This window comes from Talpa occidentalis, unplaced genomic scaffold, assembly GCF_014898055.3.
Source record: "Talpa occidentalis isolate TD23 unplaced genomic scaffold, MPIMG_talOcc4v2.1 talOcc4.10, whole genome shotgun sequence".
Lineage (NCBI taxonomy): Eukaryota > Metazoa > Chordata > Mammalia > Eulipotyphla > Talpidae > Talpa > Talpa occidentalis.
The window spans coordinates 100,977,978-101,122,156 of record NW_023600993.1 but is presented as its reverse complement, the minus strand read 5'-3'; the positions used below and the strand labels follow the sequence as shown (position 1 = coordinate 101,122,156).

At 43.4% G+C, this 144,179-nt stretch overlaps 1 long non-coding RNA gene across 1 annotated transcript; it reads right to left on the bottom strand.

Annotated features, from left to right (window-relative positions):
- Nucleotides 1-33,395: 33,395 nt before the first annotated feature.
- Nucleotides 33,396-106,377, bottom strand: LOC119254578 (uncharacterized). Its single transcript, XR_005127307.2, has 5 exons — nucleotides 105,989-106,377; nucleotides 78,365-78,468; nucleotides 59,955-60,084; nucleotides 34,110-34,176; nucleotides 33,396-33,466 (listed from the first exon to the last, which is right to left on the bottom strand). It is a non-coding gene; the product is annotated as an uncharacterized LOC119254578 (long non-coding RNA).
- Nucleotides 106,378-144,179: the final 37,802 nt, after the last annotated feature.

Genomic DNA, 144,179 nt, shown 5'->3' with positions numbered 1-144,179 from the left:
GTGCTGAGCAAAGGCACATGGGCTGTGTGGGACCAGTTCTCAACAGCGCCACCATGTGGAAGCACCAGCACCAGCAGCTGCCGGGACCTGACTTGGGTTTCCAGAATCCTAATCTTTGCACACATACCTCCGGATTCCCAACCCAGTTTCTCTCTCCAATTGGGTTTTGAATCAAAATTGACTTGGTGAAATGAAAGGAGACTCATGTGGGTTCGTTTCATCTGTTCCCCTGTTTTGTTTCTTTATTCCCCACATGTGAGTAAAATCATTTGTCTTTTTTCTTCTGGCTTATTTCAATTAGCTCATCCCCCTCCACTTCATCCATGTTGTTGCAAATAGCAGGATTTCATCTTTTTTTTGCATAGTTGGCTATCTTGTTCTTGATACACAGTAAAATCCCACTCCCGAACATCACCTCCTCCTGACCCCGTTCTCACAACCAATACTACAATCTGTCCATTTATTTCACCGTGACCTGATTCTGCATGCTTCTGTCATGGATCAAAGTCTTCCTTCCTAAGAAACTATTTTTACTTCCTTTTTACCCCAAGAATCATCCTTGTCAGAGCTTGAGCTCATACTCTTTCCCATTCACATGGAGACAGCAAGTACCAATTTTCATGCATCCTAACCTAAGTGTAGGCGTTCCTGAGTAAGTTACATGCTGGGGGGTCACGACAGTGCCCTGGCTGCTCCTACGACCTCCCCACGCTGGAAGCGAGCCTGTCTGTGGAACTGCATAGATTGAACTGACTTTGTCAACAGTTTGAAAGCTGATAGTTGAGTATCAGTAGATGTTGATTTGGGCTTGCTGTTTCTCCTGGGGTTCAGGTCTTATTTCATCATTATTAGGACCCATAAGCTAAATCTCACTGGGAGTGATATGTCCTGATTTTCCCACTGAGGTGCCCTTAATTCTTAGCAGGTCTGGGGTACCAACGAGCTGGGATGGGCGTGGAGGCCCCATTGTCTCATCCTACCATATTGAACTCAGGGAAATCTAACCCACAGGTTGACCCACATTCATCACTGAATGAACTCATTTATCTCTGAGGACTTCGTGTCTTTAGGAGTCACACCTGTCATGCAGAAGACTGAGGACACATTAAAAAACTAAAACCACGAGTGTGTTACCTGCCATCCACCAACAATTCTGCTAAAAAGTCAGTCAAGAATATAGGGCCATTTCAAATGAGTGCTTTTTGAAGCACAGGAAACTCCTGAGGAAGAAAATACAGCAGCCACGACAAGAAACACTTATCCCAAAATAATTTTAAGTGTTTTGGTGTATTCCTAGTGGCCTTGGTCTCTGCATCTTTTGCACAGTTTAGATTATACCACATGGAATGTTGTAAATTCTTCTAACAGTAAGAATAAAGCTTTCATGTATCAATAATCATCTTAATCATCATAAAAGTAGGCATGCAAAGAGGATGTACTTACTAAAGCACAAACATAAGAACATAAAGAGAGAAGGTGGAATTACTCCCCTAAGTTAGTTTTATCTACTTTAACTTGATTTCAGGTCAACTAACAGCTTCTTACTCTCAGATAGTGTCTCTGGAATATTCTGGATGGTCTGTTTAGTGGATGGCTGTCCTGGCTGTTCACATTTATTCTATCTGATTAGTGACCTTCACAATATGTGGCCTGACTATAAGTTCCACGAGTTTGTCTTCTATCATCTGCATATCCTGTGCCGAGCGTGAGCAAGGCACATGGCAGAAGCTCAGGAGGTGTTTGTTGAATGAATAAACGATGGGTCTCCAGCTTCAGTCTAATTCTCAGGTGAGAATTGGGAGCCAATGCACTGGCATTGGAGAAGCAGAACAGGAAAGCTAGGATGTTTCATTTTCAAGTCAGCATAACAAGAGGAAGAAGGGATTCCTGTCTCATGCAGCATTGTTGTTTTTTAATTATTCTGCCTGTTTAGAGAAATAAATAATTACTAAGCCTTTTGTGAATTTCAATATGTTTAATCTCTGAAAGATTGAACCCGGTTAGGGAGCCCTTATAAACGTGGTAAGCGTTCTCAATTGCCTTTGGGGCAATTCTAAGACTTCTTCATGTTGGGTTGATGGTAATTAATACCATCCCAGTGGTGCACCTGAGCATTTTATTATTCCACAAAGGGGGAGACAGGAAGCAGTCTTATGAAAACAGAGTGTGAAATTAGGTGACATCATTAAATGTTGGACACTTCATTGAACGGTGTGAGATGCTTTATAAACCTCCGTGCATGACAAAACTTTCCTGCACAAGACACCAGATGCTGAGGCGCTGTGGGTCTTCCCTCGGCATCCTCACAAATTGTGCTTTATTTTCCTCTTATTAATAATAGGGATCAAAGTCGTACCTACCTCGGAGAGTTATTGTGGTGGCAATTATAGGAATTAATATCGTGAATTGCATTGGCTGGCACAGAGTAAGTACCCAAAAATGTTAATAATTCTGCCTTTAACCAACAGATTTTATATTTCATATATGTGTGTGTAAATATATATATACACATACATGCACACACATATCCATGTGTGCACACATACATAAATATATCATCTTGTTATTAAAATTAATAATATTATTATTGTAAAAATGTGGGGAATAAAAACAGAAGAGTCCCAAAATATCATTCTCCCTTCACCAAGAGAAAACCACTGTGGTTACTGATCTTTATTTCAGAAACAGTGGTGGTTGTGAAATGTTTACAAATCCTTTAATATTTGTTGCTTCAAAAGATGGTGCCTTGGCTGTCTCCATAACTTGACAGTTGTGAATGAGCCAGGGTCTCTTAGCCACCTGCAAGTTCCTGACCCACAGAATCACAATATAATGAACTTAGGTTACACCACTACAGTTCGTAATAATTTATTCCCCGGCAGCAGGTAACTAGTACGATGACTATTCACAGCTATATACAATTTCTAAATTTTCTGTTAGTTTTCTTTTCAATTAGGCTCAATTTTTTTTATCAACTTTGATTTTAAATCCTGTTTGTTACATCATCATTTTGAATCATTTTAACATATTTTTGAGATTCTGCTTTGGATCATTCTCTTATTTTTATTTTTTTTCCCAAAGCTTGTTATTTCTTTAAAGAAAAGCACCAACCCCCATTAGGCCCCACCCCCTATACCTCCATTTCCTCATCAGCTTCAGTTCTCTTGTCAAAGCCCATGGGTTTATTTATTTTTTATTAAATTTGTTTATTGATTTTCTTACATCATAGTTAAATTTTGGACAGTATAAATTTTGGACAGGTGTGTTCCCCACAGTTCTCCCACCACCATAGCATCTGTGACCCATCACCATGGTCCTTTGTGCTCTTTCCGCCCCCCTGTTTTGACTCCTCTCACTACCCCTCCCCTGCTGGATGCCTCAGATCTAAGGTTTTTCCTGACACGGCCCCCTTTGTTCTATATTCCACATATAAGTGAATCCACTGGCATTTATCATTTTCCTTCTGACTTATTTTGCTTATCATCACCCCTTCCAGCTCTACCCGTGGTGCTAAAAATGGCATGCGTTGCTTTTTGATGGCTGAGTAGTATTCCATCGTGTAGATACATCACGCATTAGTCTTATTAGTGATAAGGAACATGGAGAACATCTCATGACAACCACACTCTCTAGCAGCTCCTGCTCCTGGGCATCGCCGAGAAAAGGTGCTTTTTCAGAAGCATCTCAGAACCAGGAGTTCCTGAAAGTGCTGCCAGCAGCCTGGCTTGTCCACGCGTGGGTCTCTGAGAGCCTGGATTATTTATGTTGTTTGTTCTGCCCGTGAAAAAAATGACAGGCAGACGCCACACCTGTGCAGCTTTCTAATGTAAGCTTCGGACTCTCTCTCCGCTCCCAAGACTCCACCGATGCACAAACCTGTACCATTGTGCTCTGTGCTCTCTGACCTGACTCATCTCAAACCATCTTAGTTTCTCCTTGTGTCTGAAGATATCAGAGCACCAGGATCCCTTCATCTCTGAGAGTCTTGAATCTTGAAAATATCATGCCCACTAAGATCACTTTAATGAATTCTACTGTCTTTGTTCATTTTTTTTAACCCAAATATAAACCATTCTCACCCATAGGTGCCCAGTTTCAGAACCTCTCTACAAGGTCTGTCTACAAATACTCTTTAACTCTCCTTTGTTGTTTTGGGAGCATGATGGCCCCACAGAACCATGCATGCATTTGCTAACACATTAATACCAAAAACTATGTGAGAGGTTTTTTATATCAACCCAGATGCCCCCAGGGAGGAGGCAGTGCCTGCGTCACGAGCAGTGGATCACTATTCAGTCGGGATTGTAATAACCTACCTGTATTCCCAGATGACTGTGGGCTTTTCTTTCTGCCTTCTTTTGATAAAATGGATGCCTAAGCCTGGTCCTGGCACCTCAGACCACGCCAGCTTCCTCCTCAGAGCAGGGCTTAGAGGCACGTTGGATGTGCGTGTGTCTCTGAGTACTGGTGAGTGTTCCATTTTCATTGGGAACAGCTGCTCATTTGCTGTAGAGAAGAGAGGCCTCAGGGTTAGAAGGGACCAAACTGTTCTGCCTTTAATGTTTTTGCAAAATTATCTTGTTGACAAGTGCAGCATTATAAATTTGAATCCATTAGCTAAAAGGATCCATAAATATTTGAATAATGGCCTTTTTAGAGTTTTACCAGTCTATCAAACTTGTCACATGTCCACTTTTTACATTTTTCCTACTGCTGGAAAGAAAAGGGCTGGAGGGAATTTTATGGATGGTTTCTACACATGGGTGTTTTAGCCTTGCTTTCAAATAGGAAGCACTTTGCCAAGCCGACGGTGATTAACAAAACCACACTGCGATCTGGCAGTGGTGGCTGAGGGTCCCCTGTCCACTCAGATTTGCTCTCCCCTGCTGGCCAGTGGGACGTGACCAACCAGGGCTCTGTTTCCTGACCTTGCGTCCAGGAAGGATGAGAAGATCTGGCCAATGAAATGTGAGAGGGCATGACATGATTCTTACCTAGAGAGGGGTTTTATGGAACTCAAATGTCTTCTGTGTCTGCTCTCCTCATTATACTAGGCACTGAGGAGACAGAGGTGGTGAGTGATGGAGTCATAAGCTAGATACCAGGATCCAGAACCTCTCCCTGGGACAAAGACATCCACATGCTGGGTGCATGAAAATGCTCTTGCATCACATTAAATCACAGAAGTTGCCAGGTGGGTTTTACCAGCTACCAACAACCCAACTAGTAAGTCATTTATTAATTAAAAGAATAATAAGACTGGGCTTTTCCCATACTTTGAAATGTCAGACTTCTTTGTTGTTATTGTTGCCATTTTCAAGGATGAAAATTTTAGTGATCATCTAAATTTCAAGGTAGTGACCCCTGAATCGTTTTCAGTAGATTTCGTGTCTACCAAGACAGTGTGTGGGCAGAGGCATGGATAGATGTTCAGTCTCTACCACCTGCTGATCTGATTTCTGGAGAATTCAGTGCAGTTTTCAATCAACACCTCCAGTGGCCGCATCCTGGATGCCTTCCAGGTGGTGGAGCTTAGGAGGACATCACGCGTGTCACATCCCACTGCCAGGCTCATTAAGCCTGTGGAGGATTAAACAGTTCACAGCTCCCCCAGCATCCCCAAACCATCACCATCTTCAGGGAATAAACACCCTCCAGTGCTACCCTCTCACCTACAGGACTGCCCTAATGACTAACATCCACAGTTTTCACAGTGCACCAAGTACTGTGCTAGATATTCCATAAATATTCCTGCTAATCCTTATAACAATCCCGTAGGATCAATGTAATTAGCTCCAGAACACCGCGAGTGAGAGGGGTTAACCAACTTGCCCAAAGTTATACAGCTGGCAAGTGGCAGGTCACGGATGCCAACTCCAATCTGCCTCGCTCCAAAGCCATGCATTGCGGGACCCACGTACCACACGTCAGGGATGTCCGCATGAACAATCAATTGTATAACATGGGGTTTTCAGCCTTGGCTTCTTGACACCTGGAGCCAGGTAATCCTTTGTCCCGGAGCAGCCTTCCTGTGTGTTACGACAACACAACGTAACTCCAGCCTTTGCCACAGGCCCCTGGGAACAAGATCACCCTCAGGAGAATTCACCCTCTGGAGAATTAGCCTGATAACCTAATGCTAGGAACAGATTTTTCACCCCCTAAGGAATTGATGGGGTTCTTCCTGATAAAGAAAAGGTTGTAAGTGACCTTGTCTCCATTTCTGATGCGGTTGCCAAGCTCAAAGACAACTTTAAGTTTCACCTGAAGGTATGACCAAAGTCCCGAGGAATTTCCATTTATCATCTTCTAATTTTTTATTTACTGTCTTTTTCCCATCTTCTATATTTCTCTACATATTTTTCCCATTATAATATGTCTTTCTGCTTTTGAAGTTCTTTGAAATACTTCACAGATGATCCAAGATATGAAAACAAAAACTCTTTTATACTGGTTTTGAAATCAGTTTGCTTAATTATTTGAGTAAAGCTAAAGCTTTCTAAGAATAATAGATATTCCCCCTATTTCCTTTTAAGTATTTTCAATAATTCTCTCTGATATTAACAAATCAGAGGGAGAGGCCAGGGACTGCACTACCACCCCGGACAACTTTGCCACGGTCACCTTCAATGCCATCTCCAAGACCACGGCTGACTCACCCCTGACCTCTGTAAAGAGCCTGTGTTCACCTCGACTCCTGATCAGGAAGCCACTGACATCCTATAAAGACCCCAATAAAGTCTCTGTACAGGGGAGCCAGGATTTAGCTATGCACCCCCCCGCCCCACTCCATGTAGTCTCTATACCAGGAAAATAAAATAGATTAAGCCTATTGAAAATAAATGTTAAAAGTTAAAGGTGGGTTAAGAAACTGCTTTTTTTGTTGAAATTTTCTGGCTCCCAGGATCATTTTTTTAAAATGGATTCAAGCATGGTAGAAAACAAGGAAGAATAAAACAAAAAATCCAGACAAATTTTGTTAATAGTTTTCCCCCTGCAACCGATGAAAACTATTATTCTATTAAAATTATGTCTGTTACTAAGTTTAGCAGAAGACGTGATGAGAAAATGGAGACCTTTCTGAGATGCTTTCCTAAGCAGTTGCTACCACTCACCCTCTCAACTGATGCACAAAGACAGTCCAGGGAGCTGAGAGACTCCACTTCTAGAATTCTACCACATGTTTTCACAAATGAATTTTCCAGCCTGTCAATTACTGGGGAGATAAAAATTGGGTCCAGAACAAAGGGTGACTCAGAGGCTCATTTGGAAATTTGGGATTTCTGGTTCTGTTTTGACAGATTTGGAAGACGAGGCAAAACATTTCCTGTAAATACCATCGCCGGGATGGATTCTCACTCCCTCATTTCCCCCCTCACACAGAAACCTATATTGTGCCTGGCGTCGAGCCCCAGAGAAATTATCAATATTCACACATCTGGCACAAATCTGTTGGAGGGAAAAAAAAAAACGTTATGCCATCTGTATTTCTTCAGTCGTTTTCCAGCACAGTCCGGTCTCCTGCAGTCATTTTGTCACACAGTCTTGTAAATATGAAGTTATATTGTTTCTTGGCTTGTTCGAGGACACTGTTCATCATAATGGGGAGGATGAGGAGATGATGTCACTGCCAGGAAAAAAAAAAAAAAAAAAAAGCTGGCCTTTCCCAATCCCCCACCTTCCCTGGAGGACGGAGGAGCCAAATTTCATCAAGTTTGGCACAGTTGTAGGAATTAACATGACTGAAATGTATGCCAGATTTCAAAACAATTTCTAACAGTTTCTGTGAGACCGTGTAAGCAACTGAAAATCGACATGTTGTGTTGTGCCCGAGTCAGCCAACTGCTGTCACTGCATAATTAGATTTTCCTGCATGAGAGGAGAGTTTCCTTTAAAAAATTATGAAATAAGGCAAAAGCTAATAGAAAGTATAAGTGGGCCTATTATTTGCGGAGTCGTCTCCCGCCCAAGGACGACTGTGCATGCGAGCCCAGGAGAGACCAAGGGCCCTGGTTGTCCTCGCTGCACATTCCTGAAATGCTCTTTGCAAAGGGATGAGTTGCACAGGTCACGTGGAAATGGACCTGCCTGGCAGTCCAATGACTGACTAGAACCCAGAACCAGAACCAGACCTGGAAGATAAGTGTGCTTACTTGCCTCTGTGGGGTAACAGATGTGGCCAGTTATGCTCGGTGCCTCCAGTATTTATTCCTCCCTTCTCAATGATGACTGTAGTTTTTACTGAGCAAAAGACAGCTCTCCCCAGCTCCCTTGCACTTACTGTAGCCATGTAGATGGGTTCTAGCGGGTGAGACATGAGCAGCTTAAAAGCTTCCAAATTCCACGTCAAGTTCTTAAGAGGAAAGGTGGGTTCCCTTCCTTCCTGTGGGCTGGTGGTGAGCCCTGTTTGACCATCAGAGTGCTATGCTATGTGGGAGAGGGCTTTGCCCCAGAGAGACAGAGCAGTAAGATAAAAAGCCACTTCCCTGGTACCTTTACCGTTGCCATATTGACCTTGGATGGCCTCTGGAATGTTCCATGAGAGAGAGGCCAGTTACTGCTTTGGTAAAGCCATTATAAATTTGGATCTCTGTATCCTAAGCAACACTGCACACTTGGAAATGACCTCAGGGCTCACCAGAACAAGGCCCCTGCAGGCAGAGTGCCTATCCCGGGACGCTGTGCTTTGTCTCCCTTCCCAGTGGGTACCTTTCCCAGATGATCTTTGTGAAGACCTTTTGAAAGGCCAAACAAGCCTCAAAATAGCATTCATCCATTCCCTTAAGATGAGGAGGTTACAATTACTACCATTTCACAAATGAAGAAACCACAACTTACAGAGGTGACATAACTTGTCCCAAATCACGTGGCAAATAAATGCAGTTTTTTTTCACGTCATATGTTCCAATCAAATGAGTTCCTAGCAGATGTTCAACTACGGAAAGCTTTGCTAAACGAAAGGATCAGTCAGGACACCACGGAAATAAAGCAGTGGAAGCAGAACCAGGCCTCAGCCATGCTGACTCTGGGCCTCTGACATTCCACGCAAGCTCCCGCCCCGATGCTGGCTTAGATGAGGCTACTTTGGTTTGAATTTGTGAGTACAAGTTTCAGTCTGTTTATTTACAAAAATTAATTTGAAAATTTCAAATTTCTTTTAATCTATCTAAAGATTTAAATCTCCATTTAAGATTTTTCCCTGTGGCCAGTAACTGAAGCCCTTTGCTCAAACTGGCTAAATTATTAACAGCACCGTGTAGGCTTCTGTGACTGAAAGTTCTACCAGAAGAGGGACAGAGCTAGCCTGGCTCTGGCTTGACTCAGGCACTGGAGTTCTGTCCTCAAAACATGACTCTTGCATCTCCCAGCATAGCTCTCCTCCAAGATGGCCTCACTCCCCACCTCCACACAGTATCAAAATGGCTACCAGCTTCTCCAGACATGTATCTCGTCCTATTTCATTCCAGCAGGAAGGCGCTCTATACCTGTCTGTCAACTAATGTAGCCTGAGGACTCAGGCCTCTGATTGGCCAGGCATGGGTCACCTTCCAAGTACCAACCAGACCTTCTAAATTCCAACCAGACCCCAAACTCTAAGAATGAAGGAAACTTGGTGGGGGGGATATTAAAACATAAGTTTAGATTCCTAGATGGGGTGGCTCTGAGTGTATAAAGAATCTTGCAGTTAGCATTTGTTACTGTAGCCACCCAATGCCCACTTCCTATTCTATTGGGAGCCAAACTTCTTTCACTCTTAGAGTTTATGTCTCCACAGTGTTCTTTGCTGGTTTTCAATCCCACAGACATGCTTATAAACATGTACGCGCACACACACACACACACACACACACACACACACACACCCCTATTCCTAGCCCCGTGTTCTAATTTCCTTAAATATCACTTTTCTTCTGGAGGCAGTCAGCACTCACAGGCCAATACTACACTGCCTGCCTGAGAAACAGTGGTTGTGTGATATTGAGCAAGTCACTTAGCTTTTGTCAGGTTGACCTCCTCATCTGAACGTGGCCTCATATTCAGGCCTATTTCACAGAGTTGCTGTGAAGACGATGCATGGGACACTGTAAGCGCAGGGCCTGATCTCACAATACTGCTTGGTAGCGTAGGTAAGAGGCAAAGAGGCCCTCTCCTAGTCCTCCCTTCTCTAGAGAGTCGGATTTCTCAGAACAATCCAGCCTGAACTGCCCTCACTTGAACTTCTGTAACACAACCACTGTGGGTTTATTGTGTCTGAGGCACATAACATTGGTTATTTGTCCCTCCAACAGTCTGAGCCCTGGACTGGTGTTTGTCCCCACACCCACATTGGGACACTAAGCTGGTTTTCACAGTGGATCTGGAATTAGACAGACCTGGATTAAGTTTCAGTTTCACCATTCAGTAGCGGGAGGTCATAATCAAATTATTTAACTTATATGAATTGGTTTTCTCCTCTGCAAAATACAGTTGATGTCAAACACAAATAAGGCACTATATATACAGTACTTTAGCATGGGTCCAAACACCTATATGAATATTTAATAATTCAAAGCTGTTATTTTACCTGCTTCAGTACTTCAATCCTCTACCTTAATCATCCTAAGAAATGGTTATGGGATGAGTTAAATTGATCTAAAGTCCTACCACTTCAAGGCATAATTGATCCATCCCCAGGCATATTTTGCAAATATCCATGCAGAAGGCACACTTAGATACTGAACTCAGAAAATTTTGCCAGCCAAATTCAGAATAAGGATAATGACAGGGAGCTCAGAAGGACTAAGTTCCTATCGTGAGCTGAAAATACACTGGACATTAATTTCATTATCTCATTGGGTCTCCCAATAATCCTGAATAATAAACCATCCCCAACACAGAGTGGCATAAACAATACATATTCATAGTTCAGTGAATTGGCTGCAGTTTTTCTGGTGGCTTTATTTAAACTCATTCATACAACTCCATTCAACTAGATGGGCAGCTGTGCTACAATGTTCAAAATGGCTTTGCTCACATGCGTGGCAAGAACTGCTGGCTACCATCTGACCTCCTTGGTTTTCCTCCACGCATTCACTCATGTAAGCCATGCATGGTGGGCTCCGGCAGAGCTCCAGCAGGGAAAGCCCCAATGGGCTAGTGTTTATCAAACCTCAGTTGTGTGACCCACTGCAAAAGAAAGGATGTTTCTCTGGCCAAAGCAAACCATATGGCTAAAGCCAGAGTTAATCTGGTTGTGGACTTGGATTAATCTCCTTTTTTTTTAATGAGGAAACATTGGTTTACAAAAATATGATTCAAAGGCATAGAATTATAACTCTTCAGATGCATTTAATGAGAGGTGTGGCAAAGAATTTGGGGCCACACTTTATCTGTCACAGAGAGTTTAAACAAGGCAGCAGGTAGCAACCCAGTGAGAGTTTAGAATAAAATGCAGGTCTTACTGTTCCTATATTCCTTACAGTTTACCACAACATCTCAGAATAGCCCCAGAATGATGGTTTTCCATAATCACTTAGATTTATGATCTCCTTCTTATCTCGCAGGCATCATTTCTAGCTCTGGGGTAGAGCAGTGTATAAGAAAACCAAAAAAAAAAAAATTGCTTTCAGAAAGCTGAGAATATATAATAGTGTCAGATTAATAGGACACAAGTAACTGAAGGAGGAGAGGGCTTCAGTTTGATTGGTCAAGAAAGTCCTCTCTTGGGAGGCCTGAGACAAGGATGGAGAGACGAAGACAGTCACAAGAAGACTTCTAAGCAAAGGCAAAAGGAAACTTGGTGTTAGGAGAATAGAAATCTGCCCATGTGGTCATAGCAGAAAGCAAAAGGAAGACTCCTGAGAGGTAGAAAGATACTAGATTTTCTGGGCTCTTGGAGGCCATATAAAAGTATTTGGACTTTATTCAAATTGAAAGGAGACATGATCAGAGCATCCAGAGCAGGGAAATGTGTGATCTGCTTTATATCTGACCTGGGTAACACCTGATAAGATGCAACTGTCCTAGCTGCCCTGTGATAAGCAGATGCCAGTCCTGCAAGAGGGTAAGCAGCGCCCAAGTGGACGGTTAAATGCAGACAGCAGCGTGGGCACAAAGAACAGAGGTGTCCTGTAAGATGCTTTGTCTAAGGGTTTGTAAGACTTCATGATGAATTTTTTTTATGGGATTGAGGTTAGTACACATTGTTGAGAATGTCAACTCACTGGGGCCACAGATAATCAACAAAGGGCAAATCTACTTAATTACGAAACTGAAGGTTTTTGTCTTGCCTTGTTTGCAAAAAGCACAGATTGGAATCTTTTTTGATTATTTTCAAATGCATACCAGGGTTGTAGTTGGAAAGGACAAAATGCCTTAATGAGATGCAAAGGGAAGAAAAGGGGCTCAGAATTAGATGCTTTCTGGTCACGGAGCCGGCTTTCTGCCCTTAGTCCCGATCATGTTCTCTGGTTAGGACACAGGCACTCACCTGCGAACAGAAAGGTAGTCACATCTAATAATGAGGAAAGAAGAGATGAACGTCCTGGGGATAGCGTGGGGACACAGGGGACGATACATCCAAACACGGTACAGTCACCGTGGTCACTGTATTATTTCTCAATAAATTAAGACACTTGAGCTTCTCCCCAATCTACTCCTCAATCCCTGTAAGCATCCCCCCAATCTTTATGCAGTCTTTTTCTGATTCAGAGTCTGATTTATCCTTGCACTTATGTGAACCCAGTGAACATGCAGCCTTTTACATATGCCTCTTAGCCTCAAAATACCTAAATTAACCTGTATAATTCAGGAGGCAACAGCACCTTGTCAAGGCAAAAGACCTAGCTCCCCATTTTGTCTAATAAATTACATCCTGAGACTTAATTCCCTGTTGTCTGCATATTTTTTCCTGCATAAAGCTCCCCAAACAATAAATCATCTTCCTGTCTTGTCCATCATGTACGGGCTCATTACTTCACACATCATAATTATAATCAGTGAACAAAACTCAAGGAAAAAAATCTGAACAATGGAAAGGTACCTTTTTTCTTAACATCAATGCAACGTCATATGATTAAAGCTTGTAATAATATAGATGGGTGCTTAGGATGATTCCCAGGTAGCTCTTTTACATTTCACAGATATTCTTAACAGGTCCAACTACCTAAGGAGGAAAAAAAAAGCTCTTTTTGCCTTTAAGACTTCGAAGTCTGATTTTTTAAGTGCACAGATAACTTTAATACCTAAATTGAAAAATGAGAAGAATATCCGTAGGGAAAAAGGAGCTTATTGCTGCCTCCCTGAAGTTCATCAAATGTTGTCACATATTTCTCTAACATTTTTGACTTGGTTAAGTGCAAATTTAGGTGAACACACTCTTTTTCCCAGGGTTCATGGCAACAGAAATATAATATGTATCTTCTCGTTAATCAGTCAGCTCTATAGTCTGAGCAATCTCAGGGAAAATGGTGCTTCCTGGAAGCAGAAGACTGGACAAAATGGTGTGGTGCTTCCATTATTTCATGACTTACTTTTCAATAATGTTTTAAACACTTGTTTCACACTCCCTTTTTGGAGTGCTTATGGCATATAACTTCAAATCCCCATTCTCAGAATTTAAACTCTAAACAGTCGTGCACATAAATTTCTCCCCTAACTATGCAGAAGATTGAATTAGGAATTAAGCAAATGGATGAATGGCAATAAAACTCACCTTTAGATTCATCAATTAATTTTTATTAATTATATTCTATCAGTTGGGAAATCGAGAATTATAACTCACATGATCATTGAAACACCGCCATGCAGAGAAGTCCAAATTCTTTTCTTAATGTGTGATTTTGGCAGCAAAGACTAATTCATTGATAAAGAGACCAGATCCCCTCTTTGGCTCACTTTTTATTTCATGGTCATCATGGATGCCATTTCATATGACTTGTGATTCTCAGGGGAAATTGACAGTAGCTCTAAGGCCATAAAACAAATCTTGATTGGGAAGCTTCTGGAAAGTTAATCCTAAATAACAAGGCTGCTCTGAGGAGGTTGTATGCGTAGACCGTGAACACCACGCTCTTGCTCTGAAATAGTCCCTTGAATCTTTCTCTCCTTTCAGCTATGTGACCTTGAGTGTGACCTTCAGCCCACTCTGCCCCAGTTAACTCACCTGTTACTTAAGAGTTTGTAGGAAGGATATGTGCCATTCTCACTGGTGTGAGATGGTATCTCATTGTAGTTTTGATTTGCATTTCCCTGATTACAAGTGATGTTGAAGAGTTTTTCATATGCCTGTTGGCCATTTGCATTTCCTCTTTGGGGAAGTTTCTTTTTAGCTCTTCTGCTCATTTTTTGACTGGATTATTTTCTTTGTTTTTGTTGAGTCTCATCAGCTCTTTGTAGATTTTTGTGATCAGTCCTTTATCATTAGTGTTGTGTGCAAAAGGTTATGGAGAAAAAGGAACTCTTCTGCACTGCTGGTGGGAGTGCAAACTGGTCCAACCGCTATGGAGAGCTGTGTGGCGATTCCTCATCCTACTAAAGATAGAGCTTCCATATGATCCAGCAATTCCACTCCTAGGTATGTACCCAAAGGACACAGAAACATTAATTCCAAAGGGTATATTCACCCCTATGTTTATAGCAGCACTATTTACAATAGCTAAGCTGTGGAAACAACCCAAATGCCCAAAAATAGATGACTGGATCAAGAAGATGTGGTACATCTACACAGTGGAATATTACTCAGCAATCAAAAAAGATAAACACATGCAGTTTGCAGCAACATGGATGGAGCTAGAAGGGATCATGCTCAGCAAAATAAGTCAAAAAGAAAAAGAAAAAGACCGGATGGTCTCACTCATAGTAGGAATTTAGAAAACCTAAATAAGGGACCAGGAAAAAGACTAATCAATACAAAGTAAAAATCAAAATCAACAAGCAACTATAAACCAGAGACACACTACGGGGTGGGGGGAGAGAAAGGATTAGGATCAAAATAATGGTGGGGGGGAGTACAACTGTATGGGGAATATAACCAAAATGAAAATGCATACATTGTGCAAAAATGAAAAATGATGTAAGAATTATATAAAATAAAATATTTTTAAAAAGAGGTTGTAGGAAGGACTCAGCTAGTTAACCCTCACAAACTGCATAGGGCGATTTATAAGTGTTAAGTACTAGTAAGCTTGAGTGCTTGTTTTATCCCTCCTCTAGGGGATTTTCTTTTGTCGTTCTGACTCAGCCGCTTAAATCCTCCTCTGAGAAGCATTTGATGTCAATAAGTAAAGTTAGTCATTCCTTCTTCTGTACTTTTATACTTCCTTGAATCCTTAAGTTGTTATTATTATTGCTGTTGTTGTTTGTTTTGCTCTTACATCCCTTTCCCCACAATCCCTGTCTACCCCTGCAGGTCAGGGTATTTCCAAAGCAGAAATAGTGTCTCAGTGTATTCACCCCAGTTGCCATGCTATCGCCTTGCACATAGAAACGAAAGAATGAATTTGCTCTTGACACACCTATGGATAAAGAACTTAGGCTGGTTGTAGACCGAAATGCCAAAATGATAAAGCATATTTCTCAGTCTTAACATCTTTAAAGGTTCATTTAAATTAGAATATCCCCATGTTGAAAGAATAAGAGCAAAAATTAAATCAGTGATCATGGATGACTGCTCCATCACAAAAAAAATTACAAGTATACAGGATATGTCTCCTGATGATGCACTAAATGCCCCCCCGAATTCAGCCCTCCACAAACAGAGCAATTTTGGGGTAGATCCAGCCTCTTTATCTATCAATCCATCAACTACAGTGGACAGAGGAGCATGTTATCTGATGTAGAGATGATAAAACGAGTAAAATCCACACTGTGGGAACTCCATAGGGCATTGTCCTCAGGGGAAATGATGAAATAGATTTTTGGGGAGGGGGGCAGAGGGAGAGAAGGGAAAAGCTGCAGATTCAAGAGATATGTCAGTCAATTGCAGTATGTGGACTGTACTTAGATCCTGATTCAAGCGTGTTCTAAAAATAAACTGAACACTGTCTGAATAGTTGATATTAAGGAATTATTAATTACCTCAGGTGTGATGATAATTCTTTTTAAGAGTCTTTACCTTTTATGGATATATACTTATATATTTGCAGATGAAATGGGCACATGTCTAGGTTTTTCCCAAAATACTGGATGGGTAGGAATTAGATAAAACAGGACAGAGCCAGAGTTGAAGATTGTTGATCTTGGTTGAGGTGCATGGAGGTTTGTTCTACTTTGAGTGCAATTACATTTCTTAATTACAAAATAAACTTAGAGATTTATAATTTACCATATGTTCAAAGAAGTTTTTATGTTCCCTCTCTTTTCCCTGGATTGAATACTCTGATCATGTTTTTGCTACTCAGGTGACCAGACGTGCTTCTATGTACAGCAGAAGCGAGCAGTCACTGCTGATAGGATTGAATTTTCTTTCCTGTGAATCTTTGATCATAACGTGTACTTTCAACAGTGAATGTACCAGCTGAAGAGCAAGCAGGTAGTGTATATATTCGGCAGTAACCACAACACTAATAATTATATCAATAATAGCTAATAATGAATGTTTACTTCCTTGCCACTCTAAGGGTTAATACACATGGGGTGACCTCATGGGGTGACTGAGTTCTTGCAGCATTTGATGATCTGATGCATGGTACCGGACACCATGGCGGTGCAGTTGCCAAGATGGCAGCTGAAGCTGAGTGGGACAAAGATACCTTCCTCACCCATGATGATAGAAAAGGGCAGAGCCAAGGCCATGCCTCAGTCTTCCAGACTTCATTCCTCCCTAAAAACATTCTAGAGAGATGATCTTAAGTTAAATGGCCATAGAGAGATGGGTGGGTTTGGGGGAAGTTGTCCAGAGCATGGGGATGGGCACTGGCAAGGCCAAGCTCATCCAAGTGCAAGAGCCACTCTAAGCCAAAGCCTAGAGTGACAATTCCTAACCAAGGGGTCCAGCCAAACTTCTTTGTTTGGTCTGCATAAGGTTGAAACCTTTTTGAATGGCTTGCGAACAGTCACAACGCATAAAAGTTCACATGTACGTTAATCCTTCTGTGCTAAAAATATCAGAAGGCCTGTCAAGAATGGGCTCATGTTCCTTCATAGTCTCTAAAAGTTGAAGTAGGGGAGAGATTTAATGAAAGGAGAATTTTGGGGTGTGAGCTGGCAACTGCATTTAAGGAAGAAGGTGCAAGAATCAGGAATGTTTTGTAAGTCTGGGCTGAAATGATGAAGTCTGGTCAGTGTAGTGGCAGAATAGAAAGAGAAGGGGAGAAATCCATGAATAGACGTGACAACAGAGCCTGGAGAGAGAATGGACTAAAGAACGAAGGAATGGGACTTTGCCATCTGGAAGAATGAGTCATCGCGAGAGGGAGATTTGCTGCCTCCAGATCTTTAGAAACAAGGAAATATATTGGTTTTCTGTTGGAAACTCTTGGGAGATGGTCACACAAGAAATTGGCACAGAAAATCAAACAACAGTTAATGCAATATCCACATCGATATTTTGTAGAGACTTAAAAATATGGAAACAGGATTTGTACAAGGCAGGCGACATGGATGTTCTTCAGTTCTACATTGACTGTTGAAAGACCCAAGATCGAGAGATAGTCCTTCACCCGGGGATTTTACAGCGAGCCATGGATGTTTAAGGCTGGGATACAACTGATGGAGACAAAGCAAAGGATTGATAGTGTGTTCAGGGAAAATTTCTCAAAAGTTTTGCTTTCTCCTCTTCTTAGTATCATGAAGGAGGCATCGACACAGCACACGATACAAACGAACACTACAAAACTTGCATGGATTTAACCAAAACGGGTGAGTAGCTACTAAGCGAAGAACGCAAACACCACGTGTCTCCATCTGCATTGTCCTTCCTCCTACACTTCTGATGCCAGACATCACGAGGCACTTTATCTATAGGCCAACTTGCTTGCCTCTTTAGAATGTAAGCTCCAGGAGAGCAGGGACTTCATCTCTTTTGTTTACCTTAAATCTTAGAACTGTTCCCCAAACAGTTAATTCTCAATAAAGACATTTGAACAAGTTCACCATCACAAAGCTCATACCCTAAGGTAAGCAGAACACGGGGCAGGTAGTCATGTGCCTGTGCCCTGTGTGAGCAGTTCACAAGGCTGGTAGTACAGGGGCCTGATGTGCCAGCAGCAAGAAAAGCTGTTATAAATTCCCTGCCTTAGAAAGAGAAACAAAAGAGTTTGTTCTTTACACATTTATTCAATAGGTTGCACTGAAGCACACAGAGCTTAAAGAATGACTTTCACTTCTCTCTCCAGCTAATACTAGACCTCACACACAGAAAAAACGCCATGCATGATTTTGTCACTAAATTTACTTTTATTCCTGTTACCCTTCAACAGCAGATGATATGGGAATGAGAGCATCCGGGTCTTTTGTGAGCTGTACAGGGTCATGTCAGCAGTGGTGGAAATCACAGAAGACACTGGATGGGATTTTTTTTATTTAATGTGAACATGTGTGTGTGTGTGTATGTGTGTGTGTTATGAGAGTGTGTTCTCACCCTCAGAAGGAAAGTGCTTGGGCACAGCCAGGGCATATGGATGGCTGGCAGCCCCGCCTCTGCTGGTCTGTCTGAACACCAGGCCAAACAACACAACCCACCTGATCAAAACGCTTCCCTTGCAAAACAGCAAGAAATTGTCAGCTATAGATGGTGATGCTGACTTCTCAATAGGGGGAGAAAAAAAGACCTAAATTAGACTTCTATAAAAAGAATATTGCATATTTATTTCCACAATAACACCCAGGAAAAACGTTAGTCAAGAAGCAAGCAATTGGGTGAATAAATAAGCTTGTCTTTGTTCTCATCAATTAAGTTATTACATCAGTTGGAAAACCAGTGAATTATAATACAGATGTTTAATGAAACACTGCTGAGCCTATAAGTCAAACTCCTATTTTGTGGTGTGATTTTGGCTGCATAGTTTTGTGTGTGTTAAACCGTATTTATTAGCTGATACCCATTATTATTTTGAGCAAGGTATAATTCAGTTGTCAGGCTCCATCGCAGGCAAGGAGATTTAATCAGTAAGAGCCGCTTTGCTACTGAGTATAAAACAATGTGGGTTTCATGAAGCAATCACGGCAGTGTGAAAAAATGGGATTAATTAGTATTGTATAAGAACAGGCAGCATGCTCATTAAAACCTTGTGAGGTGGCTCGTGATAAACTGCCACTTGATAGGACCGCATTAATGTGACAAGCCAAAGACTTCATTTCCAAATCCTTTCTGATTGTATCTTGCTTTTAAGTTACCTGGGATGACCCTCCTTGGCGTTCAGAATACAAAGATCAAAATGACTGCCACGGATCCCAGCCACCTGGACCGAGCAGCCCGCCTGGATGGGGAAGCTTCAAAGACAACTTTTTTTGAACTCGCAGTCAAACATGAATCACTAGCTGCAAATGAGGCAGCGCCAGGGGTGGCGGGTTTGCATTCGCACTCAGCAGGTCAGGCAGAAACTAATTTGACAATTGGCAACCCACCTTAATGAAGGCCACATAGAAATCCTCTGTTTGTTTACCCAGTGCTGGGGTGTTTGGAAACGTATCTGGCCGGAGGACAGGAGCCGGGGGGCTCTGGAGGGAGGCAGAGGGAGGCGGGGACTCACAGAAGTCGCCCTCTGAGCCTTCCTCCCTGAGTGCCACTTGGTATTTGATTTCCAAAATGCCTCTTTTAGTCCCTAAAATGAATAGCGAATTTTTGTTGTGTTTTGTTTTCCCATGAAAGCATCAGATGCACATGAAAAATAAAAGCCCCGTGAGAACAATCTGCTTTGGGTAAAGTCTATTTTTGATGTATTAATACTTTGGACCCCTTTTGCTGCGTGGACATCCGATTTTATTCTCTTTCAAATCCATAAGGGTTTGGGGGTGTGCTTCTGCACTGCAGGGATTGGGGTCCCTCATGTTAACATCTGTGTCAGAACAGATGACCACACCCATGGTTTCCCAAAGGGTCTTCTCTCAGCTGCCCTCCGCCAGCCCCCCGCCCCTAGCTCCCAGCTAAGAAGCTTGGATGAGGACTCTACACAGAACAGGTTATTTGTCGGAGGCATTTCTAGGACTGAACAGGCATCTCAGAAGCCTCCTGTCCCTTCTCCCTCGGAATAGAGAGAGAGAGAGAGAGTGTGTGTGTCTGTGTGTGCGTCTTGTTACTTCTCGCCAGCACTTTCAATTAATGCTTTCTGCCATGAAGCTAGGTTCTCAGTCACAATTATAGGTTGTTTGCAATTGAACTTAGGCCACTCCACCGCCATCTGCAGATAGGAGGCCCTGGGCAGAAGCCAGGCTACCTGAGCAGGTGAGAGGATTAAGCACACCACTTTATCAAGTGATGTGTTGCAAAATTATTCATTTAAACCCTAACACCTCATTGTTGTGGGGCCAGCTGCATGATGTGATGCAATATGACAGCCATTGAATTAATAGAAAATGGAATTCATCTCTCAAAATTTCCCACAGAATAAAGGCAGAGAGACAGACAAAAATAAAGGGCAAAAGACAGACAGATAAATGCCTGGAGTATTTTTTCTGCCTCCTAATGAGTCTGCTCTCTCTGGCAGCACGAGCAGGATTGCACGGCATCACAGCATCACCCCCAGTGGGCAGAGACCCTCCCATCCCCGTGATACCTCTGTGAAGCGAAAGAGTGAATATGTCCCTACTTTGTTTCTTTTATGTTCATAAGTGAATTGCGTAGAGGTAATAGGCTGTGAACGGAGGTGCGAGCATTACCATTTACGCATGACAGGGTAATAGAAATTTTCTGCCCCTCTTATTTTGATGAGAACCTCCTTCAAAGACCCTACACCTCCTTCAGGTAGTAGCCCCCTACTTGATTTATCATCCTTCTGTGGCGGAAGAGGTTAGCTGGGTAATTTAAATCACTGGATTTTGCTAATGAATGAGGGCCAAGGAGAAGCACTTTCCCTAGTAAAGGCTCCATTTCACCTTCCTGATGCCCCACATGCTTTATCTCCCAATTTTTACATTATTTATATAAAAAGGGAAATGACTTTCTCAGAGGAAAATGAGTGAGCAAAACATCTCGACTCTATCTGTCTGAGAAACATCTCGACTCGACTCTATCTGTCTATCTGTCAGAAGACTGATAGACAATCTTCTCCAACTCACTGTGATTCAGAGGCCCCAGGCTGCTAATTTAGCAAATGAAAATATAGAATGTCCAGTTAAATCTGAACATAAGATAAACAACAAAAGGAATCAATATCTGGGATGTACTGATATTCAAAGTGATTTGTTGCTGATCTGAAATTCACACTTAACTGGGCATCCCCTATTTTACCTGGAAATCTAATGTGAAAAGATGTGGACATCTCTGAGCCCAGTGAGGACAGGAGGTGGAACGCCAGGAGAAAATTCCCCACACAGCTCAGGGTAACTGACCAGATGCAGGAGTCTCCTAGCATCTTTGCTTCTCACTGGAGCATTTTTATTCAGCCAATTACTTACTATGTTGCTTCACTGAACTTTGAAAGAAACTATTGGTCATTTTCTTCCCACATGGATAAGCAAGTTTTAAATGATGTTTCCTTCATATTTATCTCAAGGAGACTTGCCTTTTGTGTAAAGAAAATGTACAGTGGTTCTCAAAGCTAGGGGTTCCTGGAACCACCGATATCAAACAGTTTCCAATTGATATATCTCCATAGGCTGCAGATTCAGAAACATTGATTTTGCTTATACCAAGGGAACAGAAAACAGCTAGTCAAACAAATACCTACAATATATAACTACATGCACATGTATACCTGTCTGGAGCACCACAATAACCAAAAGGTAGAAAAACCAAATGTAGCATCAACTGATGAATGGCGTAGTCTATACTGACCATGGGATATTACTCAGCCATGAAAAAGAATGGAGAGCTGAGGGACCTAATTACATGGATGAGCCTTGAAAACATGATGATCAGTGATAGAAGTCACACACAAAAGTCACGGTCTGTATGAATCTGTTCATATGAAGCATCCAGAATTAGGCAAATCTATAGAAATCTAAAGGACATTAATGATGGTCAGGATCTGGGAAGAGAGGGAGGGGGAAAAGAGAGAGGGGAGTTATTACTGGTGGGTATGGTCTTCCTTGGGGGGGGGGGTGTTGAACTGTTTTGGAACTAAACAGTAGTGTCAGCTGCACCTGCCCTGTCACTGTAGTCAATGCCACTGAATTGCTCACTTTCAAGCAGCTAATTTTATGTTATGTAAATGTCCCTTCAAAAAAATAAACAGATAAATAAACAAAAGCATTGATCTTAAGAAGAATGTGGTTCAACTGTCTGCCTCAGCTCCTGTTTTGAGTTTACAATCAGCTGCAAAAAGACGACCTTCTCATTTTCCATAGTGCTTCTCAGTTGAAAGATAGTTTCGTCTCAGGTACAAATGCAAATATTATGAAGTAAGTCCCTAATAAAATGGTCACAGGTGGCTTTTCAGGGCCTTTGTGCTTGATCAGCAGAGCCTTGTCCCCCATCTCACCTGGGCAGGGCATCTACCTGCAGCCCAGGCTTTTCTCTGTTCCTTTGCCTTCAGCAACATCCCTTGCCTACAACATGCAACGTACTGTACAGTACCAGGACCGGTGCCATGTTGAATCCTAAGTAATCTTGGACATAGTAATGAATCTTAAGGGGCTTATATAATAATTCAATATGCACATGTAAGTCAATCTCACTGGATCCCTTAGACAATTCCTCAAGCCCTGAGACCTCAATTTTCCTATCTTTAAAACAAATATAATAGTAGCATCTACCTCCCAGTGTTGTTGAGGGAAGGGTAGGGAGTGGAAATCACTTTAAAGCATTAAGAATAGCATCTGGCATCATCAGAAGGGCTAAATTAAAGACTGATAATGCTAAACACTGATGAAGTTGCACAGCAACTGGGTCTTTCACACATTTGTGATGGAAGGGTCACCACTATGAAAACCACTTAGCAATTTCTCATGAAGTTAAATCTACCTACAGTATGATACAGCAATTCTGCTGCTAGGTCTTTACCCAAAAGAAATGAAGTTGATATTTACAAAACAACTTGTACACTGCAGCTTATTTATACTAGAAAAATTAGATGGGAACAACTCAAGAGTCAACCGTCTATGGATAAACAGATTGTGTGTTCATATAATGAGATTATATTTAGCAATACAAATGAACGCACTACTGATACATAAAACAACACAGATAAATTTCAAAACCGTTAATCTCAGCTAAAGAACCCAGCTCCTGAAGAGGACATGCTACATGATTGAATTTATGAACTTCAAAAAAGGGCACATAATTATGGGATTGAACATCAGAGCAGAGGTGGAGGCAGAACCTGAAGGAACTCGATAGGGATTGGAAAAAATTTCCTATAAAAGGCTAGATAATAAATAAGTTAGACTTGGAAGTCCACAGATAGCCTTTGTTGCATATTCTTCTTTATTTACTTTTTAAATAATTCTTTAACATTTTTAACTCACAGGCCACACAAAAATATCCCACAGGCTAAATTTGGCCCATGGAATGTAAATCTCTGCTCTATACAGGGTGTTAGTTACTGGAAAGTATATACATGTGTCAAAAATTATTGAATAAATACTTAAGATCTACATATTTTATGGTATGTATTTCTTAATAAATTATAGGATAGTACCTGATAGTTAACACTCAAACATTAGCTAATATTATTTTAGCTTCACATAAATGATACATTTATTTAATTGTTATGATAGCAAAGAAAATATCATTCACCTACATTGTAAAACAAATTCAAGCACTATATTTTAAGGTCTCACGATGATTCCCTCAAATCCCTGCCACTGTCTGCCACCTATCCCACACCAAGTCCATTCTCCTACCACAGAGAGCATTTGGTTTCCCCTGGCAGAAACTCCAGCCTGGCAACTCTCCAGTCCAAAGGATGGATGTCTTCTCAGACCTCCAGGAGTCTTTGAACCCTGGCAGAGAAACAGACATCTGCAATAGACCAATCTATTTATCTCGCTGGCAGCTAGAGAAGAACGAGCCTTCTTTCCATAAGAACACCTTGTCCATCTTGTCTTTGATTAGCACCCCACATCTCTTCCTTCCTGATCAAAGTTCTCACCCATGTCAGCACTGAGAAGAGAATGTTCTTAAAGAATATTGCATTTAAGATCTGCCAGATAACAATGTGAAGCATATTCAAAGTATGACACACTATATGGAGAATGTTTTCTGTACATTCATATTTAACTATGTATTTTCATTCAGGCTGGAAAACATTCTCTGTGGAATCAGCACCTCAAAGCAGCTAAGCAAAGCAGTGTGAGACTCTCATGAAGAAAGTTCCACACAGGGTGGAATGTTCTCATCCGGTTCCAGCCATTGGAGCCCTGGAATTGATGGCAATACTCAATGAAAGAGTCCTTGGCTCATGGAAACATCAGGACACAGGAGTATGGGCTAATTACTGCATTTTTTCTTAAAATTTTCATCAGTCTTTAAGAGAGTGGAGTCTAGTACTCCTAGCTAAGTTTGCTTTCTGTAATTAAATTCTCCATCTTTCTTTTGCTGTCTCTCTATTTTTCTCATAATGTGTGCATGTGTGACAGATAATTGGGATGAAGAGAAACTGCTTAATTAATGAATAATGTAATTATATTGAAAAATATTTTTACATCACTTATTATGTCTACATACCTATTGTACCCACATGCTATCAGGAAAGAGGGAAGAAGAGAGAGCTATTTACTATTGTCCTGGGAGAGTTTACCGTCCTATTGGGCCATAATAAGATGGGCTCCTCACCTCCATCATCACAGGTACCACCATCATGGCAACAGGTAGTATTATTCCTGCACTTGCACTAAACACATCAGACTCCCAGACTCATTCATTTAATCCTCACCATAACCCTGGGAAATAGACATTATTTTCATCCCAACCTTACAGATGCAGTAACTGTTGGAAGGTAAAATAACTTGGCCAAATCCAACCCCACATGGTAAGAGATGGAGTTAGCACTGGGACCTAGTTCCACGAGACTCCAAACTTGGTGCTCTTAACCTGTGTCTCTTACTGTATCTCCAAATACAACTAAGCACATCCAAAGTGATGATGGGTCAAGCAGCAGCATCTGCCTTCCCAGAAAAACACCCAAGACAACCCAAGACAAGGAGAGAAAAGAAGAACTTTGTGCTTTAAGACTTCAGCTGCACTTGGAAGCTGGAATTACTTCTGGTTATGCAAAGGGAGGTGAGAACGCATGACATCAGAAGATCCCAATTTCCCTGCAATAGATTCCTGGAATGTCAATAAAAAAAACATTAAATTCTCACAAGGGAACTTCAGTCCAATTAAAACAGCTTCAATTCATTTGCTGTCAAGTATTATCTTTTTACAGATGCCCTGATCTGTAAAAATTGATCAGAACATGATGAATATTTCAAAAAGTCACTCTTCCCGCTGGTGGGAACAGCGATGTGTCATAGAACTTTGGGGTAACTCCTCACATCACAGTCCTGCAGGGAGCACCACAAATGTGCCTGGGAAATGGTGTGCCATGTCTCAAATACAAGTTGATGCATATTTTGTGTGCCTGGTGGGGAGACAAAGAAGCAGTAGAACAGAAGAAATGGCAAAATAATCCCGAAGGAGGACGTGCTTTAGCAATGCCTCATCTGTTTGAGTTCTCTCTTCTCTGCTCAGTCACTAACCCTGAGGAACGCCCCGAAACTGCTGGCAGGAGACAGTTGCAAACTAGCCCAGGGGCTGGGAAATGCTGGGGGACCCTCCGTGGCTGAGCACTTCTGGAAACCTCCCTCCTGAGAGGGACTCTGGAGGAGGAGCTGTTCTCTGTGGCCTCCGTTACTATGGCAACTTTTCCCTTTGTTTCCCTGGATCCAGAGCTGCAGCCTCATTTACAGACTGGCATTCAGGTGAGGCAGCCATGTTATGGCAGTAGGAAAATGAGGAAGTGGAGCAAAAAACTGCCGGAACAAACACAGGCACACTCCTGGCCCCCAGAAGGCATTGTCCAGACTGGGTCCCAGATCCTTAGCCGTCAGCATTGTGATTGCAGCTGCCATTGACTACAACTCTAGAGGGATTTCACTTTATTCTGGCTGCATGTAGATGGTTGCCTTTCACCCATTCTTTCCTTGCTTCAATACTTGCCACTCCTTCCCCCAAAAAGGGGTCTCAGTGAAAAGGTCATTTCCCCAAACAAATTTGCCCCTCCACCCTGGCCATATTCTCCCCTGTGTCCTGGCTGTTTCCGTCCTAACAGTAAGTGCAATTCATAGCCTTTCATTCATTGTCTTCTATTCCTCCTTTTGGATTTGTCTCCTGAGCTCGAGTAAAAGCCCCATGAGGGCAGGAGGCTGCTATGTTTGCATAACGTGATATGAAATGAAAGGTGCTCCACTAGTGGCAACAAGTGAATACTGTGGAATAAATGAATGACGCGATAGTTCTGGAAGCATGATTTAGGGAGTTGAACTACTAAGTGATGATAGAGAGGTTTAGATCTCTCTCAATTCTTTCTATTAAATGAACACCCAACAATGGAGTCATGTGAACATTCACAGGCCCTGGAGGCAGCCCTCCCTCTCGCTGCAGCTACATGGACTGCAGCATCTGCTTCATTGCAGAAATTACCCACATCTTAAGGAAGCCTGGTGAAATATTTGCAGTGGAATGGTGTAGAGACTGAGAGTTATAAAGTTGACATTCAAGGAACAGGAAGTGAATTGAACTGTGGAATATCTCTACTGGGTATTTTTCTGCAAACTTAAGACCACAAGAGAGGGAGGACCTTGGTACATTTACATCCTAAATGCTAAAAGGGTGAGTTCAAGAAAGAAATCTCTACCATGCAGAAAAGGAAGAAAGAAGGCAATGGAGTCAAAGAATAGAGGAAATTCTGCGAATGTCCAGCATCTCCCCTCACCCACTCGCTGGGTTCTCCAGAATCCCATGGCATTGTTTGCATTCTTGACTTCCCCGTGTAAGTGAATGTCCATGAAGCCTATTGGTTGGGGGTGGGAGGGGAGCTCCTCTACACCATGCTGGATTATCTTTCCATCATAAGATGGACATGGATGACAAATTTGATAAATTTTACAGAAAAGCATATTTTAGGCAACTTTGAAGGGACTCATTCTTTTCAAAATGCTGAAGCATTTGGTCAAATAAAATGACTCAGTAAGAATGTATTTTATTATAATATATATGCAAAAATTTGCCATGCTAAACCAACCAAAAAATCACATAAAAAAGGACCTGAACAAAAGCTCACATGAAAATACCCCCAGCAGTGGCATACCAGAAGGTAAAGTTAAGGAGTCAACATCATGGAGAGACAGACTATCTATCCTTTCTATTTCTAAAAAGAATTCCTGGAAGAAAGAGGTCAAAAGTCATTGAACTCTTGATAATTTATCAGTGATTATTCTAAAAAAAAAATCCAGAATCATTTCAAAGAGCTAAAGGCAGCTCTCTCCTTTCCAAGAGCCCAAGCATCATCTCATATAACATTCTCTACCTCTGGTTAATGCAATCAGGAGTCTACATTGTCCTGTCTTTGCAACACTTGTGGCTTCAAGTCTGAGATGAGAATGATTCACCAAGTCTAAATTTTGAACTTACATTACAAGCTGTGATATTTTGATTTGTAATAAGAAAAATATGTTTGGTCTTAGTCCCTGTTCCTAGACCTGGTACTGTAAGAATTTCAAAAGAGCTAAGAGCAACAATAAAGGTGAAAGGAATATCTTTTGCTCTTCACAACAAGCCCCTTTCAACCACACCCGAGTTCATGTAATGAGATGACTTAGAAAACCCCTAAGGGTGAGGGTGCTGGTTGCCTGGAAACCCGGGCATCTGTTAGAAGGTTGGAGCTTCATGTCCTTTCTCCATTTGGGGCAGACTGCAGATTAGGTTCAACCGCCAATGACTGATGATTTCATCAACCATGCCTACATAACGAATCCTCTTTAAAAGCCCTAGCAGAAGGGGTTCAGAGAGCTTCCAGTTTGTTCAACATAGGGATACTGAGGTGATGTGCCTGGGGAGGGCATGGATCTCAACCCCCTCCACCCTTATCTTGCCACACATCTCTTCCTCAGCCACTGCTGGGTTGAATTGCTTTGTTTCCCCAATATCTCATTTCCAGCCTCCTCTGCTCTGCAGACACATCCTGCCCGATGCATGTGTGGGATGACGTGGACCACATCTGCAGTTTGCTCCAAAGAGGGGTGGCCTCGGTCACCCCAATCAGACCTTTCTTCCCTCCATGCACAGTGAATGTTGCTCAGTGGGCACGTAACCTAAGCTGAGTTCTTCCTGAGACTTGCCTATGTAAATAGACTTCAGTGAAAAATAATTTGTAATGTCTAAGCCCAGGAATCAATAAAAATTCTGTTAACATAAAATAAGTCATTGAGCCCACAGAGCTGTAATTCTCAGCCAGGCATACCTGGGAGGTTTGGGTTTTAGTTTCGTGCACACACGTGATCAGCTCCAAATAAATCAAATGAATTAGTATCTCAAGAGGCATATCTTTCTAATTAGTATGGTGAAGGATGGAAACTAGACCTTTGGTGGCAAACATAATATGGTATGTACAGATATTGATTTATAGTGTGATACACCTGATACCTATATAAAATACAAGCCAATGTTACGTCCACAAAAATGGTTTCAAAAAAATTTAAAAAGCAGTTTTACAAAATACTAGATTTTTGTGGGCAACTAAATATGCTTTGACATTTCGTATAGATCCCTCCAAAAATGAGAATGTAGAGTAAAATGAATAGCTTAAAGATATTTCTCATAGTAAAAATGTATACCCTAGAGCTACAAGTTAGGGAAAAAGATTCAAGTTCAGAATGATAGGAAATAGCCACCCTAACCAGGACTCTTGGTTGCAAATGACAGAAAACCCAAAGCAAGGAGTGACTTTAAAAATCGGCGGGTTGATTTACCCAGATAGTCGGGAAGCCCAGAGATTGGCTTCGGTCAGGCAAGACTGGCTCAGCGGTTTAAACAATGGCATCGGCGTTCTGTCTTTTCCTCCATTTCAGACTCTGATTATGTTGTTTTGATGCACACTGCAACATGGTAGAGCTGACCCTATACTCCTCTCCCTAGAATCCACTGATCATGCTCCTCCACCGCCATGGAAGAGAAATTCTCCTTAGTGTCTACTGGTCAATTCCAGAGAAGACTCCAAATGGTTGAGCTAATTAGGAATTCATGCCTGGAGCAAGCAAAGTGACACTGAGAGGCCCATCTGGGTCACATGTCATGGAGTAGGTAATCATCACTGAACATCTGACCAGACGCCAGGAAGGAGAGGTCAGTCTGCTCCACACTAACTCAGCCAGTGTAGGAAGATGTGCACGGACCCACTGTCATCATGGCTGCACTCAGCTCACACAATTCTTCCCTTTGTTATAGGACAGCCCCGATATTGAATGGGTTCCTGGCTGTGGGTCCTCACCCGCGCGCTTACAAGGGACTTATGAATACTCCACTACAGGCACACACAAAAGGTTAGTAAAAGGTTTATTTACAAGGGAAAAGGAAATAAGGAAAATGTACAACTCAGTGAGAAAATGGGGAAATAAAGTCTTTAATGCGTCCTACCCTTTTTCCCCTAACACCTTCATTCCCTATGTCCTAGGACCTGTCAATGATTCCCCCTGATAGCAGTCAATAAAAAAAGTGAACACGGTACTTCAGCAAAAGCAAAATCTTACTTCTGCTTGCATGCAAAAGCATGCTCAGGTGCTGGCTCCAGGGCTGGCCGGGAGAACTCAGCCCCACAAGAGCCTTCACCCACTGGGATGAGTCTTACAGAGCAGCAAAACTGAGCATATCATATCACCTAGGCTTTGTAAAAATTCCCTCCTCTGTTCTAGTGAATTTGGTCTTCTTAATGGTGAACTTTGTCCAAGAAAACAGAGAGAGAAAACATGTATCTGGCTGCATCTCTTGTGATTTCTAACAAAAGTCAATCCTAAACTCTCCAGCGGCACCTAGTTCAGGAGTCCATAAAAATATGCCAAAGACCGGTTTCCAAACCAGCTCACCAGTGGAAAAACACAATTAGTACCAATAGCTGCATTTCCTTCATCCAAGAAACCTTGCAAAATGAACTTTATAAGTTAATTCTGTTGGAAAGATACCCCCTTCCAAAGATAGGGAAGACGGGACTAGAACAGCACATGGTAAGAGTTCTGAATACACCAGAGTTGGGGATAAAGACTATGTCTGAAACTGGGGGAAGAATTTTCATGTCTCCCAGTGTTGAGAAACAAAACCACATCACCTGATTGGCCATATTGGGCCCCACAGTCAAAAAAAATGTAGCTGGACAGGTCAGGTTAGTCTGACAACGAATGAAAACAGAACCATTTAAAAGATGACTGAATCCACCAGAATTCATGGCAATGTAGAGGGCTGATTGCTCTTTCGTTGCACAACAGATTGTATTCAGTTCCATGAACTGTCATTATTTGCATGGAATCTATCAAACAACAGTGCATTGTAGAGTGAGGATTTTAAATCAGATCCCATGTAGGCTGAATGAAATCAGAGCTAAGAGCTTAAACCAAACCCCAAGGTACTTCAACACCAACATTTTGTTTTACAAATAAATTAAAAGTTTTCATTTAAAAATACGTTTACTTTTTTTCCTAAGAAAACGCGGACTCGGACCTCCCTGGTGGCACAGGAGTTAAAGTCTCAGCACTAGCAAGTTTTCCACAGCCAGTGCAGCACGGTTTGATCCCCAGCCAGGCAGTCGACGGACATGGAGCAGCAGACCTCTCCTGTCTCACCTGCTATTCCCCTCAGCAGTGGATTTCAGTAGATTTGCCTATTCTTCTCCCGACTGTGTCTCTGGTGAATCCTCTCACCCCCACAACTTTGGCCTGTACCCCAGTTCTTGTATGCACAAATAAATAAAAATTAATCTTAAAAAAAAAAAGAAAACATAGACTTACATTTCATTCAGAAGACTAGAGTAAAACAACATCACTTAAGGGAGACACTGGTTCATGTATTCAGCTTGTATCAGTGGGTACCTACCTACTAGGTACTAGACTTTCTGTCCTGAGGACATAGTGGGGAACTCAGCAGATTTTATGGTGGCTTCATTCATCTCCAATTCTAGTGGAGAGAGACCAAGGAAATCTGGAAAATTAACAAATACAAAAGTTTCTTAAAGCAGGGGCTTGCAGGCCATGGCCCCAAGCCCTTCCTGTAAGTCAAGTTTTCAATGGCACCCTGGCACACTCCTTCCTGTGCTTCCTCAAGGCACTTATGTGCCACCAAGCAGTATTAGTGGGTGATGCATATGCCTGAAACATTTGTTCTCCAGCCTTTCCAGAAGAAATTGGTTGACCGTAAAGAAACAAAGAGGTGAACAGTTACGGTGCTGGGGTGAGAGCCGCACATTAGGGCTGGGAAGGACACTCACTAGGTGGGGGCTTCAGGTGGTGCCTGAGTAATAAGGAGGAGCCAGCCCTGGGAAACAAAGCATTTTACAGAAACAGAACAGTACAGGGCTTCTGGGGGGCCCCACTTTTACCCAAGGATTTTTTAAAATGAGAAACATGTGATCGAACTATAAGAGTAAGAGAATCCCCGACGGTAAAGCAAAGAACTTCAGTGTAACCCTGGCAAGGTGATAAAAGCATCCTCAAGCCTTGCTGTAGCTTCATTCTAAAGAGGGCCAGGGGCCTAGCTCAGGGAACAAGGCCAGGCGGCCTGGGCAAGGGCTGTGCCCTAGAAGGCCACCTGCACTATCACGGTGGCATTTCGAGCCCTGCTCTACTTTCCTGAAAGTCCTTCTCCCTTCCTCACCTGTCACCTCACAGGGCAGCTGCTTTGGGAGCAATGCAGGAAGGAGGAAAAACAACTCAAGGTCCAAGTAGTGAGAGAGAGAGATAAACAGAGACCCAGAGGGGCTACATCTCTGGAGATGCAGTGCCTCCCCCAAGGTGGCAAGTCCATGGAGGAATGTGTGGAGGAATGTGTGGTGGGAATGTGGATTGGGGATGTGTCATAGTCTGGCACAAGCTGGGGTCAGTGAATAGGGACTGTTGCCTGGGAGTGGGGGGGACTCCATTGCTGCTGCTGATCAAAACATCCTCTCTCTAGCCCCTGTTTACACTTGACTTCCTGTCAAGGTGGTCGAGCTGGTGATGCTCACCTGGCCGTAATGTCTGCCTGCTGTTTTCAGCAGATGTCCTCATACCAAGACTTTCGTCCTGGTGAGAGTTCCCCTGCCTAACTCTATATTTTAGCTTGACCAGCAGCAACTTTGGGTGCCAAGACAACATCCCAAGATCAAGGAGGGCCTGGGGATCCACACTCTCCTCCTGGGATAAGCTTGCTCTGTGCTGATAGAACACCCCTCTTGGAAGATGGCTGAGAAAACCTCTTCCTGGAAAAGGGGCCCAGCATGTTTTGGGGAGAGCAGAGGGAGCAAGACCAGCAGCTCCCAGTGCAGAAGATAATGAGGGAATCAGATAATCTGAGCGAAAGCTCTTATTTACGTCCAGTCACCCCGAAAGCTGACTCTGTTGTATTCAAGTGGGGGTGCTCTGCCACTCAGAGATGCCTGCTCCTCGGCTCTCATGCTCTGTGCGTCCAGGTGGGCCAGGTGTCCACCACGGTGGAGAACCCCCTCCCTTTCCAGGCAGCTGCTCACAGCCACGTCCCTTTAACTCTAACACCATCCTGGAAACTATTTCGGGCGGAAATCACACTTAGCAAGCGTGTCCTCGCCAGTGTTAAGAAACTCATGCTCCAATTTCAGATATTTTCATGATGCGTGTGGTGGTCTGGGCGGAGAAATTAAATCTGCTCTTCTCCTGATTGCCTTGCTGGCCCTCTTTGTAACTTCACTTTGTATTCTTTTCTGTTCAATACTTTTCAAAGTACTGAGACTTTAAAGAGGTCCAATAAATCCCAGATCAGTTTTTAATGACCACGGTAAGCCTGCTTGTAATATGTCAGTAAGCTGAACCTAAAAGCCAATGGGGAATAGGCCATTTCTGCCTTAGTAATTGCCTCCACAGAAAGATTTATAATGTCATTATCTGAATCTACAAGAAATAACTCATGGAGCTGAAATACCCTAAAAAAATATTACAATTCTCTTAAAATCTAGTCATTCATAAATGCTAAATCATAAAACTTTTTTCAAGATGTTTTATGTTAAAAGTAAAACCCAGTAAAAATATAAATGCTCGTTTCTTAATCAGATTCCTCATTCTTTATGTATCTGCTTGTAGCTTTGCAGCTTTCTGGGATATATTTACAAACCTACCATTCGGCTGTCAGAAGCCCCAACCGCCACAAGAAGCCACGGTGTCTGAAAAAGCATTTCTCGTCGCCTTTTTATCTCTGTGTGATAGGAGGAAGAGGGTTAGTTAGTCTGGCAATAAAATTAATTTCAGCAATCAAAGTCACCTTTTCCCCTTGCGTTTCCCCGTGGAAAAAACCACACTCTCCTGCCTGCCAAAAGCACCGCAGAGCTGTTTTAAGCTGTTTCTGCAGCTTTCCTTGCCCCCTTAATATTTCCAAATCAAAAAAAGATCAATCACTTCTTTCAAATAGTGGGAAACATCATCCCCAATTTGTCCAGAGTTTAATAAAGTCCTAGTCCCGCCTCATCTCCTGCCCATAAAATACGGCCACATTTGCACTAATTCCTGCAGTGCCAAACGTCCTTTGGAGAAGAGAAACTTCTGCAGCTGAAAATCACACTTAAGTATTTTTTCCTAATTTGCAAAATCTTATTTTCTCCTTTTAAACTCGGTCGCTTCCTACTCACATGAACATCAAATTGTCTCTTTGGGGGCGGGGGTTTCGCCCTTCCCAGTCTTGGTCTCTCCGGATTGGGATTTTATCCACATTCTTAATACTAGGATACAGCTAAACCTTTGTCTGGGGGTGTTGTCTGAAGAGGGGGTTACTGAAAAAGCTTTTGGGAAAGAAAAGGAAACTGGCACCCTGGGTGCCGCTCACAGCACACACACTCACTCACCGCTGGGTCTTGTTTTCCAGCTTGTCATCTCTGCCCAAATCACTCAGGGGCTCTTCTGCGGATTACTCTATTGGATTGATTTTTAACATCAAAGTTATTTTTCAATATTTTGGGGTATTTTTTCACTTCACACCTTCTATTCAACTGACACCTTTTTCCCCACCACCACCAGTCACACCCACCTTGACTCATTCCCTGTCCCAACCACAGAAACCGTACTTCGTTGATTAACGTCTATTAGTTTTTATAAGTATTTCGCTTTGTCAAATCTCTCACCACATAAACACCCACTATTTGTCCTCTTGAGGGGCCTGAGTCAACACATCCAAGGCCCAGCTGACTCCCCCCAAAACAGCATCCAGGCTCTGTGCTGTCACCCCGACAGTGGGTTGAACCAGTGGAACCTGGAACCCACCCCACCTTTTCCTAATTTCCCTAAAAATTTTGTTTTCTTTAATCCCATTTTTGATACAAAGTCCCAGAACACGCCAGGTCATAGCAAATACTTCCTCCTGGACAAAGGACCAAAGTGCCTTAAAAAAAATTAAAATTGAAATTAAAATTTAAAAAAAAGGAAGCAGGGCCTCCCTGGTGGTGAAGGGGTTAAAGACAGTGCTATCAAGCTATCAAGCTATCGGCCTCCACTGCAGCACAAATTTGATCCCAGGCCAGGGAGCTGACCCGCACGGTGCAGCAGACCTCTCCTGTCTCCCTGCTGCTCCCTTCAGCAGTGTATTTCAGTAGATCTCCTGTTCTGCTCCTCATTCTGTCTCCAGTGAATCCTCTTGCCTCCCTGTACCTCTGGCCAATGCCCCAGTTCTTGTATGCATAAATAAATAAAAAAAAAAAAAAAAAGGAAACAGACCTGCCTCTGGCCACCCTGCCTCTGGCTTCGCCTATCACTTGCCTCTCGCTTAGTCATTTCATTCCCCACGTGTGCATATGTCCCATTTCCCCAACCACAGTATAAACCCCTGCAGGCAAAGACTCCCCGTATGTTTCTGGGGGTTCCCCCCGAGCATGCCTGGCACCACGCCAAGCCCACAGCATGGTTCTCTCCCAGTCGATCCTCTGCAGAGGCAGCACTAAATGAGCTTGTCAGACCCAGAGAAACATCAAGTTGTCTCATGTAGGTAAGTAAAGGAGTTGGAAGTTGGTCAGATTAGGGGAAAAAAAAGTCTATTTTTAATAGCTTCTTTCTGGAAGCCTCTTTCCTATAAAAACTGCCCTGCTTTGAGTGGAAACGGATAAGGCATGTGAAATAAGCTTGATGCGCCGTTGATCATTAGCTCCGGAATTCTAATCTGGCTTGAGATCAGAGACTTAGAACTAAGCCCCTCTGGAGGAGCAGCTCATGGAAGCCCACTCAGGAAAGGCACACGCCTGGCGTGGCCCAGGATAAATGAGATGCTCACACGAGGTGAGGTTTAAAGGTGGATTGTGGCTAATAGGATGGAGGCCGGAGGAAGGTAAGCCCGTCTGAAGAAAGACATGGGCAGCGTCTGTCAATTGCACATGAGCCCACGTCCCCACTCAGAACCTTGAATCCAGGTTGGGGACAACTGGCTGTGATTTCTCATTTCTTGCTGTGTGTCTTCATTTTTCGTGGGCAGGAAATTCTGTTGACAGTATCAGCCATTGCAGGTGGGATCCTAGACGCCCTCGGTCCTGGCATGGTTGACACTTGGGGCCAGACATTCCCCTGGGGCTGCCCTGGGCACTGCAGGTTGTTTCTAGCATCCCTGGCTGTAGCCACTAGGTCCTGTAGTGCCCTTCAAGGCAGCTGTCCACAGACATCACCAAGTGTCCTTTGGAGGGGAGGTAGGGGCCAAATCACCTCTGGTTAAACATCTCCGGGCAGCAGCCAGATGCTCTTGGGTTTAAATTTCAGATTCACCATCTTCCCATGTGTGAAATGGGGCTAAGTTTCAGCTACCTTCAACAATTTGGGGAAACAGTTAGCAGATACGGGATTATGGATTCCTGATGGATTTCTGGTCCACAGAAAAGACCCAGCAAACATTAATCACCATCGGTTTTCTTGTCACTGTTTCTGACCTCGGCCCCGTCAGGTAGTTTCACACCTGAATATTTGCTGTGATTCTTTTAAAGCAGCTTAAAGACAAGGTAATTTCCTCCAGGAGATATGATTTCTCATCCTTACTAAGAATCCTGTATCTCTCCCCAAGTAGCTTTTCACAGTGAGTTCAAAGCCCCTGAATTCTCTTAGCCTCACACGACAAATAAGTAGAGCATTAAGAAAATCTTCCAATATTTCCCTCCTTTACAAAAAAGAAAAATACTCATTTTTTTCTCATCTTCAAGTCAATTTTCAAATAAAGCCGTAGATGCATGTCACACACACCAATTATCTAATTTTGAAACTGATCTTCACTTAAAGCATCCGTGTTTTTGACATAAATAGCCGTGAAGTGGTGAGCTTCCAGCGTGGTAGTTAGACTGATTGATGAGTGCCGAGTACCAGAGGCTAAAGAGGTTTTAGCCTGGAAAATTACTTTAGCATCTTTCCATTGAGCGAAACGATTGGAAGTAAATTCCGACAAGCCATGGCTCCATGGGGGCCCAAGTTACGCTCCACCATGTCGGTCATCTTGGTCTTAGAATATGAGAAATGGAGCATGAGATGGACTCTAGAAAAATAATTATGCTTTTGTTCTTCCTAGATTGATTTCATTTTGCTTTTTATTTATTTTTATTATATTTTATTTTATACATTTTTTACATCTCTCTTCATTTTTGTACAATGTGCTTTCTCATCTCGGTTACAGTCCCTGTGAAATTCCCACCAGCAATTCACCCCTGAACCATCACCACAGTCCCTTGTGCTCTTCCCACCCCTGTTTTGATCCTACTGCCTTCTCCCCCCCTGCAGAATGTCTCTGGCAAATAAGAGATCAGGGGGGAAAAGTAATTATAATAAAGTGAAAATCAAAATCAATGAGCAACTATAAACCAGAGATATTCATTTTGCTTTTTAAAACCAAGGAAGAGATAGGAATGAGAGAGTATGAGTAGGCCTCTAACTTGGAAACAAAACCAAACCTTTACCCTTACGTGTTACATGTTAGGTTACAGTAAGGGTGGAATTGCATGATTAAGTGGATTGTTTCCAAGCAAAGCAATTAGATGTGTGGCAGTCCCAAAATATACACCCCCAAAATACATCTGTTCATCAAAATGGCAAACTTTTTCTGGAAAGGGCCAGTGAGCAAGCTTTGTGGACGTACAGGCTGCAGTCTCCCCTGTAACTACTAGCTGCTTCTGCAGCACAGACAGCTGTAAAGAAACACAAACCAAAAAATGGGGCTGTGTCCTGATAAAACTTTATTTATCAGAAGAGGCTGCAGGCTTTATTTAGCCCAAAGACCCTAGTTTGCTGACCCTTGATCAAAATAACATGCCAGTGAATGACTTCACAACACATCTGCCCCATGGATAACACTCTGGGGCAACTGTCCTCAGGGGCATGATAAATACACAGAAGTCTTTTCACTTCCATGACTAGACAGAATGATCACAAAGGCTCTTCATTTTAACAGAACGATTCGAATGTCTGTGCAGACTAACCAAGCCTTCCCTGGAAGAGCACATTTAATTTAATTTTTCCCCTCCAAAAATAAAAAGCAGTCATATTAAGAAATCCCATCACTCAGTGCTGAGAGGAAACTCCTTCAAGTCTTCAGTGCTGCAGTAATTACTGGCAAAGAAGGCCTGATGAGAGATCCTTGAGAAAAGGATCCAAATGTGCCCAAAGAACTAATAAACCCCAGTCAATTTCTGTTAGCTATCTCCAAATGGAATTCAGGGAGGAAACAAGGGGGATGCCAGGAGGGCAGAGGGCACCCAGCTCAAAAGGCAAGTCGGGGGAAGGACATAAGAGGTCGACCATGGGCAGAGAGTGAGGGGGCACACGAGAGGATTTGTCATTTCTCCTGGGATATGGGTTTGGAATATCATTCATCACCCTAATATGTGGAGGCTAACGCTACAGGTCAGGATGCAGGAAGGCAAGAAAGGAGAAAGTGTTTTCATCTTGGAATCAGTCATACACATGGAAATAGTTCATAATTGAAAATTATGCATGGGAGGTAGGAAGGAAGAAAGGTTAAAAGATGGGAGGGAGGGAGGGAGGAACAAGCACCTGAGCAACCCATGAAATCAGAGGAAACAATAGAGAAGAATCACACCTAATGAGTATGAAGGAATGCTGCAAACCAGGCATGTTTCTTTACGCAAGACGTAGTGATTGCATGCTGGGATGAATTAATGCTCTGGTAGAAGACCTGTGCAGGGCTCTGTGTGTGGCAGGGATGGAGCCAGGAGTCACAGCCAGGGAGTGCGTCCTTCTGTATCAGGAAGAGCCTCGGGGTGGTACCTTGGAGCCTCCAACTGTCAGAAAAGAAGGGAGAAGCCTGCATTTTCTCCAGGCAGCTCTGGATGGATGTCTGCATTTTTGCATTGAAGAACCTTGATAATGAGGAGACATTCTGTGGCAGAAGCTGTGTGGCTCACCTGGTAACCCTGGGACCCTTAGAACTTTCTAGTCTTTTTGACAGTTCTGTTGGGGCCCTGTGACCAGGCTAACTGAGGCCAGAAGGATTTGCCTGGAAAGGAAGCAGCCTGCATGGAGGTCTGGAGCTTCAAAACGAACCATTCCACCCTCTACTGCTCTCAGGAGATACATGTTCCAGATGCACAGCTGAGAGACAGAAGCAGCCCAGATGTTGAGTCAGTCTTCAGGGAACAGACATATCAGAGGCTCACTCAACCCCAACAAACTGATCAGAGTGAGAAATACACCTTTTTGTTATTTGGCCCCTGAGCGATCACGGCTTGTCACCTCAGTGTCCTGACAGCTAATCACACCATTCCAGCCATTAGGATGATTGGGAACCCAGCTTGAAATGGCCGGAGCAGGAAAAAAAAAAAGAAAGAAATAGGGAATCCAGGCCCTTGTGGATCCAGAGGTTAAACAATGTCGATAGGAATCACAATCTCTCCCCAATCAGGGCTCCCTGTCTGTGAGGTACAGGGTGCACTGGGGACCTTCAGAAGCCCTAGGCTCTCCCCAGTGACAAAATGAGCATATCACATCCAGATCCCTTCCCATGATGAATCTAGCAGGGTAGAGCTACTTTCTGGTGACAGCCTCCAAGGCCAAGGGGCCTGTGTGATAGAGACTCATCCTGTGACTAAGGGAATTCAATGCCAAGGTCAGCTTGGGTCTGAGGCATGTGCTCTGCCCCTGAAGCAGAGGGCAAAGTCTTTACGATCCTGGTCATGTGACCTGAGGCTGGGGGAGGAGAGGGGAGGCACTGGAAACCACCCAGTTGCTGGAAGAAAACAGAGGTGAGCTGGGGAGATAAAGACGTGTGTGTGATGTCTTTGGCTGGGAGGCAGCCACAAGCCCCGCTCAGTCGGAGCCCAGACCTGTCATTCCCTAACTCCTCTGGGCACATTTCATCCTCTAGATATGCAGCTCGGGGGACTGCAGTGTTGGCTGATGTTCTGATTTTGAGGGCTCCAGTAAGAACATAAGATGCAAAGATGCAGCGTTACCCAAGAGGAAGGATGATGGGCAACACCTCAACATCTCAGTCACTGCCCTCAACCCAAATTTTGTAAAACTGCTAGTTTAATACTGTGGGTTTTTGAAGAGCATGGATAGTAATTCAGGGAGATTCATCTACATCTTGGTTCTACCTTTACCCATTTCTCATGTGAACTTGAACACGGTACCTCTCAGAATGTTTACTGTCCAAGGTTGTTGTGAAGATGAGAGAATCATGTATAGAACCTGGCCCAGTGTCCAGCACAGAGTGGGTACTCGGTAGCAGTGATTTTCCCATTTTTTCCCATTATCATTCTTCTGCTCCTTCCCACTGAGAGCTTTCATCCTCACTCAATAAATAAACTAGTTGCCATTATTGTTAATTCCATAAATGTTTGCAGAATAGATAAAAGTCATGAAGACAATGGAAGGAAACATGGAGAGGGTGGAGGACAGGGAAGAAAAAGGGAGATTTCATTCATTTAGTGCATCTTCTTGAAAGGCAATGATGTGTCAATTCATCACAAAGAGTAGACATTCATATAGGAAAAGAAACCCTCCCCTTCTGGAGGTGACAGTAAGGAAGAGAGATGATAAGTAATTACACATGAAAATAAAAACATGTGCGTGCATTGAGACAATGAATGCCAAGAAACAAAAGGGAGGTAGTATTTGGTGCCAGTTCGTATAGCTGGTAGAATGGTCAAGGAGAATTTTTGAAACTTTTCCCAATTAAAGCAAGATCTAAAGATTAAGTTGAAGCGGTTGTTAGTAGTACTGACACTATTATCACTCACTAAATCTAGGGTCAAGCTATATGTACAAAAATTTAAAAAATATTTATGAAATTCTACTCTAACAATTATGTTGAATTACAAGCAAACTCAGTAATAGTCACACATTCAATAAACATTTACTGAGTGCCCGATCCAGCCAACTGACAGCTCTGCATCTTGAAACAAACCTGGACAGTGAGCCAACCAAGAAGAAGCAATTCAATGTCCACAGAAGAATGAATGAATCCCTAGACAAACAGTGTAGAACTTTCTATATTTCTATTACAAATCCTCCAAATTTGTTTCAACCAAATTTCTTTGCCATTAAAAGTCATTACTGTCTATCAACAAATGATAGCAGGATGATGTCTTTCTTAATTCTGTGCATTTTCTAACTCCCTCTGCTAGAATATAAGCACTCCAAGGGCAATTTGATTCCACACGCATTCCCCCAGCATAACCCCAGCATCTACAGAAGCCCTTGACACATGCTAGGCACTCAATAAATTGCTGTTGAGTGAGTGAATTAGTGCATGGATAAATGTGTTTGCATTTCTCCAAATATATTTGCATTACAGACTTGTAATTTCACACTGGGTTTAGTCATGTTTTTTAACACACTGACACTTATAATCAAGGCTCAGAGTCTTACTTATGCTAACAAATGCTGATTCTTCCTAACACACAGTATTACTTTATCCAGAGCTGAATATTAGCTTCTCATTCAATCTTTATGACATGTATTTCTGAATAAATAAATGGGGTCCCATGTGGGTATTGTAAAATTGATCACTATGATTGTATTTCATTAGGGACCGGATACAGGATTATAAACCTGAGAAACCAAGACTATGGCCAAAGCGTACAAATAATTCCAGAAGTGGAAGGATACTCTGTAAGGTACCTGGGTTTACACAGGGCTAGAGCTCCTGATACCCTCAAGATAAGGGGGCGTTCAGAAGTAGACAATATGGACAACACACTTGAGTGCGTGGATTTTCACAAAGGAGAATACCCCTAAAGAACCAATCACACTTGAATTGGCATATGTAAGTCACTTTGGCAACCAGAACTGCAGCTCTGTCTCCTGAATAAGATACTGCTGCTCTGGCAGAACAAAAGAACCATTAATGACACCAACTAACCTGTGTAATTCTCATTTACACCTCTTTATTACCTTCCATATACTCCATGTGATGCATTACACATTCCATTAATTGTTAACATACACGCAAGTCAAGATCTTTTATTATGCAGGTCATCAGTCAATGATAACTGAGATATTGATGCATTAGACTCCTCATCAGAAGTTGAGCAACAATTCCATTCAAGATGATACATGAACCTTTAAAACATACTCAATAATATTGAGTCTCAGTCTTCTGCTGCTTTTCTCTGAATCTGCATTTAGACCCTTATACAACTCTATCCACCCACCAATTCACTAGACATTCAGCATTAATTCTCTGCTCTTAGGGCCAGGAATCATGTCTTTCTTGTTCATGACTGTATCCTAAGGGCCTATAGAATACAGCGAGAGTTCAATAACCTGCCGGGATTAAAAATAAGTGATAAGAACAGGGGAAACAGAATTCTAAGCTGGTCCCCATGATCTTCACCCCCTGGTCTTACTCCCAAGATAATGTCACCTTTTGTAGCAAAGGAATTTTGCAGCTATAATTGTGTAATATTCAATCAAACTTAAAATAGGAAGATTAGCTGAGATACATCGGAACTTTAAAAGGAGAGCATTTTCTCTGGCTCAGAACAGAATTTCAAAGCACAAAGAATTCAAAGCATCCTCTTCATGACTTTTGGAATACCATTTTATTGAGGTATACTTGATATGCAAAGGACTACATAAATGTAATAGGTACAATTTGATGAATTTGAACATATGTAAATACCCAGGGCATCATCACCATAATAATCAATAATAGACATCCAATACCTCCCAGAGTTTCCCTGTGTCCTTTTGTTTGCGTGTTTTGTTCTGTTTTGATAAGAACCCTGAACATGAGATCTGCCTTCTTGACAAATTTTGAAGTACACACAAACATATTGTTAACAGTAGGTACTATGTTGAACAACAGATCTTCTGAACCAACTCATCTATCATAACTGAAATTTGTATTTACTGAACAGCAACCTACCCTCCCACCCTCTCTGACAACTGCTATTGCAATCTCTGCTCCATGACTATTATAGGTATCTCATAGAAGTCGACTTACGTAGATTTGTTCTTTTGCAACATAGTATTTATATTTCACATCGGTCCTTCAGGGTCACCCTCATTTTTGCAAATGGCAGTTTTTTCTCCTTTTTAAGGATAAATAATCTCATGCATTCATCCACAGGAGGGAGAGACAAGAGGGCCAGAGAATGGCCCCTGAGACTCACAGTGATCACAGGCCAACAGCTAACGACAAAGTGGAGACTAGTCCTACAAACACAAGAAATCGAGTTCTGCCAACACTTGAATGAACAACGAAAGGAATATCACTAGGACATCTAGGTAAGAAGAGAAAATCATTTATAAAGGAACAAAATTTCTGTTTAGATTTTTTTTTAAAGATTTTCATTTATTTATACAAGAACCAGGGTACATGCCAGATGTGTGGGAGGGTGAGAGGATTCACCAGAGACAGAGTGGGGAAGAGAACAGGCAGACTGACTGAAATACACTGCTGAGGAGAGCAGCGGGCGAGACAGGAGAGGTCTGCTGCACCATGTGTGTTGCTCCCTGGCTGGCTGGGATTGAACCCGCACTGCAGAGGCTGCGGACAGCTTCACAGCGCGGTGCTCAACCGCCTGCACCATCAGGGAGGCCCTGTTTAGATTTTTTAACAACACTTTATGCCAGAAGAAAATGAAGCGCCATACTTCAGATATTCAAGGAAAGAAAATGGGGACCAAAGATTTTATATCCAGCAAAACTGACTTTCAAGTATAAAGGGCACTATGATCAATTTGCAAGAACTTAATCCGAATCTCTACAAACCACAAATTTCCAGTGTTCTCGAGTGTGGGGACAGAGCCACGATGTTCTGAGTGGATCAGACTATGTACAGAAAAAACAGAGGAAAGAAATCGGGCAACTGACAAATTTAAGAATAATAAAAACCCTGAGTGCTGAAGATTCTACCAGAGAACGCACTTCAATCAAAATGTGTAGAGGCATCTACAAGGACTAGTGTGGAGATTAAACATGTAGTTACTTACAGGATTAGAAGTTGAGTGGGGCACATCTGATCCCAAGAAGTGAATGACCAATCAGGCTCAGAAATCAGGAGCCCATTAGAAAAGGCTCCTGCTGCCAAAAGTAGATTAATCTGAACTTTAGTAAGATAAAAATTGCAATGGATTGAAACTCATCATGTGTCTCATTGTTACAATAATATTGATAATAATAATTATTATAGTAATAATAAAATGGTGTCCTGTGGAGAACAATAGAAAACCAATCTGGTATTTCAAAAACTGATACAGAAAATGAATGGAGCCTTCATCCTGCTTTTCTTAAATGAATTTCCAGAAGTTTCCAAGAACTCAAATGGAAGATTAGGCAAAGTATCCTCCAAAGAGTATTCCAAATTATACATAAAGCATGCAAAAAAAAAAATCCTACTTGTATATAAGGTAGCTGTGATCTAGCCACACTGATGTTTATAACAAAAAAATCTATTTTTTCTCTCTTCCATTCAGTTGCTGGATGAAACCCCCAATAAGACATAAAGGAAATCATAGTACAGAGTACAAAGATTCAGAAAGAACATAATTATATGATAGGTGTGTGTGTGTGTGCTGTAAGCTTGCACATATCTATCTCTTTCTTAAAAATAGATGGCATAAAGAAAATCCCTGATTTCATTGAAAACAATAATTATGTCAGTTATACTAAGAAAAGGATTATAATACTCAGAACTTGGAATACTTGGTAATTCATAACGAAGTATTCTGCATATTTGTTGCAAACTAGAATATTCTGGTATGATATACAGCAGTGTGTGTATACATGTAGAATACACACACACACACATATATGTGTATGTATATGCATTTCTCATTTCTTCCTGGTATTAGCCTATGATCTACTCAGATCTAGCAAAAATCCATTGTGGAGACATGATAAGAATTAACAACATGATGTGAGTTTCAATGGTCTTAAATTAGACAGCTCTTAGGATGCCAGGATTCGAGTCCTTTGATTTTATATCACTGACAACTTCTGCACAGCCTCTTAGTCAGGCAGACTCCACAACAATTAAATAAGAACAAAAGGCATCCAGTACTGACATTATTACAAATATATATATATATATATATATATATATATATATATATATGATGCACAGCTAATTCTCCCCCTTTACAAATTCCACTAACAGCCTAAGCGTAGCCTCAATTCCTCATCCTTTGTGCAAACTCAAGCTTTGTGATAATGGGGAAATTGGATTCACCTCTTTTAAAATATGTGGTATTCCAAAATGGACAGTTTGACACATGACAACTGCAAACTGTTGTTTTTTAAAAAAGAAACTAATAGGAAATAAGTTTTTAAAGCTGCCAGCAGGAAAGGAGAAACTGTCATTCACTCATTTTTCCATTTATCCACCCAGTATTAACGGAGTACATATTGTGTGCCAGGTATAATGTGTGGGGACACAGGGGGGTACATTGGGCATACTGCCCACCTTCTAGGGAGAGGCTGGTCCCTCTGATGACTGGACTGTTCTGTTGCCATAATCCATGAGATACTTCCTGTGTTCTAATTTCTCATTCGAAGGACTCATTGTAGGGAGATGGATCTATTTTATGCCTCTGTTGTCTAAAGGGTGGTAAAAGTACCCCTCAGGGGCATACTACTGTTTAAGTGAGACACAGATGAATGCCTTTAAATTTTTATTTTATATATATATATATATATTTATCAATGTATATTTTATATGGGGTTTTCCACTTCTATTCCCTTTTAAAAAAGGCTTCTTAAATTAGCTAAGATAGTGCTAGAGAAAAAGTCAAATAAAAAATAACAGGAGTGTTGACAGCTGGGCTCCGAAACCGCTGCCTGGGAGTGACTCACCAGAGGGGAGCAGGACTTGATGTCACCCAGAGCCTCCAGGAAGGGGCTTGCTTGCCAAAATCCTCCCTGGTTTATCTGCTTGGGGCTGAGTTCCTTTCATTTGGGGCAAAATCACGAAATCCTTTGGCAGATATTGCAAAATAAGATGCAGTTGTAAATCCCCCAGGAGAAAGAACACATTGGCCAGTGATTCTATAAAAGCACAACAGGAGGACGTGAGTTTTCTGACATTTCGCAAGGAGAAGGGGCACCACTGGGGATCTAGGAAAGTGTCCAGGAAGGGGTTAAAGAGCCAGGAGAAGTATGGGCAGAGCTAACAGAGCTTCCTGAAATCCCCTCCCCCAGCTCAGCGTGTGCTGAAGTAAACTGATAGCTGTCCTGCCTTCCAGGAGCTGCTGTGACTCAGGGACAAATGTTTAGAGCAACAATAACAAAAATCTAGGACATTCTTAATTCTTTATGGAGGGCAAAGTGCTTTACACACTTCATTCAGTCTTCCAAAAAGATAAAACCAAGCTATCTGCCACCACCCCCACCATGGACCTACAGGGAATTAAGTGAAGTAAGTCACTAGAGAAAAGTAAATACCATATGAGATCACTCAGATGTGGTGGATAATAAAGTAAAACAAATGAACGAACAAAAGAAAACCACAACAGTCTTGACCACAAGAGTCAGACAAAATGGATTGGGGGGGCGCCCCCCCCAACAGTGAAAGGGCAGGGTAGTGAGCTCAGGGCAGTGGGGGGTGGACACTAGCCTCTGGGTGATGAGTTGATGCCCCTTTACAGATGCTGTCACAAAATCTGCACTCTGAACCCAATCTCATGCCAGAAACCAATGTTACCTCAATTTTAAAAAAGATAAAACCGTGAAGCGGTATTGTCACAGCTCATGTTGTTAAGTTTGAGGACATACAGCTCTGTCAATAAGTAACTTGCCCAAAGCACAGTCATGAACTAGGCCCCAAATCTAAGCCCCCTAATTACCTCTCTGCCCTCTTCCCTAACTGTACTCTGTTTTTAGAATTACAGCAAGAAAAAATACCAAAATATTGACAATGGAATGTTCCTTGTAATTGTTCCTCCAGTGATGATGGTATTTCCTCCAAAAGCTTTCTCAGAGTAATAAAAGAAAATTGTATAGATAGAATGACAGAGAGACGGTCTGACTTTAGGACGCACTCTTTACTTTTTCTTTCCATCTTGTTCTTTTTGCTTTATGCCCACACCTCACATGCACCGTATTTCGGGGTTTTGGCTACAGAATCTCTTATCCTACAAACTCACCAGCAGCAATGAGTCAACCCCCTCAACAGCATTAGATGATTGCAGATTATTTTCTCTTCAAGCTGTAAAATAGTGGCTCTCCTTGTATACATCTCGGTCTGCATTTGCATACGTGTTTCTATAGGTTTCTATAGAACACATTTCACCTTATGGATTTGCTAGATCAGGTATACGATCACTTTTAATGTTTCATTTCAATGCATACTGTGAATTTGCAATACAGCTGCATAAATTGCAAGACCCAGCCACAAATCAAAAGGAGGTTTTAAAATGAAATAGGATATGAAAGTATAAATACAGAATAGAAAATATCCAAGTAAATTCAAATAGGAAAAAATAGTAGCAAGTAGCACTCAATCTAACATGCTGCAGTTTGCAAAATACTTTCAATACTTGCAAATGAAACTTCTCATTTGACCTCATTTAGGGTCCCTAAATACTGTTGGGGGCCAAGGCATAGTAGAACTTCATAAGGTTGGCATTTCTGTTAGGGGTCTCAACTACCGTCTCTGCCTATAATAAAACTGTTATGTTTAATTACAGGTTCTTTGTATCCTTGGGGGGAAATTATGAGAATATACATATATATATATATATAATCTGCAGATTGCTCTACCACATTTTGAGCTGTGTCAATGTGTCAGTGTGTGTGTGTGTGTTAATATCAGTGTCTCAAAGGATCATTTCTTTGAACTCCAGTTGATTTGCCAAAACAAAGTTGGACTATAAAGACAAGACAAAACTGACATCATAACATCACTCCTCAATAATAAAGCATCAAACTGAACCCATGTGGAAATGATGGTGTATATATATATTTTCTTGTTATTTGTTATCCTCACTCTTCTCTCATTAGGTCCATCCCCTACATCTAAAAAAAAAAAATTCTATAGAATCTACTTGAGGGAATACAGTAGCTCCTTGCTCATCCACAGACTGGAGACATTGGCAATTCCTGGGAGCTTCCCAGCCAAGCAGGGGCCACGCCCCACCCCAGCCCCACTGCATCTAAATCTGCATTTTAAAAAGCTCCCTGGTGATCTCTGGGCACATTCAAGTTTGGGAAACACTGCTGAGCCTTCTCTCTGTTCATCTGAGACAGAAAATTGATTTTTTAAAAAATAAGAGTAACAAAATAAAAAAATAAAACCACAGAGAAGAACTGTACTAACCTACATTGACAAAAGCAGGGGAGTAGGCCGGAGGGGAGGCAGACAGCGAGCGAGAGAGGGAGGGGGGAGGGAGGTAAAGCATAAAGAGGCTGGTTATTTAGCAATCTGGAAATACAGACCTTATTTTAAGAAGCCCTGTGAAAATCTCTTTTTCCTATTCTTGTTATAAGCGCCAATGTTGTGTAGTTCTTAGGAAGAGGGGCTAAAAGCTGAGTGCCTTGTATTCTGTACAGGTGAGGCTTTCATGTGCCCCAGAACCCCCAGTGCCTAATGAAAGCCTTTTAAGTAAATCTCACAAAGCTCTAATCTTGCAGAGGCTCGCATGTTCTTCGCTGCTGTTCTTATTTAATTTTTAATAAGAACAATTCCATGCAACTCGAAAGCATGGCTCAATTAAGAAATATTCCTACCAGGCATCTTTCAAATCTTCGAGCTCCTCTTCCTTCTGTTTCTGGATGACCCTCAATTTGGTTGTGTTGAGTGGTTTGTGGGGAGGAGGCGAAAACCAAGCTTATTTTTTAATTGCAAGTTCAATTTCACACTCTTCTTTATGAGATGGCAACACAGACTTTCAAAGACAGAAACTGCAATTCCTGTATCTGTTGCCAGAAGGCTACAATGGAATCTCGTCGTATTGTATTTTGAAATTTCAGGTGGCATCTTTGATCTGATTCCTTAGGCATTAGATGTCCTTGAAGTTATATGGAGGTCATGAGAAATAATGTTAAATGAAACAATTGTTTCTGAATCACAGAATCCCTACCACAATCATCTTAAAGTAATCTAAACTTAACTCCCTCTAATGCTTTATGGCTATAACAGGAGACACATTACCTAATTCTTCCCAGTAATATTTACCTGCATTAACATGACTTTTTAAAGACCCTTTTCTAGAGATACAGCTCTCGTCACAAATCTTCACTGTACTGTGTGCTCATATTTTTCAGTTAAGAAGTCATGTTTGCATTTGTCTGTTTATCTAGACATCAAAACACACACACACATGCTTATATGTGTGTAGTGTGTGTGTGTGTGTGTGTGTGAGGATGACAGCAAATGGCACTGCTGTGTTTAACTTCAAAAGCATAAGAAGATAAAATATAATGTAAAAGATTAGGAATTCATTGTTTATTTGTTACCCACCATTGCCTAAGATGCAGAGATGTTTACTAAACTCAGCAGAATTGAAATGGGACAATCATGTAGAGGAACATGAGGGAAGACACCACCGTTCAAATAGCGACATGACAGGCCTCACCTCCACCAGAGCTGTGGCTATGCTGACCATAGAATTCCATTTCCTTGTCCTCATGGCAAAGACAAAAAAGGAAACTCTGGATTGCACACCATTTCCTAGGAGAAAATGTCCAAGCACGTGTTCAGAAGCGAAAGCTATTCAGACCCCAAAGACATACCCAAATGAATCTCTACGGTAGGGAGGGGGGGTTGGGATCACAAACTAACAAGCAATGTCTGCCCTAAAGATGGTGCAGCTTCATGGATTCTACCGGAAGAAGCTTTAGAATACTAGCTCAGAGAAGGTATGTCTGCAGGTGAGACAAGCAGGTAACATGGGGAGAGAAGAGAGATCTTGGAGTAGATCTTGAAATAAGTGCATAATGTCCCTCTCCAATGCCAGACACTCCTGGCAAATTCCATCACGGCTACTTCTCAGTTTAGCTAAACTGCTAATATTCCATAAAACTTCACCAGAGACGCAGTCTCTTTAGAAACCAGACTTTTCAAAATAAGGGTTAACACCCTATCGATCATTCACTCATTTAACCCATGTTTACTGAGCAACTATTACATGTCAAGCACTGGTGTATATTCCGGGGATGGAACAATGACCAGAACAGATGGTCTCCCTGCCCGCGGGAGCTCATGTTCTAAATGGTCTCAAGCAGCTCTCAATTTCTAACCACTAAGCCAGGGGTTCTTAATTTTGTACTATTGACACCTGGGGCCAGATTGCTCTCCACTGTGGGGTTGTCTTGGACATTGTGGGATGTTTAAACAACATCTTTGGTCTCTACCTGCTAGATGCTGATAGCACCACAAATGTCCCCAGACGTTGTCATATGTCCCATGCGGTCAGAGCTGACTTAGTTGAGAGCCACTGGTCCAGGCATTTTTCTGAGTGTGTCACATGTGTTAGCTCATTGACTCAAAACAGCTCCATGAGGTTCAGAACCATTATTATCCCCATTTTGGAAAATAGGAGAAAAAAATACCTTAACCACTGAGACATTAAGTAAATTGTCCAAGGTCAAAGAGTTGGCACCAGCCCCACTTTCTCCTCCAGTCAACCTCTGCCTCTCACTGGTAAAGGGGAGTACCTTGGGTGTCCCCTTACCGCATGGAAGCCAGGGGGCAGCAATATAATGGCTGGCTGACCCCAACCCCAACCCACTCAATGCCTTGAGACATTAAATAAGTCAATGCAGCTTACAGGACAAGCACAGTGCCAGGAACATAGTGAGAAAGAAATGCTGAAGTTCTAGCCCTTCTCTGCGTTATTACTGCCTGGGTCTGAGCACACAGCCACCCCACACAAGACAAAGTTCAAACGCAGGACAGAAGCTCGGGCTGGATATTATGACAAAATGACAAATAACAGTACATTATATAATAGTGTCAGCCACATCCTGCCTCCTAAAGCTGGGGGATCAATTGCATGTAATAGTTCTACTAAGATATTGAAATATAAGTAAAACAGGAAGGAAGTTAAGGCCCAGTTTTCTCTTATATCACTCCACACTGGAAGCCCATCCATCATAAGAACTTAACTGCTTTCTGTAGGTTTAGACATGGTGATATGTTACAGGTGCTAAGAAGCATTAAAAGTCTGTGTTTTATCCAGAGAATTTTCAACTTACTCTACCTATTGTTTCTATCCATGAAGCCAAAAATCCAGGAGAGAATCATGAAGCACAAAGAGAAAGTTGCCAACCTTAACCCCTTTTCCAGTAGAGTAACTGAAAATTGTACCCAAACCAGCTAGTTACCCATAAAAATGTGTAGGAATTATTTACTGCTTCATTCTACAGGCATATATACATGCCTAACTTATGTATACACTTAGGCATAGATGTATACATATGTACATATATGAAAATATACCTACTTTGTCTTGAGGTCAAATTCTGGGTCAGGAAAAGTTCAAGATACTGAAGATATACCCAGTTTTCACACTGAAGGTCATGGCCAAGACTGGGCTGAGGCAAAAGGAGGAAACAGGCCATAAAATTGCAGGGCTCATGTTCAGGATCAGGGTCAGCACCCACAGTCCTGAGAGCAGGCGCTGCCTATTGCGGGGTGCCACACCTTTTGCAGCACTGCAGGGTCAGCTGCGTAGACAGTCTTCAATTTCCTGTCAATGTCCCACTTACAGTGTCAGGACCAGGAGGGTGCACAGGGAAGTCCAGCACGCTCCATGTTTCCATGATCAGAAACCTAGAACTGAAAATAGGGGCAGAACCAACCTACAGGGGGGCCCCTGTGGGCACAGACAGAGAGGAAAGTCCAGGACTCCACCCCCAGGACCAGGGGACCCCTCCCCACAGACTGCAGCCCCTCTTGCGAGGAGCCACAGGTGCTAACTGTGCATAGAGAAAAAGCACCAGGTTTTAGAAGCAGCAAGAGGGTCGTGGAAAGCAGTATTTTTATGCCTTAATCAACAAATCATTACAAATAGCCACTTATTGATAAGTTGGCTTCCCAAGTAATATGGATATACTTAAAGGTTATTTTCTTTTACTTGATGAGAAAATCAATTTTTAAAATAATCAAAGGCAAAGATTTCTTAGCTACAAAACCAAAGGCAAAGTCCATAAGAAAAGAAAAATAAATGGTCCTTGATCAAATTCAAGCATGATGCTGTTAGGGGAATGAAAAGATGAACATTTGATAGGGAGAAACTATTTGTAAGTCTTCTATCTGATGAAAGACTTGTATCCAGATTGCATAAAGAATACCCAAAACTCAATAATGAGAGAACAAACCGACTAATACAAAAAAAGATTTGACCAGAGATACTGCACCAAAGGACATCATATATGGATGGAAGGCAGGAAAGGATGTCTACATAATCACTGAAATATCGGAAACTATCAAGTTGGCCATTTTGGAAAAGTTTGGTAGCTTCACACAATGTTACACAGACCATCTGATCAGGCCCTACCATTCGTAGGTATCTAGCCAGGAGAAATGAAGGCAGAAGCACAGGCACAGCAAGATTGTGTGAAGGCTCGGAGAGTCTGTCTGTGGGTCCCAAAATGGAAATGGCCCAAACACATGATTGGACAAGTAAATCACAAACTACCCATTCAATCAAAGACTGCTTGGCAGTTGAATGAACTACTGGTATACCCGGAATGAATGAATCTCAAAATTATTACAATGAGTGAAAGAATCCAGACCAAAAAACAATGGGGGGAGTATAGTCTCCTTGTTTCCCTATATAGAATGTTCTAGCAAAAACAAGCTAAGCTACAGTGACAGGGAGCAGATCAGTCATCATTTCATGGGGATGGGGGTAAGGGGACAATGGTGAGAAACAGCAAAGATTCCAAAAGAAACGAATAAATATGGGGGTGATGAAATTATTCTGATAGTAATGAGCGTCCACGAACAGACACATAAGTCAGACTTTAAGGTGTACACCTCAATCTTTGGGGGGGGGGAGTAATAACAACAACAACAAATATCCAAACTCCCTTTCTTGGCCTCCTCACTACCCGTTAGACCCAACCCAGCTATTATCTACTACTCAGCCTTCAAATTTGCTGTTCCCTCTATCTGGAATGTTCTTCTCCATATATTCAAAAACTTTGCTCCACTTCCCTTCTATATCTTTGTTCAGATTTCACCTTCTCTATTTATAAGCTTAATCTCCTCGCTCAGCATTTTCTTTGCCTCTTCCCAGCTTGATTTCACTGCTTCACACCTAACATCTGACATACTATATATTTTGCTTATTTGTCTAGTTAATCGTATGCCTCTGCCCTCTGCAGTGCAAACTCTCTTGGTACAAGGAGTTTTTGACTGTTTTATTCATTGTGTATTTCCAGCACCTAGAATAATGCCTGGCACCTATTAGAAATTTTGTAACATTTGCTGAATGGATGGACCCATTCAAGTGTTCATTTTCGTGTGCTAACTGGCAACTTGCAGTGAGGTTTCTGGGACTGTACTGCAGATACATAGTACTTGATTCAATTGATTGAAATTCTTTTTGTTTTATCAGTTCAAAGCATGAAATGGTTGCAAAACCAAAATCAAAAATAAGAGAATGGATGTTATAGGACTTACTGCACATTTTATAAGCACTACCTTATTATCAATCATAAGAATTATAAATAACTAGACACTAATTTTCTGAGTCTGGGGTAAGTTAATTCTGAGTAAGTCACGTGCAGGTGTCTGGGCCTGTTTCCCCACCTGTCAAAAGAGCATTTCAAATTCAACGGTATCGAACATGCTTCAGGGAGTTTAGGATAGTGCAGAAGAATCCAGATTGTTATCAGAGACCTGTGCTCCAATCCTGGGGCCTGCGCACACACCCACAGACCTTGGGAAGTTACCTCAGCTCTCTAAGCCTCAGTTTCCACATCTGTAAGATGGGCGGGGGGGCGTAGATATTATCCCTGCATCTTTGGAATGCTTTCCGAGCAAGATGAGATATTCAAACTCATTTAAGCATATGGTAATTAATCAACCAGGGATACATATTACATCATTGAGTTTTGGATACATCTTTTCCTTGAGTTTTGGATACATCTTTAGCACTACAGCATCTGATATTCCAGTCCCTTATACGTTCTAGAGAGATTTGGATTTGATTTTGAATCTAGTAGATATAAATCTTGAAAGCAAATGAATGAACACTGCTGGCCAGTGAAACTCAAATCAATACGAATGCTCCCAGGTAGAAAGTTTGCACAAACACATTGCATTCCACCCACCCACCTGGGCCCCGGAGAGTCAGAAAGTGTGATCACATGACACACTGCCCTATCTTAAATGCCACAATGAACAGCACAGACTTAACTACAATTAAATAGTCCCTGCTGACCACTGAATATCCAGTACATCATGTCAGGAGAGGCAAAACTGTCAGATGAGCGGAAAGTCATTTTGGGATTGCTGGGTAATTTCAAAAGCTGACAGCCGAAGAAAAACCCATGATCCCTCGTGTGTGCCAGTGACACTCACTCTGCGAGGGCGGTTGTCTGGGAACACAGAACGCAGTGGTATTCTAGACTCTGAAGTTCACTTCTAGAGCAAAGTTGGCAAAGAAAATGGAAGTGATAAAAATCACTGCTCTAAATGGTAAGAGAGGAAAGAGGTCCTTCGTGGAACCAGCTTAGCTAAATGAACAGGAGGCGGCTTCAGAGCTGCTGGGACAGCTCATGGAACAGGCCCTTCCCAGCTCAGGAGTCAGGGCGACTCACCCACGTAAGGGCAGGTCATTGTTCAGCGCTTTGCAGGGAAACTTGCCTCCCTGGGGTCCTTTGCCTGAATGGACAGTACTCTGGGCTGTTTTTCTGGAAGTTGCTGCACCCTAGATGAGTGCCCAAACTCTCTGTTTCATCAACCAAGCTGCTGTTTTCTAGATGAAACTCTTTCAGAGGCTGATGTGCAATGACCAACATCTATTTACTGTTCATTCTGTTCTAGCCCTGGGGCTGTTCTCCTGCAGACCAAGGTTTCAGAACCACTGTTCTGGGGCTACCCATGGGCTCACTGCTCCCCGCAAAGGCTCATAAGTTCTCAAATCCCAAAATGAAATGGGCATCAAAGCTTCTGGGTGATGGATTCTCCTCCTCTCAGAATTCTGGGTCAGCTGGACACCCTTTCTTGCTTCTGAAGCTACAAAAGGATGCTACTAGCCTGTCCAGAACCTTCCCTGGAGGCACAGGAAGCAGAGGGTGTGACCATGAATTCTTCAGGGGTGTCTAGAGGCCTCTCCTGATGTTTCTTAGAACAGGAGGCTCATTAGCCACACTAAGTGAACATCTATTGTTCTCCCACCCACCCCCCATGTCAGGTTAAGTCAGGGTCTGGGGGAGGCGCGGATGCACGTGTCCTTTCAACTAATCTCATCAACGAGGACCCTGATGGTGTGTTTCTGGAGGATGCACCACTCACCAGGTGTGTTTTGTGCTCGTTCTCAACACCCCTGCCCTGGAGATGGGTCCTGCGGCCAGTGCAGAGATGAAGACACTGAGGCCACATATTCAGGGCGATCCAGGGGTCATGCTGAACGGAACTGCCAGCCCAGCTGACTCTGAGGAGTGAGGAGGCCACTGGGCTGGAGGGAGCTGTAGCCTCCGAGTCCTTTTCTCCCTTTTTGTAAAATGGAAAGTTTTAAACTGAGGCAACACTAATCTCCTTGCGTGTCTGAGGAGCTATAATTACAGCAGAAGATCATTGCTCTGCTTTCCTAGAATATGCCCGATAATGCCATGTCTGTGTACACTGTAGTGGCATTGATTCCTTTGTGCTCACTGGTATCAGCAGATACAACATCTGGGCATTTCCAGCATGTTTTCCCGCTCATGGTCCCATTTCCATCCCCTGCTCTTCTAGGTAGGAAAGGAAGCCGGGCTGATCGTCAGGGCAGGTTGGAGCCTTGCACCTTGCTACCCACCTGGCAGGGCCGACAACCCCTCAATCCTTGTGTCTTTTACCCTGATGAGGAGCCCATGAGGTCGCAGTGACTGTGCCCAACGTTCAGATGGCTCCAGGGAAGTCAGGACCCAAGGAGGCACCCCATCATGTTGGCCAAGCATCTGAACCCACATCTGATGACCCCTAGGCCCAAGCCCCTAGCTCATGAGGCACAAGACTTCGAGGAAACTGAGGCACAGAGAGAGCCAGGATGCCCCTCATGGCATTTATGGAGCTGGACGCTGAGCTAAGACCTAAGCCTCTGGCGACCTGGCTACAAAAACAATTAGACCCCAGGCCTTCCTCTTTGGGGCCGGGCGGGGTGGGGACCTGGTCGAGGCCTCGCTCATCCTCGCTCATCCTCACCAGGACTGGAAATCTGCTCACCTCCACCTGTGCTTCTCCTGGGGGTGGGTGGAAGCGATCTGCATAGCGCCCGCTCCCTTTAAATGCAGGCCCTGGCCTCCTGGGAGATGAAGCTCATTGGTTCTGTCACTCATGAGTAATGCGCCATAGCTCCCCGGTGGGGAAAATGCCAGATTATACAATAGCGTGCTTTGGTGTGCAACTGTCTTTAGAATAACAAATCTCCTCTTCTGCTTGTGAGCATTACGCTTTAATAAAAACCAAAATAGTGGCCACAAATCCCAGCTCTAGCTAAAGGGCAGGCTTTGTAAATTCACGTTGGCTACACCTCTCGCCAAGCTCCCCCAGACTCACACCTGCCATAACTCACAGGGAATGGCCCCGTCCGTGGCTTCATTTACCTTTGTCTTCTGGTAGGTGGGGGACACGGGGACTGGGGGTTCTCACAGACACCCCTATTGATGAGTGACATTTGCAGTTGGATGGGGATGGAGCTGGTTTGGTTTTTTTTTTGGGGGGGGGGTTTCCCCTCTGCACTGCAGGCTATTCAGCAGCATCCCTCCCCGATACCCCAGCCACCAGATGACAGGTGGGTCCCGACTTGGTTGTGACAACCAGAATTATCCCCAGACATTGCCCACTGTTTCCTGGGGGACAAAATAGCCCCCAGTTGGGAACCACTGCACTGGTGAAAAGCAAAGCCAGCCGCGTCATGGTTGGGAGTGAGGAAAGCAAAGCCATACAGTGGAATCTGTCTTTCCTGTAGGAACGCGGAGTAGCCTGGCCCATGGAAGCATTCGGGGTGCAACTTGAAGCAGGACTTCCAGCAACAGACACTTGGCTCAGGGCCGCCCATTCCTCCCCTGCGGCCCTTGTGGAGAGTGAGTTGGGGTGTTCCACGAGTGCTGGGGACTCTGGTCCTGAAAGGCAGGGCCAGGGCACCGGGCTGGGCAAAAGCTCCCAGGAAGAGGCAGGACCCCACCCCCTGCCAGTCTCACTGCCCTCACACCCCCTTCACAGGATCCTAACCCAGAGGTGACATGGCAGGAGTGGCAGCCGCTGGCACCAAGCAGGACTCGGTGGAAACAGCAGGTCTGGGACATGGAGGACAAGACGCCTTCAGGGGGGCGGGGGGTAGGGCAGAAAGACACTTAGGCATTTTTCTGTTCAAACGGACACTAAATCAGTGCTCACCTCCAAATTCCCTGTCTATTTTGGAGACTCAATATGTCCCCCAAAAGGTGTTGTTTCTCCCGGAGAATTTTTATAGTTTGGGATCATCGCCAACATTTAAAAATTAGGATATTTAAAAATGCAGGTGTCAGGTTTCTCCAGAAAAATCTGCAGTCTTGACACCCGAGGCCAGCAAGCCAGCACAGCCACCACTCAGGAGCTGAGTGATGGGTGGCACCCCCTGTTGGCAGGAAAGTATTTTGCTGCAAATATAAACCCTTCTCACCCACTTAATTTTACACTGTCTGCCTGGGTCATACCAGCAGTAGATTACGTGCTCCTCCATGTTTGCATTCATATATTAAAGTACATGTAACACATGAAACTAGGAAGCATAAAAATACAAGCATCCACGAACCAGCCACCTAACTTTAAAACTACAACATTTCCTTTAAAGGATTCATTTTCTTTCTCTCTCTCTCCCCATCAGATATTCATTATTCACATTTTATTCTTATCATTCTTCTGCTTTTTTTAAAAATTTGGTTTCATCACTCATATATGCATCTCTCTATAGGGTTACTTGGTTTTGCTGGATACAAGTTTTATACAAATGATGCCCTATTGTGTGTAATCTTAGGTGACTCACTTTATCACTCACTCAGTCGACCATATGCTTCTAAGATGTATCTGCATTGTTGCAGCTCTTTCATTTTTTACTGCTGTGTAATACTCCGATACTGCCACTTATGTATTCTTTATTTCACATTGTTCCCACTCACTGTATTTCCCTTGGCTCATGGCTTCTCAGGGATCAGTTTCATAATGACACTCTCAGACAGCCTGGTCTGCCGTCTGTCTTCCAGTTATTTCTTGCATAATTATTCAGGCTTCTTTTTCTTTCAAAACACTTGCCATAATTTGTAATCACTTTTTAAATTTGCTCTCATGTTCTTGCTTATTGCTATTTTTAAGAGATTATAAGCTCCCTGAGGGGAGGATCAGGCTGCCTGTCTGTTACTTTTGTTCAGAGTCATTCTTCACACATAATAATGAAAACAGATTGTTGTTTTCTTCAAAATTTTGATAGATTCTCATTGGCAAGGAATTGAGATCCTCCACCCTGAAAAGTGCTAGGTGGCTTCCTATGCTGGAAGGAGAAATCTCCAACAATCCTTATTCCTGGCGCTCAGGACCAGGCTGTGGGGTGAATGTTTGCTAAGGTTTGTGGGTGGAAGAGTGTGCACCGGTTCTAGGTCATGACCTTGAAAAGATGGCTCTGCCCAATGCTCTCAACTCACATAGTTGAAATGCAGGCAAGGTAGTGAGTCATTTTGAGCCCAAGAGACAAGGAAGTGGCCTTAGCCATGGAGGAACTAGCAAAGGGTTTGTCTGAGTGACAGATGATATGAAGCTGCCACACCAGCCCCAGGCTGAGAGAAAATGAACTGCTCTCATGTTTAAGAAAAGTCATATTGGGTTCCTGAAGCAGCAGTCAGCCCTCTATCTAGTGATTCAGTCCGTGGGCAGGACATGCTGAGAGTGATTCCTCCCCACCAAGGGGCCATAGTCCAACACTAAGCAACCTCCTGCCTCTCCCTCCATCTGAGGTGCCACGGAGGACCCAGGGTCCCTGCCTGAGACACAAAATAGACAGCCAAGAGAATATAGCCTTCCCAAATCTTCCTGGTCTGAAACTATTTGAGGCAGGCATAACCAGGTGCCTCTTGGACCAAAGTGAAATCTTAGTGACCCACCGGTAGCTATGATAATGCAAGTTCCCAGAGAGCCCGCCAATACAAATCATTTGTGAAATGTACACCAAAGACACCAAAGGAAGTAACTTCTTGTATGGGATCATTGTTTAAATACTGGAAAAATGTTAAGGAATAGCTGCCAAAAACAATAGTTCAAGAGGCGTGGTGGATTGGTGCTCCATCTAATGACAGCTAACTAGCAGGACCCTTGTCTATTCAAACCCCTCCATCACTGATAGAAGGAAGCCAAACCATTTTAGGAATAAGACAAGACTTATTTTTCAGGCTTCTGTCATCCCAGAGTTTGTCTACAGCTCATCTTAAAATTGCATCAACTCTTGGAGAAGCAAGATCTAATTGTAACAAGAAATGGACCAGATTTGGGGGACTTCCTATCTGCCAGGGAATCAGCCAAGATTCTTCATGTATTAGCCCCTTGTAATTTCATAACAATGCTCTAGTGTTCGTACTGTCCCCATTTCCATCTGGGGAGAAGCAAGACTTGGAAAACCTCATCCCCAGCTTTAGCCATATCGTATTATAAGGTGATGGGACACTCTTCTTTCAATCAACTTTCCTTTTCTTTTTACATAGCTAAATTTATTTAAATGGAAATGTCCTATGAATGCCACAAATGCAAAACAGCAAGTATCATTCACTTTAAATAACCACCTTGAATCTAACACAATATAAACATTAAAATACTGTCAATTTCAGTCTATACTTATCTGCTGCAAGGTCTGAGCCCTTGCTCTAAAGGGGAGCAGGAAAAAATGGGGAGAAGAGACAGACTGATGTTAAAGATGAGGTTAACACCCAGTACGTCTCCCCACCCCAAGCAGCAGGACCTACAGAGAATCCAGGGGGCAAATCCTTCCCACTAGGAGTGTCAGTGTTATCTAATGATGGGTGTATGCTCCCCTCGCCAGCCTGAGGATCATAATCTCTATTTTTACAAATATCATGTAATTCTCTGCACTCACCGGAGGGATGTATGCTGGAAACACAGACTTAGCCTCTTCGATGTTTTTCAGATTCTACCCCAATTGCCTAGAAACGATGAAAAGTGTGCTCCTCTTGAAGACTGCTGGTTTTTGCTTCTGGATTAAAAATCTGAAAATAAAAAATCAAAATCAAAAGTAAGCTGCTTTTCTTCACCACTGAGGCATGCATGAACTTGCTGATGTATTCATGCAGGAGGACTCACAAGAGCCCATGTGCTGAGACTTCAGAAAGAAGCTCAGACTCTGCCCTGCCCTCAGTGCGCTTACGAGTCCTGAATGCCCTGAATGATAATGAATGGCATGACAGCACATAAAAGAGACCTACTGCAGATCCGACAGCAGCGGGACAGTCGTATCTGAGGTCCTCCTGCCCCCTAAGTAGACTCAGTCCCTACGTGCCAACAAGAAATGAGCCTGGAGACAGGTGTGCAGGAGGAATGGGCGGTTTTCTGGGAGCAACAACAGGAAAAGAGTCTCTGGTTTAGCGGCTGTGATAAATGTGAAAGGAAAATCCCACTGGAAGATGTGCTACATGTATACAATGGAACATTACTCAGCAATCAAAAAAGATAAACTCATGCAATTTGCAGCAACAAGGATGGAGCTGGAAGGGATCATGCTCAGCGAAATAAGCCAGAAAGAAAAAGAAAAATACCGGATGGGATGGTCATAGCAGGAATTTAGAAAACCTAAATAAGGGACCAGGAAAAAGAATAATTGCAATAAAGTAAAAATCAAAATCATCAAGCAACTGTAGACCAGAGACACACTACGGTGGGGGGCGGGGGGAGGAGAAGAGGGATTAGGGTTAGAAAAAGGGGGTGGGAATTGTATGGGGAATATAACCAAAATGCAAATGCATACATTATGCAAAAATGAAAAATGATGTAAGAATTATATAAAATACAATAATTTATTTAAAAAAATCCCACTAGAATCCTCACCTGGGGGCTCCAAACTGCCTTGTTCTTGGAAGGAAATGGTGGTCACGCTGAGCATGCTGGGAGCCCGGCGGGCAGGAAGGTGCTGGCTCAGGTGGGTCGCCTCCACCGCATGGATCAGCGTAGGGTCCACCTGCCACTCACTGCACCCAGCTCCCCACATAGAGAGATGCTGGCCCGGGGGGACATCTGACACTGTCTAGAGACATCTTCACGTGTCATGACTGGGTGAGGCAGGCTACGGGCATTTCGGAGGTCTGGGATGCCGCTAAATAGCCCACAACGCACAGGAAGAGGCCCCAAAGAAAGCTATTGGGGTCAAAATGTCAACAGTGTTCTTGGTCTGGAAGGAGGTGAGATGCACCAAGCCAGGGCCTGGTGGCGAAGCACATCCTGCAGGTCAGGCCCGGTGCCCTCATGGAACCAGCGGATGTGAATGAGGATGACAAGGACATTTCAAAGGGAAAGAAGAACCAGATGGGGGGTGTCCCAGTGAGGAGGACAGTCTGGGCGGCAGAGGAGGATCTCTGCTAACTTGAGGCCAACTCCACACATCTCCAGCAAAAGTCAGGATCCCCAGCGTGTCGATGACACAGCAAAGTCACTCTCTGCAGGGGTGTCCTACAGAGACCTAAACTAGACCTAAGTATAGTCAGAGAAGTTGATGAGTAACCCTAAGGTATGGTTCAGGAAAACCCCACGCTTTTCAAGGACTCCCAAGGGGAGGAAGCTTGTGCGCCAGATTGTAGGACCAATCTGAATACAAACCCACACAACACAACAAGGCAACGCAAAGGAGTCTTGGGCGCCACCGTAGTGGGGCAGCCCAGATGGGTCACCTGCACTCGGGGGAGCGGGAGGGCTCACAAGGCAGCAGGCTCCGTGGCAAAGAACTTGGCCTGCAAAGGGAGCATGACCCCAACACCCAGCTGGGGGAGTCCCTTCCTCCCGCTGAGCCTCAGGTATCTACATCTGTAAAATGGAGGTGCTAAGAGCATCCCCCAAAGTACTGCTGAGGCCTGGACGAGATAAGACATACAAAGCACACAGGAGAGCCCTGCTGGTGGTAGCTGCGGCCCTGGCTTGGTGTGCAAAGTCCCAGGTTGGGTTTGAAATGCATACTGAGCCCGGTGAGGACGCCACAGTGGTATAAAGGCTATCAGCTTGCAGCATTACTGCCAGTTTGACAGGTAAGAGGGCTCCCCATGGGGGCCTGATGCTCTTCATTTGAGCCCTCTGATTGGGAGATGCGGTTCACACCCAGGATAAATCACAGCTGTGCGAAATTCCTATTTTCTATATAATTCACAGCCAGAATTTCTAGTCAAACTTTGGAGCTTATCCTGCCTTCCTTTAGGATAGACATCGTCTTGAAATGGAAGAAATTGGAGACAGCTCCCCTTGCCTTCTGGGTAATCATGTCTTTAAAGTAAACTCCTGAGGCTTATTATGAAACAAATTGCATCTTACCCGTGTCCTTGGAGAGAAGTTTTAGATGGATGGGTGTTGGAGTGAAAGCTTCCAAAAGCCGATCTTGTTTCAAAGGAAAAGAATGTGCTTTCAGTGTTTGATGGTGTAGAGTGGATTATTTTCATACCCATTCCTGACTCACTGGATTCATAATAGCCGTCGGCTTCCACAACGGGGAAGGAATTTTCCACTCAACTGTGATCCGGTCTCATCTTTGCGATGTGCAAGGAGAAGGGGTGTTTGCCTGGAACTGGCAACTTTTGCCCCATCTTCCTCCCGGAGCTCGAGAGGCAACAACATCATGTAGCCATCACTCAATGCACCCCTTCCCCGTGTACGAGTGTCCCCCGGGGCTGGAATTGAGAGCTGCGGAGGGGTGGAGGTCAGAGTCACAGCTCAGCTGCCCTCCGGGGCAGAGGGCTGGGACCAGCATCGAAAGTGATGCCTGAATCAATCCAGGTCCCACCCGGAAGCAGAGACGCATCCAGATTGTGTGGGGTCAGGAGCACAAAGCACTGATCGTGCAGCTCGGGGCGCTGTTTAAAGAGAGGCAGGTGCCGACTTGTGCCTCGGGACCAGTGACGGCAGCCACTCACCCGGGGCCAGAGGATGAGATGAGAAGTTGCCACCAGCACCCAGAGATGCGACTGGACATGGAGGGACACGGAAAGGACCTGTGTCCTCAGGAGGGTGACAACCAGCCCACAGCAGGTGGCTGGGAAGGCGGCTCAGGAATGAAAGCCTCAAACTCTTTCTCCCACCCTCTCTGCTCCTCGGGCACCCTGAAGGGCCCAGTGTAGCAGGAAGCGAGGGCAGAAACAGCTGCTGCAGGAGCCAGGACCCGAGGAGGGCGATTCCAGAGAAACAAGTGAAAGACCTGCAGCCTAAAGGACTGCTGTCCGGGCTGGGGTGTGTTGATTTGTACAAGGAGAATGCACAGAAATAAAGACCAAGAGGGGAAAGGAAGAATCGAGAAAAGGCAGTAATAGGCGGGGAAAGGTGAGGGGACATGCAATCACACTTGGATCTGCACATCAGCGCAGTGAGCCCAGTTACTAAGGGGACTCCCCAGAGCATTCCCACCCCCATGGGCTGAGGGAGCCCCATCAGCCTCTCCAGGAAGGGACAGCTGAGCTGAAACCCGAGGCCCTGCAGGCTGTTAGCCAGGTGAGGGTGGATAAGGGCACTCACAAGGGCCTGATGTGAACGGAGGCCCAAAGAGGCCACTGTTAAGTGTGGGGAAGGGCAAGAAGTCATCCTGGTGAGATATGCAGAGAGGACCCCCCCCAAACCTTGTCCATGACAACAAAGAACTCAGACGAGGTCCTTCAGAAACGGGGGCAGCACCGGAGAGACAAGCAGAAACCAGTCCTTTTGGGGCTTCCTCCTCCTTTCCTCCCAGGAAGTACATTTGATGCTGTCAACTTCTCCACAAACACATACGTGTTTGTCCCTGTACTTGACACAAAGAAAGTGTGTGGGGGAGATTGGTTTGTCCTGTTAATCCCTGGCAGAGATCCCAGGGACCAAACACCAAGACCAAAACAAAACAAAAGCCCACAAGTGGCTCCTTGGGTGAGGGGAATGTTTCCATGAGAAAGGAAATTGCTGATGTGCCTCGCGCCGACCACTGCACGCCTGAATAGAGACACAGCATTTCGAGAGGCAAGCGGACACACCTCTGGCATTTAAGAAATACAAGCCTTAAGTCTCGGCATCGTGAACCGAGCCCAGATTAATGACCTTTCAGACTATGGGCTCAAGGAATTAGAAATAGGTCAGGCTTGCAAAGAATGTTAAGAAATCACCCAAGCACAGCAAAACAGACTTCTCTTTGGTTCCACCCACCCATAAGAAATTGACCCTCCCGACACTCTGGAAGCCTCGGCTTCAGCTGTTCTCCCCATTTAGGAAGGGATTTCCTGCAGAGACGCCAGCCACGTTCAGTGCGAAACAAAGGACAAAATGAATAGAAGGGTATTCATCCCACACTGGCATCCTGTTGGCCAGCCACCAACACGGAGGACGGCGGGTTTTGACAACCCATGTCAGGATCCTATGCATCTTCCCCTTTTTCATCAGATGTATTTACGCAATAAGTGACTCATGCAATGGAGCTATCTGGCTGATAAAATTCCCAGGTCATGGTTTGTTTTGACCTTCATCTCAGTAAAATTTATTCTGAAATTGTGAGTTTGGAATGGAAGCTGTCTTCTCATTCCCTGGCATTCATAACCTGCTGGGGAGGACCCAGAATCCTCACACGTGACGGTGACCCAGGCCAGTAGTGTAGATGTCTTTTAAAAACTGGGAGGCTGCTACAGAGTTTCCCTTTCTTTTGTTCGATTTCTGATTCTGGTTAAGCTAGAAACATCAGCACCTACCTGAGGCCCTGTCCTAATGAAGCAGCACACAGTCTCATGTGAATCCCACACACCCCCCTCCTCATTACTCTTAAAGTTTGACAACAGGCAGGTTCACATTTGCACAGGGCTAATTTGGGGGAAACTATGGATTTCCCAAAAGGGTTCCACCCAGAACAGATACCCCTTCTTGGGAAGGTTTGTAAAACGCCCTGGGAAGACTTGCTTGAGTTGAGTGGAGAAAGTAGACTTTGATCCTACAAATTGGTGGAGGACTCAGAGGTTTTTAAATAATAATAATATAATACATAAGAATAATACCAATAAAATTCATTAGGGGAAAAGTTACTAGGAGCAGAATCTCTGGATGATCTGAGTCTCATTTCTGCTACTTCATAAATGTGTGATCTTGGTCAAATGACTAGCCTTTCTGTCCCTTATTTTCCTTATCAATAAAATAAAGCTAAATGTACCTATCACCTCACATTCTGCTTAAAAGTCTATCCATGATTCATGCAAAGCAAATAGGACAGTATCTGGCATGCAATAAATTATCACTGAAAGTTTATCATTATTATTATTATTATTATTATTATTATTATGCTGATGATGATACACAGTTTGGAAATAAGCAATTGTAGCTCTTTTTATTTATGCTAAGCAATATTCCAAAACCAGGAATTTTCAAACCTTTAGTTCTCAGGAAGCCTTTACGCTCTCAAAAGCTGTTTAGCTTATAAGAGAGCTTTTCTTTATATGTCCTGGAGGGTTTGAGAATGTCTTCCACAAGAGGATTTAAAACTAGAAGAGTCTAAAGTGTCTATTTATTAATTTCTATTAAACAATAATGAATTAATAGCAATATATAATAGTTAACACATTACTTGTTAATATAAACATCATATCCTAATAAAGATAAAATTCTCCAACAAAAAATATGTAGCAAGAAGCCTTGTTTTCAGGTCTGGTTGAGGAAGACGGCTACATATCACAACTTCTGCACTCTTTCCACTGTGATACATCCTTCTGGTGGAAGTCACGTATATACACATAGAAAAGAAGCTTTCAGATAAATGTGGATTTTTTTCTTCTGCTATTACACCAAAACTCAACAAGCAGTAGTTTCTTAAAGGTTGATTGCAATGTGGAATCTGAAGCCATGTCCTTAACCTCCGAGACCTCTTTTCCCTGGCTTTCCATTTGCATGGCTCTTTCACCCACGTGAGAGTTTGTACCATCAGGCCTTGGCCCCTGGGAAGATGTCCTCTAAGCAAGTGATGACGCTATTCCAGACGTGGAAGCTTTTTCTCATCAAGACCATTCTCATCAGGAAAGTACTGACGTCTCGAAAGATGCCTAGCTCAGTGTGGTGGAGTCAGGTTTTCCAAATTTCTCATTTTTGCTTGGAAATAAGAATTTTATCTGAGGTAACAGGTATCATTAGTTATTTCCCTTCTCATGACAGCTCATTTTGTTCATTTTCCAAACAAACATCTGCCAGATCCTGAGGTCTGCCGACCCCCTAACTTATCAGCTGTTCCTTGGCGTCAAAATAGTGCTGCTTGAGGACAGAGGTGGTTTCAGCTCTCGACTCTGTCACGAAACTGTTTCTCCTTAGAATCAGCTGTCAGCAGCCCTTCTACAGTGGGGGTGCTTTTCATATACTTTCTGTTTCACCACATAAAACATTCATGATGTCAAAATTAAGACATGTTCCTACTTCCTCCAGGGTGCTCTTAAATGCTGCTGGTGAGAGGGGGGCGTTGCCCCTGCCACGGACACCATTGGGAGGACTGTAGCTGCTGGTGCAGTGGGCACCACCACCAGAATCACACAAAGCAGCCTTCCTGTATTGCTATTGCAGCATCTGTGCAACTTTGTGAAGAAGGCAGGGAACCTCTTAGTGTTAGTTTGGAAATGATCTTGGCATGAGGGACTCTAGGAGCCTGGGGAGCTCTCAACCACATTTACTTTGAGAACCCCGCTTCTAAACTACCCCATGCCCTCTTTGAATCATCAGAAAAATGCCATCTCATGCTTGTTATTATTATCCCCACTTTACAGATAAGAAGACTGAGGCAGGTGGGTTTGCTTAAGATCACACAGCCACTAAGAGGAAGGAGAGGATCTGGCCTTGATGGGAATAGGATGTGGTCATATTGTTACTTGTTCCCAGCTGATAGAGACAGTAGCTCTGATGTTGAGGAGAAAAAGGGGTCAAGGACCCTAACATGAGACAGACCAGAGGATAAAGAGAAAGATCAAAAAGCGAAAATGATCTCTGATGAAAGAATATTGTGTATTCATGAGCTCAGATGGCTTCCCTAACACCACAGAGCACAGCTCACTGAAAATCGCACGGATGTAAAACACAATTTAGAATTTTTTCAAGTCAGGTAATGTAATAATGGCAAGTGTAAACTCAAAGCCTGGGATGATAAACTTGGGTCAACATCAGAGTTTAAAGAGAAGGCGCTCAGGGCTGAGCAGCCAGGTTCTGGGTAAGCAGTACAGTCCTTTCCTTTCAGGGCAATTTATCAGGACTTATCCAAGCCTGTAAGAGCAATCCCTTAAGACCATCCAATTTCCTTTCTTTCTAATTCCATACTTAGCAGAGCAACCTTCTGATAATTAATTTGGTTTCTCAGGTAAGTCAATACTGGGAGAGAGACTGGTTGAGTTATTGTGCCGGGTACATCGCCTGCTGTAAATGAATAAATTGGTTTGTGGATTTATCAATCCACCTCCTGAGAGTTCAGTTTGCAAACAACACTTTTCCTAGAGTGTGCTGACATTTGACTTGTCCACCTGCAATGCTACGTGACGAGGTGAGTGGGGCTGTTTTAGGGACTTTCAGAAGTCTGGATGCTCCTACTATAAGGTCACGACCCCTGCTATGTCAAGTACACTAAAGCACACTCACTCCCAGGGCCGCCATCTTGCACAAAACCCATTCTGCATAGAGAATTGTGCCATGAATGACTCTACTTCCACTCCATAGTAAATTAATTAAAAAAAAAAAGTGGGCCTCCCTGGTGATGCAGGCAGTTGATTGCCACACTGTGAAGCTGTCTGCAGCCTCTGCAATGCAAGTTCGATCCTGGCCAGCAGCAGAGATACCCACATGGCGAGGCAGACCTCTCCTGTCTCACCCGCTGCTCCCCTCAGCAGTGTATTTCAGTCAGTCTGCCTGTTCTGTTCCCCATTCTGTCTCTGGTGAATCCTCTTACCCTCCCGCACAGCTGGCCTGTACCCCAGTTCTTGTATAAATAAATAAATCTTTTAAAATAAATAAATAAAAGTAATTTTTATGAAGTTGCTTATTTATGTCTTAGTCGTTTGTTTGATTTAGTTTTGGCCATAAGTTATCAGCAATTATTATGCATGGCAGAGAATGACAGTTGCCCCCAGGGCCCATTTTCCACTTCTTCATTTTAGTAATAAAGCCCCATCCCACCCCCACCCCTAGGACAAAGACAAAGCCTCAGAGGCTGAAGGAGCAATGAGCTGGAAGGAGCCTGGGCCCCTGGATGACATCATGGAGCAGAGCTGTCTGTCACCCTGGACCACCCACCCAGCTTCACACTGTTACATGAGAGCAAATCAACTGTTAGCAAAGTTTTATTTGGGGGTGTCTCTGTTACATGTAAATGGGGTTCACCCACTATACTGGGTCAGATGCACCAAAGGGCCTCTGTCTGTGTATCCCTCCCCTCCCCCAGATCTCCGTGAGCTTTGCTCATACCTGTGATTCTTTTGTGGGGGCTGCCACAGTGAAGGGACTGCTTTGCCATAGGAAAGAGAATAAGAAATCCCCCAGAATTTATGTTCCTCCTAACTGACTTGTAGCCAATGACTCACTGCTGGGAGTTTGAAAACCAGACTATTTGGCACCAGTTGGGAAAAGCTCCAAGGTGAGGTTTGTACCCTAATGTTCCCCACTGGACCCAGCCAAGGCTGAGATCACACCTTGTTGCCTCCCATTCCCTCCTCTCCCGCCTCCCTGTCTCCACAGATGATTCTCCTGGGAACAGGTTATTAATAAACCTCTTGTGCATGAAACCTTTTCAGGTTCTGCTTCTAGGGAATCTGACTTAAGACCCCAATAACTATCTTCCCACACATGAGCCCCAACTTCCCTGAAAGAGAAAAGACCCCAGCTTTCTGCTGCTGATGTTCTTGCCTCCTGGTCCACGACTGGCCGCCACCCCTCCTCTGCCCACTCCTCAGGCTCAACCACCTTCTGCAGGTCACCTCCAGGTGCACACCTGAGAGGAGGGGAAATGCCAGGGGCAGCAGGTAAAGCCGGTGCCCCCCTGCTGCTCAGAAGCACAAGCCGGGGAATTGGTGCCAAATATTGGGAAGTGGGTTCAAAGCCACGTACAGAGTTGTTACGTGACCCTAGATAAGCCTCCATTTGATAAATTCCAGCTACCTTGCCCTCCAAGATCAAGTCTGGATTGTGCTTTGGATTCTTCCAAAGAAAATATACAAGTGCATTGCTCTCATTTCCAGCCTGCTTGTTTGAATTAAAGCTTTGCAGCATCTTAGTTTATGGTATCTCTAGGGAGGAGTGAATATGTCAGTGTAATTAACTCATCTGATGAGAGAGGTCTTGTTTATTTTCCCTACAAAATAACAGGTGGTAGTTGAGCTCCGATACATTATGGTGATATGCAGCACATTCAGAATACATCATATTAAATAAATAGGGAGACAAAATGATGTCAAGGAACATTTTTTATTGTTTTAAATTAAGTTTTGAAAGCCAATGGCTTGCAAAGCTGCTACCTATCTCGTCTGCTCTTCGGAGAAAGGGTTAATGGGTTCTCAAGTCCAATGCAGCACGACTAATAGAAACTTGAGTATTGTTTTCAGATTATTATCCAAACACTCAGTGGATTTCTGAGAACCCTGTCTGTGCATGGAAATGGTAGTCTAATCAATTTAGGTAATCAGTTAAAACAACCACACGCAATTCATTTTACCAAATCCACGGTGACGTTCACTTAATAAACATGTAAGAGCAACACCATGTGCTGGGCATTAAGTAAATCAAAACAAATAAGGCAGCGTCTTTGCCATGGGGAGCTCACAGTCTGAGGAAGTGTGGTAGATAAAGAGATATTTTCATGGATCGAAATGGGAAAGCATATTCTTCCTCCCTCAGAAAACTTAATGAAATTCCAGAAATCGATTTTTTATGACAAAAATGAATTATGATAGTAGAAATCAAGTAGAAAAAATAGTGTCTGCAAACCAGAAATTTGAAGCATTCCTGATGGGTTGGAGGTGAGAAGATTGGGTTGAAGCTGTAGCATATTAGATGGGAGGAAACTTGAGAGAGCAAGATGGTGTTTTTAGGGAAAAGTCGGCGAAGGTAGAAGTTGGGGGAGTGAAGAAGTGGGGAGAGATCAGGAGAAAGGGGGAAAGGGAATGACAAAAGGAAATCATTACTGTTAGGAAGGGCTGAACAGGGAAGCAGAGGCCCTGGAAACAAGGGAAAGTTGGGGAAGTAAGAGGACAGAGAAAGGCTGGGGAGAGAGAAGAGGCAGCCTGCACGGCTGTTGGAGCGAGAGTGGAGCACTGGCCTCGACGCCTATAATTGGAAGGAGCAAAGGAGTCCCTGTATGCTCCCCAAAGATATGAGACCCCAGCCACTGGAACCTCTAAATGTTACATTGTGTGCCTCTTGAGGTGGGGAGATCATCCAAGTTTATCCTGATGTTCTTGCAAGAAAGAAGCAGAAGGCTAGTTGGCACATGGACAGAAGAGAAGAAGGAACCAGCCAGAGGCAGAGTGCTGTGGCCACAAGCCAAGGGATGTCATCAACTACCAGAAGCTCAAAGAGACCAGGAATAGCTTCTCCTCTAGAATGGACAAAAGAAGTGCCACCCTATCACACCTTCATTTTCACTCAGTGTTTGTGTTAGCCAAGGTTTTTCATAGAAATAGAACCAACAGAGTGTTTTGTTTTTTGCAAAATATTGGCCTACCTGATTATGCAGGCCGAGAAGCCCCGGATGGGCAGTAGACATGCTGGTGTCACAGGACAACCAATAATGTAAGTTCCAGCCCATGCAGGACACACCAATGCCCCCACTCAGTCAGCCAGTAAGTTCCCACTTACTCAGCCATTTCTGTCTATTCAGGTCTTCAGCTGTGAGATGAAGACCACCCAGGTGAGCAAGAGCCATCTGCTTTACTCATTTTACCAAGGCAGATGTCAATCTTATCCCGAAATTCCCTCGAAGACACATCCAGAATAATGTTCAATCAAATGTCTGGGTGCTTGTATGTTATATGTCAAATTCACATATAACACCAGCTGTCATAGCGATACTGACAGTAGACTTCTGGCCTCTTGAGCTAGGAGAGACTACATTTCTGTTGTTTTAAGCCACAAATGTGTGGCAATTTGTTACAGCAGTCACAGGACACTCATGCAGGCCCTTCATCAGTTCTCTTGGTGACTAAGTAGTCAACTGCAGCGAGAGTGACGGAGCTTGCTGTCCACCCCACTAACACCATCAGCTAGCCGATGGGCAGCGCAGCACAGAACAAGATGGAGGAGATGATTCAGAAGGTGAGGGTTCATACAAAGTCTACTCAGAGGGCAGTTGTTCAAAAATAGGTCGTTAGTAAATCCTCCCTAAGTAAGATGGTTTCCTGTGAGCTGTGACAAGCCTCAGTCCTGTAAGACCCTGCATCCAGCCCTGAGAGCAAGTGAAGATGTCATGATAACACAGGGAGTGCAGAGGCATCCTTGAGAACGAAGACTGACAAACCAGAGAGCTTGGATTTTATTGATGCAAAGACCTATTTGTTGTTCAGAAAATGAAATTCAAAATCAGAATGTCCACCACAGCCCAAAGGTCTCACTGCTCCTAAGGAAACCTGACTATTCTCAGGATTATTCTCAGTTCCAGCAGCAAAAGAAAATTATGCTGGTGCTGGCCTGTCAGTCCAGACTCCCACTGGGCACAGATCCAGCTTCTCTGCTTTCTCCACCTGCCTAATTCACCCACTTACATCGGCTGACGCGCTCAGGAAAGGATGTCCACTTGCGAGGCCAGCCATGAGCAAAACACTCCAAGTCAAGGCCAGCTGGACTGAGGCTCCTACTTCCCACCCAGTTTTGGAACCCGGGGCCACAAGGGCCCAGGTTGCCAGTCCATCACAGGCACGCTACATAATCACAATGTAGCACACTTATCATTTCATTTAAAAGGAGTGACTGCTGGAATTACATTGCCCGTGTAAAACAATAACACAATTCCCAGTCGATCAGCAAATAAATAAAGAGAAAACAACTTGGTAATTATTTCGACAGTGGTTGGACTCAAAGAAAGCCATCAAATCCCATTTCATGACTGAGAGCACTGAGCAGCGTTGAGCAAACATGTCACCTGAGTCGAGCCCCACGCACACTCCCCAAGATGACTTCCATAATGAAAATCTGTTGTTGGCAAATGACTCGTCGTGTGCAAACCGCGCTGAAGATGTTGGAGAGCGGGCGGTGTGCGTGCAAATGAAATTAATCAACAGGAAGATGAAGCCGTGGTCCATCCCAGCCGAGCGGGTGGATAATGATGAAACTGGGGGAGTAGACAGGGCTCAAGAAACCCCAGAAAGGGTGGGGAATGTCGCTGGGAATCATGAATTAGTGACTGTGGCTGGAAAGGGAGAGACAGGAGAAGCAAAGGCAAAGAACACAGCCGCTCCTACCTGCCCGATCCAAGCTGCCAATCTCTCTCCTGAATCAGAACAATGACCTGCTCGCTGCCATCCTGTAGCGGTGCTCACAGGGGGTGACACGTCGTATAGACGGCTAGAGGAGGAGCTATGCCTCTAACAGGTCCTCACAGCAGCCAGAATACTCCTGTTAGAGAGCCATTCCCCATCAAGGCCCCTTTCTAATCAGAGTTGACTTCCACGTCACTCATTATAAAAGCCTAACTATCATCCCACTGCCTCTACCCTAAAAGCCGCCTAACTAATATTTCTTGGACAGTCAGGAAATGAAACTCCCGCAGAGTCTGAAACTCATTCATCTGGCAGGACAGAGTGGCTAAGGCAATCCATAGGATAAAGGCAAGTCGGTGGTAGCTTAACACCCACCACTGCTGCTGGGAGTTTTTGTTTGTTTTTATATTTATTTATTTTATACAAGAACCGGGGTACAGGCCAGAAGCGTGGGAGGGTGAGAGGATTCACCAGAGCCAGAGCGTGGAGCAGAACAGGCAGAAGGACCGAAGACACTGCTGAGGGGAGCAGCAGGCAAGGCAGGAGAGGTCTGCCGTGCCATGTGGGGTTCTCCCTGGCTGGTGGGGAATTGAACCGGCGCTGCGGAGGCTGTGGACAGCTTCACAGCGCTGCGCTCAACAGCTGCGCCACCAGGGAGGCCCCATCACTGGGAGTTTTAATGTTAAGCTTAAACAAAGTCACCAGTATAAAAGTCAAAGGAGTCTGATGAAGGGGGACAATATAAATTATTCTCAAAGACCAACAAGTCAAGCAGAAAGTCAGTCCAAACTTGAAATCAGACATGGTCCAGGCTGCAGTGTGGCTGAGGAAGACACCAGGGCCTGGGTCATGGGAGAGAAGGGGGAGTGGATACCAGCAGGCAGAAAGACTTCAGCTTATGGGATGAACATGAAGAAGCAGTAAGAAATGGAACACTTTCCTCTATTTTACAAGGGAGTCTTTCCCCAGAGGGTAGACAGAACAGGGTTCCATGACAGTAGTTCAGGGGAGACCTAGGTCTATATATACACTGCCTTCCCCTTACAAGCTTTTTCTGGCATGAGGAGGTATGTGATGTCTGTTACACAAAAGGCTTATCTCAGCAGGAGGCAGTGATGTAGCTGGGCACCAGGCCCAGGGGATTTCTCTTGGCCCTAATAACCAGCTTCTCTCATGAGCCAATCCATCATGGACACTATTTCCACATTAACGTTATTAAAATGACACTAACAGCATGTCCCGCCTTTGTTCGGGAGCCATCAAGGACTCGTTGATGCCTTCTGGATGAAGCACAAGGGTCTCAACCCTCTGCTTACCATCGTCCATGACTTTTACTGGAGAGTTTATTGGACAAGACTGCAGAATGCAAGACTGAGTGTTAGAGGTTAAGCGTGTTCTTCTCCAAACATATGCTGAAGTCCTAGCCCTCAGCACCTCAGCAGGGGACTCTATTTGGAAAACGGGGCCTTGCAGATTGGACCAGGTTAAACGAGACTATTAGAATGAGCCTGAATCCAGTATGACTGGTGTCCTTATTAAAAAGGAACATTTGGACACAGTCACAGCATAGAGGGAAGATGCTGTGAAGATACACAGGAAGAAGATGTCTACATGAGACAAAGATTGCACTGAAGCAACCCCTAAGTCAAGGAACAGCAAGGACAGCTGCTCCCATCAGAAGTGGGGAAAAGAAAGGCATGGAAGAGTCTCCTGCGAGAGCACCACCTGCTGACAGTTTGGCCTCGCACTGTCATCTCTGGGTCTATGGGAGAATTGATTTCTGTGGTTTTAAGCCACCCAGGTCTTGGTGTTTTGCTAAGGCAGCCCTAGGAAACCAACGCACCGGGGTAAATACAAGACAGCTCTCCTGATTAATTCCACATGGCAGTAGGGAGACCAGTTATTCCAGTTGGTCCCGGACTAAGCACGTCTCTCAAGGACTTTAAGTGGTCAAATGGGGAGAGTCCCAGGGAAACTAGGGTGCACTGGTCACCATCAGTAGTACCTTAAGAGGCAGGACTCCAGGGAGGAAACTATCCACTTGCTTTAAGAACTAAGAACCTCCTCTTGAGAGTCAAAGTCAAGAAAGGGCAAGAAAGGGCAGAGATGCCCAGAAGAGAAGTTTAAGTGTCCTAAAACTTACTGTGGGTAGAGCAGTCCCCATGGGAGCTGAATTAGGAGAGAGAGAAAAGCACACAGCATCTCCACCTTAGGGAGATGGTAAGAAAAAAAATGATCTGTATCTGGCCTTTCTGGGGCATATTCACCAGCATTGGGGACTTTTTAAGAGTTTATGTTTGTTTATATACCAGGTATAAAGAGATCTTATCTTAATATGAATTAATATTTTAATATGCCTATGTGAACACCTTCAAGTGTTTATTAGCCATTTTTACTTCCTCTTGCATGAAGGGAGTGTTTGGTCTTCTGTCTATTTTTCTCCATAGGTCATAGTTTTGAAAAATTGGCTTGCATGGGCCTCCCCGGGTGGCACAGCGGTTGAGCGCTGGGCTGCGAAGCTGCCCACAGCCTCTGCAGCGCCGGTTCGATCCCCGGCTGCTCCCCGGCCACCGGAGGAGGGTCCCTCATGGCGCGCAGACCTCTCCTGCCGCCCGCTGCTCCCCTCAGCAGTGCACTTCAGTCCTTCTGCCTGCTCTGCTCCCCGCTCTGGCTCTGGTGCATCCTCTCACCCTCCCGCGCTTCTGACTGTACCCAGTGCTTATATAAATAAATAAATAAATCTTAAAAAAAAAAAAGAAGAACCTTAAAAAAAAAAGAAAAATTGGCTTGCATAAGCTCTCCAGTAGTACATATGTGCGCACCTTCGGTGCTGTATACACTGTACTTGTGCTAACAGTACGCCTTTACTCTCTGAGAATCTCCTTCTGCCGTTTCTGCCTTTGAGGTTGGAAAGTTCAATGATCTCCCCAAGCAGGAGCCCAGAGAACATCTGGTAGAGGAAGAATGAGTTTTTAAAATCCTTTCTTTAATTATTTATGTAATTGATCTTAAGTATGATTTCACATACATAGCACAACATTCCTGGTTTTGCTGTGTTACATGTTCAAGACCTGGGTTTATGTTACATTTTAAGGTAAAGATTTTGTTTTAATTGTTGATATATCCTTTGTGGTTTCAATTATTTTTTTAAACTTCAGAAAGTCCTTGCCCACACATAGAGCAAATTAAAATTGTTTTTAATTTTTTAATAGAAAATGTTAATATTTTATCTCTGGAAATAGGGACCCATCAGGTTAAAATACTTATCTTTCCATTTCATTATAAGAAGTCATATCACCTTTACTTATTCTATTAAGTGGCTCATCCGCTTCCTTCCTCTGGCTGGCAGAGGGTAAACCAGGGGCTGGACTAGGGTATGGGGAGCTGGACAGCTTTAGCACAAAACATAAAGAGCGTCACTTTCCAGGCATGGAAGGATGGAAGGATTAAGCAGCTAGTCACTGATCAACATGTTAGAAAATATGAATGCAGCACTGAAAAGCAGCAGAAGGAAACAGGGTTGAGGGTGTTGGAGAAAATAAGAGGAAGAACCAACATTCAAAAATCATATCAAACATAAATTAAAGGATCTTCGAGGAGGTAGGGGCATGAAGATGAACTGAAAAGCTATAATTTTCTTGTGAATAAATGCAAAAGATGCAGGATATCACTTCAAATATTGCATGTTGAGCATAGTCTACCTATAGAACTAACAAAGGATATAGTTCACCTTAAGCCATATTTCACATTTCAGGAAATGTCATCTTTGGCTAGAAAAGAGTGAAGGCATGGGGTCTGGAAATAGCAAGATGAATAATGGAATATAGTCCATATGTTGTCTTTTCCTTACTCACTTGAAGAATAATCATAAGGCAGCAAAAATGCAGGTCTCCAAGGGACTACGCTGGCATTCTGTGCTCCTGCATCTCGTCCCAGTGTTGACATGGCCTTGAGAGATCTGGCTGTGGGGTTCCATCCTCTTATCCCTCTCGGCCTGCATAACTTCTTCCCTTTTATAATCTTCTTGCAAGATTTCTGCCTTCAAGGTTAGAAGGTTTGAAGGGGTCCTATGAGCTCCCCATCTAGAGTACAGAGTTCATTTTTTATGGGGGGAATGATTATATCTTTTATCTTTTTTGTTTATGTAATGGATCTCAAGTGTGATTAAACATTTATAGGACAATGTTTGTGGATTTGGTGTGTTATATGCTCAAGATCGAGCAATGTGGCTCATTTTCTTTGATTTTATATTAAATTTCCCTTAAAAATAATTATCAACATAAATTATCTATGAGTCATGTTTTCTTCTTATGTACCCTCAGTATCTATTAACAACTAAATAATTCTCATTGGCAATTTTTAAAATTTATTCTAAACTACATTTTCCTCTCATGAACTTTAACATATATGAGAGATCAAATTATACACAGAGCATAACCCTGGCATGTTCCGAATTGGCCTATATTTCCCAAGCACTCTGGGCCAGTACTGTTTTAGGTGCTAGGAATTTAGACTAACAGGATGTCAGAGATTTTTATCATCAGGAGACTCCATTTGGAGTGTTTTTAGGGGATACCTTTTATATCCTGGCTTATTAGTGCTTTTATTGTCCTACAGCACTTAGTTTGGGGACAGGAATAACCCACAGGCTCCCAGAAAACTGGGTGCATTTCACAAAAGCGCACCTCTATTGCTTCCTGTGGGGGGCGGTGGTACAAGATCTAGTTGCTTCTACAACTAGAAGCAAAATTTCCAAGAGATACAAGATGTTGCTGATATTGTCAACACCTTGTTGATTAACTCTCTTTGGAAGAGCATCTATAGCAAGTAATCAATAACAGGGTCAAGTCTTCTACTACCGACTCTTGGGTTGATTGAAGTTTGAAAAAAACTTATGTTTATGTAATTTTTAACAACTACCAGAACAAATCCTGAGTCAGTGTTTGACAATTCTAATCCCTTGAAAGGCCTCCTGGGGATTGCTAGTTGTTTATTGATCAAATCCTTGTGTTTGGCAAATGACTTTCTCTGTGAAATTGGGGGAAGGAAGTCCAACAGTAAGAAGAAGTTGGTCTTTTCTTCCAAGGCCAAGAGCAAAGTAATTTATAGAGAAGAAGTAAATGCACATCAGCTAGCGAGACCGGGAGACATATCTTCAGAGGAGGAAATCTAAATATTTGTCCAATAAAATTAGTCACACTTGTCTCCTATCTGTTAAAGAAAAGAGTAAACAAAAGCCATAATATAGTAATCCTGTTGAATGACTTGAAATGAAACTTTGAAATCCCCTCCAAAATCCAAGAGAAGTAAAATATGAGGAATTTCACCTGCTGTTTCTTTAAACTGATAATATACTGAAATTGCACCTTTGCACATTTACAACTTGGACAATCCTTCATTGTGTTTTTTTCATGAACTTTTACGTCTAAGTAAAAGCAATACCAAAATAATCAATAACCAATATAGCCCTGGCACCAACCAATCAGAAGTACTTTTATGTCTAGGCATTAACCCTTTAGCTGCTTGACCGTAAGAAGCCTTAGGGGGGCAGCACAGGCCAGGGTAGGAGGCATTCAGAGGGCCTTCGGGAAGGAGGAATATGCAGACTAGAAAGGCAATAGCGACCATCCTATTGATTATTAACTACTTTAAGTTCAAAGTCAAACCCCACTACAAAGGATGTCACAGAACCACCCAACTCTTTTGCTGTGATAGTCTTTGTGATTCCATTATTACCCTCACCCTAATTGCACACTTTTAATTTAAAGGTGAAAGAAAGGAAGCACCAAGGTAGAGTCCCTTTAAATGTCAATGAGAAAATACAAAGTTCTTAGCAAATTAGAGAGAAAGTTTAGTTTTGGGTACTTACTAGAACTGCATCTTCCCTTTTCAAAATCTTAAATCTTGCAATGCACTGCATTTGAATTGGATGATGTCTTTCTCCGGGTTGTTCAGAGAAACCCAAGCAATGGGCTAGAAAAGAGAGATTTATTTTAATCAATGTGTTTGCACTATAATGGGGGCTCATAAGTTCAAAATTTGTAGGACATGTGGCAGGTGGGAAACCCACGTATGAGTTAATGTTGCCATGTGGAGTCTGAATCTTCAATGCAGACCAGTGGGTGGAAAGCTCAGGCTTCGATGTGACAATCTTGAGACAGAATGACTTCTCCCCTAGGAATCCATCTTTGCTCTGAGCATCTTCAACTGATTGGGTGTGGACCACCACATTTTGGAAGGTTATCTGTTTTACTTAAAGTCAACTGATTGTAAATGTTAATCACATCCAAATATCAGGAGCTAGAACTTCACAGCAACACTTACATTAGTGTTTGGTCAAACAACTGGGTACCACACCCCAGCCAGGTTAAAACTATAAAATTAACCACCATGGATGGGTATTTGGTAAATTTGATAGTAGGCAGCATGATGAAGATGCGACAATATGACAATGTCAAAAGCCTATGACTCAGTAGGTACCTTTAAGTATGTACTTTATGCTAGACCCAATGCCAAGCACATTTCTCTTTCATTCATCACAATAGGCCAATGAGAAAAAACTTTGTAAATGACAAGACAGTGGTTTAGAAAGAGTAGGTTGCTTGTTATACTAGGTTCCTATTACTACTGTACATAACCATACACTCAGTTGCTTCATAACAATACAAAGTCTTTATATCACAGTTCTGAAGGCCAAAAAGTCCAAAATGGGCCCATGGTGGCCCAAAATGTGCTACGATCAAGAGGTTTGCAAGGCTGTGGTCCATCGGCAGCCTTCGGAGAGAATCCACTTCCTTATCTTTTCTAGTTACTAGTATTTTCCTGAATTCCTTGGCTTGTGGCCTCTTCCTCCATCTTCAAAGGCTACAACACAACATCTTCCAGTACAGAAGATCAATCCCCTTCTTAGGATGATACTGGACCAACCCAAATAGTCCAGGATAATGTTTCACCCCAAGATCTTTAATTTTATCATATATGCAAAGTCCTTTTTGCCAGGCAAGGTAACACATGCTCAAGTTTCAGAGATCAGGGCTCCGGCATCTTTGAGGTAACCCCATCATTCTACCTGCTACACTTGCTTAATCTCATGAAGTAGTAGTAGAACCTGGGAAATCCAGTTCTGTCTGATCCCACAATCTACACTCTGGCCCACTGTGGCATTTCATCTCTCACAAATAACACCCAAACAGAATTTAAGACATAAATGTGATTATTTATCCTGAGCAGGGTTGGGGGCCATCAAAAGCTCTGGTCACAGACAAGGGTAAGCAGATTAACAAAGTACCACTCAGTATGTTAGCCAGAGGCACATAGAGATGCTTTGTTATTAAAGAATGCTTCAACATCATGAGATTATGCTTTCATCACCAATTGAAAAAGTGAATTCTTCAGGCTTCCAACACTACAATGAAACTTCTCCAATCACATAGATTAGCTACAAAGCCAAATTTGGAAGACGTTGAATTAAAGAGTGTTTTTGCCAGAAAAAAAAAGAGAAAGGAGACAAATGAGGACATGTTAATGCCAAAGTTATGGCTATTGTCCTCACACAAAACACCCCCAAATCTCAAGGATCAGTTTTCAAATTTGACCGGCTCTAAGAAGCTACACGGATAAAAATGGGTTTGGAGGATTTGAAAAATAAAGCCTGGAATCTCTAGGCTGGTGACAGAGAAAAGGGATTTATTTACTTGGGTGAGAGGGGTTCGAAATAGAACTATTAAAAAAGTCATGAATAAAATAGCCCCAGGGAAATGGAAAACAATAACAAAAATCCCATAGGAACTTGCTGTCCATTCTCATCTAATGGGGTTTTCACTAATTTCTCAACCAAGTTGCAAGACATTTAAACTAAACAACCATGGAAACAGCCTGTTCAAAGGGCACGCCACAGTGTGTGAGCCAGACCGGCAAGTTCACGACTCAGATGCATTAACACAACCTTACTTTTCAATAACTTCTTTCCTGCTTCCATTTTCTCTGCACTGAAAGTTATTTGGCTGGTGATTGACAGACATGATCAACTCCAGAATACGGCATCTTTTCTTATTGCATAGGAAAAAAGATGAAGCAATCTAGAAGAAAGGCATTTTCATTTGCATCCTATGAACTCTTCCTAAGAAATACTGGGGCCACTTACAACCAGGCAGATGTTTGGCAATGTTTGGAGACACCTGTGGTTGTCAGAACTGGGGGAGTCTGTGGGAGGAGGCGAGGGAAGAAGGATGTGAGGAGGGGCTCTACTAGCAGATAGAGGCCAGGGATGCTGCTACACATCCCAGAATGCACAGGACATCTCAGAACCATTCTGCTTGCAAGGGAATCTTGACAGATGTAGAGGGATGCATATGATGTACGTGATAAGCACGGGGATCTGGTAACAGCTAGCCTGGGTTCACATTTTGACTCTGCTATGGACTAGCTAAAACTTTACAATTTTTTTCTTCATCTCACAAAGATACAGATAATAAAAGTATCCACATTGTAGGGTTCCTGTGGGGACCCAATAAATTAATCAAGGTAAGTGCTTAGAGCATAGCCTGGCAAGAGGGGTGCACATCTTGTTTAGCATTCTAATTTCATGGACTCACAATTTAGGAAGTTGTGAGCTTCCTAAGCACAGAACTTGATCATAATAGCTGCATCGCTGCATCACCTCGGGACCAAGCACAGGGCATTTCTGACTTAAAGGCGAAGGAAATACTTAGAACAAGGCAAAAGCCAAAGGCTCAACTTCTGGTCACCATTATCAATGGTGGTCGCCCCATCTGCTTGGCCTTGGCTACTTCAAGGACATAGGCCTGCTGTTCTTTGTGCCTGGGGGCTTTCTCTGACCCCCAAGTCCTTCCTGCCCACCACATGGCAGAGCTGAGGTACCAGACAATTGATGCATCCAGGGAGAGCCCGTAACCAATGACTAAAGGAAGCTGGTGGATAAACACCCCAGCTCCTCCTCCTGGCATGGATCACTCAGGAGGGTGTGTGCTCATCTGTCTCCCCAAGTCCCCCAGCAGAAGTCTCCTCCTTGGTAACAGGCCCTTTCTCCTCCTTGGTAACAGGCCCTTTCTGAGTGACTGCCCCATCTGGGCTAACTTTTCCATGGCCCTCCCAGGTGTCCCCAGAAACCACTCTACTCCACCCCTGGGCTGGGAGCTGACTCCTGGGGGACTCCTACTAACACAGCCCCCCAGGGTAGGGTGCCAGGCAGGCCATGCCCCTGATGCCCATATGTTCACGTATTAGTAGGTGTGAAGGAACCAAGCCCCAGAGCTCTTGAGCTCAGGGCAGGCCCTGGCTCATGCTTCACCCCTCATGAGTTGTCTTCGCCCACACGGTGGCTGACACAGGGGCTGACACAAAAGAGGAGGAGGCTCATCTGCTCTCAGAGGGATGGAATAAAGAATTCGCCTCCAGGACTGAGATGGGTATTAAATGAAACTCCAGGGTGTCTTCCCAGCAGAGCTTGGGGGCACCTGTGACGTTTAAAAGAGTCTCTGTTTCTGGGGAAAGACATACTTTTAAAATTAAGCTCGAGGCTAAAGGCTTCGAACAATAAATCTCCCCGAGGCGCACTCCTCTAGGGACAATACAGGGGAAATTTGCTTTATCACTGGCCTCTCTTTTCCACTGAGGAAGGAGGGCCTTGGTTTCCGCATGAGATATCGAGGTCACCTGGGCTTTTCGGAGGGGTCAAGAGTTCTGGACCTCACCCCAACCCGTCCCTATTTCCTTTGGAAATCACTCTTGAAGGCAAGGGGTGTGTTAATAGTCACTGCTCCCCATTGTGCCTTCCCTCAGCACCCAAAGAAAAATAAAATAACAACCAAAGTCCATTGCTATATAATTAAGATTCAACCTTAAGGTGCTCTTACACTTCACTAAAAATTATGCAGTAATAATAATCATTTGTTGAGCACCTACTATGTTCCTGGCATTGGCAGGCATTTGCTCACTGAACAGCTCTAAAATGCCCCTTTTACAGAGGGAAAGTTTGGGAAAACTTAAAAAAAAATGGCCAAACAGGCGAGCTGGGATTTCTACCTGAGGAGAGTCTGATTTGGGGGTTCATACTCAGTGATTCCCTGACAGGAAACTCACTTGCCATTTAATTGATGAATAACCTCTGAGAAAAGCTGATAATCCCCCTCCCTCTCAGGCGTGAAGACAGAGAAAGTCTGAACACTGACGGCCACCAGGAGAGCCCAACAAACAGAGGCGTCGCTGCAGATGGTCGGGGAAGTTTTGCGCTCACGATTCTGCAGTTGTAAACTTTCTCCCTCAGTGCATGTCAAAAGTGCCTGCCCCCTCGCCAGAAGCTGTGAGAAACCTTGTCTGTAGGAAGATGAGACACGAGCCAGCGGGAAGGCAACGCAGCGGAAGATGAGAGCTCCTCTCACTAAAAAAAGAGAGCGGCTCCTGGCTGCCTTGAGACCCGCAGGGCCCCGGAGACCTCGCAGCCGGCACAGGAGCAAACTTGCTCACGTTCCCCCCACACCATCTGCCTCTCTCAGCGAGCCAGGTGCCAGGCTGCCCCGGGGCAGCCGAGTGCTCCGCTCCACGCTGGAGGGGCTGGAGAAGTTCCCTCCTCTTGGGTGGGCCTCGATTTTCTCACTAGAAAATGGCCAGGGATAATACCTTTCTCAGACTCTGGTGGCTCATTTCATCTTCACGTCCAAGGCCGGGCTGGGATGCGGCCACAGGATCAGCCTTCACGGCTTCCCGGGAGAGTTGAGGCAGGTGTGGTCACCTCTGGTACCAGTGGCCTTGGTGCTAGGCTTGCCTTACAGCCCAAGGAGAGATGTCCTGTTCTGGGGAGTGGGGTCTGCAGTGACTGGCACCAACGCTCACAGGAGTCCAGGGTGCAGGAGTCCCCTCTTGCCTTCCCAGGCTCTGCAGATGGAGGTCTTCCTGAAGAGCCTGGAGGATAATCCAGTTGGGGGCCAGGGTTTTTCAGGCCACTTTGAGGCCCCCTGAGCAGAAGGAGGGTGCCAGTACCCAAGAACAGTCTTGTTCAGCTTGGGATCTAGGGACAGGTAGGTGGCCTGGAACCTGGATGTCCTCTCCAGAACAACAACCTCCTCCATGGACTGAAGACACTTTAAGAATTATTGTTCTTAAGAATTAAGATATTTAATTAATTTAATTTAATTAATATTTAAGAATAATAATTCTTAGAATAATTCCTGGACTTCATCATGAGCCAAGAAGAGGACGCAGGTATGCTCACCTTCCAGAGAAGAGTGATCTCAAGGCTCAGATCCCCGACCTATCACAGTGACCTGCCCAGGAAGAGGTGGATTGGGCATCTGAACTCAGAGGTCCTGGTCCAGAACCCTACAATCTCCCTCCTCCCTCTGCTGTGGGGTAGACATTTCCACAGATATAGCTGGAAACAACACACTGAGCACACAGCCATGGGTGGCCTGGCTCTCCTTCCCAAAGGCCTTGCCCGGTGTGTCTTCTTGGGTTCAGGGCCCACCACTCCCTGCCGCTGACCCCAGGTCACCTCCAGACCTGCTTACAGAGATAGAGCCAAGTGGGGGCCTGGAGGTGGGCTGCCTCTGCCCAGGGGGGGGACACTGATGGGTACCACGGCCCCAGGGCGCCCAGGAGCCAGACAGAGGTCTGTTGGGCCCACATGTCTGTTCTGCTTTGGTTCTGCCCCAGCCCATCCCTACTTCCTCTGCTTCTCTTAAGAGGCCTGGATGCCCCAAAGCATCTTAAACCACCAACTCTTTCCCAGGATCCTGCACTAGCAAGTGAGGCCTTTGAAGCCACTGACAGATGCTCTCAGGTGGTGAAAAACACAAGTTGGGTTTTAGAACCAAAGGACCTCGACTGGCCCCTGAGCTCACCTATGTGAGCTCACTTATGTGTGGAGCAAGTGGCTTCACTGAGTGTCGGAGGAAAACACCCACTAATACCACTTCACAGCTCAATCAAGACCTGAAAAGGCAAATCATGGCGAATCTCACAATCATCATCACTCTGTCCCAACAGACCCCTGACTCCACCATTAGCGATGAATGCTGTTCACAGCCAGGGAAAACTCTCCTTTCTTCCCCAAAGGCTCAGTCCCCTTCTCTCTAAAGGAGTGCAAATGTCACTTTTTTCCAAAAGTTTCCAAAATCAGCAGCCCCAGCAGCTACAGAAAAGTGAGGTGCGTTGTTATTCTTGTACAGCCGAGCTGTGGCATATAATTAAATCATTAAGAGGGAAATTAACTCCCCTCACAATACCCTTGGAACTATTTGTGGGCAAACCTATTAGCATTGTGCCAGTAAATCCTGAAACTCCCTTGCAGGCAGTCTGAGGAAGGACTGCAGGAAAGGCCTGGGTGGGGTGGGGGTTGCTATCGAGGGGGGTTGACCTCCCATGCAGAGAGGTGGGAGGGACAGGGTGGCAAACATACGGGCTGTCACCCCACATGGTGACTGCATCTCATAAACCTTTTGAAAATACAACTACCAGACTTCCCCTACCTAGAGTCAACAATAAATCTAATCTCTTCCCAGGAAATCTATTCAAGAGCTTCTGGTTTCTCGTTTGCCCTGCCCTCCTCGACTCTCCTCCGATCTTCTGAATTGATTCAGTTGGATTATTTGTTTTGGGAGGAGTCGTAACCAGGTTGAGGGGTTACCAGGTGAGAAGAAAGGGCCTCTTCCAGTGGTCGCTTTTGTAGCTATTTATTTAGCAAGGATTTCAGAAGATTGAATATGAAGTTGGCTTCAATTCTGTAGCCAAATATATACTTATGCTATTGACTCAAATTCAAGTTGACCAATCTGGTTGGCTGGCTGTGGCCTTCAATGTATCCAGGCGGGAGTGTTTCAGTCAATATGTTGATCATTTATCTGATGACCCTGCTTAAACCATTTAATAAAATGTAAACATGAAAGTGTATTGGAAGTCAACATAACTCATGATTGCCGCTTATAGGCTCATCAAAATCCAGAGGGGGGTGCCTGACCCGACTGGAGGTTTCCTCCAGAGTCATATAATAATTTTAGCTCTGAAAGGAAATTTTATGGTATGTAAGATTAGCCCACACTAATGCAAGGTCAAAAATAATAGAATCAATAGGCAAACTCAATACTGTTAACATTTTGAGAAAATTACTACCAGAAAACAATGTCAACAACAGATTGAAATGGGTCTCCAAAGCTGTCCCATTGATTTCCTTTCACTTTGGTAGTGACCTAACTCTTTCTTTTATGCCACAATGGAATTTTTTTTCATCTTTTTTTTTTCACCTCTGCTTTAAACATGGAATATTTCTGTTGTACTTTTTTTTTTTTTTGATGGATGTCAAACATTACATGTGTCGAAAAAATTTATATGGTTGTTCATATCAAGAGGAACAGACTACAGAGACTATTCCATCATGTATAGCCTTTAGTGGGTCTTTAATTTAGGGCTCAATGGATAGAATCAGTAGTCATTTTAATTATAGAAAGGCAGGCATCAAATGTCCGTGTAAACTGTGTCGTTCATAAATGAATTACTAATTAATAAAAACCTGATACACAAACACTTGGCCTCGGAAATGGTTTTGTATGGTATATCGGAGGCATTGTCACCACTCTGACATTGGAAGAGGAGATCTCAGTATGACAGATCCATGTTCTTTCATGTTGATTGAGGGAGCCTTAAGTAGCCGAACGTTAGTGGTGGAATAAGCAGGAGCCGAACCCAACCCATAAATTTCTGCTCCATTTTACCCATTTTAGTCAATGACTCCCTCACCCCCAGCATCACTGACTGGCTGATTCAAGCCAAAATCTTGGAAATTATCATTAATTTTTCTTTTCTTCTTTCCCATTGCCAATCCATCAGCAAGTCCAGGCAGTCACCTCCAAATTACACCCTAAATCTAACCACTTCATGCTATCTCTGGTTATTCATGGCAATAGCCTCTTTCCTCTTCTCCCAGCTTCCATTTTTCTGCCAACAGGTCATAATAGTCACCTTAAAACACAAAATAAAGTGCTTGTCCTTGAAATGCTTCCATGGGCATCCATCACATTTAAGATAAAATTCAGAACTCCCTACCAGGGCCTACCATGTGTGATGTGCTCCAGGATTTCTAGGACACCCTCTCCTTCCTCATCTTTGGCCTTCTCACACCTGACTTCCTCGGTGCCAGCCCCACCGTCTCCTTTCGTGACCTACAACCCGCTGAGCTTCGCAGCATTTCAAGACCTTTGCCTAGTTATTTCTTCTTCCCGTAACACTTTTCCCTCAGCCTTTCCCATCACTGGTTTCATCCCTTTGGCCAGGACTCAGCTCTCCTAGATAAGCCTTCTCTGAGCTTGTCATCAAAGACTGCCCTTAAACTTACTCTCTTACCTTCACATTCTTTTCTTCTCTATAAAGAAGCTGGCATTTATAACTGTTTGCATAAAGCAGGCAGAGTACACAATCATTTTCTTAACACATAATCTTTTTGTTCTCAAGTTTCATTCTTATTGATAGCAGAAATCCCTTAATCATCAATTAAGGCATCAGTGCTCCTTTCTGTTAAATTTTCTTTTGGGGAATTTTCCAACCTTTCAGAGTTCCTCTCCATCCGGTCTCAGGGTTCCCGACCCTACTAAATATCTGTTTAGAAACTCAAAGCTCAGAACTACAATTGAGTTAATTATTCAATAAGTGTGGGTTGAGGATTTTTCATTTTCATTTTCATTTTGAAACCGTCTCAAAATTGCAGAAAAGTTTCAAGTGTGGAAAAAAAGGAACCTTTTTTTTTTTCCCTTGAACTATGAGTCAGTTGCTGATCGGATGCTTCAGACACCTTTGTGTGGATGTCCTATGAGGATGTTCTCTTACAGAACCACACCCAGTCGTCGAAACTGGGCAATTAACATGGTCTGCCACTACCACCTAATCCTCAGATTCCATCCATTTATCTCCAGTTGTCCTAACCATGTCTTTGTAGGAAAAGGATCAAATTCTGATCACATGCATCATTTAGTTCTCATGTCTATTCTCTGTAGCCTGCAACAGTCTGTTGCTCTATACTTGACTTTTATTTCTTATCACTCTGGAGAATTATGTCACAAAATGACGGTCTTTTGTAGACTTTCTCTAGCATTTCTGCTGCTGCCCACCCTTAGTGTGTGAGATACTAGAGCAGCATCTGGAGCTGTGGACAAGAAGACAGACTTGAAGACAGCTGTCCAGGGTCACACTGTGGCTTCATGGTTCCTGACTGTGTGGTTGTGGGCAACTAACTTAACTGCCCTGTGCCTAGCTTTGCTTGCCAGTAGAATGCAAGGCGCCATCGTACTTATTCATGGAGCTGTTGCATGGATACTCTGTCCTGCATCCTTGGAGACTGAGGAATCAGGGCTGTGGGACCCCCCAGCTGCCACCCTTGCATGTGATTAATGAGCATAAGGCCTACCAATGCCCCAGCTCCCTAGCCCCCAACTGGGATGGTCTGAGTTGTGATCTCTCCTGTGGGTTGAGCTCAAGTCACCTTCCCCAGGTGTGTATTTGCTCCGCCTCCTTTCCTTCCTGGCCTCAAGTTCCTGCTCCCTCACTGGCCCTTCCTGGGAGCATGTCTTAATAAGTTACTTTCACTCAAATCCTCAGAGCTCACTGCTGGAAAACATACCCTAAGAGAGGGTCTGTGTTTTGTGAGAATAGTTTGCCTGCTCCATCGAGAATGAATAGCACACAGGCCAGCGAGGGGGCTGCTGGAATCCTCCACCCAGGAACCACTAGGCAAAGAATGAACATGCACAGAATCTATTCAGAGGCGACGTCTACAGCCCCAGCTTCGAAACAGGATACAGGGAATAAAGGAAAGAGACAAATCAAGGGCAATTCCTTAGCTGTATGCAAATTGTTTCATAGGAGGCACAGAACAGCACTTTAACTATGAAGAGCTGATATTCTTAGAATCTCAGTTAATAATACGAAACATCATAGGTAACAAGGCCTGTAGACACACAATGGAATTTAATCGCTGGTACCACAGTCTCACAAAGGGGAATTACAATGCTTTGAATTTAATAGGTTTCATTTTTCCGAGTGAATATTTTGCTTTCACAATCTCTCACTGCCAAGGATGCTTTCGAATTAGGCCCAACCAGAGTTCTCTTTTATCTAGAAACAAGGCCCTTGGCTATTTACATAGACTAGTTAGCGTGGCCCAGCTGAAACACGCCCATGGCTTTCCTCTTCCTCCTTTATGTTCCAATCACTTTGATGCCCTCAAAGGGGCCTTTGACTTCCTTACACTTTAGCAAGCATTGGGATGGGTATCAGGAGAGCTGAGTTCCAGTCCATCAACCCCAGAACTTATGGCAGTTCCTCAAATCAGATGCCTGGGTTCCTCAACTGACTCAGTGATTCATTTCATTCTGCAAACATTTGGAGGGCACCTACTATTTGTCAGGCTGGGTTCCCTACTGAAGATCTAGTAATAAAAACAGTCATGCTAGTCCCTGACCTCCCAGACCTAACACAGGTGAAATCCCCCAGTCCGGTGCACAACTTAGATGTTTGCAACACCAATGTTTTGTAAAATTGACCATGTTTTGTAAAATCCACGAGATGGGGAAATACGATATTATTGGTATTTTTGAGATTTCTCTCTTGATTGTCTCATTCATGTTTCCACTCATTTTTTTACTGTCATCAATTATAATCAAATGCTGTTCTTACACACTCTGAAGAAATGGCCAATTGTGGTTGTACAGTTCATCCTCCACCTGGAAAATTTTAAATCCAATGTATTTTGGAATTTGGCTATTACTTGGGTAATCTGGTACCTATATAAGTAAACCTTCCAAACAGGACTGGGACAGATTCTTGTACTCAAACCCAATCTATCTGCAATGAAACCTATAAAAATTCCCATTCTGCAGGATAAATTAAATATATACAATTATTTACTTATTTATACACAAACTTACATGCATTTAATTTAATTTTGGCCATCAAATGAATTATTTAGAAAAATTTAAATAACCAACTTTGGTTTTCAGGTAATTTTTTTTTTTTAGTAGAGACTTGAATTTAAGAAATTGTGAGCCTACGATACATATTGCTAGATATAAAAAAGACACGGTTGGTGCTTAAAAGCCAAATTTATCAAAGATATTTACTATAATTGCATTTACTATAATGATATTTGACCTATAGATGACCCTGCTTTATAAATAAACTTAAAGCACCTCCAGGTCTATTAATATTTCATCGATCCATAAAATACTTCCAAGTACTCATATTCACCAGCCACAATGTCTTCTCACCACTAAAAGTAGGAAAATCATTCTAAACACAAGTGGTCTGTCCTCTGTTTTCCTAAAAGCACAATAATACTATATTGATGGACACAGATTATTAGATTAAGTTACATGGTTATAACTGCCGTGTCTACAATGTTTAACGCCCACTTCCTGAACCCCCACCAACATCCTCAGATGATGTGATTTACAATTAAGAAGGTATAATGTTAGAAAAAAAATTCCCAACCATTCATTTTCTGCCATCCTGATGTCACCTGGTGAACAGATGTTGGTCAAAGAATATGTCAACGGCAATTGGGTTCACCAGCTTGCACCAACAGATCGTAAAAGAGTTTGTGATTTTAATCAAAGTTTGTCATTCATCCAGAACTTAAGAAATGAATTTCCATCAAAAGGAAATTTAAGTTTCTGAGAGTTACCTAGCCTCAGAGCCACAGGGGTGAACACAGGTCCAAAAAGAAAATAAAAATCAATCATGACAATTATTTTACTAAATTATTTTAAACTGCAGTGTATCGAGAAAGCTCAGGTAAATGTTGGCTGTCACACCGACAAGCTGAGCTGTCCCCGCCGCTGACCTTTTTCTTGTTAAAATGCATGTCAATATGCAAAAGAGAAGGGCGCAGAACAGAGCCAGATGCACTCTCCCTGTCTAGAGGCTCCCAAAATAATCTACAGGAAATGGAATTCGAGGGACAATTCTGTTTTGCTAGAAACATGTACAAACAACCTTCAAAATTGTCTTGTTTGAGGGTTTGCTCCTTCATCACGCCAGCTCTTGTTTCAGTGGATTCAGACCTGAGCTTGCTTCAGAATAAGATGGAGTTGAGAGGATGCACTGATAACACTACATCCTGAAATACCTCATTCACACAGAGGTCACTTCTCTGCCAATTTCCGTCATCTACAATGTCACCCCAAATGCAGCAGAAAGCAAAAGTGATTGTTCTCAGAATAGCCAAACAGATGTCCCCAAATCCAGCTACCCTGCTGACGGGTGAGCTAGCATCAGAATGTATAGATACTTTTTCAACTACTATGAAAAATCTAGCAATCTCTGCGAATCAGCCAAGGGCCAATCAGAAGTCAGATGGCACTCGCAGATTAGGATAATTCACAGGCACCTTTCACAAAGGGACATGGAGTAGGGGAGTCACAGATGCTGTTGCCATCCATAGGGTAGGGGAAGAAGTTTCCAGAATCAGGAACAAGGCAAAGCTGGGGACAGGCCACCATGAGAGGCAGGTGACCACCAAGGGAAAAACTACAGCAAGGAAGCTCAGGAAGCAGAAATCCCGTCTTACTCTCTTCCTCTTATTTCTTGCCAACTTGACCAACTCAAAGCTGGGGCACAAAGGAGCCCACTGAACTTCTCCTCGAGGTCGGGAATGGAGGGAAGGTCCCCTGGAGGAAACAGAAGACTCCCAGCACACTAGGTTGTCACTGTGTGTTTCTCAGCCACAGCACGTGAGAAAACGTTATTCAGACACAGCACGTGACCATGCCCAGGAGGAATACCGGGTTGCAGCGAAGAGGAAAGTAATGCTTAGAGCAGACACCAAGAGATTCCAACAGTAGACAGGGATTTTTGCAAGATTCCAAGATTATAAATTCTCTCCCCCAGGGAATTCAAATAAAAATCATGGAGAATGGCCCCGTGGAGGAGAGGGCTCCACTGACTGAAGCCAGAAGCCGCCATCTATGGGGTGTAGACCCCTGGAGAAGTTAGTGACAAGCAGACCAAACAGTTTACAAAGAATTTCACAGACTCATCTTAAGCAGGTAGAGACAAGTTTGGGAGAAGGCTCAAGGACTCACCTGATTAGGTCAGGCCCATCCAAGACAATCTCTTCACCTGACGGTCCACTGATGATGCATCACAATTACATTGAAGAAATTATCTTTTCCACGGGAGTGATAAGTTGTCATGTATACAGGTTCCTTCTACGCTCCAGGGGAGAGGATTACATGGACAAGGGTCGTCTTACAGGAGGATTACATGCTGAGGGTCATTTTACAATCATCTCCGACCCTGGCATTAACAGAGATGATCACAAAGCCAGAGCTGGCCTGCATGACCTTCTAGTAATATAAACATAGAAGTCTCTGGCCTTGCAAGCCTGAACTTGGACTATATATAACCCCTGCACTCAGTCTGTTGATTTCTGTAAACCTCAGAGGAGTTTTCCTACCCAGTATCAGAAAAAACCTCATCCCTACCTGACAGGCTTGTCTGAGGAGTAAGAATTCAATGACTCAATCCACGTGACCACCTAGTAGCACACCTGGCAAAGGGTAGGCTCTGAGTAGCTCATAGCTGTGAGACCTGACATCAGCATACTGTTAATATCTCTCACTATTCTTAGTTGAATGACTTGGGCAGACTTGAGATAAGCTGGACCGAGTCCACAGCCGCACTGAGCACGCCTCTGTCACTTGTGTATTTGAATGTGGACTCTAGAGTCACGAGCCTGATGCCACATGCAGCAACCCAGGAATCAAAGCAAGTGGCCCCGGGCAAGAAAGGAACAAGGACATTTCACATTTGGCTCCATTTACAAGGTGGTTTATTGCTCTTCACAGATTCCTCAGACAACAAGACCACAAAGGCTCCCAGAGAGGATAGCCTGAGATATGGTAACATATGGACAAGAATATTTGTAAGAGTCCTCAAAGCACCTAGTCTCTGTCCGAAAGAGAAGCAACTGAAAAAATGTCTCCTCCCCTGTCTATAACTGTCATAGTTTCTATTCTTCGTTTGTTTTAATTTCAACAGCGTTGCTTGTCAGGCTTCTTCCTACAAGATTTGACTCCCGTCCGCTCCCTTTGCTTTCTCACTGGAGGGAGAGATGGGAGCGGGGTTTGTTCGCTACTTTCTAGAAGCACCACCCTCTTGAGCTGGTGACAGACAAGGAAGTGTTTCCTGATTGTGCCTAGGGCAGTGGAAAATAGGCAGAGCAAAAGACACAAGACCCTCTATTTGTACTTATTTTCACACTAGAAATAAGGCGAAAATTTAGTTTTGTGATATGTTCATAAGGATTCTTTTCATTTAAAGCCAATTTGACTCTAGTGATTAAGGAGAAAAAAATCACATCAGGCCAAGGGGGTATCCTATTGCTCCCAACACAAGGGTCGATTTGAATATTTCCAAGCAGCTAATGAATAAGGAACAAAAATGACCTCCCAGTGGGATAGACTGGGTGTCTGGAATTTGTGGCTATTTCTCTTTAATTATCATGATTTTTTCTAGAGCTTTCTGTAAGTCACTTGAACACTGGTAGTCTCACCATAATCATCTAAAACCTTCCTCTAGTTTTCCTTTTACTACTCCACAAGAACATGAAGTACCTACTCCATTCTGAAATCATATAAAAATGTGAAGATGTTGCTTAGCAAAAGAGACCATAAATAAAGTAGGAACACAAATAATTGGGAAAAAAGAAGACTTGCAATGCATATGACAGCCTGATGATTCATCTTTAAAACTCCTTAAAAACTGTTTCTACAAATAAATAAGAAAAAGAACAACAATCCATTAGTTAGGTGGGTAATCACAGGGAAGCAATCCAAATGATAACAAAGCACCAAAAACAACAACAAAACAGGCTTTCCCCATGAAACTGACACTGTATCAAGTGCAAAGGCATCTTGTTCCTGGTGGTTTGAGGAGCGGACTGATGATAACATCATCCTATACATTTGTTGGAAAGTAATTTGCTATGTTTATTTTTATTATTCTTAAAATTTATGAAAAATTTATTAACTTTAAATTGAGGTAATATTTGACAAAGATTGTCATCATGATTCACCCATCACCAAATTACCCATAGTCCTCTACCATAGTCCATTAGGCTGATGCTATGTTTATTTAAATTATGATTATATATAGTCTTATATCCAAATAAATAGTATATAAGGGTCTATAAAGATGCATGCATACATGTGCATACATACTTATCATACATACAGGTATTCATGTCTGGCTATAAGACCATAGAAAAAGGAATAGAAGGCTATGCATTAGACTGTAAATATTAGCAACTTTAGAAGAGATGAAAATGGAGAAAAGTAGAGGAGAAAATCCTTCTATACTACATTGCTACACTTGCTATAGTTAGCTAGTATTTGTTTTATAATTTTTTAATGAAGAAAGAAAATAAAGAGAAATCTTTTCAGTTCCCTGTGTGATCTCACAAGAGTGTCTCATCCCCTTCCTTCTCATGAAGAAAATCTTGCAGTCTTTAAAAGCTAGAATTTTAATGCTTTTGACTACTGGGAAAGTGGAAAAGGGAGGTCATTCAAAAGCAAACTATTAGAATTTTGCATTTAAATACATGTAAATAAACCAAATAGACAAGAAACTATGATGAGAAGTTTTTCTCACATGAAATATCTTGTTATACGCCCCCACAAATTATAAATGTATTTGCAATTGGCCAAGTACATATTTGCTAGAACTTAAAAAAATACACAACTAACAACCTCAGAATATTTTTAAAACATCTACTGTCTGTCTGTCACCTTTCAGCTAGGTTCAAATATTGATTTAATCTACAAACCGTCCATGGTTGAGACAGAATTTCTAATCATTCACACTTTAATTTGAAATATCATCTTGAACCAGCTCATTTCCTGAGGGAGATTCTTCTAGAGTATGAGGGAATTTTGCTGGTAGGAGATGTTTTACTTGGGAGTCTTTGGCAACAATTATCAAAAGCTAATTTAATCTTACTTAAACAAAATGGGGCCTTTATTATCTTACATACCATGAAAGTTTAAGTCATAAATCTACCTTCAGGCATGGCTCGATCCAGTCATTCCAAGATGTCATCAGGACTCTTTCTCGCTTCATTTATCATTCCTGCTTCCCTTAAACTTCACTTATTCTCTGGCTGACTCCCCTTCATAGTAATGGAACACCAGACATACAGCCTATGGACTTTCTGGTCGTAGAGAGAAGATGGTTTCTTATATCCAATAGAATCTATTAAATGCCTGGTTTTGCTGTCATTGGCTACACTAGGGTCAGCTTTCACACCTGGAACCAGAAGACAGGCATCATCTCTCCAAATGTCATGGGCTGAGATGAGGGAAATATGATTTCCCAGAAGGATATGTGATGTGCTCTTACCTGAAGGACTGGGCTTGGGGAAAACCAACCAACAGATGTGTATTTCAGGGGACCACAGAGGTTGTTATGGGAGTCTCAGGGGCCATTCCAGAGAATCTGTTAAGTGGTGAATCTAGAAATGAATTTAAAAAATCAAGGATCCCCAAGAAGCCAGAGGCTAACTCAAGAGCAGTGAAACAGCTGACCTGAGGTCTTGAAATCTGCATTGGGACTTCCTGGCAATTCTTGCACGCCTTAGAGTCCTGGGATCTGCACTTGATTAAAAAGGATGCACTTTCTCCCTGCTCACAAACCCATGCACATTACAGGTGGGGCTTCTGAACATCTAGAGTCAAATCCCAGCTGTCTCCTCTTGTCCCACCACCTACAAGCTGTGTTCCATGTGGAATTGCTTTAACTTCTTTGTGCTTCATTATCTCATCAGGAAATCAGTGAAGAGGATGCCAGGCCAAAGTAATGAGGTGGTATTAAGGGTTAAGTTGTGCCCCCACCCACCAAAATACATGCTGAATCTTAACTGCCCGCACCTACAAACATGACTTTATTTGCAAATAGGCTCTTTGAAGAGATAGTCAAATTAAGATGAGGCCATACTCAGTTAGGGGGGGCCCTAAGCTAATGATGGGTGTTCTTGGGAGAGGAGACACAGGGGCACCAGGAGAAGGCCATGCCACCATGGAGGCAGAGAGTTGAGTGGCCTTCCTACCCACCAAGGGTTGACTGCACACCAGATGCTTGGAGAAGCAGGACCCTAGAGCCTCCAGAGGGAGCACAGCCCTGCCCACACCTTGGTCTTGAACCCTATGTTGGTTTGTAGTCCCTAGGTTTGTGGTATTAGGCTATGGAAGCTCTAGGAAATGAACGCAAGTGGGAATGAGCTTGGGCTGTTCAGCGAATAGAAAGAGAAGAGAGGTTGGGCAGGATGGAGAGTCAAGAGAGGGGGTGGCATGAGGAAGGGATCTTGGTGAGAACAGTGCCTTGTTTCCTAGATGGAGACTGAAATCTAGAGGAAGAGGTGATCTGACACAGTTTCCACAATGACTCAGGTGTCTATGACACGGGGCCCCTGACAAAGCAGGGGGACCAGTTAGCCCAGCGATAGCTATTTCTCTTGAGTTTGGTGGGCACATTATTTACATGAGGAAAGGGGGGACTATAGACAGACCGAAGCATCCTGCAGAACCAACTCAGAAACCATGGCAGACGCCACATTTTTCCTCAGCCTTTCAGATCTTTCTGCTGCAAACCATCATCTGCCAGTGTTCTCGCATATGAAATTCACTAATAATGTCCGGAAATGGTGATGCAGAAATGCATCAGGTGAGGCAGTATCGTCCATGAATGCGGATATGTGCATGCATGTCAACATGTGCATTTGCACATTACGCTAAATCAACAGGGCAGGATGAAGAGAGAAGAGGAAACAGTTCCTACTACCTAAGGTCAACCTACATTGTTGGGTCTCTCTTTCTCTCTCTCTCTCTCTCTCTCTCTCTCTCTCTCTCTCTCTCTCTCTCTCTCTGCATGAAAATACTGCACTTTGTATGTTTTTCCCCACTGTGATCATTCTGGTTTTGTGACTGTGTATTAGTTGCCCTGGTAACATGGTAGACTTGGCTCTGATTGGCCAGGTTGTCAAGTTCATTGTCAGAGCCATGGGCCCAGGTTTGAGTGGTAGATGTGTGTGTGTGTGAACCTGAGCTATGCAGACAAGCTCAGACAGGAAAACCCAAATGAGCAGAACTTGTGCATCTCCTCTGCCCAGCGAAAGGACCCTTCCTCCACCTGCTGTGAATGTCCCTTGCGTTGCTCTGCGAAGACGCACGGGTTTAATTCTGGCTTTGAAATATCGGTTAGGAAATGTGATAGCATCGGGGTGCTCAGCCATGGTGCAAAGCACATTTATTTGCAATAAGACATTAATTCTCAAGGAACCTGAGGGAGAATGGCTTAATCACCAGACGATGGGATTAGAACCTGTTACCCAACCGTAATTCAGGCTTGCTGTGCTATCTGAAATAAGTTGCAAACTCAGCCAAATGCTTCATTTTCTGTAAATAAATTTCATTCATAAAGAAAGATCTTTCTCTTAAGAATAAAGTCCTAGGAGAATTACATGCGCGAGCATCAAACTGAGACAAAATTACAGCCCATTTTATGCCAACAATATTGGATCATTTATTTATTCAATTTATCAGAGGCATCGTTTACTGATTAGAGTCTGGTTCTATTCATTTACCAATTACCCAAGGAAAAAGGAAAAAAACTTAACCTATAGCTGAAAATCTTTATTAGTCAATGAATAAATAATCCCAACACTGAGTAAGTGAAGTACAGACTGATGCTTTTGAAAGTAATAACGAATTTTTCCTATTTGCACAAATTCCTGGTAGCCCAGACCCAGCTCACTTTTTGTGATCTTTGTATTTCCAAAGGAAGCGTACCATGAACACCTGGATCTGCCCCACTCTCTGCATTGGAACACATTATATTTAACTGTGCTATATAACCAGCAAAGTCTTAATATAGATGTAAAAGTCATTGGCAAGCAGTCATTTTTCACCTGGGTTAAGTGTTGCCGTATGTTCAGCTCCAGTAAAGTTAACATTTAGGCTGTCCAATTTCAAAGAATAAAAAAATGGGAAGGGAAAAGAGACAAGAATGCATTCCAAATTGTCTTCCCCAAAAGATGATTGCTCAGTAATAATTAATTCCTCGGCACTCAGCAACAAGAGAATGAGAGTATGGTCAGGGGCCAGGCAACGCCTTCAGGATCTAGCCAAAAAGCCGGCTGACAATAGCATTCAAACACCGCAGGCTTTCTGAGGCACCAGTGGGTGTGGTTGGGTCTTGTTACTGAGTCTTGTTTGCAAGGCTACCCTTTGTGCATATGGATGAATATTGTTTATAAATTTGCTAATGTTCCTACACATTACATGGCCTTAGATTCACTTAAGGAGTATTCATTTGTTGGGCATAAATACTTAAAATATATCACTACTTTATGACCCTCCTTTGGTGTGTTGGTCTGACACCCTGGGGACACTCAGGATGGAAATGGTGTGGGGTCCCCAGCCCCTGGGACCCCTGCTTGCTCCAGGTTCAAGTATAAACTGATGCCCTAAAAAGTAATAGCTCAGGGACTGCGGATCCTCTCTCGGCTGGGGAGACTTTGTTAAGAAGAGGCTCCCCACCGAGCCCCAGTGTGGGGTTCTCTTTCCAGGCCAGAAGCTACCCTCCCTGACGCCTCACTTCTGTACAGACGCATGCCCAGAGCATCACGACCAGATTTTGGGAGACGACACAGCAGAGCAAGAAATGAATGTCAGTGGGGGCAACATTCACTGATAGGGGACAAATAATAATAATAAGGTCAGAGAGAGAAACAACAAGAAAACCTCCTTTGGGGCCATCAGAAATCCTCTGACGGAGAGCAAAGAATGGAGCCCAACAGCAAAGGTCTGTGCAGGGCTGGAGAGAAGACGTGGGGACAGCGAGGAGACAAAAGGACGCGGCGTTTATAAGACAGAGGAAAAAACGAAAATGCAGCGTAACACCTGCGGTTCTACATACAAGCCAAGGTGCATGCACAGCCGAGAAAAGCCGGGCGTGGGGAACAAAGGATGTCATAGCAACCTCCACGAGCCCGTTGCGCTACCAACTGCAGTGCGCCTGGTCATCCATCAAGGGGCCTGGAGATGCAGAGGCTGCGCTGTGGCCGCCCCGCCGGAGGGGTCCGGGCCCTGCAATGCTCTCGTCTCCCTTTCTTCCTTCCTCCCCCATAAATTCCCAGCTAAGTCTGTGCCAAGTCTCTCTCCTCCCCGCAGCTGCTTCTCTCAAATGCAGAGAAACGTAATCAGGACACAGCATCTTCGCACACGCGTGTCCCCCAGTTGTGTTTTCCAAATTGTCTGGGAGCTGGGTCAAGGGGTGGCCGTCCCCTGCCCTTCGATGTTGCCCCCACCGCTTTGGAAACAAAACCAGGCATGGTAAGAAGAAGAAGGAAGGGCCGTGTGTTTGCCTCGGTCTGGCAAAGTCAAGCATCGATCGTTCAAATTCATTTGGGGTTGTGGATTTCAGTGGGATCTGACATCCACTCATCTGTGCCTAATTCAAACAGAAATGATCATTTCCTTCCACCTTTATCTTCTCCTTAAATGATGGTCTCTACTTTACTAATAGACCATGTCTCCACTTTCTTCTGATATGAGTAGGGGACGACAGTGACACTGGGGAGAAAGCTGAGTGTTTCACCAGCAAGACTGGAAAGGCTGGAACAAATAAAAGGGAACTGTTACAAGAACCTAATGGAGATATTGACATGTGTGTCTGGAAATCTAAACTTAGCAAAGTGTAAGGAAAGAACAGGCTTTCTCACTTTATTTCTGTATCTGGAAAGTTTCAGCGGCTGGTACCATATGAATATTTATTAATGCATTGTGAATCAGAACCTGTGATTATTACTCAAACTATCTTTTTACCTTACAAGCTTCAACTCAGAAGAATAAAAACACATCTGCTTTTGCTCTTCCCATATTTTATTCAATGTTTTAACAGCTTTGCTGTAAATATCTCATCCATTACGATTCAGTTGTGACTATATCGACTTTGCGTCGCCTGTTTTATTACTGTCATGGCAGAGAAACAACACGCTGTTAATTCTGTTAACTAACAACTCATTGTTCAAGTGAGGCAGGTGCTCATTTGTTGAGGCCACTTTTTTTTAAAGAGAATCGGTTAGAAATCAAAGGCCCCGTGGGACGGTCCCCTTGGTTAAATGGGTGTGTCTTTGAGATTGTCATGTCACCTGCTGACATGGAAGAAACAAGTAGAGGTTACAGGGGGCTCAACCCAATCATATTAGATGACCAGACTGTGCAGCCCTCAAGGAATCCTGTTCTGGAACATCCCAGCATCCTTAGAACTTCAGATTCTCAGCAGGACATCTACACTCCTTTCCAACTCCCACCCAGGGCAAGCGTTGTAAAGTTGTCTCCTTCTAGATTCTTTCCAGAAGAAGTGTGTTAATATTTGCTTTCCCCTAGATGTGACTTAGCTCAGACCACCTGATGCTAAGAAGGTAGGTTTCGCCGTCTGGCAATGCAGGTCTCCGGCTCGGCCTGTGCGTACCCCTCCTGACCACGCGAGCAGCGGTCACACCCCCTCGCTCGTGTGACAGTCAAACAAGCAAATGCGTGCAGACTCCGCATCAGTCAGGTTTGCCGCAGGAAACAGAAACCACTCCAGACGTCTGGAGCACAAAATGAGTGAATTCAGGTATCAGGTGCGAGCCAGTTGTCCATCGCTGAAGATAATACTGAGAGACACACACAGACTTAGAACAAAGAGCCTGTATTTAAATCCGGGTCTGCAGATCAGAGATTTGAGTCGGAGGTGCCTGGACGTTCTGGTCACACTGGGTTCGGGCCATGTCCTGGGCATGCTGTCAGCTAATGTGTCTGGGTCAAACATTCTCCAGCAGGGCAGTCCAGGCATGTTTCTGGCACTGATAAAGGAGCAAAAGTACTGATTCTTGGGTGACATTTACTGATGTCCCATGGGCCAAAGCAAGTGGAACCCCCCAGGCAAGGGCTGGAGAGATAGAGCTTCCCACCCTGAGGGCCAGGTTACCTTGTGACCTTACTATTCTGGTGCTCTGGGGCCTGAGGGGTTTCTCAGGATGCAGGACTTTGGGGGTTATAACCCTCCTGGACAGACTGGGGTGCACTGGGCACTCTGTTGCACATTTATGGGACAAGAACATGGATGCAAGGAGGGTAGAAGAAATGGAGCCCTGTAAAAAAAGAGACTTGGGAATTGCCGGGCAATTCCTCATTGATTGGAGGGAGCAGGAGAGAGACTATGGTTTGAAGGTCACAATGGTATTGTTTCTACTCCCGCTTGTTTCCACATCAAGTTGGCACCAGACACTGGAGACTGGCATCAGCCCTCAGGTTCTACCTTCCAGATGTCCAATATGACTTGCTGCTAGTCCCCAGGTCTGAACCCTGCTCTTTGTTGTACCTAAAATTACAGGCCAACGTGTTACCTTCTAAGAAATCTGATTCCTAGAAGGTTATCCTCAAAAGGGCAGAGTTGTTACAAAGACACTGGGTTAGGTGGTGGCATTCCAGCCCCCAAGGACAACTGGGGAATTTCAAAGAAGCTACAAGCCTTTTCTCTACTTAGGTTTTTTTTTTTTTAGATTTGTTGGATCTTTTCTGTTTTACTCTTTTTCTGGGAGTTATCTGGGTATCTCAGTCTCTGAAAGGTCTTGCTCAAATTCTGAGTGGAGATTTACCTCTGTTACCATCACTCGACTTCAGGGGATTCCTTTGTAATCACACACGCTTGCAAAATAAATGCTTTTTGAAAGAATGAATTCTGAGAGCACCTGAAATGAGAAATCTGGATCCTGACCTGCATCAGACTGATTCTTAAGGAAGAATAAAAAACACCTTGTCTTAAGAAGGTCATTTGAGTCAAAACACAAGTGAACTTAAATCTACCAGGAAAAAAAATCAGGTTGATTAGGAATGATTTTCTAAGATTCAGTTCCTTGAGGAAAACACACCTTAGTTGTGATTCTAAATCTGTCTCCTGGGAAATCTTGGATGCCTGCTGATCATTTTGAATTCTTTGTCGCCCTTAACTTTCTGGCTGCATGTTAGAAATCATTTTAAATGAATTGAATAAAATTCACAAGTGTTATATGCCAGCAAATGATGAACTCACAGGAAATATGACTCAAATCCACTTTTTTCATTTTGGATTTTTTTCTTGTAATAAATAGAAATGAACAAATGTGGCTTTAATGACATCTTGGAGTGAGAGCTTTTATTGATATATCATCAGTTGGAAGCACGTAATGCTTTGGCGAAATAAACTCCATTCCACATATTTATAACCAGATTGAAAAAGGTGTGTTTGTTATTTTGTGTGACACCTCCTAATAATGGCGAAGTTGTATATATGAAGATATGCAAGCACCACCATAAAAACGAACAATGTTTCAGCTTACAAAATCTTCCCTTGACAGAAGATGTTTTTGTACTTACTTAGTTCCCAATTACTGCTTTAACCTGTGTGCACAACTTATAAATACCTTTTCCTCATCCCATAGCTGTAAACAGATGTTCCATATTGTGTCGCTTGGAACAAAATGTGGGGCGTCTGTTTGAGAGTGACAAGTCCTTCATTGGACACTGAGGTTATGGTCTTTAGCTAATTACACTTTGCATTGGGTCAAACTCTTTGGGCTGCAAAAAATAGGAGAAAAAAGAATCCACTGGCTCACGTAAGTTAGGATAGGGGCTGGCTTCAGGCACGGCATGATGGAGGTGGGCAAATGGTGTGCCTTCTCCTCCAGCTCTGATTCCGGATTTAGCTGAGCTTCCTCTTAAGAATATGCATTTAACCTGCAGTGTCCTGCAGGTTTATCACTGGCAGACAAGGGGGGGGTATGACCCCATGCCTTGCTCTCTGTGTGTAGACTGGACACAGACAGGCAGGGTCTGGGCACTGACAGAGGAAGGGACTTAAAGGGTCACGGTGACGGGCAGCGACCAGTGGGTGCAGAGCAGCAGTGAGTGTGTCCCGAGGCCGTGGCCCTGTTTAGATACTGGGACAAGTCAAAATCTTGCAGCCAGGGGCTGGCGTGTTAACTAAAACATGGTAACTTAAATCCGTGCATAGCGCACCACGCAAGTGAGGGCTGCCAGTGATCCCATACTGGAAAAATAACTTTGATTATAAAAGAAAATGACTTTTCATTCCTTTCTTTGTCCCAGGCAAACTCAAGGACTAAAGATAGACTACTGAAGAGCACACACGCTGGTGGAGGTCAGAGTCTTGACCGCCCTGGAGACCTCGTGGAACAATCTGTGATGCTATTCTGTTCAGATTCCCTGTGATACGTACATCTGGAGACATATATATTTATGGAAAATGATAAATATTTTTTTCTCCCCTACCTTCTGTCTAAGTAGGTCACGCTGGCAATATTTTGAGTCGTTATTACATTTCAGTCAATGTATTTTTTTAGGCGCATGTAGAATGTGGCTGTTCAATGCACCTGGGTGTAACAGTGAGTTCCTCCCACCTCAAAGCCCTGTGAATGTGAGTGTTCTCAGGAGCTAAACTGGGAAATTGGAGCATCATGGATCAAAGCACCGAAATGCAAAATCAGCTTAGGAATATGCATTTAAAAGCCATCGATGCCCTTAATACATGTAAAATAGATAAAATTTAACAATTGTTTATGTTGCTTTTTTATGAGAAGAATTTAGCCAAATTGTAGTAAAAGGATATGCTTTAAACAGGTCAACACCTATAGCAAATGTCATTCTTAGTGATGACAATTTAGATGGATCTCTAAGCTGGTGATACAGCATGCACACCCCGTCACTGCTACATTAGGTTGTTGCAAAGAATAGCATATAGGAGGGACGAGTACTAAAATGGATGCAATTATCATTGTTTGTAGCCAGTAAGATCATCAATAAAGAAAGCAGGAATTCAACAAATGGTTACAGGTAAGAAAAAAGTTTGTCAAGGTTGCTAGACTACCAATGGACATTTAAAATGTCCTAGGCGGGCCTCCCCTGGTGGCGCAGCAGTTGAGCGCTGGGCTGCGAAGCTGCCCGCAGCCTCTGCAGCACTGGTTCGATCACGGCCGGCCAGCATGGGTCTCACATGGCGCGCAGACCACTCCTGTCTTGCCCGCTGCTCCCCTCAGCAGTGTATTTTGTCAGTCTGCCTGTTCTGCTCCCCGCTCTGGCTCTGGTGAATTCTCTCGCTCTCCCATGTTTCTGACTGTACCCAGTGCTTATATAAATAAATAAATCTTTAAAAAAATAAAAAAAATAAAAAAAAATAAAATGTCCTAGGCACTAGTAAAAAATCAACTAGAAAATGTAAGGAAGCATCAAGGCAATCGTTAAGCCAAGAAAGCTAGAGGTAACCAGATGGAAGGTATTAACACAGGTAAGCAACCATGTGGCTACTTAGGGGGCCGGGGAAGCCACGAATTCAAGGTCAAAGGGGATGACAGAGAACATCAGTGAAGCCCAGGCGACCTCATCTCATGACACAGATGCCTGATATAACTGTCAAATATTAAATACCATGAAACCAATTAGTTCCTGAAGCCATTCCATTGCCCAATTACATATACCTAAATCACCTGCGGTCACCCCATTCCCTAAGATTTCAACATATTTGCTTAGTGCCTTGTACCTGCCCTTGGGAGTCAAATGCTGCCCAACCATTTACCCAGTCGTTGGCCTCTGGTGGCCCAGAGGTTGTTATTAGCTCATTAGAATCAAACCTTTCCAAAGAGGAGGCCTTAACTAGGACCTAACCCCTCTTCTTTACCTGAAAGTCAAGAACTGGAAATTCATGGATTCTACAAGTGCTTCTCGCATGCATTGCTTGGAAGGAATTTGATCTTTTGAGCCTACTCACCCCAAGAAAATGCAACATGCACATTTATGAAAATATCACAGTTTCCAGGGGCTACAAAGAGCTCCAGAAACATGTCCAGGATCGCACCCCTGCTCCGTGCCCTGGGACGCCTCTGTCCCCAGATGCTCTGACGCGCAGCACATTGGGCTGAGTGCACCGTGTGGCCTGCGTTACCTCATCTAACCCCTCTGAAGCTCAGCTGTCCTGCGCGCACTGCGGTCACTTCCCCCTCTCACTGGGCAAACATGCTGTGGGTTGCAACCAGGCATCTTCCCGCCACACAATCAATAACCAATCAATGTAGTTATGATGATCATTTCATCAGTCATCCCATGACTCAGTATTTTAATATTTTTTTTATCTTTTTTGTCCTTTATAGTCCACCCCAGACCTTTATAGTCCACCCCAGAGCTGTTCAAGCTCGGCAGAACTGCTATTTGCCGCCAGCTCACTCTTTGGGGTGGAGCTGCCCTGTGCTTTGAAGGATATTAGCAGCATCCCTGGCCTTGGCCCCTAATGCCAGGAGCACAGACATGAGGACCAGCAGTGTCTCCAGCCGCCACAAGTGCCCCTCGATGGGCTCCATCACCCCCGACTGACACTCCCCGCCTGGTTGTCGACATGGGTCTTTCCAGATTATTTTAATGGCAGAGGCAAAAGTAATCATAATATTTAAAATGCTACCATTGCACAAAAAACCTAAATAGACACTCCTCCCGGGAAGAGATGCAGATGGCCTGTTGAAAAAATGTCAACATCACTTATATGTGGGAAATTGCAAATCAAAACCACAAGGATATATCACCTCATGGAGAAGGCCCTTGTCCTGCAGACAGGAAGCAGCGTGGGCGCGCATGGGAAGAAAAGCAACCATGGCCACTGTGGGTCAGAACAGAAACTGGTGCAGCTTCTAGGGAAACAGTACAGAGACGCCTCAAAAAAACCAAACAAACAGTGGAAGTACCACCTGATTCAGAGATACCACTCCAGGCTCACCCAAAGAACATGCAGAGACCCATGCACAAGCACGTGCACTGCTGTGTTCACGACAGCCACAGGCGCCCTCCCCGAAACATGGAGCCAACCTAGGTGTCTTATTGCCCCAAGACGAGGGGTAAAGAAACTGTAGAAGGTACACTGCAGGGAAGACTACTCCCCTCTCACAAAACATCAAGTAGCCCGGGGTGGGGGCAGGGGAAGGAGAGGATCTGAAGCTGACTGGGCTGAGAGAAATTAGACAGAAAGTAAAAGGCACTGGGTAGTTTCCCTCACGTGCAGAATATTAATAACCAAGAAAATAAGCTGACAAAATACAACAAAAATCTTAGTCTCCGTGAAAAATAAAAAGTAGGGCCTGGAGCCTGGCGGGGAGGGAGGGCGGCAGCCGGGCTGGGAGCAGGGAGAGGCCTTGGCACGCGAACAGGGGGGACCCCCAGGCTCACACGAGCATTTGGGCAAAGGTGGGGCAGGGGCTGCGGTAGATGCCACCAGAGGACGCGTCTGGGCTGTGGCCTGAGAGCACGTTCCCTCCTGTAGACAAAGGTGGCTGAGCTTCGCGAATGCAGTTTGTGCAACACCTGGAAGAAGCCACCAGACACGGTCATGACACAGAGGAACGGGGGAAACGCACCTGCGCCCTGGCGGAGAGGTCAGCGGCGGTGACTGGGGGGAGACAGGCGGATTCCGGCGGGATGAAGGGTCGAGCCAGCAGTGAAGCCATCCTTGGACTAGGCCAAGCCTGCAGTTGCGCCGAAACCCCGGGAGCAGCCTTTTAAGAGCCTCAAACCAGTCAGGTGTGTGTAGGTGGCCCACCTTCGCCGCCGTGAGGTTGTGCACCCGGAGCAGTTAAGCTGTGGGCCGCCAAGTCTCTCACAACAGGTGTAAGGTCAGGAATGGACACTGAGCAGGTTTTCTAGGATCCAGCAGACCGGGTAAAGGAGGAGTCCTGGAGCCCTCAGGGGTTTTGCAGGTTGTTATTGGGATCACCAGGTACACAGCAGGCAGGGGTGCTGGGGGGCCGGGAGGCTGGCAGGCCTCCCAGCCCCCAGCAGGTCTTCACTCTGGGCTCTCCGGCCTTCTCTCAGCTTCTTCTTCTCTTGCTTCTCTCTCAGCTTCTTCTACTGGTGTCCCCATGACGCCACCCTTAAAAGCAGTCTCAGCCCAGGTGAATCCCATCTATCTATGCCCACGCCCTATTCCAGGTGCCCCCATCAGGCATGCATTCAAGAACGCAAGGATCCATCATCTGTCCTGATGGCAGGAGGGCAGAAAAGTCTGATCCCTTTTACCTTACCCTACAACAGGGCAAGCCTGGAGGTGAATCGGCTGCAGGACAGGAGGCTGCTGGCCCCGCCCTGCCCCACAGGCCACCGGAAAACCCCCAGGGCCTTGACCTCAGCAGCAGGAATCCACCTGCCCTCAGGGAGCCCTGCCCCACAGGGCCTATTTTCCTTTGTCCAAGCCAGTGAACCCCCATGCACCTTCTGAAGTAGCAACAAATAAGCTCCCCTCTTGACAGAGGTGGAAACCAAGGTTTGGAGAGGTTAGATGCTGCCCCAGAGGTTAGATGCTGCCCCAGGGCCGCACAGCCAGGGAGGGGCTGCCTTGAGCAGGTGGGGGAGGGGGCTGGAATCTTCCAAGTCAGAGCTAAACAGACTAAGAACTCTGGAATAGGGCGACTCTGCCCAAGACTCATTTGTATTGTATTAATATTCAGCTTTGTCATTGGCTGGTGCCCTCCACATCTTAGCTGTGACACTGAAGGTGATGGGGGTAGAAATAAAGCTGGGGGCCCAGGCGTGGTTATCTGCCTCATCCCTTCACCCCATAGTGGTTAAAACCAGTCCATAGGAGACTGTTGCCTATGAGCTGAAATCTAGGCCAGGTATTTCCAGGTGACTTACTTTGCTTTCACATTTACAAAGAATTTTCTGCTTTGGCATCAATATCCCCATTATTCAGGGAGCAAACCCAGGTAACCGAGCCATGGAAGAGGGAGCTAAGACTCAAATCCAGCTCTAGCTGAAGTCCAAAGCAAAAGGGTTTTCCATCGGATCAAAACAAACACACTAAAATTAAGTATCTTGTGCTCTGACATCTTTTTCATGTTTTCAATTTTTTTGCCATGTGTGACCAATTAGCACAGTTGGCTAGAACATGGTGCTAATGAGGCCAAGGTCAGGGGTTCAATTCCCTCATGGGCTGAAACTCCATGCTTCCTTCCCAGAGTCACAGGCTACAGCCTGAACCACAGCTGGTCCCTCCCAGGAGCAACGTGTTGGTCATAAGTGCAATTGAGAAAGTCTTGCTGAATCACGTCACTCCATCCTCCCTTCTGGACCCACCCAGAATGCACACAGCGCTGATGCTGGGACGGTAGACATGACAAAGACCAACACTATTCACAGTTGAATAAACTGACAATTTCTGCCTATATCCCATAAAGTTTCACTACCCTTTTTAAGGGTCAGTGAGGCTGTGACTTTATTCTCAAATACTTGTGAATATTTAGAGAGGTGCTAACATTTCAAGATGTTGAATGAGAAGTGCAGTGATACCTCAATTACTTAAACTCATACCTCAATTACTTAAACTCATAAGGAGATGAATTATTTTGTATATGTAAATTATGTTCAGATAATGGAAGTGTCTCCTTAGCACCAAGACATTTTCATATTAGAAATTTTGATGGGAATCTTTTGAAATGGGAGTCACATTTCCCTGCCTTCTCAGATAGGAGAAATGGAGCATCCTTTATCCTAGGTATCTGTGCTTTCCAAGAAACTCAATTTAAACATAGTGATTTTTTAATTAAAAAGAAAGGGATGGACACTGATGTACCAAGCAGGAAAGTCGATATTAACACCATACAAGATAGAATTTAAGGTTAAAGTAATAACAGGCTATATGGGAATATGATGTAATGATAGATGTATATCTAAAGAAAATGCAATCATCATCAAGCTATATGCACCAAATAAAATCAAGTATCCCATTATCATGACCATAATGAATAACAAACTGCAGTAGAACGAAGCAAGTACCATAAAGAAGGTCTCAGAGCTGCTGGGGACCCAAGACAAACCTTTTTCCTACCCCATAAGGTTTTGGGGGAACCAAGCGATGAGGATTATGAACAATAAGATTACACTGCATCTGTTCTGCCAAAGCACCTCTTTATGTTGGCACAAGGCAGGCTGAACATAGACGGAGAATTATAGGAAATATTGCAATTAGCCATAACCGTCACTATTTACAAATCTTGGCTAAGAAAGATCGAGAAAAGTGTTTTAATCATGGCAAGGTGGAACACTCCATCTCCCTTTATTTTGGCACTTAGATTCCTTATCTTTTGCCAGCCACATTCAAATGTAAAGTCTACAAATACATAAATTGTGTCATTCCTCTGAGAGGTTGACAATTTTATTCATCGATGTGCCACAAGGGTTTATCCCAGCTAAATGGAGTCTGGAGGTGGGGAGGGGGCTAGATCAATGAGCTTTTAGCTTGTGAACAGCACTGTATATAAATTAAGGGAAAATACTCACCTGATTTGACACAAATCATCCGTCCAGAACTCGGGAGATAACTCTGGTGTTGCCCTTACCCTATTGTGTGTTCCCCACAATCAATTATTAAACCTATTGACAACAATATAAAAGAACTCGAGGGTACGCTGAAAATCAGGGCCTATTTCACTCAGTGGCGTCTCAACCATCAAATGTATTTGTTCACGGAAAACCTTGGAAGAGACAATATGTCCCTTTGCTCAGCTGTTTTCGTTTCTGTAAAATTAGTAATTGGAGAGGGAATGCCACTAATTCCCATCTCTCCCTTTGAAAGTTACTGCGGGGCCCTTTATCAAATTGAATACTGTGTAACTGTGCTCTGCAGAAATGAGTTAACCCATTAGCTCTCCTCTGATTGCATCCATCAAGGAGCCCCTTCAAAGCAAGTTCTTCCATTTTTTTATTATCACTCCTTATTTTGTTAATCTTACCTTATTTGCAGCCTTTTCCGGAGAGTGATCTGTGTCCCTCCCATGGAGTAATTCATCAGTTATTACAATAATTTTCACTTATAACAGGCTCACTCATTAAAAATTCATTTCGATATTGGTGAGAAGTAGTTTAACACTGTGGTTTTAGAGCACTGTTTTCTTGAACTCTATTAGAAAAAAAAAATGTTATAAATGCATTGAATCCCTGATTCCAAAGTAACTATGACTCATTAATTAAGTAATTAGCTAGTAAGACCCATTTCTCCAGGACCCCAGTTGACAATCGAAGCTCTTATCCACTTTTCCAAAGAGTGTGAATGAACATTAGTGCAACTGTCCACCCCCACCTGCTATTTACTTTTAAATCCCATTTCCATGCAACTCTACCCCATTATTACTTAAGTCTTCACCTGAAGTTAATAACAAAACTGAGTGCAGAATTATAAGCCTTGCTAATATGTTAATGGAATTTCCAATTGTTCATTTTAATTGTTATTTTAAAATTACTACCTCAGTTTCCAACTATTTGGAAGTCTGAAGTGCCCCGATTACGCCAGAAATTACAAAAGTACATTAGTCCCCACCATCAAGCAGTTAATGCTCTACTTTGGGAAATGATACATCAAAGAACAAAATTTTACCTTTCAGGGAAGCTAAGTGGGCGGATGTGTATGTCAGTGTGGGGAATTCTAGTTCTCTCCATGGACATGGTTAGAAAACAGGGCCCTCCCCTGTGCAGGATCTCCACAGGGGCTGGCGAGTTGGGGGGCTTAGAGAACATCAGGCAAGGAAGAGGAGAAGCTGAGTGATGAGGGATGAGACAGATAAGGATGTTCTCAGTAATGGGGATGTGTGGGGGCAAAGGACTGTTTCCGGGCCCTTTCTATACGGCACATTGAGTACACATAGCAGCTAGGTTAGCCCCTTCAAGGAACCTGCAGCAAGGATTTTAAATTTCCTCAAGTGCTGTAGCTATACATACGCTGTATGATATTAGCCTGATCTGTTGGTGGTGATCATGACCTCCAGGCCTCCTTCCTAACGCTGGATAAAACCAGAATCCATAATTCTAAGGTCTGTAACAGCAGGGACCAGTAGTGCACTTACTGCCAAGCTGATGAGCTTACTTCTGGGGCCCATCACTTGCCCAGGCCCCTCTGAGGCCCTTAATCCAATTTTATATATGTAATTTAATGTTCTTTTCCCCAAAAGGGCCCTCCAATGGGGGTTCTATCCCCATGAAATCCAGCTCTCCCTTAGTGGTGACCATATCCGTTCCGTTCTCTGTACCCTCAGCTCCTCTCATGGTGTCTGGCCAGCAACAGACACCAATGATGTTTGATGAGTCAATAAGTGACCGATTCAATGAATAAACAGGGCAATAGTGATTTGCACTCTTCACAAAAGCATTGGAGGCCATCATGAATAAAGGACATGATTTATTATTGCCTACTGATTTAGCCAGACAGTAAAGGCCATTGGAGTTTAAAAAGAAGTCTCCTCACAGGTGTGTTGAAGAAATAACATGACAATGAACTACAGGAGCTGACAACTGGAGACTGTTCAGACTCTGAGCCTGAATCCCACCTCCTCGTTCACCAGGTAGAACTCTGCAACCTCTCTCTCTCCATCCAGGACAGAAAAAGCATCCGTGGTTTCAGTGAGCCAGGCACTGTGGTCAACGACATCCAGACCTGAAGGGGAATGCCCATATGTCCTAGGGAGAGTGGGTGCTGACCATGCCCTATTATAGTTCATCAATGTTCAAGGTATGACTCCACATCCCACATTTAATATTCCCCGAAACTCGGTTAGTTAGGTGTTATTCCAATTTCGTAAGTGTAAACTTGAACCGAGAGACACTAGTTCTGTGCAAAGGTGTTAAGTGAGAGAGCTGAGATGGACCACAGGCTACCAGATGCCTCACCCCCACTCCTGACCATCACCCCTTTTAGTTCTAGCCTACCGAGAATTCAGGGTCCATGCAGGGTTCAAATCCCAGCTCAGCCCTTCTCAGACCTTTTCAATCTGAGTTTCCTTCTCTGTAAAGCAGAGATGACAATTTCCTTACCTCACCAGGCTGCAGAAAGGACTTCGTGTCGTGATGCATGTGAATGACCCAACTCAGTGCTCTGGACTTGGCCAATGTCCAAAATGTCTTCACAACTGTCCAAAATTATGCAAAATTGTGCAAAAGTAGAAAGTGCGATCTTCACTCACTTTCAAATCCCAGTTTTACGTGGGGAAGCCCTGAAGGTGTAAGAACCCAGCAGGAGTTTTTAATTTCAGGTTCCTATTCTGTCCACCTAATTAACTCACATGTCAGTACAACCTGGACCTTCTCTCAGAGACCAACATGCTGGTGGCAAATCAGGGGAAGTCTGGGAGGGCTGAGGATCAAGGAGCAGTGGCACCATGAAAGTGCGCAGTTCCTGTGCCATGTGGCCTGAGACACTGAGGAGAAAATGTTGATCTTGACATCCTTGGTCCCTGGCCACGCTGAGGACGCATAACTTTCTGGAATAGAGTCAGTGACCTCTATGAAGATGGCAGCCAGATCTTTAGTTTTGAAAGTTATTAATCTTTACATGAAATTCCTAGTCAGTGGCAGGGGGAATATTAGTATTATTTAATTTCATTCAAATTACACTACAAAAAACAATTAAGGTGAATAATTATGAAAGTAAGGTCAACTCAATTTTCTATAATAATGTTTTTTGTTACCAAGCTCATTATTGCTAATTCCTTTCATAATCTCTGCCATCTAACCTCATTTGTTTCATTTATAAGTGGCAAGAAATGCACATCATAAAACAGCAATGAAATCAAGACAGCGGCATGTCACTTGGGTGATCTCTGGAGAAAGTAATTATTGTCTCTAGTTAACCTTTTAGGGAGAAACTCGTCTGCATATTCCCAATGTAGGTGTTACATTTGTCAAAAGGAAGTTTTTCCCTTTTCAATTTTTGAGTCGTGCATCCTGGCTTGAGAGGGCTGAGTCTTGCTGAAAGCTGAGGATTTATCCTGCTGTTCTGAAATCTTATGAGCCAAATGAGGAGCACTCCAGTCACTTTTAAATGGGCTTTTAGTTGGAACCCACACAGACACACACACTCTCACACACACAGACACACACATTTTTAAATATGCAAAATCATCTTGCTCATACTACTGGAAAAAAATATTTCAAGTTGATGACCAAGGCCCTCCTATTTGAGACCCGGGGGATTTGATGTGTCCCTGTCTCTAGACTCAGAATCTGTGCTGTTCAGACATAATGGACACAGACGCAAGGGTTCAGCCCCGGGGCCTGAATCCCACCTTCACTGCTCACCAAGGGGACGCCACAGTCTCTCCATGTCTGAGGAGGAGCACAAAATTTTTATGAAAATCTCAAAAATTCTACTAGAAAAGGCAAGACTTACTTTAAAAACCTCAAGTCTTTGATCAAGCCATTCCACTTCTCGAAATTTACTCTAATGTAGGATCGGCAAGCTTTCCAGTGAGCCACTCCCCACCCCACCCACACTGGTGTTCAAATACTTTGAATATCACCTTTTTTGCAGATCATTAAAGAAACAGTCAAGAATAAGTAAGCATAGCCCCCGCAACATATTAATTTAGCAAACATACAAGCAAGCTGGGGTGTGAGTACCCATTTTGAGGTGTGTTCAAAGCCGTGGACAGAGGCAGAGTCAGCGGGAGCAGCTGTGACCACATGCCATAGACCAGGGGCTTCTACAACAGACACTTGCTTCTCACAGTCCTGGAGGCTGGAAGGCCATGGTGTGGGCATGGTCGGCTTCTGCTTGGGTTTCTCTTTGTGGACTGCAGATGGCGCCTTCTTGTTATGTCCTCAGATGGTAGAGAGGGGGCGGGGCCTCTGGTCTCTTCCCCTCCTTATAACGACTCTGACATTACCATAGGGGCTCCACCTCCATGACCTCATCTCCGTCTAATCACCTCCCAAAGATCCCTGCTCCAAATGTCATCCTTTTGGGGACTAGAGCTTCAACATATACATTCTAGGGCATACAACATCCTCCCCATGCAGATGGGATGGAGGCACAGAGATAAGTGGACTCCAGGGGACAATCCCATATTCCCGTGGCCCAACCATGATGCACCTGCAGTCTTGCTGGCAGTTTCCTCCCACGCCAAGGCTTCCACCTCCAGCACCTGTTCCTCTGTCTCAGGGCTTTTTCTGATGCAAGGTCATGTTCAGTGCATGTACAGGAACAGTGGTCAGAAGTGCCACATAACTGACACTTACAGGAGTGACCCTCCTTGATGAATTAGAATTGGTGGCTCATCCCGCCTTCCTGGCCCATTATTGGCACAACTGTGAGGAGGCCATATATTTTGTGGAGACGCCCAGCAGGCTTGAGTGCCAGCCACTACTGTGTTCAGTTCTCAGTCACATCAGCTTTGAGGGGCTGTATTTTTCACCCTTCTCTTTTGACTCCTAGGATCACTTTCTAAATAAACTACCCCACTCTGCCTTTTGGGAACCTACCCCAACATCAGGACCTGAACAAGAAGGTAAAATTTAATCTGGTCTGGGAAGAAAGGGAAGCAATCCCTTTGAGGATTTGAGGGGGTAGTGTGTGTCATGGAAGAGGCAATAGCTTGGCCAATGGACCCGAGGTGGGAAGCAGCCATTACCCGGAGCACCTGACTGGAGCCAAAATGGCAGAGCCGCAGTGAGCACCAGGAGCAGAGACCAAGGTGGGGACCAGGTCAAGCAGAACCTTGTAGGCCACAAGAAAAGTGCAAGCTGTGTTCCAAAATGTGCCTCCCTTTGAGAAATTAAGGAACTGAACACAAGCAATGTCACAGTGCAAAATCGAGTGGTCAGTCAACGCTTAAGCAAGAATCTAAAAACAGGGCAACTTGAATGCAGATCCCATATTTTGAACCGCTCGCCTACCAAATCTGACGTTCAAATTGCATCAACCTGTGTTTCCATCCTGATTTACACCAGGCTGTCTACCCTTTCTCTTTTTGCACCTCCCTGACCACGGCCATGACTTAGTCCCATGACCAGGGTGACAGATGATGAACTCCTCGCATCAGCTGGGAGAGCAGTGCATGTGCATTTCTGCCCAATTTCTGGCACATCCCTTTGCAACATCAAGATATATGGCCTCTGTAAATTTTCAGAGACATATTAACGTTCACCTCCATAATGCCTTAATTGTACAGAAACCATTAGACAAGAATGTTAAGGTGACAAAGGGACCCACACAAATGGTGAAGAAAGAGAGCAAGATGCCTAAATTAAAAGGGGTGAAGGGTCCAGGACAGTCTTTCTGGGGGGAAAGATTCATGGAGATTCGCTGTCTTCTCAAGAATGGACTGCCTCATAAATTATCTCAATATGATGCCAGCAAGTCAAGGGGAACTTTTTTAAAGTAGGAATTTGCAAAAGGTTAAATTAAAATGAAGGCTGAACAATTATTTTTGTCCTCCTGCCTAGCAGGGCTTCTGCTAATGTTTGTGTACAGAAGTGGGAACGGCGGGGTACTTCAAAGCCTTTTCAGGGAAAATCATATCATTGGTGAGAAAGGATTTGATTTTGTAAAAAGCTTACATTGTAAGTGATATTGAAAATAAAGAGACAAGATTGCATGAGCTAAGTGCTTTATTTTTGTTAGTGCTGGTGGGGTTCCACAGATCCTCATTGGGGCCGTAATTGGGGTGTTTTAAGTGGGAATAGAGAAGAGGATGTTTTCCTTTGTCTGTGAAGACGGCAGCCCTGACCCACCAGTAGGCCATGCACTTTAAATTTTGTTGCAAGGAGAGAAGAGGTATTATCTCCAAGGGCTCCGATGCTCTTGGCCGGGGATAGCGTTTGATTAGCGGGGACCACTTTGGGGGCAACATGTTGTGATTGTCTTCATGCTTTCCTCCATCCATTTCCATCCGGTGCTTTGACTGACTTTTGAGAGAGGAAGAGGCTGAAAAACGGTGGAAAATAACAACTTCTACCCCCATCGCTGCCAGCACCCTATGAGCTGAGTACAAATAATTTACTCATTTTGTTAGGGGGAAACGGATGTCCTAAAGCTAATTCCATACAGGCTTTGTGGACTCCACCCCCACCCCAGACCAAAGCCAAAGACACTGGGAACTCCAAATCCCATCACCACCCAAGGGAAGGTGGCTGGGACCTGAGGGTGGGGTTAAGCAGCCAGGTTTGGTAAAACCGGACACGTGGGCTTTGGAGGGGTCCCCCATTTTGGGCTCTCCACCAGCTCGCAGCGTCCGGCCAGCTCAGAGAGTGACTTTGGGTTTCCAGGTCGGCGGATCGGGTAGGACGCATTAAAGACTTTATTTCCCTATTTTCTCCCTGAGTTGTACATTTTCCTTATTTCCTTTTCCCTTGTAAATAAACCTTTTATTAACCTTTTGTGTGTGCCGGTAGTGGAGTATTCATAAGTCCCTTTTAAGCGCACGGGTGAGGACCCACAGCCAGGCCACCCATTTTATATCAGGCTGCTCCGTAACAATTTCTTGTCCTAAATGCCTGAACCAGGTTCATCACATAGAGGAGGTGCAAAGCCAGCAATGAGATCACACCCCACTGTCATGTGAAATAAGGAAAGCCACTTTCTCACACAACTAGAAATCTGGAGGTGGGGTCACTTCTAGAGTCATTAATTTCTTCAACACAACAAAAAACATGCTATTTCAACTGGTCTTTCCTGTGGGTGAGGTCTACAGATGAACTTCCTTGGAAGTTTCAAGATGTCTCCTAATTGTACTTTTTAAAGAAAGAGCAAGAAAAGCTTTCCAAGAAGCTTCTTAGAGACTTCACATTTCTCTCTTCAAATTGTTGCTTCTGCGTATGCCTTAAGCAAACGCATTGAAATGCAATGGGATTAACACAGTTGGTTAGTCGATCAAAAGAAGCTGTCTCTGGGTTTGGAGAGATGCAGTCACCTCTCAAACGCACAGCCACTTAAAAAGGGTGGAAGTTGAACAAAGTCAATGGCTCCATTAGGAAGAAGGACCGGAAGGTAGGGACTATTTATTGGCATCAACAGTCTCCACTAACCGTCAGTAACTGTCAGGGAACATGTCAGTAAATGTTCATTAAAGAAAGCATTGAATGAATAAGCAAGTCTCTTTTGTTGTCATTCATTATATTTTCCCTTGGGGGTGTTGATTTTATTTGTTTCTAGTGTTTTGGTCTTTCTGGTATTTATTCATCATTCTTCACATGCTAATATCCCCATTTCTTCTGGAAGATGCCAAAGGCTCCATCATCAGTCCTTGTGATTTGCATAGTGCTAATTCCTTTCCACAAGCCCCTTCAGCATCTTCCAGCCCTCCTGCCTTAGCAACTGGTTCATATGGATCCACTGAGAAGTAACTCAAGGATCTAGAATTGGCAGATATTTGGAGCTTCCATATTATCCCACACAACTGTTGTTTACATGGGGTTGGTGGGGGGACACATGGCAGTGAATCCAAACAGAGGAAAACAAAGCAGAAAATAGGGAGAGATGATATCTTGATGATCCTGTTTAGACTCAGGATCAAGGCAGGTCTGATGTGCTAAGTACTTATTTCTGAATCATTTAGTCAAATGACCCAGAGAACGCCATGTTTTACATTAAGTCAGTTTGAATTCAAGTTCTGCCTCGTGTTCCTTTAATCTGACTGTACGGGCTTCCTAAGAACCGATGCTCTGACATATTCATCTCATAATTTCCACAGCCCCCAGGAGCCAGCGGAGTCTTTCCTAGTGTTCCTATCACATGAGAACCTCCTTTGTAACATAAAATATGCCAACGGACCTTCACACAACAGTGGTTTGACTTTTAAATATCTGTTAACTGAGAAAATAAAAGATAACAAAACGCTGCTCTAAAACTAAGAATATTTTGTTAAATGGATTTGTAGTTTATGACTCACAAAGGCCTCGACCTCCATTTTAAAACAGTCCTATATAATGTGCAAGCATATTATCTATTGAGTGTAAGACAGGTTTTGGTTCACACATGGATTTGTGGTCCACAAATTTAATGACTTCACAAGGGGATCCACAGGTCATAGGACCCTGCTAAGTGCCTTCTCCATCACCAGAAGAATGAAATGGGCGTGGAGAGAAGGAAATAAAGCTTCTACCCTTAAAAAAATGAAAATGATCCATGACTCAATCATTCTGTCAAGGATGCTGAATGCATCTTCTCAAGGATGCTTTTTTTTTTTTTTTTTTTTTTTGATGCTTTTTGAGGAGGAGGGAAGAATTATAAGATCTTGGTTAAGTGCTAGAGGATGCAGGATTGGCAAAATCACTCAGGAGAATGTTTGTTAAGGTTTGTTAATGAGAAGTCAATTCAAGTGACAAGACTATAGGCACCGGGGACAGGGCCTCTATAAAACACTGCGATAGCTATTGTTTGATAAAACCTACTGCACCTTTTGAGAAAATGCAGGATCCTAATACAGATATCCCAGAGCAGCTAGTTCTCTTAAAGATAAAGAAACCTGGAAATAAAGTTCCAATAGAGTCACATCATAAAAATTGCCTACCCCTCCCTCTTTTCCAGTTCTTCACTTTGTTGGCACAGGTGCTGCTGCTGTTCCCACCCCCAAACCCCTTTCATTGAAGAGTAGCTATGACATTTGGAGCAGGACATTTCTCTGATTGGCCCCACCCCTTGTCACATGATTGGCTCCTGGGCAGTTCTCTGATCAGCCTCATTCTCTTGTCTTGATGGACTCATGTTTACTGCTCTCCAAGCACTGTCACTGTCCCCAAAATGAGCACACGACCCAGTGGGAGGCAGTCCCATCAAGTCTCAGAACTTAGCTTAAGTTATCTGGAGCAAGATGCTCTCTTTTCCACTGGCCTTAAACCGAGGACAATATAAGCTGTTGGAAAGATCACCTGCCTGAGAACAAAGTCAATGCAGAGGAAAGCAGAGCAGAGAGATGGAAAGAGAGAAATCAAGTGCTGGTAATGTTGTTTAAAGAAATAGATTCAATCGTGCCTGAAGCTAGAGCTATTAGCCTGGTCTGTTCAATTACATGAGCCAATAAGTTCTTTTTCTGCTTGAGCCAGTTGAAGTTGGGGTTTCTGTCACTTGCAATGGAAATACACAATCGCTATCTAATGTTGTGGCTGTCGGGGCTTGGGTTCACCCAAAAGCCCTAAGACAAAAATGTGAGTACAAAGATTGAGTATGTGCTCCCAGGAAGCACCGCTCGTGGGACTAGGAATTAAGACAAGGGAACTAGGAATCTTGACATACTATCGAGAACGCTGACACTGAGGACAAGGAGGCTCAGTGGAGCTGGGGAACTGAGTGAAAGGATGGAAGAGGCAGCTCAGAGTCATTTCCTTTGCTGGACAAGGAAGCCAGAGTACTTACCCTCCACTCACATCATCTGTAGGGGAGAGGCCATTTCTAGGGGCATCCCTGCCCTGCATTTACAGCTTGTCACTTGTAGGAGAAATCACTCAGGAAAGTTGCACATGGGGTACAGGAGAACCCTGGAGCCTGTACCAGCTTTCTGGGTGTGGAGGGGAAATGAGCACCCGTCAGATCTACCACAGGGATCTCAAGCGGTTGCCCGAAAATTTCTGAGCCTCGCTGACTTTCACATCTGTAATGCTCATATTTCAGGATTATTTCAGGAGCTGTCAGGTGAGAAGGATTCTCACAGCTGCAGTGGAGGGAAGGCCAGTTCTGCACATACTCTGCAAACTCCAGCATCTTCTAATATCCCCTTGTCCAACATCAAGTCACCTGTCCAACCTCCCAGACAGAGAAGAGGAAAGTTCATTCAGTCTGGGTGGATGGAACTGAAAATCACATGTGCAGAGCTGGGAGGGAGGAGTGAGAAGCAGAAAGCCATCGTTCAAGGGATTGCATGCCTCCGGTATTAACTCTGAAAGCAAAGGCTCCATTTTTTTTTTTTAACTGCGTTATCTCCAGGATAAGGACACAGTAGGCACTTCATGCAAATGTGCTACACATTCTGAATTCCAAGAATATACTTCAGGTGGACTTTTGTAACCCCATGTATGTGGGAGTCAGGGCCTGCTGGTAATGCGAGGCTGCATGAAATACGTCCCCCAGGAAAGTAAGGGCACATGTGCTGGGCTCTAAATCAACCATCAACGAGCAACTATCATGGTATCTTCAGTGGCTTATAAAAACGGAAGACTTTGAAGAATGCTTCTGCCTTGCCAGAACTGTGATTTGTTATTCATCTTGTGGATTTTTAAACAGAACCTGGTACTTAGTATTCAAATTAATGACTCCAATGTATTTGCCTGGATTAAAAAAAAAAAAGAACCATTTTGTACAATACACGTAATAGTTACATTTCTATGATAAACTTACTTGGTAAAAGCTTTCTCAATTTTATCATTTAGACAAGTAGATATCAGTAAATCATACTTGAAAGCCAGAATGGTAGAGGGGGAGAGCAGCTTGCAGACCAGGGTGTGGGGTGAGCCTTTGGGGCCATAAGGACCGCACCAGGATGGCGGACGGTGAGCGTGGCCTGAGATGGCGTCCAGTCAGCAGCCCATCATAGCGCAAGTTCCTGATCTGGTCTCTTACATCCTCCTTGAGCCTGGGAACAACTGGATAAGGCACAGTGCTACTAGTGGGAAAAAGAAAAAAAACTTCTAACATAGGGGAGGCTGGGCCTCCCTGGTGGCGCAGGTGGTTGAGCGCCACACTGAAGCTGTCCACAGCTTCTGCAGTGCGGGTTCGATCCCGGCCGGCCAAGGAGAATCCCACATGGCGGGGCAGACCTTTCCTGTCTCGCCCGCTGCTCCCCTTAGCAGTGTGTTTTAGTCAGTCTGCCTGTTCTGCTCCCCGCTCTGTCTCTGGTGGATCCTCTCACCCTCCCGCACATCTGGCCTGTACCCTGGTTCTTGTATAAAAATAAATAAATCTTTAAAAAAAAAATAGTTGAGGGTTAAATTCTGATTCCATCACTTCCTAAGGGTGAAACTTAGAAAAAAAACAGTCTTAAATCTCCACCGCCATGATTTTGTTAGGGGGAAAGGATGTCGACAGCAAACTCCATACAGGCTTTGTGGATGCCACCCCCACTCCATCAAGACACTGGGAACTACAAATCCCACGATCCCCAAAAGGAGGTTGCAGGACCTAAGGGCAGAGTTAAGCAGCCATTTTCTCTGTTTGTAAATAAAACCAGCCATGTTAGGGGGGTCTGTGGGCACTTGACTCACCTCTTAACAAGGCAGGTTTGGTCTGGGCGGGTCATTTAGGATTCCAGGTCAGCAGAACAGGTAGGACACATTTAAGAATTTATCTCACTCTTTTCTCCCAGAATTGTACGTTTCCTCATTCCCCTTCCCTTGTAAATAAACCTTTGTTAACCTTTAGTGGGTGCCTTCAAGGTAAGTCCCCTTTAAGCACAAGGGTGAGGACCCACAGTCAGGCAACCCGTTTTATATTGGGGTTGCCCTGTAACAATTTCATCACCTGAAAAATGGGAGAGAAGCCGAGAGCATGTATAGAATCCTACCTCACAACATATAGTCATCGTTTGAATACCTGATCTCACATGTCTGCATCTGTACCCAGCGGGCATTGCTAGGTCCACAGTAAGTCCATGTTCAACCTTTTGAGGGTTTGACCAACTATTTGATGTAACAGTTGCACCATTTTACAGAATAGCTTTACATGAACAGGTTTTATTTTTTTAGACCAATTTTTGGTTTACTAACAAAGATGTTTAGAAAGTACAGCGAATGCACACCTCCCCTCCCCGGCGTTTGCACCTTGTCCTAAGGTGGGACATTTGCAAAATGACTCCCCCTGCCTCCCCGCCTCCACTCCTTCATTCATGCCAGAATTTCACTTTTTCAAAATGGTTGGCGGGGGGGCAGGGGGGTGTTAAGGAAAGCACATGACAACCTACGTAAGGAAGATATTTTTGTCCTAACAGTGTATAAAAGAATAACAATTTAAAAGTCAGGGAATCACTGGCAAAGATGAAACTTGCCAGTTCCTGGCATCAGTATTCAGTACATGATGGAGGGGGTAGGAGGCTCATGATGTTCTGGGTGTGGTGAGATTGCTGAGTTGCATTTGTATTTGCCAAGGTGTGGGGATGTTAGACAGACAGACAGGCAAGTGCTGGCATCCAGGCCCTCCCCTGTGATATTTGGGGTTCAAGGGCACCTGTTCCTGCTCCAGCTCTATGCCCACATTCCTCATCCCAGAAGCTTCTCCTGCTCAGGACACTTGCATCGTCAAAAGCAGAGTGGAATCCTGAGATTCAGCAGCCCTAAATCTGGTGAATTTAAGAGAAAGCCACCAAGGCTTACCTTTCTTATTGGAATGGAGAAAGCGCCATATTTTACCCCCTGCTGTCACCCCCCTCGCCAAAACCTTCAGAGGACTGAAGACAGGAGGCTGAATAGTGGAATGGCCTCCTGGGATTTGTTAGCACTTTGCACAGAAGGATGAAAGTGCTTAATGTTGGTGAGAGCATATTATCATTTCTCAACCTCTCTCTTGGCATTAACATTTTTCTAATCTGAGTCCTTTGGTGCCAGAGTTTCATTTAGCAACATCCCTACATCTAAAAGTTCAAGTCCAAAATGATGGCCCAACCCACTCTTCTCAGCTTTGCTGCAGGGAGCACAAGCCTTTCTGTCCAAATGAGCACTTGTCACATTACAGCCTGGTCCTTCAACACACTAATCCCTGCATATTATTAAGCAGCGAAAACGGAAAAATAAATTTAAGTGGCATCTGGTTAGATTGATTTTCTCTTGAAAAGATCCTTCACCACAACTCAAATAATTTCCTTATTAATTTTTTAACTTTGTTTATTAGTTCTGATTTAGTATAATCCCCATGAAATTTCAACAACCAGGTAGTCATTGCATCTGTGTCTTTGATTTGGTTTTTGAAAAAGAGCAGGTTGTGCTCTTTTTTTTTGTTCTTAAAGACAGTGAGAATTTAAGAGACTAAACTATGAATGTGAACTTTCTTTTATGTATCATTTTCTCCTCAAATTTTCGTTTTCTCTTGCCATGTAACATCACTGTTTTAACATTTCAGACAAGGCTAAGTTCAGCAAGGAGATACCCTCCATCTCTTTTTATCTAAATGTTCCACTTGTTGATTTTCCCTCTTTTTTTCCTTCTGTTGAAACACTCGCAAATACTTTCTGATGCCCAGACACACCCTCCCGGAGGTAAATAAGGGCTTGTGTGCCCCAGTGCACAGCACACACTCAGCTCTTGTCTGTTTGGTTTGATAGGGATGCCTTTGTCCTGCTTACTCATTACTCTTTTAAAAATGTGCTAAACAACCTTTTAGTTACCTTGAAATCCACTGCTATGGGTGTTTAACTGAGTGCAGAAGAGAGAAAATTAAAATAATCAATGGGTGTAGTTTGCTGCCTGGTCAATGTCATCAGCATTTAATTTACTCCTTCCCTCAAGCAAGAGGAGTCAGCACCACTTTTCCCGCTACTAGTTAGTGTAATGGAATTATCTGCATGCCCCTTCAATCTGGAGATGCCCTAACCACAGGAGGATCTTTTGCTATTCATTTCATTTAAAAACAGAAAGAAAAGCTTGATGCTTAATTGATCATATTTCCTTAAATAACCAATATCCAGTTTTGGAAATGTTCCCCTCATTGTCTTAAACCTGGTTCCAAACCATAAGATGGAAAGGTGGAGCAGAGGCTAACTCTGTTCCATTTGCACTCACAGGCACACATGTGTGCCCACCGGACAGACCCCAGTGGCAAGAAGACTCAGCGAGTAGCTGGAGGTTATTTTCCGCTCACATGGGCTGGACCCACCCCCCACATACACACCAGCAATGAAGGGAAAGCCCATTTTCAAAGAGGTTCTATGTGAGCTGGTGAGTATCATCAAGAGTCAATATGCCTTTTGATCTATTTTTCAGGTACAATGAGAGACCTGAACCTATCAAGACATCAGCTGTATGTCTGATCTTAGATTTTATTTTCACTCTAAGAGATATTATTGGGACAACTGGCAAAGTCTGAGTAAAGTCTGCATTTTAGATACATCAATTTAATTTCTAGTCATGATAATTATGCTTTGATTATGCAAGAAATATGAGGATTTGTGAAATACTTAGGGGTAAAAGGAAACCATATCCGCAACTTACTATTAAACAGTTCTGGAGAGGATTATATATCTAATATATATACATGTATTTGTATACATCCACATACATATATCTGCATAGTTACACCAGCTCTATGTCTGTGGTATACAGTACAGCATATACAGAATAAAGGAGGTAGAGATAGGTATAGATACTTCAAAGTGAGAGAATGAGAAGGAAAAAAAGAAATGCAGTAAAATATTAATAGTTCAGGAATTCAGGTAATGGTTACCTGGGAATACATGGCAGCATTCTTGCTGCTTTTCTTTTAGTCAGAAGCTATGTCAAAATAACATTTTTTTTAAAGACTGTCAGCTTGAGCTGAGCACATATCTTCCTCTTACACGCTGGCCCTACACTCTGGGCCATCCTTCTAACTCACGGACACATTGGCTTCTCCAAACAAAGAGCACTGCTTACATTTTTATTGGAAAACAGGCCCTTGCTCTTGTTTTTCAGCATCTATTCAAATTTGCTCTCTTCTGCTTTTAAAAATAAAATATTTAAGGTTGCTCTGCAGCTAGACTTTCATCTTACCTGACGCAAGAGTGTGTTCACCTTTGCACACTTCATTTGGGTTTTTATGTGAATTGCTTGTTTTTATTGTTCTGATGAAATGCTAAGGGGTGGCCTGAGTGGCCCCAGATTCTGGACAATTACGGAGAACTGGGTGCATCATGCAGGCTTGGGGTTGAATCATGATTTATTCTTCTGTAAATGTGCTGCAGTTACAACTTCTCAGTATTTCCAGTGGTTGTTTCTAGATCTTTGCCCCATGGAACTCTTCCATTGTTTCACATTTGTGTAGACTACAGAAAAATGACGAGGAGTATTATGAACTCTAGACTTTTCTGTCACTGAAAACAGCCTATTTACCTCTTTGCCTCAGTTGAACCCAATTATTCCATCCTTACAAGTCGCATTTGTGTCTAGTCCTGGACTTGAGCTGCTGACTCACACGGAAAGAGGAATGTGCTGAGCTTCCTGCCCCACTGGGATGGATGGTAATTTCTAAAAATGCCCACAATAGTATTTCCTGTCCCTTGTGCTCTTCTGGAACATTCCCTCCCCCTGTGAAGACACGGAGCTGGTGTCTTCTGCCCTTGCATCCAGGTAGGATTGTCTGTTGAGCTGACCAAGTACAGCCTGAGTAATGCTAGGCAGCTTCCCAGGCCAGATCGTAAAGGCCACGCTTTTCCATTTGACTTCCCACTACGGCGGGGATGTAAGTTGGTGCAGACTCTACGGAGAATTATGGAGATTCTTTAAAAAAAAAAAAAAAAAAAGAAATACCTTATGGTCCAGTAATCCCATGCTAGGAACTTACCCAAAGAACAGGGAAATGTTAGCGTGAAATGACGCACCCCTTTGTTCACTGCAGGCGCATCCACAATGGCCAAGTCATGGGGTCACTCTAAGTGCCCAGTGACAGACAGCTGGACAAAGAAATCGTGGGGTGAATGCGCTATAGAAGACTACTCAGCTCTTACAAAAGATGAAATAGTGCCTTTGGGGACAAAATGGATGGATATGGAGGTGACTGGGCTGAGAGAAAGAAGTCAGAAAGTGAAAGACAATTAATGGAAGGTTTTACTTGTTTGTGGAATATAAATAGCTGAAGAAAACAAACTGGCAAAAAAAAAAATTATACTCTGTAAAAAAGACACTGGTTACCAGAGAGGGTGGGAGTTTGTGAAGAAGAGAGGGAAGGTGGTAGGTATCGGCCCTGGAGAGTTTGTGGAGAGTGAGACTATTCATGTAGTTATGTAAATGAATGGTAGAGCAATAAAATTTAGGAGGATAAAATAGTGGCACATGCCTTACCCACACAGGTTATTAAAGGTATTCTTGTGATTTCCGGGACATCTATCTTATACACATCCTCCCTACTTGCTGGTACAAACAAGAGATCCTTTTTGATGGAAATGCTTGAGTATAATTGGGGCATTTGTTAAATAAGAAAATACTCAATAAAAGCAGGGCAGTTGCTGGCAGAAATGCAAGATGTGCAGAAACTTTGGAAAACAGTTTGACACTTTCTTTAAAAGTTAAATAAGTTTCTCTACAATTCAGCAATTCCACTCCAGGTAATATACCCAAGAGAACTAAAAACCTCAAAGAGTTGTATGTCAATGTTTTTGCAGCATTATTCCTAACAGCCAAAAAGTGACAACAGTACCAATGTCCATCAATTGGTGAAGGGGTAAACAATGGCTATAGCCACACAATGGAATACTATGTGGCCCTAAAAAAAGAACAAAGTGCTGGGACATATTACAACATAGATGAACCTTAAAAACAATATGCCAAGTGAGAGGCAGTATATAGAAAAGACCACACAGGGTATGATGACCAGAAAAGGCAAATCTATAGCATAGGAAGGGGGTTCACAGCTCCATGGGGCAGAAGGTAAGAATAGGGGAGACTGTAAATGAGTAAAAAGGATCTTGTTGGTGTGATGGGAAGGTTCAAAAATGGGATCGTGGTGGAAATTGCATGAGTCTATAAATTTACTAAACATCAATAAAGTGTACATTTAAATAGGTGACTTTTATGCTATTATTTATAATAGGGGTAAAGTATACCCCAATAAAACTGTGAAAAAGAAAAGCCAGAAACCAGGAAACTCCAAAAGGATAAAATTTCTGACTGAAGGCCAGATATCTGCCACTTCCCTACCTTATTCAAATAGAAATATTTAAAATTTAAATTTGAAACAGGACAAAAAATAACTCAGTCCCTTCCCTGTGGTGGGAGGTAATTTTTATGTTTTATCCCATGGAATCCTCACATCAAACCTACAAGACTTAGATGCTATTGTCTCCTGAAAATTTATAGGTGAGAAAGCCGAGGTTCTTACCAGCCTAAAAAGATGCTCAAGGTCACTCAGCAAGGGAGCAGCACTCGCTAACCGAGCAAGAATTATGCCATCATCTCTCTCCCGAGCCTGCAGGAACCTTCTGGGTATCCTTGCTGGACATATTTGCAGCCTTTTCTGATCTAAAATGAGGACTTGTACATCAGCTCAGGACACATCAGTAAACAGAAGAGAAATACAAGCACACTCATTTAATTGACAGAATTTAATCTATATTACAAAAGTGAACATACGTAATAGCTCTTATTGATTTAAGAGACAACCAAAAAGCTTCCTGTAGGTTGAATCTTTGTGAGTTATAAAAACAAAATCCATTTACCTATCTTTGACATTCTAATAAAAAGATAAGATTATGATTCTTGAGAATTATATAGATGATAAACACAGAAAAGCTAAAAGACAGGTAAAATGCAATAAATAAAATACCACATTGCAAAAAGCCAGGACAATCAGCGTGTCTAACAAGAGATAAATATATGATGGTATATCCATAAAAACAAATATAATGTAGCCTGAAAAATCAGGTTTTCAAAGAATACTTATTGTTTAGAATAGGGAAATGTTTAGAGTACAATTTAGCAAGAAAAGTAGAATATTAAAATCCCATGAAGAATATAACACCAAATCTGTAGAAAATAATGATGGTATATATACACACATATAGACAAATAAATGTGCATATGTACAATACGTGTGGCTGTCTGTGCACACACACGTCTGTGACTGAAAGAAAAATAATATTAACAATGGCTAGCTGCACTGTGAGATAATGCACAGTTGTCATCTTCTTTCTCACATTTTTTTATATTTTGCAGGAAAACATGACTTTCAAAATCAGGAGAAAAAAATATGTATATATACACATAAATATTTTTAAGGAAAACAGTCATTTTAAAAATGGACTTAGTTTTACCTAAAAGCTTATTCTCCAAATAGACACTTAACTATGATATTAATGGGTATATGTGTGACGTTTTAGGTGGAGAATTGAGGTCTAACTTCTAGAACGAATTTTCTTCTTTGTTCCATTTGAAACCAATTTGAGAGACACTCCCTGATGTCTCTCTCCTTTCCATAGGATGCTTCCCCCACCCCCAGCCGGATAACTCTCCTCAGATGAAATGGGGACCTTTTGGGTGTCCACTCTTTGACAGCTTTGAAAATTATTTAGCTTCTATCATGATGGATACTCTCTGCCTGGAATGATGGATGGGTAACATCTGAAAAAGGATGACATGAAATTTGAAAAATGATACAAGTGCTGGTGGACAGACATTTTTTTTTTTCCAGAAGCAAAGTTGACATCAGTTTGATATACAGCATGGAGGGCTGGTCTATCATTTTTCTCTCTCATAAGAAATCAGTAGCTGTCCTTTATCAATATGCTCTTTGGGGAAGAAAACCTATATTCAAGTTAAAATGAATTCTTCCCCACTCCTTAAAATGTACGCGGGGTAGGCCTTAGGAGTGAATTTGTTCACTCGCTCACTCAACAATTTATTGAGCACCCATTATGTGGACGCGCTCAGAGGCTGGGGATATAAAGATAAATGAGACAGAGGCCTGCCTCCAGGGTTCCCGCAGCCCAGTGGCGAGACAGACGCGTAAACAAACAGATCATTATAATCCAATGCGGTAGGAATAAGGATAGATTCGTGGAGATGGAGGGGGGATTCTGGTGGGAGGGACAAAAAGTCATTCTTGTGCGGGAAGTCAGAGTAATCTTCTCCAAGAAGGTGCTGTCCAAAATGAGATCTCTTCCGTGCTCAAATATTTTTCTTATTGTCTTGGCTAAATCTTGATTATCTGTCTATGAATCACCCGCCTATCGACTTAGAGGCAAATCTTCCCTGTGAACCATTTCACTCTCTCAGCAATTCTAGACCACCTCAGCTAGGCATTGGTATGTGCTCAAAGAATTCCCGTCCCTTCAAGAGATTAACTTTCAGATGTTTCATGCACCTCAACAAAGCACGGATTTGCCCTCAACGTGAGCCAGCTTCTCACCACTCCCCGACAATTATATAACGTAAACTCGCGTCATCAAGGTTTCTCTTTTCCATCGGGAGGTATAGGAGCTCAGGTTACCTCAGGTGCTAGGGTTTATTATAAGAATACAAAGAGAAGGAAGGGAAATAGGAGATGCCTCACAGCCCAGCCACAAGGACATACAATGTTATCCAGCAGGAGTTCTGGGGGTGCCTTGGTGGCTTCGGGAGCCATCCGCCATGTTCTACCCATCCGCCATGTTCTACCCATCCGCCATGTTCTACCCTGTGCTCTGGTGAAGTTGTTACGGAGCAGCCCCGATATTAAAACGGGTTCCTGGCTGTGGGGCCTCACCCGCACGCTTTAAAGGGACTTATGAAAACTCTACTACACACACACACAAAAGGTTAATAAAAGGTTTATTTACAAGAGAAAAGGAAATAAGGAAAATGTACAACTCAGGGAGAAAATAGGGAAATAAAGTCTTTAATGCATCCTACCCGATCCGACGACCTGGAAACCCAAAGGCTCTCTCAGAGCTGGCCGGACGCTGCAAGCTGGTGGAGAGCCAAAATGGGGGAGCCCCAAAGCCCACGTGTCTGCCTTTTATATCCACCTGGCTGCTTAACCCCACCCTCAGGTCCCAGCCACCTTCCTTTGGTGGTGATGGGATTTGGAGTTCCCAGTGTCTTTGGCTTTGACCTGGGGTGGGGGTGGAGTCCACAAAGCCTATATGGAATTAGCTTTGGGACATCCTTTTCCCCCTAACAAAGTGACGCCTCCGCTACTCTTCACCTCTATGCCCCAGCTCTTCACTTTGTCTGTCTAGTCACCCATTGTGCCCCCAACCCAGCTTCATAGCACCTGTTCACCCCTATTTTGTACCTGTTCATGAATTCAAGTTCAAAGTACTTCTAGTCTCCATTTTTTAGTGTCTGAGGAACCTCCAGACACCTTTCCATAGTGGTTGAACAAGTTCACTCTCCCACCAGCAAGGTAGAAACAGTTATAAAGCAGAGACATACTGCTGGGGAGGATGAGGGAGAGGGATCAGAGGGAGGCAGGGAGGAGCACAGGGGACGGAGGTGATGGTGCACCGCTGCATTGGTGAAGGAAAGTCTATGGGCACTACACCTGAGGGGGTGGGGGGAAGCAAATATTGTTTAAAAATGAACAATGATGAAAAAAAAATTTTTAATTAATAAAAAAATAAAACAAAAAAAGCCACAAAGTACCTCTGGTGTTCCTAGCTGAAAGAACATGACTAGTAAAACATGTATCACAATACAGTACAATCTTTTGTTTCTGTTGTATTATTTTTATCGTGATGTTATATCATAATACTGTACATGACTGAGGGGTACAGGTTGACACCTCTTCAGATGTGTGTCACCACACCACAACCACCACCAAGGCCCTGATAACCCACCTGGTCGATTGGGCCCCCTCCCCCGACCCATCTCTCTGGTAGCCTCAATACCGCAGTCATATTTCTAGGGGTGTTTTGGTTTCATTTTTTCCGTCTGCTTCTTTGTTTCTTTTCTCTATAATCTACATATGAATGAAATCACCGGTGTTTGTCTTTCTCCTCCTGGCTTATTCCACTGAGCAGTCAATAGGATTTCTTTATATGGATGTTTAGAGTATTTTCCTTTAAGAAAAAATTTGCACCTGTACGAAATACAAAGGGTGTGAAACTCTAACATCCACTAGACAAAAACCAACACCCTCAAATCTTCTTCAGGAGGTAACTACCATTGTTTAAGAAAATGCTGTGACCGGAGGGCATGAATGGCCATCATGGTTCAAACGAAAGAGGAAGCTAATCTCTGTGTGTTAGGAAGGGACAGGAGGAGAGAGAGACAAAAAGGAGTAAGAGATTCAAAGGGAGGGAGAGGACAGGTCATGTTTGACCTAAAGAAAGTAAATGAAAACATAGGATATTGTTTCTGATACTCTTTACCTTGATGTGATCCTTATCTGCTGCTTCAGACCTTCAGAGAAGTCTGATGTATGTAGAAATACCCATAGGAACGAAAGAATGACGGGAATTTAGGAAAGACGTTGAGTGTTAGGCTTGGATCAAAATAGCATAAAACAAAGAGTACAGACAGCCAAGAAAGACTTTTTAAAGAAAATGTACAATTCAGCAGAAACATGGACTTGGAATATTTTTTCAGGAAAACAGAAAAATATGGGAGAGCGTTTGATTTTCCTCCTGGCATGGACCAGGTGTGGATTCAATCGTCAGTAGATTTCCAGGGGCAGACTGTCCCAGCTAAGCTGTGTGATAAAGGCAGATAGAAATAAACATCAAGTGATTTACTGTAATTATCTCTAGGCAGAAGAAACCTGGCTAGTTTTGACCTTCATTTTGCTGATCTCCACTTAATATTTTTTTCCAATAAGTATGCATTCCTTTTATAACCAAAAAATTATTATTTTTTTTATTATTTATATAATATATTTACATCATTCTTTCTTTTTGTGCAACATTTGCTTTCTCCTCTTGTTAGGGGGAAAAGGCTGTCCCAAAGCTAATTCCATACAGGCTTTGTGGACTCCACCCCCACCCCAGGCCAAAGCCAAAGACACTGGGAACTCCAAATCCCATCCCCACCAAAGGGAAGGTGGCTGGGACCTGAGGGTGGGGTTAAGCAGCCAGGTGGATATAAAAGGCAGACACGTGGGCTTTGGGGTCCCCCATTTTGGCTCTCCGCCAGCTCGCAGCGTCCGGCCAGCTCGGAGAGTGACTTTGGGTTTCCAGGTCGGCGGATCGGGTAGGACGCATTAAAGACTTTATTTCCCTATTTTCTCCCTGAGTTGTACATTTTCCTTCTTTCCTTTTCTCTTGTAAATAAACCTTTTATTAACCTTTTGTGTGTGTCTGTAGTAGAGTATTCATAAGTCCCTTTAAAGCGCGCGGGTGAGGACCCACAGCCAGGAACCCGTTTAATATCGGGGCTGCTCTATAACACTCTCAGGTGTAGTCCCTGTATAATTCCCACCACCAATGCTAGATCTATGCACCATCACCCTAGTCCCTTATGCTCTTCCCTCCCCTGTTTTAATCCCTCTACCTCCCTGTCCCCTGCAGAGTGTCTCTGATTTACAGTTGCCTATTAATTTTGTTTTTAATTTATTATAATTATCTTTTTCCTGATCTCTTATTTGGTTTCCCTACATCCCTCCTATAAGTGAATATAACAAAAAATTTTAATACAAATTTAAAGACTGAGAATTCACATTGTCTCAGTGCTGAAATCCTTAGTCCATGTGGTTTACAGCAGCCAGTTTGTTGCTTAACCTCATCTCCACAAGAACTGTCTCTCCTCTGAGGGACAGTCATGAGGGCCTCTTGCTGAGCCTCTTCTGGCTCCCCTGGACCATTATCCACTCTGTGTCTGGCTATTGTGCTCCTTAAAGAATTTACTCCCGGAGCCTCCCTGGGAAGCTGACCCACATGGTGCAGCAGACCTCTCCTGTCTCACCCACTGCTCCCTTCAGCAGTGTATTTCAGTCTATTTGCTGTTCTGCTCCCCACTCTCTCTCTGATGAATCCTCTCACACACACACACACCCCACACACACACTTCTGGTCTACATCCCAGTACTTGTATGCAAAAATAAATAAAAATAAATCTTTAAAAAAAAAAAACATTTACTATCACTGGAGGTAATATTACAGTATCCTCCAAATCTGGCCCTCACTGCCTTACCAGGTTTATCTCCCAATGTCCTCTACATCCTCCCTCTCACATATCCTGGTCTGCATTGCACCCGCACTTCCCTCGGGGTATTCCTACCCTACAGTTGGTGGAACCTAAGTTGCCCCCTGTGATGGATAATTTTATGGCAACTTCACTGGGCAAAGGAGTGCCTAGTTAGCTGGCAAAATATTATTCTGGGTGTGCCCGTGAAGGTATTGCTGGAAGAGTTTAACATTTGCATTAGTCATCTGAGTAGCGAAGATCACCCTCACCCTTGTGCCAGCCTCAGTCCACACCTGCATGGGTGAGTCAATAAATACCCAGGATGTCATACGAGTTGGCGGTGAAGATGCAGTTCAGTTGTATATCAACTCCTGGATGCCAGGCCTCTGCCCTTTGACCTTTGGAGGGGGCTCACACTGAAAGCACTACTTGTTCCTCTGACCATATGAACTAGCTCTCTCCTGAGGGACAGTCATATTGCTGAGACTGTTCTGGCTCCTCTGGAACATCACCACCATCACCGCGCTTCTCTTTAAGGACCCCTCACCCTCCACTGCCAAGTAAATTTCACCAACTCTACAAAAACTCCAACTCTGCATATCTCAAACTATACCCACTGCCCACTACATTTGATGATGATCCACTTAGCTTCTATTATCTGACCCTGTAACTAGCAGATAGAAAATTCTATTTATTTCTATAGGTTAAATGATTTAGGAAGAGGAATAGGAAGCCACTGAAAAGGAACAATAGTTGTTTTGTTTTGTTTTGTTTTAATGACACATGGGAAGAAAGATAATGAGAGGAAGAAATAAAGGAAAGTAATGGAAGAGAGGTAGACATGGATCCTCCCCCAGGGCCCCAAGGGTGTCTGGTCATCAAGGCTACCAGGGTCACACCGAGTGGGTCTTTGGGACACATTTGAGCAACACTATCCAACAGAGTTCACTGAAACACCACTTCTTCCTTCATGGATGAGCAATGAGGGAATGCAAGCGCACACCAAATGCATGAAGGACATTAACGGTTGCTGCTGCTGTTGCCAACTCTTAAGAAAATCAAAGAATTTGTTCTGGACATTTTTTCCATGGTCACAAATGCAGAACCTTCCTTTCAAGATGACTAGGAGAATCACTTAAAATTTCTTGATGGTTCTTGACCAAGGCAAATAGAGCTCTTCCAAGGGAATGTTTACAACTGAAGGTTGGGGGTGGATCGTTTTATCTGTCACTGTGACGTAGCAGCATCCACTATGACATAGCAGCATTAGCATGTAACCCCAGGGTCTCTGTCTAAATATCTTGCTATGCATGGGACAGAGTGAAGAACTGGTCAGTTCCATGTGCCAGTAGCATTCTCCACTATGAGCTACCCTTAGCCAGATGTCCCCCCAAATCATCTGAAATCCTCCATATGCTTTGTGAGTTGCCAGCCTTCCAAATGGCGTTAAAATCAAATGTTAGCATTGGGTGTACCAGGCTTTTCTGTGGGTGGCAATCTAGTTAGTTAGAAGTGCCAGGATGAAAAGAAATTTGCAAGGAGAGAACAGGGATTGGAAGTGAACACAATTAAAAAATAGCCTCCCATTTTTATAGGACCCTATTTGACTTCTCCCTGTACAACTGCACATGCTGTTAATCAGGGTTGCAGGGGCTGGCCCTGGTTTGGAGGCACTGTTATCTTCCCATACCTTTTCCAGCTTGGGGTAGTACAATCTTGAAATAAAAGCAACAGGATTTATGTCTCATTACATTTTGCAAAGACAAAAAATCCTTCCCAGCATGAAGAGGCAAAAGGATGCCAAATTTCAGTCTCAAATGAAATTTTGTTCCTTGCTAAAATTCACTGAAAATGGCCATCTATCCTCAAAACTATAATTTACACTTCACTGTGGATATGACAGAGGGAACCTGCAAAGATTTTTTTGGAGAAGGCGTCGATAAAGGGGAAAAAAATAGGGGTGGGAGACAGGGGGCAGAAAAACACACTGACTCAACTTTTCCTCTTGGTTCCTATTCTTATTTTCTTTCTCCTCTTTAATCAAAATGTTCAAATATTTCTTTAATGAATTGAATAGATGATAGGAATGGTTTGTCTTATGATCCGTTCCCCACTTTTAAAACCTTCTCCATGCACAATCCAGTCCAATCCCTGAATCTTTTTTTTTTAACTCAAGTTTTTGCCACTCATTACACTCATTGCTACTTTTTTCCCTTTTTTCTCATTCTGTTTTTTTAATTTATTTTTTTATTTATACCGTTTCCATCATTGTATATTCTCCGTAAAATCCCCACCAGTTCCCCCGTGAACCTTCCCCATATTCCCTTGTGCTCTTCTCTCCCCTGTTTTGATCCCTTTCCCTCCTCTCCAATCCCAGAATGGTCTTAATTCAATGCCCCCAGGTTTTGTGCTAAACATCATTCAACCACTGTGTATTGAACTAAATTCACATTCTGCCAATAATGTGAATGCTCGTGCTATAACATATTTAATAGAAACAAAAGATGCACGTCTATCCTTGCAGCTTGGAATGAAGACATACTAGAACTCAGGCTAAATACTGAAATTGCTTTCAGACCTTAAAGAGCACAAGTAAAAAAAAAAAACCCTTTGAGGCTTGTACTTACAGATGCAGTAACAGAAAGAACCTTGAGCTGAACTCCAAGGCCAGATGAGACAGAAAACATAGAGATTGAGGAGATTACCCAGAGGCGGGCACCTTGTAAAACTTGTTAAAACTGAGTCCTGGCCTGGACCCCTGTCATAAACAAAGTCTTTTCCAGTTGATTCAGATGGAGGGAACCTCTTGCGGTCCCAAGGTCTCTGGTACTATGATGTGCTTACTTGTTTTGAGCTCTGACCCTGTCTCCTGAATTACTTGTTTCCTTTTGTCTCCAAAAGGCTGAAGACAGTAAAACTTCCAAATAATTGTAACTCGAGGGTTTAAACAATTGCCATTGCAACCCTGTGACATCTAGTCACATCTCAAGTTAGCTAGAGAAAGATTCTGCTCCTCTGCAGGACTGGAACCTCCACTCCTATTCACCAGCAGCGGCTGTGTCGCTCTTCAAGAAAGAGCTGCTACAGACAGGAGGGATTGTCGACTGCCTGGCGGCCCTAAGTCCCTTTTCTTTGCCCTTTTCATCCTTGCTCTGCTCCTATTCATTTTTTCTTGCAGACAAAACTATAGGAATCCAGACCAGCTGAGACCAAGATGGAAGGTGGCAGACTAAAGAAAGCCCCAGCCTCATGACCGCGGGGGAAACTCACCCACCAGCCAGGACAGGCCTGGCCAAGATCCAACTTGGCAGGTAAAGGGGTGTGAGTGATGTTCCTGGAACCCCCTGCCTATTTCTCTGAAATCCAGACCCCCTCCGGGGTGCTCCCCCATGGAAGTTCCTGCTTCTCCCCAACTTGGAAAGGTGGCCTTTGTGGCAGTAGGCCGCCAGGTGCTCAGGACTGCCACACCTGTGGGACTTGATTTCCTTTCACCAAGTCTTGTCTCTCAGGTGTAGGCTGATGAGTGGCGAGTGGCCAGACCCAAACTCCATTAGTAATATCTGCAAAGCCGTGTCCATCCACTCAACAAGGATGCTGCCTCGTACACTCTTGGCCTGGGCCCTGTGTCCATTGCTGGGAACACCAGTGAGGGCCTGAGAAGCAACTTCCTTTGTCCTCATGGCGTTCACAGTCTCAATGGAAGAACAGATTATCAGTCAGAAAACAATGTGATGGAGCTGTGAAGGAAGTGGTTGCTGTGGTAGAACATTGGAGAAAGCCGGTAGAGGAATCCACTTGAGGAAATAACAGTGAAGAGCTTAGTTGCTTACTATAGACAAAGGCAGCGGAGGGTTAGGGGGTGAGAATTCCAGGGAAAGAGGAAAGCTCCTGTGAAGTTTCTAACTTAGAAAAGCATTCTCCTGCCTCGGAAGAGGGCCAGTGAAATGTGCAAGCCTGAGACAAGGACATGAGGAAGGCAGGGGTCAGAGAGAGCACTAAGGAGGACAGTGAAGTGGTAAGTGGGGCTAACCAAACCACCCCCCCATAAGGCTCGTTTTTATGAACCCTTCTACTCCCACCTAGAGGGAGCTGGAGTATTTGCAGAAGCTGGTTCTTGAAGGGTTCAGGAAAGAGAAGATAACTCTTGCAGTACCCAAATTCTGGAAGGTGGAACTAAGACACACAGATGCAGATGCATCTTCCAAAGAGCAAAAACAGGACTTGCTAGTTAGCAAGAGGAGCAATCTAAAGAAACGCTCAGGTTTCTGGCTAGAGGAGGTGCCAGCAAAGTTGACATTGAAGAACAAGTTGGGGAATGAGCTGGGAGAGCTGGGAAGCATGGGGTATTGCCAGTATTGAGGGGAACATGTGACATGGGGTGCAGTGCAACTTCTTCACCGTGGGGTGGAGGGGACTGTGCACCAGGAGGAAAAGAGGTGGAAAAGAGGAGGAGGGTTTGAAGGCATCACGAGCTTGTAGTGCACAGAGACGCTCTGCCTAATGCTAAACTCACATTTCAATCAACTCAACTCAACGGCTTCTACACAAGCAGAGGACTGTCAACACTCGGGCGGATAGTGATGAGGAGCATGGACTCTGGAGCGAGAGTGTAGACTGTACTCAATTTCCACCACTTACCAGCTGTGCTCAGCCTCACCGTGCCTCAGTTTCCCTGTCTGCCCGACAGGGGGGATAACAGTTTCTGCCATGAGAGAAGTAGTGAGGAATAGATGCGATCACGCAGAAAATGAGTTCAATCCAAAGACTGGGACACAGAAAGAATTCAGAAAACCTTAGGCACTGTTATTATTATTCTTCTTCTTTTATTTTTACAAATGCTGCACCTTTCAAATGGCCAAATCTGTTTTTCTATGGTTGGTACCTGTCAGGGCTTATTCTGAAGAACCTTGAGTATCAGGGACTCACTAATGTTTTATGATATTTTACCTCCCTTTATGGTAGTCATTTATGACAAGACCAGTATGACATAAACTGCCATAAAGCAAAGCAGAGCCATCACACAAATGACCGTAAATCAAGGGGCACAAATGAAAAGGGTCATAAAGGGAAGGAAATTGAGGGAAACAGGAGCGAAGGAGCATGTGAAGTTTTGAGCTGGCAGCACCAACTTTGAGAGTGGAATTTCAATTGAGAACAAACTCAAAAAAATATCAGATGGATGTCTGCAGGGGTTGCTTAAATTTCACATACACATTTCCAGACAAATATGGGGCACATCCATGGTTTCAAAGAGAAGTACGTTATTTCATGTCCTACTCTGGTATGCATTTTTTATTGAAAATGCTATTTCTAATCCTATCACTGTGTTCGGAATCCATATTGGACTTCAGAGATTTTTAGAATTCACAAGACTAGGAAATATTGCTGCAGTTCAGGAACTATTGATGTCCCTGGATTCTTCTGGAGTCCCACTGGCTAAAAGGGATTTCTTAATAAGTAGATCTTTCTTCTTTCCCCTTCTTTTCTTTTTTAATATTTCTTTTATATTATTTTTTTCCTGGAGCTTACTATAATGAATAGCGACTTGGAGAGGGTATACAGATCAATGTGTTAAAATCATTCTGCTCAGGTACATGTGGACGAACAGAAATAAAGCAGGAAAAGAACCAGTAATGGCATTTTCGAGACCCTCATCGAATAATCTTTGCTCAACTTTAAATCAAATCATGAAGTCCAACTAGGACAATGGAGTTGGACCAATTTCTTTTTTTTTTTAAAGATTTATTTATTTTTATAAAAGAGCTGGGGTACAGGCCAAACACACAGGAGGGTGAGAGGATTCACCAGAGACAGAGTGGGGATCAGAACAGGCAGACAACCAAAATACACTGCTCAGAGGAGTAGTAGGTGCAACACAAGAGGTCTGCCCCTCCATGTGGGAATCTCCCTGGCCAGTGGGGAATCGAACTCATGCTGCACAGGCTGTGCACAGCTTCACACTGCTGCACTCAACCCGCTGCGCCACCAGGGAGGCCCCAACTTGGACCCATTTCTAATTATGACTTTCCTAGTTGTTTTAAGAGAATTCAGGTAAAGAATAGAAACTGTATGGGAAGAATATATAAATGTGTAAAATAGTACCTTCCATTTTTGTCACAGGCAAAATATTTGTGCTAAATTCCATGCCCAATTGCAAGTATGTATTTAAAAGGACATGCAGTTGATCTGTGCCAGTGATTTTAAAATCAAATCTTCTTCCAGATGTGTCAAAGATTTAAAAGCTAAAAGAAAAAAAAATGCTTCAGATTAAATGCCTTACAAGGAACAATCCTATTTTAATGACTCCCCTTCCGAAAGTGTTCAGTGTATTCAAGTTGGAATGTATGTATTTGCAGTGTTAGAAAAGCAGAGCTCACCTGTTTTTCAATGTACATGGATCGTCCAGACCATGATCTCTCTGTGTTATCAAGCTCCAGTATAGACTCAACCCACAAATACCAAAAACTGTGCCAGTGTGCAGGCTGAACCACAGGAAACGAATTAAAATCAAGAAGTCCAGACTAGTGAATTCTGTGCCCCTCTCACAGATGTTTTAGAAATTTAGTAGAAACCAAGTGTTCTGTGCCACCAGCTTTGACCTCTATAAATTTTCAGATGCCCCTTTAAAAAGAGATTGTGGGTTTTCTTTTATTTTTTAACCTCAAATTATAAGGCTTTCATTTTATTTTCTTACCGTTGGGGTTACATTTTTGCTTCTCCATCTGTGCCCATGTGCCAGTCATGCTCCATTTTTTATAGGTTTCCCCCAGTATGCAAAAGTAGAACATTCCTATTTGGTAGGTTATTTTGAAGATCTGGGAATACCCAAAAGTTTTTCCCATATAAATTAATGGTAATAGCACTCCCAGATCCAAAAAATAACTTACCAAATAGGAATGCTCTAATTTTGGATAGTGGGAGGAAGCTGTACCATGTTCAGATGTAGCCTCTTACAGCTTTATTTTAATTTTCACATACAAACTTTGTCAGGTTACCGGTTAATTACTCAATATATCCACCCTTGTATTTAGTTAGAAATGGTACCGCTTGGTCTAGATAAAGGAGTATATTTAAGGAGCTATTTGGACAACTATGGAGAGAAAGAGAGAAAGAAAAAGAGAGAGAGAGAGAGAATGGTTTCATTTTTGAAAATCCACCAGACAGAATGCAGGTGGCGGAGACCTCTCCTACTGGGGCATGTGTGAGTGAGATGCAAAACATTCTTGAAAAATGTAAATAGACCTTAACATCTCCATGAGCGACATCACCTGCGCCTTATCAACACCTAGCTTGCGTATCTGGGTAGCTGGGCCATTTGAATAAGTGTGCGCAGTCCAGTGAAGAACGTCAAAGAGAGTCCTGGAGCCCCGCAGATGAAATGCAAACACATAAGCACTTCCAAAGCCCATGTATATGCAATGAAACTGGGAGCTAGTCTTTTTTCAAGGGAGTAGGCTACATTTCCCAAGAAGCAAAGCTGCAAATGATTTCTTGAAGGATCAAGAAAATAGAATGTGCTCAGATGTAGCAATTTAACCCACTCCAACAGATAAAACATCATCCAAAAAAAAAAAAAAAAAACTAACATCTTTCTCTATATCCTGGTAGGTCTGTTTGAGATGATCCAATTTTTTGTTGAATAACCATAATTGAGAGGAAACATAAAGATTGGAGTCTGGAGCAGAAGTCTATGGATTTCCTTAACAGGTAAAAATGACAGAAATTAAGTATCAGACTGTTTTACATCTTTTTTGCATAATCCTTCCATCCTTTCCTTTTCTGTCCTTTTTTTGTTGTTGTTGCTCTTTCAAAATAAATTCTTGAGAAGAAAGGGCAGATGTAGAGGGGAAAAAAAATCCATACTTGATATTACTTCTTGGCTCAACTAGTAAGAATCATTTTCAGAGGCAAAAGGGACATTAAGTATGATGATGCATTTGTGGCTACATTGCTTGAGAAAATAAAATAAATTAACAGAAGGATGGCAGAGGGAGGGCGAAGCTGATATCTGAATTTTTGATGCAGCCTTTGCAGTCCCATTATTACATTGTCTTTTTGTATTACTTTTGATTTATAACGTAATTGGAGAACTATAGAAATGTTAATGGCAACAGTACAGCTTAAAGGATGACAAAATTGTTTACTAATTATTGTCTTTAAATTTGGTTAATTATTGAAGCGTTAATTCTTTGGCTTCATTTCAGATGGGACCACCTTGGGGAGAGGTCAAACAAAATGTACTGTCTGGTTAGAAGGGTAACTCTCCTAATTTTGTTGTGTTTTCCCCCACTGACCTTTTAAAAGAAGGGACAGATTGTAAATTAAAATTCTCTGCACCAGAGTTCAATGGCAAACCTTAAGGTGAGTCATTGCATTTGGTTTTGTATTTAGATGAGAAATTGTTGCTCATGTTTACGCTTTTTTTCCCCCAATGTGTGTGGCTCATTATCTTAAGGGAGAGATGGAGAATATTCAGTGATTATTAGTGAGGCTGGTGATGAGGTTACTGAACCATTTGGAGTTGACTTTCCTTTTCTGATGCATAATTATAAGGGTAGATTTACAGTCTTTGGGGTTTTTTTTGTTGTGTTTTTTTTTCTGCTTTTGAGTGATTCACGCTTTGATTCTTTGTTCTTTCCTCCACGAAGGGTCTGATTTCTTCATTTTTACTATGAATTATTATTTAGAAAACTACATTATTCCCTGGAATGCTAGGATTAAAGAAAAAATTTCAAAACTAAACAAATAAAGAGCTACCCTCGCTAGCGTAATGCTCGCCAGGTCTAGATAAAGCACACCCAAAAAGGGAACAGAGTCATTATGAAACCTAACAGGAGTCTCATTCCTATGGCAATCCCAGGGCATATTAGGTTGTAAACTATCTTATTCCCCTTCCAACTTCTTAAATTGCTCCAGATGCTCTTTAACCATAAAGAAATGTAATGATAATTTTTTTTTAAAAGCTGCATCATCTGTTTCCATATCTGACTTCCCTGAGACGTGTCTTTTAGCTTGGGAAGTTCACATCAGAGGCAAGTTTATGTCTAGGATTCATTTGCACGTCAATGGGGAAGGAAGACCTCAGCTTCACTGTGGGGAGTCTGGGTCACCACCTCACTGGAAGGAAGAACAATTGAAAGGCTTTGGGACATAATTCCCTCCTCCACAAAATGGCAATGATAATAATGCTTACCTGATGGGTTTTTATAAGGATTAAATTAGCTCATACATATAAAATATTAAGAATTCAATCCTGGGCACATAATAAGTGCTTAATGAGTGTTATTTCCTCAAGTTGACTAATTCTCCCTTTCATGGACATAGGATGGCTTCGGGTCATGCATGCAGAAATTTTTATTCAATGTTTGAGGGTATCAATTAGGATGCCCTGGGCTAAGAATAGTAGGGATTATTTGTGAATAATAATTTTCACCAGTAGACACTTCCACCAATAAAAATTGCCTTAAAACAGAGGTTGGCAAACTCTAGCAGACAAGTCAAATCTGAACCATGGTCTGTTTTGCAAATCAAGAATGATTTTTACGTATGAATATCTGCAAACCATGTGGTCATAGGGAGTACTAAAAATAAATATAGAAATAAATAATCCCTCTCTTTTTACTAGTAAACCTAGTTTATAAAAATTATGCTCTATTAATTTTATTGTATTTGGAAAATCATCAGTGTATCATTGAAAGGTATTTATCTAACAAGAGGCAAAACAATCTCATAAACTTCCTGTAGTTTGCATCACTTTTAGAAATAGGCTCAGACAAAATACGAGATTAGTGAGGAATGTCCCCACTCATTAGTACTTTATTATTTTACTCAGAGCATCTGTTACTTTTCTCCTTGTAAAAAGAATCCAAAAAAAAAACTAAAGATAAACTCTCTCATTGTTTAAACATAATTTTATTTCTAATTTATTTGAATAAAATTTAAAAAATTAAAATTTGACACTGTATGACCTCACTGAAGCAGTTCAATGCCATCTCTTTTCTCCCAGGACAAAAGCAGACACCTTCAAGATGACTTTCACAGATCCAGTAAATTCACCCACATCTTTTGTTCTAAGCTGATGCTCCTCGCTCTCTTCCTACTCTGTCTGCTACAGTCATACTGGTTGGCATGCCCCATTTCAAACATGTAGCTGTTCCACCTCAGGGCCTTTGCACATGCTTTCTCTCTGCTTCAAATGCTCTCCAACTTCTACTTATCCTTGAGGCCTCAGGTTTATATTCCTTCCCCTGGCAAAACTTTCTCGGCTCTCCAAGTTAGACTAGACTTCCACACCATAAGTAGAGTTCAGGTGTCTTTCTTCAAAATTATCACCTTGCATTCAATTAAATTGATCCCTTATGTAATTAAACATCAGAGTTCTGTTTTCCCCATAAGAAGGAAAGGTCCATAAGGTTAGGGAACTGGATATTGGGAGCTGTTATCCTGTCTGCTGTGCTTAGAAGAGGGTCCAAACAAGGCATTAGGGAAAAAATAATAATAACATTAAAAAACATAAAACAAAACAAAAATAAACAGACAACTATAAATCAGAGGTATTCTGCAGGGAAGGGGGAGGAAGAGGGATCAAAACGAAAGAGGGAAGAGCACAAGGGACTATGGTGCACAGGTGAACTGGTGGTGGAAATTCTATGGGGACTACATCTGAGAAAAGAAAGCAAACATTGTAAAAAAAAAAAAAAAAGAAAGAAAGAAAGAAAAATGATGTAAAATAGATATGAATAAACCAAATGCAAATGTAAAAAAAAAGAATGTCCCACATGTAGTAGGTCCTCAGTTAAGATTAGTTGACCAAAGCAATAAATGAGCCTGTCCACTAAGTAGGAAGGTCACTGCCTGGGCCAATTAATACCCGCCCCCAGAACCACACAGAATTCCAAATATTTCATAAAGTATATTTCTGGACTCCCTACTGTGTGCCAGGGTTCTTGTGGTCAGAGGGGAGGGAGGAGGGAGCAAGGACGACAGAGAGAAAGACACACACACACACACACACGCACACGCACACACACACACACACGCGCGGTGACAAGTCCCTGAGCTCCAGTGGGGTGGGGGATGTGGGCAGCTTGCATTCCTGTAGGGAGTCCAAAAATGAAGAAATAAACAAACAGATGCATAACAACACAAATTAGGAAGACACCATCATTCCTTTTGAAAATATGCCCTTGTGATGGTGGTCCCACCCTTTTAAAAATCTGTGACCAGGAAGAGCCCCATATACAAGCCAGGAATCTGTGCATCTCAGAAGGACTCACCCATACAAGTCCGCGTAAGGACCACTTTCCTGAGTGGGAAACAGACAACAAACAGTATATTTCAGGGTTCATTTAACTTTTCAAATTACAAATTCACCTAAAGAAGTGTCCACCACCAGGCGATAACTCAACGGCACTGCCAGATTTTAAGTGCTGGAGCGCAGGCTGGTTCAGCGTCCTACGCACACTTCTTAAAAGATATCTACCCCGGGGATTCCATCCAGCCTACATAATCATGTATTGAAGCTGGGCTTATTTATTTCCATGTTTTTGAAGTGCCATTAATCATTTTTCTAAGATGGCCGATGTGTTACATAATTAATAAAACACAGGAGCTTAAGAAGGAAGCCCAGCGAGAGAGAGACAGAGAGATTCAGGCAAACACTGAGAAATGGTATCCCTTTTTGGTACCAATGAAACTGACTTCAGAAAATCAAGTCTTAACTGGAGAGATACAAAGCAATTGTTTCTCCTCCTCTTTCATTTTGGCCTACTCCGACCTTTCTGTGTTTGCTGAAGCTGGTCAGAGCGAATTTTCTTTTACCAGGAAGTGTGTGCGGAGGGAAAGATGAGGAGTGAATAAAATCATTAGTTCAATTTCTCACCGTTTTGCCTCTGGTGATTGCCGTCCCTGTGGGTAATAGCTTGTCTGTGGTTCTGACCCAGTTCTTAAGCCCTTCTGTGATACTCCACCAATGAAGCTGATGGGTCATTAATTGCAAACATCTGAAATCATTAGAACCTGATTGAGCACAGAAGCATTAAACCTTCCAAAGCTGTAACTGCTTAACCAGCAAATGGATTC